The sequence below is a fragment of the Pinus tabuliformis genome, chromosome 6 (genome assembly GCF_031772625.1).
Source record: "Pinus tabuliformis cultivar Carrire ecotype Pingquan chromosome 6, CPIR1, whole genome shotgun sequence".
Classification (NCBI taxonomy): Eukaryota; Viridiplantae; Streptophyta; class Pinopsida; order Pinales; family Pinaceae; genus Pinus; species Pinus tabuliformis.
In genome coordinates this window covers 1472810532-1472954710 of record NC_142292.1, presented here as the reverse complement: position 1 = coordinate 1472954710, position 144179 = coordinate 1472810532, and the positions used below count along the sequence as shown (strand labels likewise).

Genomic DNA, 144179 nt, shown 5'->3' with positions numbered 1-144179 from the left:
TTAGCCTAAATTTAGCTGGATTAAAATTATGTTGAATGTTTTTGGTTTCTTTTAGAAATAAATGTTTGGATGAGTTTTATTGAATTAATAAATAATTGAGACGGTACTAAATTTGATGGTCCAATATGGAGAATTTTCAAAATTTTAAAATTATTTATATATTTAAAAATATATTTTAAGTTATAAAATTGTTATTAAAAGATATATATTAATTATATAAAATAATTAAATGGAGTAATTTAATGATTTAGATTTAAATTTTGTATTAAAAATTTATAATTATTATGTAATCTTAACATGTTACAATATCATAAAAAATTAAGCAGTATTTTGAAAATTAAAATTTTAAATATTCGAGAGATTTTTCATAATACTAAATCTACTTATATCAATATTCGAGAGATTTTTCATAATACTAAATCTACTTATATCATTTAAACACACAATAAAATTTCTTGACAAAAAAATCACCAAACTCCAACAAGAGATTATCAGTCAAAGCAAAATTGTGACATTAGACAAAGGCACTTTGTTAACTTCATTGGCTCACATGATTTACCACAGATCGGAGTGACCTTAGACAAGGCCCTTTGTTAACTTGCATTGGCTCTTTCATAATACTAAATCTACTTATATCATTTAAACACACAATAAAATTTCTTGACAAAAAAATCACCAAACTCCAACAAGAGATTATCAGTCAAAGCAAAATTGTGACATTAGACAAAGGCACTTTGTTAACTTCATTGGCTCACATGATTTACCACAGATCGGAGTGACCTTAGACAAGGCCCTTTGTTAACTTGCATTGGCTCGCATGATTTACTACACATCGGATTTAGATTAGCGTCCATCCGCTCACATGATTTACTACAGATCAGGTTTAGATTTGATAGTAGAAATTGAGATTTAATTGTATGTTGCATCATCAGTAAGCTAAATTTTAAATGGATGCATAGCATACTTATTCACTTAATATTTTGGTTTATATAATTTACTATGGATTTAATTAGATCAAATTTTTTCATATCTAAATTTTTTTAGGGTGCAAAATATAAAGTGTTATTTTTCATTATTTAAATAAAATTTTTGAATGTTAAATAGAATATATATAAGGCCAAATGAGTGTGTTAACCATAAAAACTTAAATTTTTCATAACATATACATACAAAAAATAAATGATATATTGACATTAAAATATTTTATCACCTAAATTAAAATGGTTTTTTATTATTAATTAATTTTAATATATTTTTAAATATATGTGAATATTAATTAGTATTAAAATATCTTAATGATAATCCACATTTAGCATATATATATATAACATTAAAATATTTTATTTTAACCATTCTTTTCAATATATATGAAGTTGATATCAAAATAGATTAGTTAACATAGATTTTCAAATAGTTTATTTAAATTTCTTGTTGAAATAGTTTTGAAAAGTATAAGATTTAAACATCTTATTCACACCTTTTTTAAGATGTAATTACTTTACAACATATTCATTTTTTTTAATTATACCCCATATTGTTTTTCTATTTAGAACATAATTTTTATTTTTATTTTTTATTTTAAAGGGGAATTGTAAGGTCCTTGAGTTCTACCCGAGTGCGGGCGGGCGCACGGGCGTGCGCGGACACACGAAGTGGGCGCGGGCTGCACGACGGGCGGGCGAGGGCTGCACGACGGGCGGGCGTGGCGACACGGGCGTGCGACGAGCTGCGGAAGAAATGTGACAAAAGATGCGACGATATGCAAAACACTTATGTGACTAAGTGTTGGAGCGTATACATATATATGCGATGTTAAGAAGACTTCAAGCGGACTTGTAAATAAGGCTTTGGGCGCATGTATGGTGGTTTTGGGGGTCGGCCAAGGGGCTGCACACCCCTTGTAAACCCACACAAGTAAAGTTAAGAAGCGTATATATGTGAGAGCTTTGAGAGCTCATTCATCAACTCAACAACTCACATGATCTCTACGCATAAAGAGAAGGGTAAAACTGCGCAAGGGAAGATAGGAGCTGCGCATAGCTCATGCACACTATCTAGGTGCGGTTTTGGAGTATCTTGTGCTGGGTTGAGGTGTAGGCAAGCGTGCCGAGGAGTTGGTATATGTGCGGATTGTGCAGGACTTGGTGGAGAGGAATTAAGTGGCTCAGATGAGCACTTCTCTTTGTGCAAGGGTGCACATGTATTGTAAAAGGCAGGGTTGCCTCTCAGTTGTAATATTTGGCTAAGTGTAGACTTGGTTTGGCAAGGCACACTTGTATATTGTAAAACTGATATTCTTAATATATTGTCGGGCAGACTCACATTACGGGGAGTTGCCCCTCCCCTTTATACTTGTTGCAATTGTTATTGTTCTCGGTATAATTGCATGATGATAATGAATGAGTATGGGCTTCATTAAGTATAAAGGATAATTGCATTTTACTTAATTGCGAAACACAAGCTAAATATGTTAATGTGAAAGTAGGCGTAGTCCATGAATGTTAGTATTGGTGAAAAGAAAGCGTTCGGTGGTGCCGCACCTTACTACAAGCGGTTGGAAGACTACCGCAGGTGTAGGGGCGTGACAAGTGGTATCAAAGCTCGAACAAGTTCGGGTGTTGAAGCTGTTGAGCAAGGTTTGCTCGTGACAGGTACTTGCAGGTGAAGGAAACCGTTTCGCACGAAGTGGGGCAAGGGTCGGTTCAGGTTGCAGGTGACTTGGTAAAGATGTTTATCTTGCAGAAATTGGGTTATGCTACCTTTGAAGAATTTGAAGGAAGTCTACTTGAAGAGTCAAAGGAAGTAAAACAAGGATTTGTGGAATGTAGCAAAAGGTTGTTTGAAACAAGGGATGCTCTTCGTGCCTTGGTCAACGAAGGGATTTCTGATGAGAATAGAGAAGAAGCCCTTCAACTTGCAGAGGAAGCAGACTTGATTGAAGCAGAACTCAAGGAACTTGAGATGAGACAGAAATTGAATCAAAAGAAGTGGGATTGCCTAGCTCTTGAAGTGAGGTATCTCTTAACCTTGAAGAGGAAGGCACAATCTGATGGAAAAAATGAAGATGCTTCTGTGGGGATGATGCAGATACTTGGTGCTTCTGCTACTACGGAAGTGGCTTCTAGGAGAGATCCTGAAAGGAACAAGTTGGAGTATGTTCGAATGAAGGTTGGAAGTGCTGATGTGCTCACTATGGTGGATAGTGGGGCTTCTCACAACTTCATGGGCGAAGATACTGCGAGAAGAATTGGGCTGAAGTTTGTACCGGCAAAGGCACAAATGAAGACAGTGAATTCTCCTCCTATTGAGATTCTTGGTATAGCTGAGAGGGTGGACACTACACTTGGTGAATGGACGGGGAAGGTGGACTTCACTATAGTGCGGATTGATGACTATGAAGCTGTATTAGGGATGGAGCTTATGAAACAATTTGATGCTATGATTGTTCCACATTTGAAGAATCTCTACATTTATGATGGAAGGGAAGATGTAGCCATTGGTGTGCCAACCATTGGTGTGACTAGGCCTGATTGTAAATTGGGAGTGATGCAAATGGAGGATAAGGAGAAGGTGAACAAGCGGTTGTCTAGTGTTGAGGCAAAGCTTGTGGAGCAGTCATTGGTCATCAAGACACTTTCAGATAGCATCTTGGATTTGACAAGAAGGCTAGAGTTGGTGGATGATGATTATGATGATGATGATGATGAGGTATATGTAAGACCCGATGTCGAGAAGGAAGACCGGGTTGCTTATCTACAAAGGATGGAGATTGAGGATCCTCATAGGTGGATCAAATTGATTAGTGAGGGAGAGCCTTCAGGCTCTACTCCCTCTACATCTTCTTTGATGGATGAAGAAGATGGGGCTCATTGTTAGCTGCTCATGGCAGTGAGTCCTTAAACATGTTTGAGCAGGTATTATTGATGGTGTAGGGATGGCTTGGCATCAAGCATCATGACATGTTGCCGATGAGATGGATGGAGTTTCCATGGACCTGAGCATGGATTATGGATATGGATTCTTGAGGAGTCAAGGATGTGGCAGATGTTTGAGGAACAGCTGATGATGGCATGAGGATGTTCACTCTCATGAATTGAGTGTGATGGTTGGATTAGCTACCCAACTAGTTCAGACATGAGGTCCAGAAGTGTGCAGAGATATGTTGGCATCGTGCTGGAGTATCATGGCAGAGGTTCACATTGAGGACACATGATGAGGTCGACACGGGATGTTGTAGTGGAGATTGTGGCAGAGGGGTCGATGATCATGGATCGAGATGATATCTGATGGAGAGCACACCGTTGAGGTGCATACCTTGGTATGGTGAGCTTGGTGGCAGTTGGTCACTAAGGCAAGGCATGATGGAGATGAGGCTCTACATATGTTACAAGGATGTTTGCTTTGTGTGGAGGAGTCAACATCATGGATGATGATGATCTTGGTGGATGGCTACCGGGATGGCATGTTGTCGAGGGCGACAACGATTTCAGGTGGAGGAGGATGTAAGGTGCTCGAGCTCTACCCGAGCGCAGGCGGGCGCGCAGGTGCACGGTCGGGCGTGGACACACGAAGTGGGCACAGGCTGCACGACGGGCGGGCGAGGGCTGCATGACGGGCGGGCGCGGCGACACGGGCATGCGACGAGGTGCGGAAGAAATGTGACAAAAGATGCGACGATATGCAAAACACTTATGCGACTAAGTGTTGGAGCGTATACATATATATGCGATGTTAAGAAGACTTGAAGCCGACTTGTAAATAAGGCTTTGGGCGCATGTATGGTGGTTTTGGGGGTCGGCCAAGGGGTTGCACACCCCTTGTAAACCCACACAAGTAAAGTTAAGAAGCGTATATATGTGAGAGCTTTGAGAGCTCATTCATCAACTCAACAACTCACATCATCTCTACGCATAAAGATAAGGGTAAAACTGTGCAAGGGAAGGTAGGAGCTGCGCATAGATCATGCGCACTATCTAGGTGCGGTTTTGGAGTATCTTGTGTCGGGTTGAGGTGTAGGCAAGCGTGCCAAGGAGTTGGTATATGTGCAGATTGTGCAGGACTTGGTGGAGAGGAATTAAGTGGCTCGGGTGAGCTCTTCTCTTTGTGCAAGGGTGCACATGTATTGTAAAAGGCAGTGTTGCCTCTCGGTTGTAATATTTGGCTAAGTGTAGGCTTGGTTTGGCAAGGCACACTTGTATATTGTAAAACTGATATTCTTAATATATTGTCGGGTAGACTCACATTATGGGGAGTTGCCCCTCCCCTTTATACTTGTTGCAAAACACTTATGAGACTAAGTGTTGGAGCGTATACATATATATGCGATGTTAAGAAGACTTGAATCCGACTTGTAAATAAGTCTTTGGGCACATGTATGGTGGTTTTGGGGGTCGGCCAAGGGGCTGCACACCCCTTGTAAACCCACACAAGTAAAGTTAAGAAGCGTATATATGTGAGAGCTTTGAGAGCTCATTCATCAACTCAACAACTCACATCATCTCTACGCATAAAGAGAAGGGTAAAATTGCGCAAGGGAAGATAGGAGCTGCGCATAGCTCATGCGAACTATCTAGGTGTGGTTTTGGAGTATCTTGTGCTGGGTTGAGGTGTAGGCAAACGTGTTGAGGAGTTGGTATATGTGCGGATTGTGCAGGACTTGTTGGAGAGTAATTAAGTGGCTCGGGTAAGCACTTCTCTTTGTGCAAGGGTGCACATGTATTGTAAAAGGCAGGGTTGCCTCTCGGTTGTAATATTTGGCTAAGTGTAGACTTGGTTTGGCAAGGCACACTTGTATATTGTAAAACTGATATTCTTAATATATTGTCGGGCAGACTCACATTACGGGGAGTTGCCCCTCCCCTTTATACTTGTTGCAATTGTTATTGTTCTTGGTATAATTGCATGATGATAATGAATGAGTATGGGCTTCATTAAGTATAAAGGATAATTGCATTTTACTTAGTTGCGAAACACAAGTTAAGTATGTTAATGTGAAAGTAGGTGTAGTCCACGAATGTTAGTATTGGTGAAAAGAAAGTGTTCGGTGGTGCCGCACCTTGCTACAAGCGGTTGGAAGACTACCGCAGGTGTAGGGGCGTGACAGGAATGGATGGAAGGACAAACTTATACATCCCCTCATACTCAGTTGTAGAAAGATCCATCTTAAATATGGATCTAGCATGAGCCCAGAGAGATCTAATTTCTTCACTTGCAATTTTCCTTTAGATATTTAAAAATAAATTAATATAAAAAATTAAGAAAAATAAAACAATTTTTATTATTTAATTTTTAATTATGAGATAGTACAAGTCAACACAAAGATTAATATTGAAATATGTCAGTTTCTATGTATTTTATCCCAAACCTTTGTGTTCATATTTCAAAAACATGGAAGCAAGGTGTTTTGTTTCCGCTCATCCAAGTCTCAAAAACTCTATATATCAACTTAAGCATGAGATCAAGTTATTATTTAAAGGATTATTGGCTAAAAGGATTTATAAGCATGTAAATACATGAAATGATTTTTTCATAAAAAAATTCAATGTCACAACTACCAAATTTTTTTTTTTTAATGTTTGATATGGAAATTTAAATGAACATAAAAAATAGTTGGACATTTTTAAGATACCTTCTTGCACATTCATTTTGCTGTGAAGAAGAATGATTGAAATCCAAGCACAAGCAAAGCTCTTCATGTTACCATTCTTTCATATAATTTTTTTCTCACGTCAATATTGTTAATGTATACAAAATACATTCTACTCTTTGCCCAAATTTTTTTAGCATTAAATAAAATGGTAACTTTCTCTGGAAAAAAAATCACTTACATATCATTTATACATTTTGAGTAAGATATATAACATATAGATATTTTCATTTCCCGCATTAATAATGCCAAAACCTTCATCATTAAAATCCCATTGGTTTCATTCTTAACACCAATTCTAATTCCATATATAAAATTAGTAAAGAAAAAACACATTATAATAAGAAGATGTAAACATATCCAATAATTAATCTCCATCTAATAAATTAACAATATTACATCTAATAAATTAACAGTATTACTGTACATTTGATTTTCACTCATAAAACTATACTCATAATTATGGCTTGCTTATTAGCAATTTGTCCCTGCCCATATAATTCAAATTATTTTTAAGTATGTACATTTCATTACCACAAAGAATTTAATCGTATATTGCAAGGGAAAAAAATATTAGTCATGAATACAAAAGTTTAGAATAGATGTAATAAGATAAAACAACAAATCTTTCGAAAAAGAAAATTACTTCTTACTTCTATGTTTTAAAAAGAGTATCACATTAAAGGATGTTATTTACTAAAAGGTGTGAGTTAAATTAGGGTTGTGTTCAAGTAAGTGAGGTGCAATTGTCATTCATTGATAAAAATCTATCTATTATAATATTGTTGGAGAAATTAAAGACAATTGAAATACAAATACAAATATCATCTATTAATGAAAACACCTCTATAAAAATATTTTTTAAAAAATTAAATGTTTGCTCACATCTTCGCTACCAAAACCCACATACATATTTAAACATCGTTATCTTTATTTTTATACAACTTTCTTTTAATTTTGTTAAAACATTTATTTGACAAAGACATATCTAAAAAGTCGTCAATAAAAATATTCCACAGCAAACCAAGTACATAAACCAATTTCGAAAACAATGATATTTGAATATAATGACTAGCCTACAAAAACTAAATATTAACTTAAATGAAACAAATTTACATTTCAAACCTTCGTAAGAAGAAGGATACAAATATAGTTTTCATGCAAATGAACAATAGTAAGTAGAGAATTATAGTAAGTAGATAAAGAATTATAGGTAAAATTGATGAATGAGTTGTAGTTTTCTCGCCTTTCTAGTTATACTCTGCGAATTATGTTTGGATAATTTTTTTTAAGGTAACAAAGAAGGTGTTAATTTAACACTTAGAAATCAAACCATTAAACTTGTTTACGAAATGTTATATTTGCATTATATAAGGCTATTAACATTTTTGTGGATGCTTTCCTCTTACCTTCAATGAAGGTTTTAGAAAAATAGTTTCTTGTTTGTGTGTAATTTTAAGCCATTGTATTTTCATATCACCTTTTTGGTGAGTCTAATTGGTTGAATATACTAATTATAGGTTTTATGGAATGAAAATAATTTTAAGTAAAGGAAAACAAAATAATATTATGTACGAGTTTATAGTAATCCCAACATAGCCATTGTAAATTTAAAACTTTTAAATCTTTAAAATTATTTGTAATGCTTTAAAGTCTTGTTACAAAAATTATTAGAAAAAAATGATATAAATGTATTAAAACAATTGTAAAAAAATAAAATATTATCTAAATTGTTAAGTAACATATTATTGGAAAGATAATATGACTTATCTTGACTTTCAAATGCAATCACATATTTTTTTTGTTTTATTAATACTTATTTTATTATGAAAAAAAAATAATATATTAGATATTAGCAACCAACATCTACAATAGTCATTAAGTAAATAAAATAAAGAAAATATTATATGTGTTATGAATTTTTTAGTAACACATTCATTATAATTTACTAAAGTTATTAGTTCACTTTTCTTTAAATTTAGGGATATATATTTTGGTTATCCATCAATATTAATTTCTTTATGAAAATTAAATTAATGTAGTTGTTATATTTAGTTCACAAATATCTGTGTTAATACTATTTACATATTTATATTGAATATTAAGAGATTAGTGATAACAATAACATACATTTCTATTATTTAAAACACTCATAGTTAACAGAAATGGATACTCATTTTATTGATTATCTATTTTTATTTTTCTATAATTAGTAAGTTTAAGTTTACTTGTTTTCTTATATGTTATTTTGTTAGTTTCTTATAGAGTGTATAAAGAGTTGTATAATAGATAAATTTCCATGTGATAATGTTATATAATAAAATAGAATAGAAGCTAAAAATGATAAACCGCTTATAGTGAGTATATCATGTTTATAATAAGTCGAGAACCTCCCTCCACCATATGTTTTGTGTAGCCTTAGGTATAGGAAATCAATATTTCCTCTTCTAGGGCTTTCAGTTTTGTTGCATTGTTATTGTTATATCCTATAAAGCCTGAACATATATAGATAGGGGATATCGAATGATCCCTAAACATACCTACATAGACAACATTGGCTAAGTTACCATTTGAAGTGCCATCAAAATTGAGCTTTAGAAAATTCAGATGAGGAGTCTTTTAGGAGGAGGAAATAGGAATTGTAGTAGTGCAAAGAGGTGGAAATCATGAATCCTAGAGTTAGGAACTAACTTTGGAGAAACATGGCCTCCTTGCTTGAATCGTACTAGTCCTGATGTGACCAAGACTAAACAACAATTGATTCCTTTACATTCTTCTGAATTATGATCCAAAGACTTTCCTATAACTGCTTCCTCCCACATTTACCCATTTTTATCGATTTTCCTAGGGTAAACATGATCTGAGGTTCATTATGATAAGGGTCAACCTCCTATATGACCTTAAGGAACGACAACTTAATACCTTACTAACTTCCCTCAGGTGATACAAACCTCTAGGAGAAACCCACCCCCTCCAAGTGTTGAGCCCCTGATATAACACCATTTTTCACTAACCTAGAGCCTCAGTCGCTCCCTTGCCAAGGCATGTAATCGATTGTGAGCCTCCAGTCTCTCCCATAGGCCTTCATATCAGCGACCCTAAATTTTGAGCCACGTTTTCAAGGCCAAAACTCAGGCCTCTACTCATAACTCAGGGAAACTTCCATAAATGATAATTGACATAGAAACAAAGTTTATAAATGAAAACTTGAACTGAGACTTGACATGACCCCTCCCAATTGAGACTGACATTCCATAAAACACATGGTAAACATGAAATCTACAGGTCATGAATGCAAATCTGAGCATAGGGATCTGAAGCTTAAGTGGGGTTAAACAAGAAGGACCAATGCCTTCTCACAATATTTTTCATAACACCAATTAGATCATGCATTCATTAGTGAGGAGAACCATACTTAGAATTGTCAATTAACCATGCTTATAACCAACATATAACCAAATAAATAACAATGATAGAACAATCATTAAAGCCACATAATAAGAAGTACATTTACTCATCAAAAGAAAGAGGAACATAGCTCTTATTAACCATATGAGAAAGCTAACCAAGCCAGGGACTTCCATGTATCACCCGACCATAGATTGGTTGAACCAAATATTTATTTCAATGAGACACCCTCGTGCCATATTCCAAGCATGAATGTGGATATCATGGGATAAAAAAATATATAAACAACCAGGGGAATCCAAAGGTTAAACTACCCCCACCCTCACCATATCATGAGCTAACATAAACTACTCCCGAGGTCACAAAACCAAACCTAGCTTGGATGCCTCAGAATTCCTTCACAATCCCTTGAGGAATCTTCATGTCTCCACCCAACTCTTGAGGTCTTCCTAGAGAAAACCATCTCCATCCCCAACCCTTGGGATTTTCCCAAGACCACCTCACCCGGATTCAAAACTGGAGTAATCCAAAGCTCAACTGAGAAAGAATCCCTTCACATAATGACTATCCGAAAAAGGTAGGGAGAGGCTAAAATGACTATCAAAACCTGGTAAAATCCATGGCAACAACAACAAAAAAACCGAAATACACATATGCATATGCCATGCATGCCAAAACTCACTAGGAAATTATAAATGAAATTTGTTACGTGTAAGTATTCGTGTTGAAGTTGCCTGATCCAACCATTCTTTTCTTGATCCTTGCTTCCTTTTCCTTCCTTGTCCTTCCTTTTATTTCCTTTTCCTTCCTTTGCTTTCATTGTCCTTCCTTTGTTTGCTTGCTTTTCCTTTTCCTATTGGTGCTATTCTCCTCTATGACACTAACTCCAAAGATGAACTAAAAAAAATATACCAACTAATGCTCTGACATATTTTTATTCTTGATGCCTCTAATTTCTTCATTTTTCTCCTCACACGCAACCTATGACCTTTCACCTCCCTTTTCTCCTAATTTCCTTTATTTTCATAAGTAAAATGCCAATTAATGCCACTTTTCCTTTCCAAAGCCCTTTCCATTTCCTTTGCCAATTTCCCCTTATCCATAAACGCAACAAGCGATGCCCACTAGGATATTTTTCCCAACATTAATATTGGAATAAGAGTCCCATGACCTTGGTCTTGTTTCGCATTTATAAACTTTTATACATAAAATTTTGACCCGAAACTATTACGTATCCTGTGGGAGAAATAAATTTTTGAACATGTGATGATTCCATTCTTTCCAAATACCCAAAAGAAAAGAGGCCTTAATGTTTCATTAAAAAACTTACTTTTAAATTATATTTTCAATTTCTTTCCATTAAAGAATAATTTAAAATTAAATAATTTAAAATGCTAAAAAACTATTTAATTAAATTTCTTCCTAATATGTGGTATTTTCACATACCATTTGATTACCAATATAAAAAACATCCTTATTTTTTCTCCTCCAAAATTTCCTCTCACCTTACACTGCCTTGCTTCAAACCAAACTTGTGAATATGAAGAACATAAAAAAAAATATTATCCCTTTACACTATATTTTTATATATCTACATCCCAACTACACATCTCAAGCTTGTTCATTTGATTCTACAATTGCTTTTGCATCTTACATTTACAATTATACAACAAGCCACGTATATTGTCATGCTACAATTCACTTTTGAATAACAAGCCACGTATATTGTCATGCTACACTTCACTTTTCAATAAAAAATATAAAGGCATATTACATATGAAATTCAAACATGTAATGATAGAATCCTCTTAGATTAGATAAGAATGGTCACATTAATGATTACATATGTATATCATAAGTTGATGACATTAAAAGGTACTCGTAATTTTCACTAAGGTGTATCTTTTGACCACTAATCACCCTTGGGATCTTCACATATTAAAATCTTACAAAGCCATAACATCACATATCACTTGATATCTGATATGGGAATAGTCGTTCATCATAGCTTGAGTCATGAGGTGTTAAGGTGTAGCACTTGAGGGATAAGTTCCCTTAATATATTACCATATTAGCAACCTAGAAAGGACCATAACCTTTCTATAATTTTCATAACTAGTATAAGTTAGCTTCTTGTCACGATGTCAGGTTACATGGGTGTTAATGCATAACACCCAAGAGATTGGATCCCACTAGGTAACAACACAGCCACAATGTGCAAAGATCAATTTTTTTTCATGATAAGAAATATATCTACCCTTGGATGTGCTCATGTCCTCAATGGATGTGCTCATGTCCTCAAGGAGCTCAAATCTAGCCACAATGGCTTAAAATCTTTGGCATATTGACACCTGAAAAAGTTGGAGGTGTAATATTGTATAAAATTATTGGTATATGATATCCCAAGTCCTATAAAAAACTCGGTCTCAGAGCTTGGTCACATATGTGTTGTGATAAAATTCCTAGAGCTAAAGGTCCATGGAAAGGTCATTTTGGAAGGTGTTCCCAATGTTAAATTTGTTAAGAATTCCAATGAACCCGACTATGATATAAGTGAAAGTGAATGTTGATAGGGAAGTTTGAAGTTCAACTCTCATCCATCCAATATATGATATATTAATATGAATCAAGGCCTAGGAATGTTGTTTAGGCATTTGGTTATGTGCTAATGCATATATTCACCAGAACTTATTACTGTTGGATTAAAGAGAGCTATAAGGTATACTAATGAACTATCATAGAACTTGTATAAGTAAAGGAACATTGAGTTAATATAGTTGAACAAAAGGGACCTTGAAGGAAAATAAAATAATTTTCTTGATTTTTTCTCGTTAAAACTAGTGACACACACAAAGATGCCATAAACAAAGGAAACTGAGTCTAGATGAGTGTAATTAAACGAAGCACCGAAATTTAGGTTTTGCTAAAGACAATTCCATTATATGAATTATGTTTTTGAAGTGTGTATTAATGCAATGGATGAATTGAGCACCTATTAAGAGAGGAAGCACAAATAATGCAATGGATGAATTGAGAACCTATTAAGAGAGGAAGCACAAATAATGTAAATTTAAAAGGTGAAACAAGAGAATTAGAGAGTAAAGAGTACAAATTTAGTTTTAATCCAAAATAATAACCTAATGCAGAGTAGAGATTTAGTAAGATGAATATATAATTTAGAACTGTACCATGAACCATAAAAGAGAAGATTAAATATTAGAGAGAATTGAGGTGTCTGTAAATAATTTTTGGATATTTAATTGAATGAGCTAATATTAAATATTAGAGAGGATTGGGGTGATTGTAGAGAATCATAGAAGAACATATTGGACTATAGACGTTAATATATTAGATAAGATATTAGAGGGGATTAGCTCCTCTTGCAAGTTGGTGCTTACAAATTGTCAAAGGGGATTGATGTCTCCCCCAAGTTGGTGTTTGAAAATTGGACGGTATTGGTGTCTCCTATAGGTTGGTGCCTACAAAATTCGTAATATTATTTTGGTGCATACACAGACCAATAAATTAAAATAATTTCTCTGGATTTGTCCCTAAATGGTTTCAACATATATCTTGTGTTTTATTTTATGTTTATGATATTTATGTTTTAACTATGCCTAAATGCTTTAAGTAAGTATAAATTTTTACTATATTCGTTCACTTCCTTATTAGTATAATTGTGAATTCCAACAAGCATGTGTCCTTGAAATCCTTAATGTGGAGTTTGATATGCTCATTGCCTTATTATCAGACCTATATTTGATATAATAATGACATTCATATTAATGTTCTATCATAGAAATTTTCCTTGTTGACTTTATAACACAATGAATATGGCTCAAGGTCCATATTTGATCTCCAATGGAGGAATTCATGAAGACAATGACTTGTATCTTAAGGAATATTATATCTATGCAATGCTTGGTTGGAGTCAATACTATCCATAGTTTCTATAGTATTTACAAATTGGCGAGAATTGTGTGCTTCCATAACTAACTATAAATTATTACATTTATTACAAATCATCAATGTAGACCCTCTTACATTGGATGGGTATCTACCAACATTGGTTTCGTAAAATGCATGAACTCACTTGGATATTCCTTCTTCCTAATGTAAGATCACTTACATTATGCATTTCTTTTCATTTCCTTTATCATTTTTACTTTTCATTCTTTCACTTTCACTTTGATCTTTCTTATATTTTATATTCCATTTTATGCAGGATCATCTACATTATGCATTTCCTTTCATTTCCTTTATCATTTTCCCTTTTCATTCTTTCACTTTCATTTCGATCTTTCTTATATTTTATATTCCATTTTAGTCAACTTCATCTTTCTTATATTTTATATTCCATTTTAGTCAACTTCATCTTTGATGTTGACACGGTATTATTTAGTATAGTCAATTCATTGAAATTCAACTATAAAATCTCATGAATTTTTGACCCACCATCATTGGTCCTCACATACTCAAAATCAACGATCATAAATATAGTTACTAATTTCATTTTCTTTCATTTGAAAAATATATTCATCTAACATATATTTATTCCTTCAAGTGTTCTCTACTTTAGTTGAGATCTATCACGTCGTATTTTTTTTCTTTCACGAAAATCTACTTCTCAATTAGAGTCACTTTAATCATAACTTTTTAGTTATCTCAAACATGAATGAACCTAAAACATGAATGAACCAAAAAAAACATGTGAATTACAATTTAGTCAACTACCATTATGATTAATTTAACTAGATGCAAATTTGTTAATTGATAATTTTGACTAGCATTAATTAGAAAATTTTAACGATAGAAAATTATCTTGAAGTTTAAAAATATTGGTGAATATTACCAGTTTCTAATATGTAAATTATAAAATGTTTATTGATGTATTTGTAAAATTATTCAAATTTATAATGATTTTATATACTCTTTATATAATGTTAGCTATTTTTAACCTAAAATAATTTTATATTGTAAAATTTTGGTGAATCATTTTTATAAAAAATAAAAATTGAAATTAGCCCCCATGCACGCAAATTATAAAATGTTTATTGATATATTTGTAAAATTATCCAAATTTATAATGATTTTATATACTCTTTATATAATGTTCACTATTTTTAACCTAAAATAATTTTATATTGTAAAATTTTGGTGAATCATTTTTATAAAAAATAAAAATTAGAATTAGCCCACCTACAAATATTAACCCCTTAAAATTTTCATATATATTCTAAAGAATAAAAAATAAAACCCAAAAATAATATATGTCCAAAAAACATCATTCACTTAGAATCTTCTTATTTCACCCAAGAAAATAAAAGAAAGAAGAAGAAATGTGACTAATAATTAACTATAGTTATGTGTGTTTGTTGGTGACAGAGCTTCTCAACTTGACACGTGAAAATCCAGTAACAGTCTGAATCATTCATGACTTTGGTGCGCTAATGAGAGGACAGTCTGAATTCTTCATGGCTTTGGTACGTTCATGAGAGGACTTGTATCACTTACAATAAATATCCGAGGCACACCTTATTCAAAAACAGTTGAGGTAATTTTACACGATTTTGATCATGCCAGAGAAAAATCTTTTCTGCTGTGCAGATGCTAGTAGAAGAAAGATCGAGGCAAGGATCAGATTATAAACCATTGGGAGATTTCTTAGATATACTTATGGCTAGCGATAGTGTGAAAACCTATGAAAGATTAAGCGTCGTCTTTAGATATGCTGTTTGCCGGGCATGACACCAATTACCTACGGCTAGCAATCATCATTCACTTCTTCAGTGACTCCCAGCTCGTCTTACAACAATTGAAGGTGAGAAAGCTATTTTTTTTTTAAGTTTGTTTAATTTCAATACTCACTTTGTAAACTAGTGTATTTTATGAATTCGAGTGACTTAGTCAGTTCTCCTACCATTTGAAGGTCGATTATCCACGTGGTTTCCCTGCATTCCAATGAAGGTCGATTATCCACGTGGTTTCCCTGCATTCCAATGAATGTCAATTATCCACGTGGTTTCTCTGCATTCCAATCCTTTGACAGTTCGGCAGATTTTTTTAAGAACGTTTGTTAAAAATATTACGAAGTTTATAGCATCTGCAAGGAGGGAATTGACGGGAGCCGGATTATAAGGAAGCAGATGCAGCTTGGGGTCTTTCCTAGCTCCAAGTTTGACATAGTGGTCGGCGACTTGGTTGCCCTGGCTTCTCGAGTCCGCCCTGGCTTCATTTTGTGCAAAACAACTTTGGCTAACCATCCCGGGACCCCGTTGATTTTCTTCAAAATAGTGGCACTAAGTTGTGGTACAGCTAGGAACCCCACTTCCCATTGGCGAGGTTCACTAGATGGGTCAGCGCAAACTCACAGTCCGTGAATATGTAGATGGGATCGCGGGATTGATAAAGTAATTTAACATACTTGATGGCCTCTACTATGACTTTTAGTTCTATTATGGAGACTATATTTCTGTGTTAGAGTTGCATCATCACATATATTTGGTTGATCGTGGTGTTCCACGGAAACAGATTTAACACCACATAAAATGAGGTGTTTTGCAGCACTCTTGAATGTTTCCGAAACGCTAATTAAAATAATCATGACACTTCTGTTTTACAAACGAGATCACCCGGTGGCGATAAGAATCAATAAATTTCTGTGATTCAGTTTTACAAATGGTATCTTCTGATGGCAATTAGAATGAATAATCTGTATCGGTTCACTATTAAAATTATATAAGCAATAAACTTCAGTGTAATCCTAGAAGTCGCATTGTGCATGCAATTCACAAGAAGCAATTCTCATATTGGTTTACTATATATTCAGTTTAATTGTAAATATATGTAGGGTGGCATTTACAACTTATTAATCTATTGAAATAGTTGACCATAAATCTATATATGAAAGGTTCACTATTAATATTATATAAGCAATAAACTTCAGTGTAATCCTAGAAGTCGCATCGTGCATGCAACTTCACTGTTGTTCAGGAAGCAATTCTCATATTGGTTTACCATATATAAAGTTTAATTGTAAATATAGGTAGGGTGGCATTTACAACTTATTAATCTATTGAAATAGTTGACCATAAATCTATATAAAATCTAAATAAACATAGAATGACTTTTACAACTTTACCCAACAATTAACAATAGCAATAGAAACTGCATTTTAATTTGCTATGGAAACTTCGTTTATAATGTTTTCGTTGTTCTTCTCTTCAGTTTACGGAAACTTGACTCAATTACACTTTAATTCACTGTCGTGCTTGTCCACTACACCCTTCTGTGCATTGCTCTATTAAATTATAGTGAATGCAACTTCAGTGGTATTTTGCATGCCACTAAATAGTTCACCATTAATGGTATGACGGCTACTTTAGCTTTGAGCTTATTTAGTTAACTGGAAGGGATGTTGAGCTTATTTAGTTAACTGGAAGGGATGTTCAAAGTACACACCTCGTCAGGCTCATAAAATTTAATATGAACTGAATTACAATACAAACTAAATGCATTTTAGCATAAATTTCGTTGGATTAAAAAAATGTTCAATGTTTTTGGTTTTTTTAGTAATGTAGGTTTTGATGAGTTTTATTGAATTAAAAAATGATTGAAACGGTAATGAAATTTTAAAAGTTATTTATATTTAAAAATATATTTTAAGCCATAAGATTGTTATTTTATATATATATATATATATAAATTAATTAAATGGAATTAATTTAATATTGTTTAGATTTAAATTTTATATTAAAAATTTATAATTATTATGTTATTTTTTTGTTAAAGAATAGCACATTTTTTAGAGTGCAAAATACAATGTGTCATTTTTCATTATTTAAATAATATTTGTGAATGTTAAGTAGAATATATATAGGACCAAATGAATATTTTAACCATAAAAACTTAATTTTTTCATGACATATACATTAAAAAAAAATGACATGTAATTACATTAAAATATTTTATCACCCAAATTAATATGGTTTTTTATTATTAATATATTTTTAAGTATATGTGAATATTAATTCGTATTAAAATATTTTAATGATAATCCACATTGAACATTTTTTTATGTACAACATTAAAATATTTTATTTTAACAATTCTTTTCTATATATATGAAGTTGATATCAACATAAATTAGTTAACATAGATCTTCAGATAGTTTACTTAAATTTCTTGTTGAAATAGTTTTGAAAAGTATAAGATTTAAACATCTTATTCACACATTTATTTTTTACTTCTAATTAATTTACAACACATTCATTTTTTTTATTATACCCCATATTACTTTTTTATTTAGAACATAATTTTTATATTTTATTTTTATTTAAAAGGGGAATGGACATTGTAATTACTTTACAACACATTCATTTTTTTAATTATAGGCCATATTATTTTTCTATTTAGAACATAATTTATTTATTTATTTATTATTATTTTTTTTAAAGGGGAATGGACAGACGGAAAAACTTACACATCCCCACATACTAGGTTGTAGAAAGATCCATCTTAAATATAGATCTAACATGAGCAGAGAGGGATCCAATTTTTCACTTGCATTTTTTTATGAGTAGAATTTCAACTTTGATGACAGACAAGCTTACACGTTGTTTAAATAGTATTTGTGAATGCTAAAAAGAGTATATATAGGACCAAATGAATGTTTAACCGTAAAGAGGTTAATTTTTTCATGACATATACATACAAAGTTTTAAACTAGCATTTGCACTAGATGTTGCAAAGGAAATGACGTAAGACATAAATTAAATTGAGGAATAATAGTGACATGTAAATGGTAATTGAAAATAAGAATTAATAAAGAAAATTGGCTTACCGCCCCCCAGTGCAATAAAGGCGGAGTTCCCTACCCTCCTCTAACCCTCTGCTTGGCACATTGTACTAGTCATGGAAAGAATTTAATACACACCCAAAAATGCATGGTCAACACTATAATGGGGAGTGTGTGGTATCGAGATTCATGTTCCTAATTCCAAATGATAAGATACAAATATTTCTTCAATAGCCTAGAGAAGAAGGATCTCCAGATCCATAGAGAACTTGGGGATGATAGAAGGTATAGTACCAAAAGAATTGGAACTATTACCTTTAAAAGGGAGTTAGGCTCCCATATTCACTTGAAAAATGTAATGTATGTGCCTCGGCTCAAGAAAAATTTGATTTTTGTAGTTGTATTGGATGAAAGAGGTTATGATGTTGTGTTCAGTGAGTCAATTTTCTATGAAGCATGTTGCTACTAGGCAAGTGAAACGGATTGGAGTTAGAGTGAAAAGTATCTACAAGCTATGTGTAGATTTCGCCATGCATGCAACTATATGCTCAGGAGTGAGGTGGGGCGATGTAGAGCCTTAGTCCAAGAGTTACAAATATTTGGGCAAGGCTCATAGTAGAGCAATAGCAGTTGCAACATACTCTTCTCATGGATCATTACCCTTGATATAGGGCCCATAGTATTCAATAGTAGGAGGATTAGGGTCAGTTGGAGTAGCTAGATACATAGGAGGATAAATAAGTGTTGACAACAGAGTAGGAGGCTCAACAACAACACAAATTTCCTAGTAGGCAGTGCAGAGACTATTAGCAATCAAATACTCAAGACACAATTGTAGCTCAGGGACATAAATGATTCAGTATTTTAGATACTTCTCAATTGCAGTTGTTGCATTATAAACAACAAGAGTGAGAGGGAGTCTTGTTATAGTACATTCATATAGGAGTAGGATTGGGGTTGTGTAGAACCATTTTCTTGCTAAGAAGGAGTGTTGAAACTGTAGCAAGAAAATGCTTCATTTGACTAGTGCTTTAGTCAAATGGAAAAAAAATGATTTTCCACATCCTTAGGATGAATTGGATTGCAGTTAGCTAGAGTAACATGGCCTTGTGTACTAGTTAAGTCAGTAAATTCAAGTTTGTAGGCTAGAGGTAGAGTTGTGCATGCGTTGATTGCTAAGATCTAGAAATATAGTTGAGTTATTGTTAGTTAAACTCAGTTAACTGAGCTTTAGTCACCAGTTAAGTTAGTTGAAGGTCAATTGAGTAGTTATGACTATTTTTTTTTGTGGTTCACGGACACCCGCTGTCACTAGGTGGTCATTATGTCCATAGAAATATCTGAGCTTGATTAAGGGTATCAAGCCCCGCGACCAATAGCTAGGCCTAACCCCAAGGGCTTCGGGGAGAATTGACGCATGAGCTCCCGACCGATGAGGCACTTATTTGACTAGTTGAGCTAACCCTTAGGGCTTAGTTATGACTATTTTTAATTCCCTAGTCTCCTAATTAACTAGTTAATCAGATAAAAATAGATCTAGCCTTGCATGGAATTTGAATTTCCTAGTTGAGTGGATGAAATAGACCTAGTCATTTCATTTACAATTGTATATTGTTTAGTGTACAATGCTTTTTTACTAAGCGGATGATGAATTCCCATTAGATTTTTGCAAGGAAATAGGGAATTTCCCTATTATTTACAAGCTTAATTCCTATAGGATTGTGCAAGGAAATAGGAGGTTGGCTAATGCTTGAGTTGGCTAAGTGTTGGCCAGAGAAGGACATTTAGCGGGAGAACATGATTATAATGCAGGGTCTGCTTCAAGATCAAAGAAAGACATTGCAATATTTTCTCATTCTCGTCTGATTAGTGAAAAGTAATGGAGGGTTTTTTCGTAGTTGGGTTCCCCTATAAAACCATTGTGTTCTTGTGATTTTAATGGTTGCATGTCATTGCATGTGTTTCTAGAATTTGATTTCCATTTAGCATAATTGTAGAGGAAATTTGTAATCTCTTGATTTCAGTTTGATTTCATGACTAGTAGCAAATTTCTATTAATTTCTATAGTATGAGTTATTAGGCCAACTTTGTTACTCACATTTAACTAGATATAAATATATTTCTCCTCACACAAATACATAGTAATGAAATTAATCTAACATTCAAACTCTATTTCCCTTCTATCCTACACAACCCAATGAAATAAATCCCCTTATTTGCAGTGTAGTTCCTTAAGCTCGTTCATTTCGCTTTAGGGCTATAATGCTACTAGTCAAAAAATTTCAATGTAAGAAGCACCAAATACTCTTAACCAAGGATAGTGTCATCAAAAATACCATTGCATTCATACACTCAAACATCTTCTAATTCTAAAATGTTACAACTACTAATACACAATCGCTAACAACAACTCCTTTCAATAAATCCGTTTATGTCCTAAAAGTGAAAGCATTTGAAAATAATGAAAAAATGGGGAATGAAACGTCCTACAACCTAAACGTTAGATTAGATATTCATGCACTCATAATGCCACATGACCACCCAAAGAAGCTCACATGACCACCTTTTTTCTCTTAATTTCAATGATGGGTATAAAATAATATAAATAAAATGGTCTAGGCTGTCTATACACCACACACTCTCCTGGAATCATTACCCCCACTAGACTTATAATTGTATATCTACAATTGATGATGTATTTAATATTCAAACCTGTTACATAGTTGGGGTCTCATACAATTTTTTTCATGTAAAAACATATATTATTAAACTAAGATTCAAAACCATAGAATTTCATTACCCTCCTCCTCATTTTAGCAATATCATTAATGTTTAACACCATATATGCGTGTACATATTTAAAATTTATATGAAAAAAAATAAAATAAATGTGGGTATGTTTCTTTTAGCAAACTGACATTTCCCTTATCCATGGATATAGCATCTCCACTAGAACATTACTTATTTTATGACTTTGTCTTGGAACATAATGAACTTCATGTCTAATATACTTGTTATACCCACAAGTCTCCTTATAGCTTCACATGAATCAAAATATAATAAATGAAATGGTTAAGATTATGCACAAACTTTTTCAGCAAAGACACATGAAATATATTATACACTTTTATGGAAGAAACAAATGCAAACATGTATGGAGTTGATGATATTTGGTCTAATATTTCAAGTGGACCACAAAATATGGTTACAAGCTTAGTGCAAATATCTAACTTCAATGAGCTTCTCTTTGTATTCACTTTCAATACTACATGCTTTCCCATTTTAAATCTTCTAGATATAATGGATTTATGTGCATAACTCTTTTATCTATTGTAAGCTTCATTTTAGTTTTGCATAATTGATTCCATAAACTAGTCCATGTCTTTTAGAAAATTTGTCTCATGTACTGCAATGTCTATTAGTTTGTCCCAAATCATTGGATTATTGCATTTTTTCCATATAAATATTCAAATTGATTCATCCTCAATGAACCTTGGTGTTAGTGTCGGTATCTTCATCCCTCCTTCAGAGATCAAATCCTCTTGTTGCATTGCATATTAGGTGTCCCGCCCAGTTGGTTGCATTCCATTAGGAAAAATGGATCATCTGATGGTAGTAGTTTCTCCTACAGTTTCCCTCATGTCTTGTACCTACTGGCTCATGTTTATTCATCAAAATCATATACAGTCACCGTTTTGTCTTTAAAATTTCAAGAGTCATTCTTCTAAGGTTTCATTGTCATTAGGTTTAGGGTTTCATTAGGGTTTCATCAAAAAGGGTTTCAAAATGTCCAATAACAGTCAGCAGGCACATGAGGAGGTTCCAGTATCAATAAAGCTCATAATCAATTGCTCAGAGATGTACTTTTCCTCAAAACTATGTTTTGAGGAAAAACAAAGTATTTTAGATTTTATTGTACAAATTCATGTAATTTCATTTCCTTCATATGTAAAACAGTTTAATGGCAACCCTAGTCACTTTCCCTAGCCTCAGTAGCTCCAATCGCCTGTAAAGCAAACCAAAAGCAGGTCATTCAGTTCATCAAAAAGCTTAAATAAAGTCAAAAGCTCAAAAACGAAGTTACAAAAATAAAGTCATATTCCAAACATTATAAAAGTGGGTTTGTATGAATCAAATATTTAAAGCTTCTTGTATATAAATTATGTTTTCATTTGAAAAGCCCATTTGCATTCAAGAAACAAAGTGTGAGTAAGCAAAGCTGCGTTTGAGTAAAAGAAGAGAAATTGGGAGAAATTGCCCGAAATCAGAAGCACAGTGCATTGGGTGATGCCACGACACACATAGCAGGCACAACACATAGGGCCACGATTTCCAGTACAAAATTGCATGGGCGCGACGCACATACAAGGTGCGGCGCATAGAGCTGCCAAGCCTGTTTTGCTCCAAAACTTCATCAAATCGCCCAAAACACTCAACACTTTCATTGTGCAAGTAAGTTAATGCTCTCATCACTACTAGTAAAGGAGTTTTCCATACAATTTATGGTGGATTGTGTAAAGAAAATCAAACCCTACCTTCTTGCTATTTCCCAAGAAACTGCTGACTAGGGTTTGCATTATTGTTTTGCTGACAAGTTCATTCTTTCATTTCCTCATCTTTTCACTCCCTCACTCATTTTCCCAGTGTACTGCCATATTCCCTAAACTCCCATATTCCTGAAAATAATCTATCCCTATCTCAATTCCCATTTCCTAACTCCTAAAATACAAATCCCCAAACCCTACAGTGTTTCCCCTAAACTGAATATCACTCCCTAATCCCCTGTTTCCCTAACTAAACTCTGTCTTAACAGTCCCAAATCCCTCATTTTTTACTCTCTCCCTCCACAGTCCCTCATATCCTTTTCCCTTGGTGGCAGAAAAACAAGAAACATCATAATTTTCCTATTTTTCACCAAGAAAACTCACTTGCTAGAAGAAATGGAATCTGATCTGTCATATGATCATGAAGAAGAGACACACAGTGACTCTCCTGTAGAGGTACATGCACCCAGGAGGCCTCATAGAGGTGGCAAACATATTCGAGAAGAACCTACCACTCTTGCTGAGTTACAGGCCTGCCCTCTTGCCATCACTTGTTTCCAACACCAGTCCTGCTATGAATTTTGTGAGATGGTTGCTAGAATCCAGTTTCATCATGAGTTGGCCCGTTTGTTTGTGCTTTATTTACATGATGGTCAAGCTACTCTAGCTGGTTTCACATTCACTTTAACACCAGAATATATTTCACTAGCAACCAGTATTCCTAACATTGGAGAGCAATGGAACGAGAGGCAGCAAATTGACAGACAACATTATGAACCATACATCAAGCCCGGTTATTTGAAACAACTCAGCAGAGTGTTTCCTTTTTGGTACCTCAAAGATTCATATGCTCCTTTAATGAAACTGATAATGAAGTATTTCAGCTGTGAGGGCCAGTTTTCCCGTTTATATGCCTATCATATCAGGTTGCTGATGCATTTTACCAGGGTGAGGATGATGAACCTCCCTTACTTCATGTGCCGAAATATTGAGAAAATGACCACCCTAGTGCAACACAAGACTCCTCAGCAGCAGTTCAACAATATTTACCATTTTTCTCTTATCAAAATTGTGGTCATTCATCAGCTCGGTTTGCAGGGCATCACTTGGGAGGACTTCATTTCTCGTGAGTTTTTCACAGCTCCTCAGGGACCTCTCGAGGTTTTGCATGAGACAGGTGAACCTTCATATCAGCATGAGGGTCATGAGACACAGACCGCTAGTATGTCGGTGTTTATCACTTATCAGAAGGGCACTAGACGGTTGTTCGTAGCAGCAAAGCAAGTATTATCTCCACCCAGGGTGGAAGGGGTCTCGCTTATGTCATCAGCACAACAGGTTCAGGACAAAGGAAAGAGGCCACTACAGGATGAAGGACCATCAGGTGAGCGGGAGATTGATTTCATTCTCATTGAGGGTGATGATACTGATATGGGCCCGCAAAGCACAAATCTCAAAGAAGTCATTCAAGAGCAGCAGGCATACATCAGTGCCTTGTCCCTCAACTTGGAGAGGGCTAAATGGACAATAAAGTACCTGGAGCAAAGAAATAAGCAGCTCAAAGATCAGCAAGTGATTATGGAGTTGCAAAACATTCAGGAGAATCGCCAAGCTGCCTAAAGGAGGAGGGTGGAGCTCACTTAACTTGAGTAAGAGGTCAATGCCGATCAGGAGTCATGGCTTGAAAGAGCCAATATCCACTTGGAGAGAAGGTTAGAAAAAACCATCAATGAGAAGAATATGTTGAGAAACATGGCATATCATTATTTGTCAAGGAATATGGTGTGCCAAGCTAGAATCCGGAGCTTGAAGGCAAAATTGAAGAGGGCATCAAGGAGACAAAAGGAGCATTATAGACTTCAGATCTTGGTTGAGGCTTCCTTGGTCCAACACAGCACTTGATGGAGAAGGCTCAACCCAAATTCCAAAAAATTTGGGGCACTTTTTTCATTTTTGAATTTTTTGCTCAAAAAATAGGAATTTCTGCTCTATGCGCCACGCCACCTGGCACTCGCTTTTGATAGGAGCCTCCAAATGAAAAAAACTCAGCATTTTTGGATTTGGCATGAAAAAATATGATTTCCTACCAATGGCCAAGAAATTTGGATAGGTTTTGAGCCCTCAAAAAGGTAAAAAACACTTAAAAAATGACCTTACTGCCCCTATTTTGACACACAGGAAGCAATGTTGGGAGAACTGAATTTTGGAGGGGCAAATGGAGGCCAAATTGAAAAATTCCACTTAGGTTGGAAAGTAGACAGGTAGACCTTTCCACCAAGCACATTTGGAGTGAATTTGGACACCGGGAAGACCTCCAAAAGTGGCTTCACATAGGCGCTACACATAGAGAATTTGGCACGATGCATAGAAGAAATTTGGCCCAGTTTGGCCAGGAATGCTCTTTTTTTTGCCTAGCTTTTGCCAGTTGACATTTTCACCTTCTTAGTGTCAAATTTGTGATGTAATTTAATGTACATTGATGGATCATGATCTAAATATGTCAAATTTTCACTTATGGATGTAGATTCATCTGTTAAAAAGTTGTTTGAAACTGAATGAATCAGTTCCTTTGTTTCTTGAGGCATGCTGTTCCATTGCCTAATTTCTAGTTGTCAGTTTAGAATTAGTTGGAATAGCTCCTAAACATGTGAGGTCGACCCCTAGAGGATAGGATGAGCTATGGTTTGTCTATATTATGTGGTTTTTCAGTCATTAGCATGGTTGGACTCTTGAGAAAGCAAGGAGCTTCATTCTATACTCATATCAGCATTTTGGCTAAGGAATTGAGACCAGGGTTTGCAACACTCTTTGGGATCCCTGTGGCATTTGTTTTGATACAGTGCTTTTCTTTGTAATTTTTAATTTATTTATGTGTTATGTATGAAATTATCTACCTTGTTTCTTCCTAACTAAATCAAACAAGAGTGAAAGTAGAATCCATTGAAATTGCAGTGCTCTACTTGAGGTTTGCTTTAGTTTCTTGATGTTTTCAGCTGTTTGGAGAGGATCCATGGCTTCTCTTTCCCTCTTCAACTCCTCACCTATCTAATCCCTCCACCTCATTCGATTTGAAGTGCCAAAATCAGTTTCCTACCTTGCCCCATTGAGATCTCTGCAAAATTGAGCCTCATTCCCCAGACCCAAAATCTGCCTTTCCATTTGAGCCAAAAAAACATCATTTTATTCAATCAAACTCTTTTTCACATATACCTAGCCTAAGATCAGTAGTTATATCAGTCATCTCAAGCCTTTAGAGATTATATTTTGCTGAGATTGACTAGGAGAGAGCCCTTTCCCGACTTGGTAGGGCTAGCTACCAGGTTAAGCGTGGTTTGATGTTGGCCCTGGATCCTACCTTTCTCAGCCTGAGGTAGATTTAGGATCTAACACTTGGCACCCATTATTATAAAAAAAAATTCTACCAAATAGAGATAATATTTTGACTTAGATGAATTATCTATCAAATTCACTCTCAATGTTCCTTCAATCACTTGGTTAAATATATTTATTTATCCATCTTCTTTTTTATGACATGTGGTCCTAAGATATAACTTTGTAACAAAACATTTAAATAATCCTCTCCGGAAAATTAAAGAAAGCTTTAGATCTTGGTGTTGGCTCACTAAGATGTATTTTTACAGGAAATCTTGATCCCTACATTAGTTGTCAACCCAAGGTAAGCCTTTTTATCTCAAGAGTGCCAACACAATATGTGTAGTGAAGCTAGAGGTTATCTAATGATGAATCATTGCAATTATTAAAGGCTAATTCTTCAATTTAATTCACACAATTCTCAAAATAACTATCTATGGAAGAAATACTCTCAACACACTCTGCAATTCTATTCAACTTGTTCCGAAATTAATTGAAATTGAATGCAAATAGGAATTACACTTAAAATCATTCAAATAAGCTTAAGTAAAGAAACTATGACTATTGAATAACACTGTTAATCTATAACAACCCAAATCAATCTGCATTACTCAATTGAACATCAATAGTAAGTGAAACAACAATCAACAATCTTTAATTGAACAACAAATAGCTATAAAGGATTCCTAATTGGAAAATGTTCTATATTGAAATTTGTAGAAGTTAATCAATCTTGTCCTTCAAGATCTATGATAACATCTATTCAAATGAACAACAATCTACTATCAACACGCATTCACTCATTCTAATCAAAGCACTACTTAATTATATCTCACAACTTCACTCTGAATCTAATTGAATAGAATTATAAATCAATATCACAAATCTTCATGATAAATGAAATAATTAAACATTAAATCAATTGCAAAGACTGAATATAAAACTATAACACAAAGGAGCAGTGGAACTTCTTGTGATTAGGCCCAGTGTTGCCAGAAGCCTCTGCTTAACAAAAACTCAGAATATGAATATGTATCAAATGCAACCTTCTTTCATTAACTTCAAGTAATGGCTGACATAGTCACTGATATAACAATGTATATGTTTCAAAAAGAATAATTACAAATTAAAATTCTGAACTGTATCTAATTGCCTTTCGGCCCTATATATAACATAAAAGAGAAACTTGGATAAAAGTGAATCCCCAGGATCATGGGATCCTAAAGATTTCGCAATATAAAATCTAATCATGTGATAAAATAGGAATGTCCGAACTGGTCTTCTGCTTCCACGTCTACCCAAGATGTCGTGGCTTTTCCCTTTTATGGCCTCGTGCTGTTCTTCCAACTAAACAACTTCTGTCCAATCCGTATCTCTGCATACAAAGATTACAAAGAATTAATTTTTCATACTAGATTTGCCTATTCTATCACCAAATAGTTTCATCCAACTTTAGCGATATTTTCCTCATTTTAATCTATAAATGAAGATAATCGTATAAGGATGAATGATAAATGAAGCAGTTTATGAAGAGAAATCATACCTTTTTCCTATCCCAACATACTCCCCATCTTACCTTGTTGCACGTCCTCGTGCAAGCATATAGTTCAAATGCAACTGAGTGAGGGAATAAGCAGGATATACTTCCTCCTTGTAATTCCTAAAACCATTCTTTTTCTTAAGGACAACAAAAGCCTGGGTTACCTCATGATCCTTTAAGTTATAATCACTATGGTATTGATCAGGAGGGTACCATATGATTGGGGTTCTGTAATGGCATCCTATCCAATCTGACCCCATTGTTAAAATCATATTGCTATATTTATAAAAACGGGAAGAGGCAGCTTGGAAGTTTCGATAGCCGAATGGTTCTCGGCCCCTCACAGTGTTACTGGAGACTTCCCACCTTTGTCTTGATGTAGCCAAGGCTTCTTCTTTAATGTCCTAGAAGTATTCCTTTCTAGCCTAAATGATATCAGTATGGAGTGGCCCCAATTTGCCTACGACACCGTCTTTTTTCATAAACTGTTTATGCCTGATAGATAGGAGTAATGGTTGTGTAGGCTCTCCTCTGACCCATAGGTCAATGCCATACTCACGCCTTTTGAACACGTTGTGAGCCTTGGCCCATTTTAGCTAATTAGCAGCAAATGAGAGGAACATCTAAAGTCGGATGTATCCTATAAAAGGGGCAGGGTGGCTATCCCTGTCATCCTGAAAAACAAAATTATGCGTATAGAGTTCATAAAGGGGGTGCTGAACCTTCTCATCGTGCCCTCTAAAGAGTTTGATAAAGGCATGAGTGGTTTTGATTTCTGTCAGTTTACCATTCTTAACAGCCTTAACGTTTAACAAGAGGTATCCTTCCATGAGAAGTAAAGCATAATTTGTGGTGGGTGCTTTGCAAGATAGAGTGTCTGAATAGAGAGAATAAAACAATCTCTAGTTGCTCTCTAGCTTTCTGCAACTGACCCTCTAATTTTTCAACCTTCTTTTGCTCAGCCTTATATTGAGAAAAGGTCTCATCTTCAGTCCTGGTAAGTGCTTCAAACTTATTCTTTAACCCTTGATGTTAATGTAGAGGAACCACCTTTTCCTTGTGCTGAGTCAGTTCTTGGTAAACTATCAGTAGCTCATTCTGTAATTTTCTAATAACAGCCTCTCTTACCAAGCGGGTGTAAAGGGGTGTTTCATCTGTTTGGATCTCTACATCCTGGGTCTCTGCAGGGTTAGTCTGCATAGCAGCTTCAACTGCTTCCTGAATTATACAATCAACTTGAACATTTTCTTCAACATCTGTTTGGACAACAATGTCCATAGTGGGGTAGGCTGTTTGAGTTCCCTGTGAAAAGATACACAGCTCCTTAGTTTGTATGGCAATATCTTCTCTCGTAGTTGGCTTAGTCTAGGTTTCTTTTGGACAAACCTCAAGAAAATTTGTATCAGTCTCAACATTCTTTGCAGAACATCATTTTGTTTGTGTTCCTGTAGTTTCCATTTCCACTTTCAAATTCCTGGTTTTGGTTGCTTCGTTTAACTAATATTTCAGCTGCCTGATTACTTGATTCTGTTTCATGTACTTTTTAAGCACCTGTTTAAGCCTAGATCTGTAGGGCTTCTCTACTCTAGGGCCTCTGTCTAAAGCTGCATTATCCTCTACTGCCTGTATAATCTGTACTATGTCATCATCAAGAATGTTCCCAATTGGAACTGTGTTTTTTGGTAGAATTTCTCCTTCCAACTCATAATTATTATGCATTTCATTTTCAGGAGATCCCAATGCAATGGTATCTCTTGAATAATTATCATTCTCGTGGTCTTCTCCTTGGTAGGCCTCGTCCACAGGGGACTTTGAAAAGGGAATATCACTTGGTTTATTGACATCCCTCAAGTTTTCATCTTCAGGGTTTCATTCTGTTGGGGGGTCCACTGGACCGGTGCCTACTACTTGAGTTTCCTTTCTCCTTGTTGTCTCTTCATGTTCCTCGGCTTCAAGGGGTGTTTCCATAGTAGGAATTGACTCCCTCTATTCCTCCATGGCATCATTGCATGGTTGGGTTTGTTCATGACTGAAATTGTCAACAGGGACTGACCGGTCAGGGGCGCAATTCTGTTTTTCATTGTTCCCTAGTTGTTCCCTACCTTTGGTAAACCCTCCCATGCTTCCCAAAACCCTTGCCACTTCCTCCTCATAGTCTTGCAAAGGAGGGTCTTGCGGACGAAGAGGAGGTGTGTGGGATGGTCTAGCTTCCTCTGATTGGATTGGGATGCGCCATTAGGCGTTTACTCGCATAGAGCGTCTACGCTTAACTGATTCTGGGGGTGAAGAGGGGCTCTTTCATTTTAGTATTTTCTTTGGGCCTAGGGTTCTTGGCCCTTGCTACTCTATTTCCTCAGTTTTCGGGGGTGGAACCAAGGTAGGATTTATGATACTATCCCATGTTCATTGTTACTGTGCCAATCCGTTTTTTTGTGTGTGTGTTTCATGGACACATTCAGTCAATGGGTGGCACTGCGTCCACTGGAAAAATCTGGGCAGACGCTCCTCGACCTACTGCAAGACCTGACCCCAAGAGCTTTCAGGAATTGATCCTATGACCTCCCATCTGGCGAGGCCCCAATTTGACCGATTGAGCTAACCTTTGGGGCTAGTTACTGTGCCAATCTATTTTTGATAATTAACTTAATTAACCCATGATGGCTGACTACGCTATGTGGGTCCTTGGTTGTCCTTACCCATTGGGAAACATCGTGTTACAGGGAATTTAAATAAAATGGTAAATTAACTAGAATTCTTTGCTTTAAAATGGTTAGAAGTTTTAGTTGTCTCGGCTTTACCACATCATGCCGGTTGTTGCAGGTGATATATCTTTGGACGATGACCAACAACCCTTTCCACGATTGTTGCAATGCCAAAGGATGAATTCCTTTCCTCGTTTGTACCAACTGCTCGCCTGGGTCCTGGAATGCTTCAATTGCGTTGTATAAAAGGATGCGTTTGTCTGCCAATTTCGCCCCTTCTGCCAGAAGTCGAGTGACTTCAGCCAGGAATTCTTTAGAAACCATCATGCTTATGCCTTTGACCATTGTATTACCGTTTTGCATATTTTACAGAAATTCCAATGTTAGCTCTTCATGGAATCCCTGTAATATGTTTAAATACTGCAGCCAGCTAGCGCATTCAAGGATTTCGCGAGCTTGAATTGACACCATCAGTACTAGAGGTTCACTCCGGATTTATCTTCCACCCATAGCTGCTGCACTTGAGGCTGGTTCTTCTGTGTACAACTGTGTTTTACCCCTCTTATGTAACACAACAATAATGTATATTACAACAACTATCAAGGAAATTACGTTTCTTGGATAATTATTATCGTTTCTAGTTAAGTCATTCATCATGCCAGCCATACTTAATGTAGAATCATAAGTTTGCATGCCCGCCATAATGGTTCCCATTCTTCGACCAATCAGAATTTCCTGCTAATTATTACACATTCATGCTCATCATGCAGTTCGTACTCCGGAGGTAATCTGAATGATTGTCACATAGTTATCCATAACTAGAATACATGCCATCCATATGCAAGCTATCCACCCTCTAACAAGAAAAGGGCGTCCACGTCCCTTCAGCACGCGGAAAACAAGCAAATAGACTAATGTGAAATAAATGCTGACAACCAATCTAAAAGGGACAACATGCAAATCAGTAAAGCATTTAAGCAATATTCGTAGTTAGATGTGAATTGGCCAAATCAAATAAAAACAACAATTTTAAGTCATTATGTCAAATATCTTTACCATAAGTGGAATTAATCACATTAGCATAATCGGTGGTTTATGTTTAATGACTTTCATTTAATGCTTGGGCGTATGGAATATAATAAATGTAGATTAAAGTCACCATGCTATTCAACTTGTAAAAGTGCTACCAAATGGAAATTTTCGTTAGAAATAAAGTCATAGGTCATAAGAGGTATATGTCATATGGCAATATAAGATGATACTCGAATACCACAAGCAGAGCTACTGCTGCCAGTAAGCATTCATAGCCTCGGCAGTGTTATTTTTTAACCCTCCCAAATGAGCCAAAGTCCTTCTTACAGTTAATTTTTGTTTCTTTCGTCACAAAGAGACCACTATGCTAGCATGGTCACCAGATAACCATAGTGTCACTCACTAGGGTGTAACAAAAATGATCAGGCTGGCTCGTGATGAGACCCCCTATCCTTCTGACAAATTAATGATCAAGAAGGTCATTGCCTTGGTTTGGTAGCCAAATTGGAATGTCACCTGTTAAATCCTTATGATCATGGTAGGCTGGCTCGTGATGAGACCCACTATCCTCTTTGGACAATGTTTTAAGCATTTGGCTATTTTATTTTCTTTTGGAATCTTTCTTGTAGAAAAAGGGAGGCTCATTTGCTCCTTAAGAGTTAGGGATGGTGTAAGAAGTAAGAAGATGCCAATGGAAGTTTTATACTCTTATCCCGTTAACATTATATCGATGAGTTTTATCCATTTGGAAGTATAAACATAAGCTAGCATGGATTAAGGATAATGAATCATTTCACGATCTGTCCAAAAAAATATATATTCAGACAGCCATTGTAAAGATACACTATATTAGCTTATGGATAAAGATAACCAACAAAAGGCTTTTTGAAGTCATAATGATATTGCTAGTACCATTTTTCTTTAGAATAGGAACAAATCAAAGCAAATGGTGCTTCTTTGTAATACAAAATAAGAATAAAATGACATAATGATCAAGATAAAAATGAGAGAAAATCACAATTTAGCTCTTAAAAGGTGTGGTTCAATCAATTGAACGACAATCGCTCAATCATTTGAACGACAAAATCAAAATAGAAAATAAGAAGAGTTGTTCAAATGATTGAACGACAATCGTTCAATCATTTACATAGCGAAACCAATAAAAAAAAGAAGAAATTGTTATTCAATCAATTGAAAGGCAGTCGTTCAGTTGTTCGAATGGAAAAATCAAAATAAAAACAAAATGTATTGTTCAGTCAATTGAACGACTGGCGTTCAATGGTTTGAACAACAAAAAACAACAAGGAAAGTATGTCGTTCAATCAATTGAACGAAAATCATTCAATTGTTTGGGCAACAAAAATAAATAAGAAAAAAATGTGTTGTTTAATCAATTGAACGACAGTCGTTCAATAGTTTGAACAGTGAAAACAAATAAGAAAAAATTGTGTTGTTTAATCAATTGAACAACAATCATTCAATAGTTCGAACAACGAAAACAAATAAGAAAAATTGCGTTGTTCAATCAATTGAACGACAAACATTCAATTGTTTGAACAAAAAAAACAAATGAAAAATGTGTTGTTCAATCAATTGAATGAAAAACATTCAATAGTTTGAACAACGAAAACAAAAGAAAAATGTGTTGTTTAATCAATTGAATGGAAAATGTTCAATTGTTTGAACAACGAGAAACAAATGAGAAATGTGTTGTTCAATCAATTGAACAGAAAACATTGAATTGTTTGAACAACGAAAAACAAAAAAGAAAAATGTGTTGTTCAATCAATTGAATAGCAAACATTCGATTGTTTGAATGACGAAAAAAATAAAAAAAATGTTTTGTTCAATCAATTGAATGACAAACGTTCAATTGTTTGAACAATGAAAGAAAGAAAAAAATAAAAATGTGCTATTCAATCAATTGAACGATAAACGTTCAATTGTTTGAACATCGTAATGCGACAAAATAAAATTGCACTGTTCAATCAATTGAATGGAAAAGGTTGCATTATTTGAACAACAAGAACAAAGAAGAAAAAAAAATGAAACTTAAAAAATCCATATTTACATGGTGATGCCTAGAAAGGTATGTACATTAATTACAGTTTTTCAAGAAATTTCATTTTTAAAGAAAAAATTGTTGGGTTATGATTCCCTGCAGCTAGAATTTGCATGGAGGGGTCCTCATGTACCTACTCGCAGAAGGTCTCCTTGGCAAGTGGTTGATGATAAAGGTGCACTCGACTCCCGTTTACCTTAAAGTAATGGCCGGATCTGTCTATGGTAGTCAAGGTAAGAGTACCATTGTTATGCACTTCTTGAATCTCATAAGGGCCGAGCCATCCTGTTTGCATCTTGCCCAGGAAGTCCTGGAATCTGGAATCGTACAGAAGTGCCCAATCCCATTTTTGAAACATTTTCTTCTTGATAAGGCTGTCATGCCATTTTTCCCTTTGTTTCTGTATTACTGCAATTCATTGCAAAGCAAGCAATTGAGCCTCATCTAGTTCGTTAATCTGCTAAAGATGCTTGGTTTGGGCTTTTGTTAAATCCAAACCCACTTCTTGGGCTGCCCTTAGAGTCTTTATTTCGAATTCGATTGGAAAAATTGGTTCTTTACCAAACAGAAGATGGTAGGGAGAGTATCCAATAGTATTCCTCCAAGTCATACAATAGGCCCACAAGGCCTCTGGCAGTCTAGTAGTCTAATCTCGCCAGTGCGTTGAGACTATCTTGGTCAGAATTTCTTCTATAAACTTGTTGGTGCTTTTGACCTGCCTGTTCACCTGCGAGTGATACGGAGAAGTGATATTGTGTGTGATATGATGGTTTCTAAGAGTGGCAATAATTTTGTGCCCTGTGAATTGCTTTCCTCCATCTGTGATCGCCTCTCACAGTAATCCATACCGCACAAATAACCCAAAAAGGAAGTTAATCACTGCCTCCTTTATGTCTCTTGGTAAATCTACTGTTTCCACCCATTTTGTCACATAATATGTGGCTACCAATATGTAGGCCTTCTAATTGGAAGGCGAATGGAATGGACCTACGAAGTCCAATGCCCAATGCTCAAAGGGTTCTATGAAAAATTGTGGCTGCGGAAGCATTTCATCAGATTGGCTAGGTCATCCCATCCTTTGGCAATTGCCGCAGACCTAGGCATATTTTTTAGCATCCTTAAAAATAGTGGGCCAATAATAGCCCATTTGTAATACCTTATGTCCTGTCCTTCGGTCTGTGAAATGTCCCCCACAGGGTTTGTCATGGCAAGCCTTCAGAATGTCATGGATCTCATCCTCATGGATACATCTGCGTATACACATGTCGACCCCTGTATGAAAAAGATATCCACCTATCCAAGAGAATTGGGCACTGCGCTGAACAATCAATTTTCTTTCTCTTGTCGTTAAATGTTTAGGTAGCTTCCCTACTACTAGATAATTTGCCACATCTGCGTACCATGGCATCTTAACTACCATGGTAAACAAGTGTTCATCTGAGAATTGGTCATCTACCACTAGTGGATCATTAACCTTTGGGATTTGAGATAGAAAATAAGCAACTGGATTTTCCTTCCCTGGACGATCTTTGATAGTTATGGCAAACTCCTGCAAAAGAAATGGCCATCGTGTTACTGACCATTTGTGATTGATTTATTAGCTAGATACCTAATGGTATAGTGATCAGTGTACACAAAGACTTGGTAGCCGGTTATATAGTATCTAAATTTGTTTATTGCATAAATAACATATAATAATTCTTTTTCTGTCACTATGTAATTGAGTTCTACGGGAATGAGATTTTTGGTAATATAGTATATAGCATAAAGTTTCTTGTCCTCCTCCTTGTCGAGGACAACACCTATAGCTACATCTGATGCGTCCATGGAGATGTGGAAAGGCAACTCCCAGTTTGGTCCATGTAATACTGGTGTTGTTGAGACTAGTTTCTTTAAACCTGAAAAAGCTATGTCACACTTGTCAGACCAACTGAAATCAACATTTCCAGTTAGAGTGTATAAGGGTGCCGCAATCTATGAAAAATTCTTGATAAGCCTTTCATAATAACCCACATATCTTGGGAAACTACGCACCTTTTTTTGGGTGCAAGGGGTAGGAAGTAAAAGAATTACCTGTATTTTTGCTGGATCTACCAGAGATGTAATGTCCCAGGATCACGCCCTCAGTCATCATCATGTGACACTTGACATTGCTTAAACATAACTTGGTAGCGATGCATCGTTCTAAGACATTTTCTAGCATTTGCAATGCTTGATCAAAATCATCCCCATATGGAGTAAAGTCATCCATATATACCACCGGTCCTTCATTTATTAGATCAACAAAGATGCTTAGTATAGCACTCTGAAATGTGGCTAGGGCATTGCACAAGAAAAATGGTAATACCATATATGCGAATGTGCCCCAGGGATAGGTGAAGGTTGTTTTGTCTTGGTCTTCAGGGGAAATCTGAATTTGATTGTAGCCACTGAAGCTGTCTAAAAAGGAGAAGAACTGATTCCCTGCCAACGTGTTGAGGACCTCATCAATGAATGGGAGGGGGAAGTGATATTTCTGTGTTGCCTTGTTTATCTCTCGATAGTCTACAAAAATATGCCACTTTCCATTTTCTTTTAGGGACGACCACCAATGGAGAGACCCATTTACTGTCAGAGATAGGATAAATAAAGTTTACATCCAGTAGCTTCTGCAATTCCTTTTTCACAATATCCTTGAGGTGTGGGTTCAACCTCCATTGAGGTTGTCGGATGGGTCACGCATCCTTCTCTGTATAAATGTGGTTTGTACATAGCTGTGGGTCTATCCCTTTCATATCCGGATAATCCCAGGCAAAAGCCCCTTTATTTTTCTGCAATACCTGGATAAGCTTTTTCTGTTGTTCACTATCTAGATCAACATTGATATTTAGAACTTTTCCTGGTTCGATCTCAACTGGTTTGCTATTATGAACAACAGTCATCTGAGTATGTTGGTCATCAATACCCTTTAGGGGATCTTCAATGGCTTCATTATCAAGTATTGCTTTCAACATCTGACATTGTACATTACTCACATTAGCTGGCTGATTTATAAAATTGTTGATAACGTCATCTTCAGTATGATCTTTAAATTCCAATTCTTTCACTACTGTGAGTGGTGAATGGGTGCTCTCTTCTAGGTACATTGGTGGTTGCTTACATATTTTTACAATGGGCTAACCTGGCCTAGCAGGAGGATATAACACCAGATTTTTTACAGCACCTCCCTTCGTAATAGTCATGCTGCCTTCTCGACAGCAAATATATGCATCAACTGTTGCCAAGCAAGGTCAACCCAGAATCAAAGGATGCCCATCCAACCTACTCCTTGGGTTTATAACCAAGAAATCTACTGGATATTCCCATGAGTCAACAAAAACTGTGATATCTTGTAAGGTCCCTTCTGGTCTTACCATTGACCGGTTAGCAAGTTCTAATAAAGTGGTGGTTGGTTCTAAGGTTGTAATACCAAGTGCTTGACAAGTTTTTTGTTGTTAATATGTTAATGACAGCTCCTAGGTCAACTAGTGTATTTGGAAAAAAGCAGCCATATATCTAAATTGTTACTATGGGGTTTCCAAGATCTTCGTAATTTATTGGAGTTTCCTCTCCCAAGAGTAGATCGAATAAGGTCCCTACAACATGGATAGTGGGTGAGGTTTTTACCTTCCTCATAGGCTTCCTACACACAATTCTTTGATTGTTTTTGCATAGATGGGGATGTCTTGAATGGCCTGGAGTAGATGGATCTTAATACAACAATATTTTAGTTCCCCTAGAATATTGAAATCAAGGTAGGCGATTGGTTTAGGTATTGTTAGCCTTTCGGGAAATGGAGGAGAAGTGACTATAAGTTTTTCAGGGTCATCATGCTAATATGTTTCTTCCCCTTACTTTGATTCAATATTATTTACAAGTGGTGGAACATGTATAGGTGATGGAATATGTACAGGTGGAGTTACATTTTCAATTGAAGGTTGGTCCCTATTTTCCTCAGGGGTAATGACACGTCTTGACCTCAATCTGAGCTCATTACATTCTTTCTAATCAATCTCATACTCTAGGTTTTCAATAATCTGTACCAACTGGACAGGTCTGTTATTGGGATTCGGGTTTGGCTAAGCTAGTAACTGTGGCTGCATAAGAGGTTGATAATTCTATTGTAATGTATAAAGAGCTGACAGTGTGAGTTGAGGCTGAGGGCTTGTCCCCATAGGTACATTAGTTATCCCCAGAGGTTGTTGCCAATTTGTAGACCAATTCGGATTTTTAGAGGTGGAGGTAGGCCACTGGGATTGATAGGGATTTCCTTGCCAAACAGGAGTAAAAGGAGAATTCAGCCAGCCATTTCCTGGAAAAGATTGTGCTGGCCAAGATGTCATAGGGAATGGTGGGCTTTGCCAATTTGGGTAGGGTGGTTGGCCTTGCTAGGCTGCCCCAAGGTTCTTCTATTGATAAAATTGCGAGGAAGGAAAGAATTGGGATGTGTCTTGTGACATACTTGTAGGTTTAGATGCCATTTTTGACGTTGGTTCATCAAATATACCAATTCTGTTTCTTCCTTTGCTTCTTTGAATATTGCTTTCAGCCCAGGTAATGATGGACATTGTTCAGTGTCGTGATCTTTAGTACAGATGGTGCACATTTGAACCATGTCTAACAGGAATTCCCGTTGGCTATGCTTCTTTCGACAACGTGGGCAGAAGATGGCCAAATTTTGTTCTACTAAAGCCTGTTTTTGTCTAGCCTGTAGGATGTCTAGCTATGTTGTAAGAGTGCCTAGGATGTCTACCTTAAAATCTTCTAGGAGGTTTTCGATCTCCATCCATGTTACACCTCCACTATGTGGTTTGCTTCCTTTTCTCATTGGATCTCGGCTAGCTGCTCCTGTACGCGTGCTTCCCCTTAAACACCTAATATGTAAACGAATAATTTCATCATAATATTCCCAAGGAATATCTCCTTTTCCCATTAAGTTTAGAGTTTCTACTCATTCCTCTTTCATTCCTTTAATCAAGGTAGCTCTTAGGACTTATTTTGGTAGGGCAGTGTGTGGATACCTATGTAAATTATAATTAAATCGTTCTACATATTCTTCTAGTGTTTCATTATCTTTTGCAGTCATCTTAAAATTCTCATCTTTCAGTTCCCTAGTTTTACAAAATTTTTGGTATCTTTTAAGGAAATAGGGTTTCATTTCATCCCAAGAATTGATGGTTTGCCCACCTAGACCCATAAACCATCCAAAGCTGCCCCTTCCAGAGTGGAAGGGAACAATTTCAGGTTTTGGGGGTCGGTGGTATAGTCATACCCTCTACATAGGACATCAAACTCAAACGGGAAAGCTTCAAGATCTTATGTGATCATCCCATGAAAGGTTGGGATGCTCTGCAGAGGAATAGCCTTCATAAGGGCATTGGTCACCTGGTCGATGATGGGGTACTCTGATGTCGATGTTTGACATTGGGGTGTCTAATATGCCATTTTATCAAAGATATGCCAATAATATTTAGGGATTTCAAGGGGTGCTTCTGGTGTAGGCAGAGAGTTAGCAACCCAAGCTAGCTTTACAAAACTTCCCAAGTCTTGAATCTCAGGAGATCCTTGTTTAGACAGTTGTTGTTATGCTTTAACATCCCCACTAGTTTCCCCTTTTTCTTTTCTTATGTTACAAGATTTTTCCTCTTGTAGAGGATCAGAGTGTTAACTCATTGTAGCTTGAAAACTCTGTTTTGATCCTCCTACTTGGCTTTGAATCTCAACATAATCTACAGATGGTGAGCCTGCTGCTTGAGGGATAATAGTATAACTTTTTCCAAGTATAGCCTGGAATCCTACTGACCTTGAGACTCTGCTCTTCTTATGATTTCGTCTAGAAAGGTCGTTCTCCCAAGCTTCAATGATCCTTTGGGTTTTGTGGGTTTGGGTGGAGGATTTTGCTCTTTTTCTATATTTTTATTTCTAGTCATTCATAAAATAAAATTTCGATTTAACCTCTAAGGTTTTGTTGTAAAGCGGGCAGGTAAGCAAGCACTTTACTGGCTTGGTACGCAGGTTCTTACCTTCGGTTTTTAAAACTCAGTTCTCATACAATAAAGAAATAAAAGAAATCACTTGAAACACTCTCCTTGGCAACAACGCCAAAATGTTGGCTCACTAAGATGTCTTTTTACAGGCAATCTTAATCCCTACATTAGTTGTCAACCCGAGGTAAGTCTTTTTATCTCAAGAGTGCCAACACAGTATATGCAGTGAAGTTGATGAATCATTGCAATTACTAAAGGCTAATTCTTCAATTTAATTCACACAATTCTAAAAACAACTATTTATGGAAGAAATACTCTCAACACACTCTGTAATTATATGCAACTTGTTCCAAAATCAATTGAAGCTGAATGCAAATAAGAATTACACTTAGAATCTTTCAAATATGCTTAAGTAAAGAAACTATGACTATTGAACAACACTGCTAATCTATAACAACCCAAATCAATCTATATTACTAAATTGAACAACAACAGTAAGTGAACAACAATCAACAATCGGTAATTGAACAACAAATAGCTATAAAGGATTCCTAATTGGCAAACATTCTATATTGCAATCTATAGAAGTTAATCAGTCTTGTCTTTCAAGATCTATGATAACATCTATTCAAATGAACAACAATCTACTATCAACACACATTCACTCATTCTAATCAAAGCGCTACTTAAGTATATCTCATGACTTCACTCTGAATCCCATTGAACAACAATATAAATCAATATCACAAATCTTCACGATAAATGAAATAACTAAACATTAAATCAATTGCAAAGACTGAATATAAAACTATAACACAAAGGAGTAGTGGAACTTCTTGTGACTGGGCCCAGAGTCGCCAGAAGCCTCTGCTTAATAAAAACTCAGAATACGAAGATGTATTAAATGCAACCTTCTTTCATTAACTTCAAGTAACGACTGACATAGTCACTGATATAACAACGTATATGTTTTAGAAAGAATAATTACAAAGTAAAAGTCTGAACTGTATCTAATTTCCTTTCGACCCTATATATAACATAAAACAGAAACTTGGATAAAAGTGAATGCTCAAGATCAAGGGATCCTGAGGATTTCGCAATATAAAATATGATCATGTGATAAAATAGGAATGTTCGAATTGATCTTCCACTTCCTTGTCTGCCCAAGATGCTATGGCTTTTCCCTTTTATTGCCTCGTGATGTTCTGCCAACTGAACAACTTCTGCCCAATCTGCATCTCTGCATACAAAGATAACCAAGAATCATTTTTTCATACTAGATTTGCCTATTCTTTCACCAAATAGTTTCATCCAACTTTAGTCAATATTTTCCTCATTTTAATCTATAAACGGAGATCATCCTATAAGGATGAATGATAAATGAAGCAGATTATGAAGAGAAATCATACCTTTTTCCTGTCCTAACACCTGGTTGAAAACAATTTATTTTATGTGACAATCATTTTATTTACCCCAATTTTTATAATGTGATTGTAATGCTAATGTGGGCATAGAAACCACATCTCACTGATACAATGGAGAGGAAATCCTTTCGGATCCCAAAGTATGGTGGATTTTTCTTTCTTAGAAACCCATGAAAGTAACCTTGAACTTTATGTTGAGGTTAATGAGCCATTAGTTATAGGCATATTTGAGATACTTATTGGTAGTGAATTTACAGGATGTGACTGAAGGAGATGGAGGAAATAATGGTTCCTGTTCACCCCAGTGTATCAATGAGACATACCTCTCACCTCTCAAATAGATAAAAGGGATATTGTAAAGAATTATAAAAAGGCACAGTCTAAGAGAATGAAGGGTTGGCTTGCTTGGTTTCCTGACTCTCGTACTCTCTCAAATACTTTGAGGAAAAGATGTTTTTATAACACCACCTTCATAACCGATAACCTATGGTATTCATGTGGAATGTAACTCATTTAAAGGGGGGAATGAAACTAACCTAGATTTATCTTAACTTCCGATCTACCAAGTGTCGAGAGGGATCAAATCAATTTTCACTCTAAAAGAGATTTACATCTCAAGAAATTTGATCCCACTTAGAACTTGAAGTTAAAATAGATATAGATAAATAATTAAAAGTATACATTATTATAATAAATATATAATTATAATTTTTTAATTATATTTTCTTTTCATATGAATGTAAAATTCACAAGATAATATAATATATACACATATAGTTATAATTAAAATTATAGGTTATTATAATAAATATGTAATTATGAATGGGAGTTATATTTATTTTATTATAGGTTATTATAATAAATATGTAATTATGAATTGGAGTTATATTTATTTTGTAATGATTATAAGTTTAATTAAAAATAATTATAATAATAATAAAAATTATGTTTAATAATAATATATATTATATATTTATATATATATATATATATATATAAACTTTAATATAAATATTACTGTAAATAATTTAATAAATAACTAATTTTAAATTATCAAGAAAAATATAACTATTTAATAAACTATGAATTATAAATTATAAGTTTTTTAATTTATTATCATTTAGAGTAATTAAAATATAATAATAAAAGATTTGTAAACCATACACCATCTATATGTATAATATATTGATATATCGAGGATATACATTTACATTTGGAATATATTTAGAATATAAATGTTTATTGGAGGGATCCAAGATAGACACTCATTTCTGGGGAAATAAATTTTCTTAAGTGGTGTTTAAGCCTAGCCTAGACCCCTGCAAAAACAAAACAAAAGTACAAGGGGGGAGGGGGAGGAGGAGGAGGAGGAGGAGGTATAAACATAAAATTTTGAATTTTGTATTTCATCAAAGTTAAAATGAATTAAAATTTAAATTAGTTGATTGTAAGGATAGAAAATTTATAAGCATTGTCTTTCCCTCTTAATTATTTTTTTAAATTATTAACATTCTTTTGTGGGAAGTTATAGGTTTTTATTTGAAAAAAACTAATTATGTTACAATTTGCATGTGTTTGAGTAACATTATACTTGAAAAGGAGGTTACAAGCAACTTAATCAAAAAGTAAAGTAGTAAAGTGCATATAGCTAAGATACAAATGTACAAAATACATCAAAGAAAACCTCAAACCCCACCAAAGCATCACTGAAATTATTATAGAGGATTGAGCATACAACAATGTGTTTACATTAATACAAAATAATGCATTCAACACAATACCCAAACATGCAATGATGTGTTTACATTAATACAAAGTGATGCATTCAAGGCAATATCCAAACACAAATCTATTTACAGGAAGGTGACCTAGGAGTCAACAAAGTATTTAAGCTGGAATAATAAGATCCAAACCTAGAGAGCACAATAATAACTGTCCAAGGAAAAACATATAACAAATCTAAAGTATTAAAACCCTAGGATAACAAACCAAAATAGACCAGGAAAAAATGTGGGGTAAAAAAACTCAACCAAACTCACCAATACAATAAAGCATCTCAAAAACTCAACACCTCTCACCAATACAGCAAAGCAACTCCAATAATTGTAAGAGAGAAATTATGCTATTGAACTAAACCCGAGAAAAAAATAACCAAATTAAACTATTACAATGCAGTCATACAAGACTTACCAAAAACCTTCCAAAAACTTTGTTACAAATGTGCAAAGTGATCCACCACCAAAAAAAATAAAAAAACAAAACCAATCCCAATTTTCTCAGGTCACACACAAAAACACACCATAACTAAACACAAACAACATATTAAATTAAAAACAAAAAAACCTTCAATTTTGTGAAGCCATTGACCAAAAAACACCACAATTAAACATAAACAACATGTGGAATTATATTATAAGAATGAAAAAGCATCGTAACTAAACATAACGAACATGTTAAACTATGTTATAAAAATAAAAATGTAAAATACTCTAAATACACCAATACCAATAAAATAAAAAATGTGATAATAAGTACGAAACCATAATAAAAATATAATATATAGTAAATGCAAAACAAAACAAACCGCTAAAGAAAAAGGAAATAAACAAATTAATAATGAATAAAAACCTAGCCACCCTCAAGACTCTCCCTCTTTTTTTTTCCCTAATCCATGATATACAAATTATTTTTCGATATATAAAAGTTATACCATATCACAATTAACGATTTTTAATAATTTCTATCACTTTAGGTCTCATGTCACTTCGTTGAATATCTAACCGCATATATACATATATAAACTCTTAACATTAACTCGGATTTTAAAGCAAATCACAACTTAAAAGAATGATAATGGGGATGGGTTTCGGGACAAGTTAGTGCGCCCTGCATTTAAATTAAAAACCATAGAAGATAAAGAAAACAAAAATGTTGTTTCAAATTAATTTATATTAATCCCATTAATTAACGGGTTAACGGGGTTGTCCGCGGGCCCACCCTCTGCAGCAATACCTCCATGTGGTGGGTCCCAGCACCTGCACATGAGGTGTCAGATACGCAAACCGTTTCTACATTATTGTTGTTACCGGTGGGTTTGCCGGCGATGTCGGTGGATAGCTTTTTTCTTCTCCAGATTATGACCAACGCAGTTCAGATAACTACAAAGACAGCTCCTCTAACGACACACTGAATAAATTCCGACCAGCTTCCATTAAAACAATGCATTCAAACACTAATACCTTTCACGCTTAGCTTCCATTAAAACAATGCATTCAACACTACTACCTTCCACGCTTAGGATTTAGTAGAGAGATAAAAGTGGAATCTTTTTAAAATTTTAAAATATTAGTGAATTTTATTATTTTTAATATTTAAATTATAAAATATTTATATATATTTGTAAAATTATTAAAATTTATAATAATTTTATATACCATATATATAATTTTCATTATTTTTAAAATAAAATAATTTTATATTATAAAAATTGGACAAATTATTTTTATAAAAAATAAAAATGGAATAATATTTTTTTGAAAAAACATAGAAGACTAGGAAACCTAGGAATAAATTCCTAACCCCTGATTCTTCTACATGTGTAGAAGAAAATAAAAAGCACAAATAATGTGTGCGCAACAGAATCATTCACTTAGAAGCTTGTTATTTCACAAAAAGAGTGTGACCAATAATTAACTATAAATGTGTGTTTGTTGGCTTCTCAACTTGACACGTGAGAATCCAGTGACAGTCTGAATCCTTCATGACTTTGGTGTGTTCATGAGAGGACAGTCTGAATCCTTCATGACTTTGGTGCATTCATGAGAGGACTTGTATCAGTGCCAATAAATATCCCAGGCACACCTTATGCAAAAGCACTTCAGGTAATTTTACATGATTTGGATCCTGCGAGAAAAAACCTTTTCTGCAGATGATAGTAGAAGAAATATGAGGCAAGGATTAGAATATAAACCATTGGGAGACTTCTTTGATATACTTATGGCTAGCGATGGTGTGAAAACCCATGAAAGATTAAGCGTCGTCTTAGATATGCTGTTTGCAGGGCATAACACCACTTACCTACTGCTAGCCATTATCATTCACATCCTCAGTGACTCCCAGCTCGTCTTACAACAATTGAAGGTGAGAAAGCTATTTTTTTTAAGTTTGTTTAATTTCAATAGTCACTTTGTAAACTAGTCCTCCGTTTTGGGTTTTTGAAGGCCGAACATGAAAAGATAGCCAGCAGAAAGCATAATAGTGAACACTTAGAACCACATGACATGATCACATTTACACAACATATAAAATATAAATTAGACTTTCCTTTTATCTCATATGGTTGGAAGGATAAGCTTATCTTTAAATTATGAATTTCAGGTGATCTTAGTTAGTTCTCCTACCATTTGAGGTCGATTAAGAAAGCATATGCAGGCGGTCTTTCCTGGCTCCAAGTTTGGCGTACTGGTTGACGTTAGAAGTTTGGCGTACTGGTTTGGCTAACCATTGGTGGTTCTCCTTGATCTACTCAACTTGCTGTACACCTCCCGAGGTTCACTAATTAACCAGCCCAAACTCACTAATTAACTAGCCCAAACTCACAAACTCACAGTCGATCAAGATGTAGATGCCATACTAGGAATGATGACTTAAGTTATGCGCTTCCAGAATGGCTTTCAATTCTATTGTGGGTACTATGTTTCTGTGCGTAGATGCGGTCCCAGGAATGATGATGGCTTCCAGAGTGGCTTTCAGTTCTATTGTGGGACTATGTTTCTGTGCTGCTGCTGCTTAACTATCCCTGGTCTCCTTTAAAATTGTGGCACCCAAATTGTTGTACACCTCGGCACCTTCCTTCCATGTCGTTAGGTTCACTAATTAACCAGCCCAAACTCACAGTCCGTGAAAATGTATATGGGATCGCGCGGGATTGATAAAGTAATTTAACATACTTGATGGCTTCTAGTATGGCTTTTAGTTCTGTTATGGAGAATATATTTCTGTGTTAGAGTTGGCATAATCACGTTTGTTGTACAAGTATATATTTGGTGGATTGTGGTGTTCCACGGACACAAATTGAGCAGCACATAAAATGGAGTGTGTTGCAGCCCTTTTGAATGTTTCCGAAACGCTAATTAAAATAATCGTGACACTTCGTTGAATCGTCAATGCAATCATTTTTTATGTTATTTCCTGCCCACTTCTGTTTTACAAACGAGATCATAAATTTCTGTTATTCAGTTTAACGAATGATATCTTCTGGTGGCAATTAGAATGAATAATCTGTATCGGTTCACTATTAATATTATATAAGCAATAAACTTTAGTGTAATCCTAGAAGTCGCTACGTGCATGCAACTTCAAGCAATTCTCATATTGGTTTACCATATATATAAAGTTTAATTGTAAATATATGTAGGGTAGCATTTACAACTTATTAATCTATTGAAATAGTTGACCATAAATCTATATATAAAATTTAAATAAACATAGAATGACTTTTACAACTTTATTCAACCATTAACAATAGCCATAGAAGCTACAATTTAATTTACTGTGGAAACTTCGTTTATAATATTTTTGTTGTTCTTCTCTTAAGTTTACGGAAACTTTGTCTTGTACATTGCTCTATTAAATTACAGTGAATGCAGCATCAGTGGTATTTTGCATGCCACTAAATAGTTGAGCATTAATGGTATGACGGCTACTTTAGCTTTGAGCTTATTTAGTTAACGGGAAGTGATGTTAAAAGTAGACGCCACCTCAAGCTCATAAAATTTAATATGGACTGAATTGCAATACAAACTGAATACATTTTAGCATAAATTTTGTTGGATTAGAAATATGTTCAATGTTTTTGGTTTCTTTTAGTAATAAATGTTTGGATGAGTTTTATTGAATTAAAAACTAATTGAAACTGTAATAAATTTGATCATGTGCAATATGGAGAATTTTGTTTATATATTTAAAAATATATTTTAAGCTATAAGATTGTTATTAAAAATATATATATTTAATTACATAAAATAATTAAATGAAATAATTTAATATGATTTAGATTTAAATTTTATATTAAAAAATTATAATTGTATGTTATATTTTTGGTTAAAAAGTAATATAAACATGTTACACTATTATCCCGAAAATAATTAGAAAATTGATATGGCTTTAACAAAATTATGAAAAATATTTTGAAAATTAAGATTTGAAATTTTAGATGTTCAATTTTTTTTTCATAATACTGAACCTATTTATGTCATTTAAATGCTCAAAATAAATTTTCTTAAAAAAATTCACCAAACTCCAACAAAAAAATTCAAAGCAAGCAAAATAAAATTGTGATGTTGGACACCCAAAAAAAAATAAAAAAATTCAATCAAAACAAAATTGTGACGTGAGACAAGGCCCTTTGTTAACTTGCATCGGCTCACGTGATTTACTACAGATCGGAGTGACCTTAGACAAGGCCCTTTGTTAACTTGCATTGGCTCACATGATTTACTACAGCTCGGATTTAGATTAGCGTGAATCCGCTCACATGATTTACTACGGATCAGGTTTAGGTTTGATATTAGAAATTGAGATGTAATTGTATGTTGTGTCAAGCTAAATTTTAAAGGGATGCATAGCATAATTATTCACCAAATAGATTTATGGGTTTTAATAATTTGGTTTATATAGTTTATTTTGAATTTAATTTATTTTAAGTAGTAATTTAACATAAACTAGAAATTGATTAAATTTTTTCATATTTAAATTTTTTTAAAGTACAAAATACAATTTATTACTTTTCATTATTTAAATAATATTTGTGAATGCTAAATAAAGTATATAGGACCAAATAAATGTTTTAACCCTAAAAACTTAATTTTTTCATTACATAGACATAAAAAAATTAAATGATATGTAATTGACATTAAAATCTTTTATCACTCAAATTAAAATGGTTTTTTATTATTAATAATTTTTTAAGTATATGCCAATATTAATTTGTATTAAAATATTTTAATGAGAATACACATTGAACATTTTTTTATATACAACATTAAAATATTTTATTTTAACAATTATTTTCAATATATATGAAGTTGTTATCAATATATAAATTAGTTAACATAAATCTTCAAATAGTTTATTTAAATTTCTCGTTGAAATAGTTTTGAAAAGCATATGATTTAAACATCTTATTTACACATTTTTTTTTACTTCTAATTAACTTACAGCATATTCATTTTTTAATTTATACCCCTTATTATTTTTCTATTTAGAACATTTTTTATTTTCATTTTAAAGGGGAATAGAGCGATGGGCAAACTTACACATCCCCTCATACTAGGTTGTAGAAAGATCCATCTTAAATATGGATCTAACATAAGCCCAGAGGAATCTAATTTCTTCATTTGCAATTTTTTTTATAAGCAGACATTATACAAATGTTTTTTATATTTATTTATTTTTTTTAGATTTTTATTTTTATTTTTTATTTTGGATGATATAAGCAAAATTTCAAAATTTCAACTTTGATGATGGAAAAGCTTACACATTGTTTAAATAGTATTTTTGAATGCTAAATAGAGTATATTTAGCACCAAATGAATGTTTTAACCATAAAATCTTAATTTTTTCATGACATATACATAAAAAAAAGGTAATTGACATTCACACAAATTAAAATGGTTTTTTATTATTAATTATTATTAAATATTTTTAAGTATATGCGAATTTAATTCGTATTAAAATATTTTAATGATAATCCACATTATATATAACATTAAAATATTTTATTTTTACAAATTTTTTCGATATATATGAAGTTCTAACATAGATCTTCAAATAGTTTATTTAGATTTCTTATTGAAATAGTCTTGAAAAGTATAAGATTTAAACATCTATTAACACATTTTTTTTTACTTCTAATTACTTTACAACATATTCATTCTTTTTTAATTATACCTCATATTTTTTTTTCTATTTAGAACATAATTTTCATTTTTATTTTTTATTTTAAAGGGGAATGGATGGAAGTACAAACTTACAAGTCCCCTCATATTGGGTTGTAGAAAGATCCATCTTAAATAAAGATCTAACATGAGCCTAGAAAGATCTAATTTTTTCACTTGCAAATTTTTTAAAGATATTTAAAAATAAATTAATATAAAAAATTAAGAAAAAATAAAACAATTTTTATTATTTGATTTTTAATTATAAGATTGTAAGAGTTAACACAAAGATGAATATTGAAATATGGCACTTGCTATGTATTTTATCCCAAACCTTTGTGTTCATATTTAGAAAACATGGAAACGAGGTGTTTTGTTTCCGCTCATCCAAGTCTCAAAAACTCTATATATCAACTTAAGCATGAGATCAAGATATTATTGAAGTGATTATTGGCTAAAAAGATTTATAAGCATGTAAATACATGAAATGATTTTTCCATCAACAAATTCAATGATGCAATTACCAAAAATTCTTATATGTGATATGGAAATTTAAATGCACATAAGGAAATAGTTGGACAATTTTAAGATACCTCTTTTCACACTCATTTCGCTTTGAAGAAGAATGATTAAAATCCAAAAACAAGCAAATCTGTTACCATTCATCTATATAATTTTTTCTCTCACTTCAATATTGTTAATACATACAAAACACATTCTATTCTTTGCCCAAATTTTTACATTTTTTACTTTCACTTACATTGTATTATATACATTTTAAGTAAGATGTATAAAATATGGATATATTCATTTTTCCACATTAATAATGCCAAAACCTTCAACATTAAAAATCCCATTAGTTTCATTGTAAACACCGATTCTAATTCTATATATGCAATTAGTAGAGAAAGAGCACATTATATTAAGATGATGTAAACAGACCCAATACTCTAATAAATTCAGAATATTACATCTAATATATTAACAATATTACTCTACATTTGATTTTCTTTTTTTTTTCTCGGCAAAGACTATTATCTATTAACTTAAAATAAAAATATTTTTACATGTAAGCGAGACCTTAGAAGAGTCACGAGGCCTCTGTACACAACAAGTTAGCCTCAGAATGGAAGGATTCTGAGCATAGGTGCTACAAAAAACTTCATAACAGAAAAACATTTCAGATAAGGACCAGAAGATGAGAGAGATTGTGCACGAGAGCATAGAAGCGAGAAGCCATTGCAAGTCTGCCTGTAAAACATTGCTTCTGCCCTGGAACTGAGCAAAAACTTCAAGCTGACGGAGATGAGCCATGTGTTTTATCAAGGAAACCTGAAAACAGTCGTCTGCTTGACAGACAAAAAGCAAAAAGAAATCGAACAGTGTCGCGTGGCCTTAGTCTTCCTTGCCCCCGCCAGAGGTCTTCTCATCTGCTGGACGGTCACTAGCCACCCCCAGAACTTCATCGCCGACCTTATCGTCCTCAGGGATTAAAATTGGGCGGTTGGAATCATTCAGAGCTTCATCCCCCTTCAGCAAGGAGAATATCGACATGGGGCATAGTAATTCTCAGGCTATCAATATGGACTGTCTATTCCACCATAGCTTTCTCTGGGCTGTCCAAGGTCAGATGCTGCTCGCTGCTCTGAGAGGGTTCTGGAGCGATGTAGGCCAAAGGATGGATTTGGTTTTCTTCCTCAGAGATAATTAAGGTGATGTGGGCAGAGATCAGAGGTCGATTGAGGTTACTCTGGAATTTAAAATGGGTGGTCTGAAAGGCATTGTTTGGGAGAGGCCGACGAACAGAGCTAGAGGGCTGCACATTCGCCTGAGGTGGAGGGAGATTAGCAGGTGAGTGATCAGGGTTATCAGAGCTACTGGGAGAAAGCCGAGAGCCATCACCGAGATTACCTCTGGGTCTCTTCCTGCCCCCTTGTCGGACCATATTGAATAGCAAGAAAAGGGCGACAGAAACCACAAAAGTAGCAGAGAGCGTAATTGAAAAGAAAAATGCGTGAGCCAGAGAAGGATGAGTGAGCTGCTTACCCCTGAGACGTGCTTGAAACTTGCAAGGCGTGCCTCTGAGAAGGAGGACTCTCTTGCTTCCCGGAGAATTCGCGAACCAGAACTCAGAGCCAGAGTAATTGAAACACACCATGAAAGGGAAGAGTCGGGTGGTAATGAATATAACCATCCTTGCCATGCTTCGAACCAAGTAAACCATAAATGCGCAGACACCACCGTTGCCGTCGAACTGCTGATCATCCATTTTACCTAAGGTGAAGGTCTGGGGAGCCCCGCTGCTCTGCAGCATGCAGTACGCGGTAGTAACAGTTGGCGTCAGAGCCATTTATGACCGCAGTAACACCCGCATCCGGGGGCTCCCCATCCTCCTGATGCTTGTCTCTCTGTATGAGATTGTCGAGCTCCAGGAGTTGAGAATCAGTGGCTAGGCTAGAAATTGGTCCAACATGAATTTGTAATCTGCATTCCACTCCTATATTAGCTAGAAAGTTTTCTACTTTGTTTCCTTCCCTGCGAGTGTGCAACAGGGTGACTGCTCTGTTGGTTGAAAGCCAGAGTTCAATATAGTGAAGTCTGTTGGATAGTCTCCAACTGTTACAAACTTTGCATGAGGGGGAACCCTGAAGGATTCTTGTAACCGTATTGATTATAATTTGGGAATCACCCTCTACTATTAGAGGAAAGAAACCTATGCCTTGAGCTATTTTTAACCCTTGCCAGAGACCCTCCAATTCTGTTGAGTTGTTGGTGTCCCATCCTTTAGAACCTAGGAAGGTTAACAAAGGATCTCCCTTGTGATTTCTGAATAGCCCTCCAAAGCCAGATTTCCCTGGGTTCCCTTTTGAAGCTCCGTCAAAATTTAGCTTGTATATATGGATGGGAGGAGATAGCCATTTCTGAGGAGATTGGCTTCTTGGCAATTTTGTTTCTTTGTGCAGCTGATCGAGCTTCCATTTAAAATTCCAGTTAGCCCATATAGATTGTTCTTGTGGGTTTGATGGGAAATCCTCCTTGTACCAGGTTTTGAGAGAGATGGTTTCTTCAATGTTTTGACAGATTATGTTCCATATGTCTTCCAGCTGTCTGTGATGGTCCTTGAATATTCTGTTGTTTCGTTCTTTCCAAATGGCCCACATGATGAATCCTGGAATAAGCTTCCAAAGGAAATTTAAGATTTTACTTTGGTAAGGGTTATGGGTCCAGTTGCGGATAGTAGCAATAATGTCTCCATTGATTCTTCCTTCCTTTTGACAGCGAAAACTGGCTTTCTCCCAGAGCATTCGTGCCAGCGGACAGGAGTGCATGAGATGCTTTGTAGTTTCCTCCTCTTGTTTGCAGTTCAGACATATGGAAGGGCCTTGAAAGCGTCTTTTCCTTAAGTTATCCCATGTTAAAATTTTGTTGTGACATAGGATCCAAAGAAATGTGGAGATTTTCGGCCATAATGATGGGTCCCATACTTTGTTCCAAAGAGGATCTGGCAGCATATGCTCTTTTATTATGATGTTGTAGGCCTCTCTTGTAGAAAAAGAGCCTTTTTCTTCATAACCCCACCTTAGAATATCTTTATCCTCAGAGTATTGAATTCTTCTTTTTGTTAATTCTGTGTCCAGGGTTTGTTGAGTATGGGCTTGTTCATGCCTTAAAATTTGATCCGCTTCTAACCATTCCCTGTAATCATGGTTTGAAGAATTGCTCCAGAAGTTTTTGACTACCTCTTGTGATTGCATTTCCTGCTCCAAATGAGGATGAGGCGGGATTTGATCCTTTAGTTTAGGTAACTGCTGCCATGAGTCTCCCCAAAATCTTGTTGTGCTACCATTTTTCACCTCCTAGAAGCTGTGCTACTGAATGAGGGTCTCGTGTTGCTGGGCAGAGTTCCACATAATTGATCCTAGGTTGACCTCTGATAGTCTTATCCGTTCCTCTATTAGACAATTCCTAGCATATTTTGCTATCCAAAGAGAAGCCCATGGAGTATATGGCTTAGCTAGCCATTGCCACCAAATTCGAGCTCCCATAACTTTATTTCTATTAGAGGGATCCCTTAGACCTATTCCGCCTCCTTTCTTTGGTAGGCAGGTAGTCTCCCATTTGACTAGAGCCCACTTTCGCTTATTGCCATTACTGCCCCAGAGAAAAGATCTTTGAAGGAGGATGAGTTCTTTGAGAACCCACTTGGGGGCAGCTAAAATGGAGAATAGGTATAACGGCATGGCTTGAAGAACAACTTTTATTAGAACAAGCCTACTTGCCATATTGAGAGATCTGTGAGTCCAAGAGGATAGCCGAGCTTCCAGGTTCTCTAGAAGGATTTTCCATGAAGAGTGGTTAAGATCCAAGGCAATCAGGGGAGCACCAAGGTAGGTGGAGGGAAGTTTTGCTGAGGAGAATCCCAAAATGTGGATAATTGCAGACTGAGTGGGAGCTAGAGTATGAAAGAAACAAATGTACGATTTGGATTTCTTGATGGAGGCACCGGAGGCATCAGAGAAATCAGAGAGAAGAGTTTTGAGTTGACGCGCTTCTTGGACTGAGGGATGCCCATAAAGCATGTTATCGTCAACGAACTGCTGGCGAGTGAAAGAAGGGGAATTATGAAATGAAAGGCCTCTGAGGAGCTGGGATTGCTGAGCAGATTTGAGGCTGCGGCCAAGACCCTCAGCCATTATGACAAACAAAAATGGGGAGAGGGGATCACCTTGCCAGATCCCTCTAGAAGGATGAAAGGTAGCAGATGGGATGCCGTTGATTAAAATAGGAAAGAAGGAGGAAGAAATAAGGCTCATGACCCATCTAATCTAGGGGGCAACAAAACCAAAAGCAGTTAAAAATTTTTCAATATACATCCAACTTAGGCTATCAAATTCTTTTGAGAGGTCTAATTTAAGCAACATACCTGGCTTTTTAGAGGTTTTCAGAGAGTGGATTATTTCATGAGTCAAGATAATGCCATCAGTGATCTGCCTTCCCTCCACATAACCCGATTGCTCTGGTGAGATAATGATAGGGAGTAACATTTTGAGACGGGAAGCTATGACTTTGGACACAATCTTATAGATTATTTTGCATAGAGCGATAGGTCGATATTTGTCAGGAGTGCTTGGCATATCGACCTTGGGAATCAGAGCTATGAATGTCGCATTCATCCCTGGAAACATCCATCGAAGAGATCGTGACTCCTCAACCACTTGCCAGACTTCCATTTTAATCAGATCCCAGAACTATGGAAGAAGTTTGATGTAAATCCATCCGGTCCTGGAGCCTTACCAACTTTTAGTTGTCGCGCTGCCTGTTCCACCTCTTGTAAGTCTACTGGTTTGAGTAGCAGTTGGTTGTGTTCATCAGTGATGAGTTTAGGAATTTTCCTGGTAATTTTCTCTATCACTTGTGATCTATCTCCATTTGGCTCCCGGTGCACTTGCTTGAAGTAATGCAATAGAGCGCCTTCAATATCCTCATGCTTTTCCATTTTGATGCCCTGCTCATTTTGAATTTGAGTAATATTATTATGCATTCTTCATTTTATGGTTGTACTGTGAAAGAATTTTGTGCTTTTCTCTCCATCTCTAAGCCATCTGACTCTTGATTTCTCCCTCCAAAGCATTTCTTCTTGCCTAGCCATTTCTGCAAGTTGCAACTCAATAGTTTTCTCCTGTTCTAACAATTCCTCTGAACGTCCCTCATCGATAATCTTTTGTTGCAGATGCTTCATTTCTGATTCAATTGAGCTTTTGCCCTGGAAGATGTTGCCAAAATATGTGTGGTTCCAGTGCTTGATTTTACCCTTTAGATTCTTAAGCTTTTGTTGAAATTGGAACATTTTTGATCCTGGAGGTGGGGAAAAATTGTTCCATTCAGTACTGATAAGTTTTTCGAATTCTGGATGGGACATCCAAAAAGCTTCAAAACGAAAGGGCCTGCGTATTTTATTTCCTGGACGTGACCATTGAAGTGAAATGGGCCAATGATCAGATCCCGAGAGAGGCAAGATGGATGCAGAGAAGTCCCCACCAATGTGGATAGCGTTGTCCGATAGCAAGAACCTATCGAGTTTAGAGGCTATCTACTGATTCCCTGCTCTTATGTTATTCCATGTAAACAATCCATTGTTGAAAGGTAGGTCTATGAGCCAATTAGCCTGAATGAAATCCTTTAAAGGGAATCCTTCTTGACTGCCTCTGCATCGACCTCCTCTTTTTTCCTCCAATCTTGTGATCATATTGAAATCTCCACCTGAGATCCATAAGGGATGCTGCCTGTTTTGGTTGAGAACAGAGAGGGAATTGAGGATTTTAGCTTTGAGAGAAGCTTCCTGAGGAAAATAAACATTGGTAAGGAGCCCATGTAGATTTGTCCCAGTGATGTGAAAGGATGCTTGTAGGAAGTTCCTATGAGCATGAATGTCGTTGAGATTTATAGCTCTTGAGTCCCAGAGAATCGCCAGTCCTCCAGATGCTCCATCAACATCCACAACGGCATTGAAACTTCCTGGCCAAATTTTTGCAGCAAATCTGTCTATAGTATTAGAATTACATTTGGTTTCTTGCAAGAACAGAACTTGAGGATTTTCTTGCTTTATCATTTTTTTAAGAATTTGTATCTTTCTTGGGCCATTGAGCCCCCTTATATTCCATGAGATTAACTTCATTGGGACGGATTGTTTTCAGATCTGTAGTACTTGGTTAACTTGGAATACCTACCGGATTCCACTAATAGGTGTCCAATTCTGATTGTCCTTTGTAAATTAGTTTTCCTTCCTCTCTTTTTGATGTCCTTGGCTATGAATCTTCCATCCCAGGGTCCTCCAGTTTGTATACCCAGTGATTTTTTCCTTTGCGCCTTTGATAAAACTTGTTCCAGATTTTCAAGTTGCCCCATTGGTATATCATCAAAGTTATTTGTTGTGCAAGCCTTTTCTAGACCTGGAATGTCCAAGTCCCCTATATCTATTGCTTCTATTTCTTCCTCCATAAATTGTGGATAGTACAATTCTTCATTAGGGTCCGCTTCTGGATTGGCCTGCGATTGGGGTTTCTCCATCTGCATTGCTTGGGATGTCCATATAGGTTCCTTCTGCTTATCAGAGGTAGAAGCTTCCTTGTTTGGAGAGGCTTCCTGATGTTTGAGGGCTATTACCTGTTTCGACTGACTGTCTTTCATTGCTTCTAGATCTGAAGGGGAGGGAGAATCCATATTGAGATCAGTATGATTAGCTAAGATTCCGAAGCTATTGCTTGTTGAAGGCCCTGAGGGGTTGGATTGTGGCATCTTGGTCTTTGAGGCTTGCTTCTTATGAGATTTCCGGCGATTTGCTACTTTGGTGAAGCCATCTGCCTCAGAAGCATCCGTTCCAGAGGAAGGAGAGGGTTTCTGAGTTAATGGGCAATCTCTAAATAGATGTCCCAAGGCATGACATCTGCGGCATCTGAAAGGTACATGTTCATAATCAATCGGTTGAATCCATTCAATATCATCATGAGAAACACTTACCGCATCTGGGAGAGCTCGGTTGAGATTCATGTATACACAGATACGTGCAAATGAGGTGTATCTGCATGTTTTTGTTTCTTCTGCGATCTTGACAAATTCTCCTAGAGCATTTCCGAGCGCCTGTAATGGGTCTTCCTCCCAGTATTCCACAGGCAGCGAGTACAGTCAGATCCATACAGGAGCGCAGCTCAAGTCCTCCTTGTCCGGGTCGAAACGCTCTACCCACCCTTTGAGAAATAGACCAGCAGCATTGAAAAAGTAAGGGCCTCCATCCAATACCCTGTTTCTGTCCTCCAGACAGTTGAATATAGCATTAAAGAACCCTTTTGGTCCTAGCTGCAGGGTTATGTGTCCCTTGGCATGCCATTTTTCATTTATCCAGCCTCTGAGCGCTTTCTCTGTTGGCCATAGTCTGATAAACTTTCCTATCAGAGCATGGTCCTTCATGTACTGTATTCTTGCATTGATTCGGTGAGCAGGAAGTTCTACTTTTGGACGCTCAGCTGCAACTGGCTTGCATGTTGTTGAGCGAACTTCTGGCGGTGTAATATCTTGCTTTGTTCTCTGAGAGTTTTGATCTGCATCTTCTTCTTGGTTTACTGTTCCATTGCCTCCCGCATGTTGATGTTGCCCTTCGTCGTTTTGTGGGGGAGGCGCATCGCCCTCCCCCCGAGGGGTCTCCATTGAAAAGAGTACTGTGTATCTTAGGGTTGAACGTTCCTGGGCCTGTCAGAGATAGCAGGTGTTCTTTTGTCTGGCGCAGTCTGCCGTTTCTACAAAAGCTGAAACCCTAGGACTCACGGCGCAGAGCCATCTCCTCCTCACAGCGTAATCACTCTACATTTGATTTTCACTCATAAGACTATACTCATAATTAATTGCCCCTGCCCCTATAATTCAAGTTATTTTTATGTACATTTCATTACCACAAAAAATTTAATCATATATTGCAAGGGAAAAATTATTAGTCATGAATACAAAACTTTAGAATAGGTGTAATAAGATAACAAAACAAATGTTTGTAAAGAAAATTACCTCTTACTTCTAAGTTTTAAAATGGAGTGCTTTGCGGCCCTCTTGAATGTTTCCGAAACGCTAATTAAAATAATCATGACACTTCGTCAAATCGTCAATGTAATCAATTTTTATGTTCTTTCTTGCCCACTTCTGTTTTACAAACGAGATCATAAATTTCTGTGATTCAGTTTTACAAATGATATCTTCTGGTGGCAATTAGAATGAATAATTAATCTGTATCGATTCACTATTAATACTATATAAGCAATAAACTTCAGTGTGCAACTTCACTCTTCAAGAAGCAATTCTCATATTGGTTTACTATATATAAAGTTTAATTGTAAACATATGTAGGGTGGCATTTACAACTTGTTAATCTATTGAAATAGTTTCCCATAAATCTATATATAAAATTTAAATAAACAAAGAATGACTTTTACAACTTTACTCAACAACTAACAATAGCCATAGAAACTACAATTTAATTTACTATGGAACCTTTGTTTATAATAATTTTGTTGTTCTTCTCTTAAGTTTACGGAAACTTCGACTCAATTACACTTTAATCCACTGTCGTGCTTCTCCACTTCTGTGCACTGCTCTATTAAATTATAGTGAATGCAACTTCAGTGGTATTTTGCATGCCACTAAATAGTTGAGCATTAATGGTATGACGGCTACTTTAGTTTTGAGCTTATTTAGTTAACGGGAAGGGATGTTAAAAGTAGACGCCTCCTCAAGCTCATAAAATTTAATATGGACTGAATTGCAATACAAACTAAATACATTTTAGAATAACTTGCGCTGGATTTTTGGTTTCTTTTAGTCTTAGGCTGAGTTTTATTGAATTAAAAATTTATACCTACTATGTTATTTTTTTTGGGTTAAAGACTAGTATAAATTTGTTATAATATCATTAAAATATATATATATAATTTTAAGAAAATTAAATTAAATATTTTGAAAATTAAAATTTGTAATTTTAAGTGTCTTATACGTTTTTCATAATACTAAATTTATTTATACCATTTAAACACTCACAATAAAATTTCTCAAAAAAAATTCACCAAACTCCAACAATTTTTTTTCCAGTCAAAGAAAAATTGTAACCTGAGACAAGACCCTTTGTTAACTTGAATTGGCTCACATGATTTACTACAGATCGGAGTGACCTTAGACAAGGCCCTTTGTTAACTTGCATTGCTTCACATGATTTACTACATATCGGATTTAGATGAGCGTGAATCCGCTCACATGATTTACTACGGATCAGGTTTAGATTTGAGATTAGAAATTGCGTCATCAGTAAGCTAAATTTTAAATAGATGCATAGCATGCTTATTCACCAAATAGAGATTTAATCTTTTTAATATATTAGTTTATATAATTTATTTTGGATTTAATTTGTCTAGACTAATTTTAAGTATGGATTTAATATCAGCTGAGAAATCAAATTATTTAAATTTCTTTAAAGTGTAAAATACAATGTGCTATTTTTAATTATATAAATAGTATTTATGAATATTAAATCGAGTATATATAGGACCAAATGAATGTTTTAACTATAAAAAAATTAATTTTTTAATAACCTATACATAAAAAAATTTAAATGATATGTAATTGACATTAAAATATTCTATCATGCAAATTAAAATGGTTTTTTTATTATTAATGTATTTAAAATATTTTAATGATAATCCACATTGAACATTTTTTTATATACAACATTAAAATATTTTCTTTTAACAATTCTTTTCGATATATATGAAGTTGATATCAACATAAATTAGTTAACATAGATTTTCAAATAATTTATTTAAATTTCTTATTAAAATAGTTTTGAAAATTATAAGATTTAAATATCTTATTTACACTTTTTTTTTTACTTCTAATTACTTTACAACATATTATTTTCTATTTATTTATACCCTATATTATTTTTCTATTTAGAACATAATTTTTATTTTAAAGGGGAATGGAGGGAAGAACAAACTTACACATCCCCTCATACTGGGTTGTAGAAAAACCCATCTTAAATATGGATCTAACATGAGCCAAGAGGGATCCAATTTCTTCAGACATTATTTAAATTTTTTGTATATTTATTTTTAAAAAAATTGTTTTTGTTTGTTTTTTTTTTAAATTTTATTTTGGATACACATTGTTTAAATAGTATTAGTGAACTCTAAATAGAGTATATATACGACCAAATGAACGTTTTAACCATAAAAACTTAATTTTTTCATGATATATACATAAAAAAATTAAATCATATGTAATTGACATTAAAATATTTTATCATGCAAATCAAAATGATTTTTCATTAATATTAAAATATTTTAATGATAATAAGCATTGAACATTTTTCTTATATACAACATTAAAATATTTTAATTTAACAATTCTTTTGGATATATATGAAGTTGATATCAACGTAAATTAGTTAACATAGATCTTCAAATAGTTTATTTAAATTTCTTATTTTATTTTAACAATTCTTTTTCGATATTTATGAAGTTGATATCAACATAAATTAGTTAATATAGATCTTCAAACAGTTTATTAATTTAGAACATAATTTTTATGAATGGATGTATGGAGAAACTTACACATCTCCTATTCACATCCCTAAGAGGGATCCAATTTCTTCACTTGCAAATTATTTTATCAGCAAACAATATTTAAAACTTTTGTATATTTATTTAGTTTTTTTTTAGATTTTTTAAAAATTTTATTTTCGCAGACATGAGCAAGTTCCAGCTTAGATGAAGGAGGAACAATCTTACACATCATACTACGTTGTAGAATGAGCCTCTCGGCTCAAGTAACCAACCAACATAGATCCATTTTAAATACTGATCTAACATGAGCGATCCAATCTATTCATGTGCAATTTTTTATGAGTACATTATTTAAATGTTTTGTATAGTTATTTTTAAATTTTTAAGTTTTTTTTATTTTGACTAAAATGAGCAAAATTTTAACTTTGATGATGGACGGACAATGTTACACATCATATTGGGTTGTAGAATGAGCATCTCATAAAATGAGTCTCTCAGCTCAACAAGCTTATATATATATATATATATATATATATATATATATATATATATATATATATTGCGCGTGGTTCACGGACACCTTCGGTCAACGGGTGGCGCTACGTCCACTGGAAAAATCTGGGCTAACGCCTCGTGGCCTACTGCAAGAACTAACCCCAAGAGCTTTCAGGAATTGATCCTATGACCTCCCATTCGATGAGGCCCCGTCTTGACGGATTGAGCTAACCCTTGGGGCTTGTGAGTGAGTCGACTAACAAGCTATATATATATATATATATATATATGAAAATTATAATTTTAAAGATATTTAAAAATAAATTAATATAAAAGATTAAGAAAAAATAAAACAACTTTAATTATTTGATTTTTAATTGTGAGATTGTAAGAGTTAAAACAAAGAGGAATATTGGAATATGGAAGTTATTATGTGTTTAATGCCAAACCTTTTTGTTCATATTTCAAAAACATGAAAACATGGTGTTTTGTTTCCGCTCATCAGTCTCAATTTAAGTATGATATCAAGTTATTATTGAAAGGATTATTGGCTAAAAGAATTTATAAGCATGTAAAGACATGAAATGATTTTTCCATCAACAAATTCAATGTTGCAACTATAAAAAAAATCTTATGTATGATATGGAAATTTAAATGCAAATAAAAAATAGTTGGACATTTTAAAGATACCTTCTTGCACACTCATTTTTCTTTGAAGAAGAATGCTTAAAATCCAAGCATAAGAAAATCTCTTCATGTTACCATTCATCCATATAATTTTTTCTCTCATTTCAATATTGTTAATGTATACAAAACACATTCTACTCTTTGCCCAAATTTATACTTTTTTTAGTATTAAATAAAATGGTAACCTTCTTTAGGAAAAATAACTTTCACTTGCATTGTAATGTATACATCTTAGATAAGATGTATAAAATATGGATATTTTCATTTACCCACATTGATAATGCCAAAAAATTTAACATTAAAAATCCCATTGGTTTCATTCTAAACACCAATTCTAATTCCATATATGCAATTAGTAGAGAGAGAGCACATTATAATGAGAAGATGTAAATGGACCCAATACTTGATCTCCATCTAATAAATTAACAATATTAACATATGTTAGGTCCCTATGATACTAGTGATTCCCCCATTACTATTGTCATAGTAGCCCTTATTGTTATTGTTGTGCCCCTATTGTCCCCATATTGTTACTATTGTACCCCATAGAAGTCCACTATTGTTGTTGTTGTGCCCTTATATTATTATTGTTATGTCGGCTTTGATTTATTGTGACTCCTTAGACTCCTATAAATAGAAAGGAGGTTTTATCATTTGTATCATCCAAAAATTGTTCATTTGAGTAATGTAAAGGAGTTTTCCCCCTTGAAGAGACTAATTTTGAAGTCGTTGATCTATTTTTTCTTCTATTTTATGATTTGGTTTCATAACAATTGGTATCAGAGCTTGGATTCTAGGGCTTTGCTACTTCAAACATGTCATCGTGGAATTTTTGCTATAACTTTTTTCTACGATGTTTCAGAAGCTAAAATTAAAACTCGTTTGAGCCAAAATATTTATGAACGTCAGTTACGAATTTCAGATATTTTATCACTATATTTTCATAGATATGATCCAAGGAAGTTAGGGTTTTTTCATGCTCCTGAATTATATTTTAAGCAGGTGATCTAGGGAAAATCGTCATAACTTTGTTTTTGAGCATCATATCGAAATTTCGTAAAGAGTTACAGAAATATGATGAAGTATAGTTTTATGTGTATCAGTTTCAGGTCTGAAGGTCGAAAAAGTGACACGTGGCACATCGTACATGTTCACTCTACTGAACCAGTATATAATCAGGTCATCGTGGGAGATTTGGCATAACTCTTCCTTGGAGAATCCAATCTTGATGAGAATTGTGGGGTAGGAAAAAGGATGCAAAGGGCTACCGTAGGGAAAAAAAGTTAGACCTTGGAGATCTGAAATTACAGAGATAAAACATATTCAATATCGAGCTCCTACAAAGTGAAAAAAGGTGTGTAGTTTTTTTTTTTTTCAATTTTGCATGAGTTTGGTTTGAAAAATTAGTTTGACGGATTTCAAAGGGTATAATGAAGTGTAATTATTATTAATTGATGCCTCGAAGAAAGAAAACAAAAACACCTAGTAAGCATCCTGAAATCTCTAGCATGAATCATGAAGAAGAGGAAGAAATGCAACATGATATATCAAAATTACGAGACCAAGTGCAACAAGATTCACTCTCACAAAAAGTAACAGAAGCTAAGATGGATGGTTTAAAGAAAGGCATAGAAGCTAAGATGGATGGCGTGGAAGCTAATATGGATGGTTTAAAGAAAAGCATGGAAGCTAAGATGGATGGCATGAAAGCTAAGATGGATGGCATGGAAACTAAGATAAATGGCGTGGAAGCTAAGATGGATGGTATAGAAGAAAAAATTAAAGGAAACATGGAATATTTGAAGATAGATTTGACAAAGTTTCTACAAGAAATGCTTACTAATGGCGAAAGGGTAGTAAACAAAACTCATGATGAGAACAAAAGAAATGTTAATAATGATTTTATAGACTCTACGTTGGAGTGAAGACCCACCATGTTCCAAAGATCGATATGAGAAAGTTTAATGGCAAGAATCCTGTAACATGGATACTACAAATGGAGCAATATTCGGATCTCCATAATGTGCAAAACACACAAAAGGTATGTATTGAAACTTTATATTTGGAACCAAATTAGTTTGTATGGTATCGATGGCTTTTCTCACGTAAACAAATTGTCACTTGGGCAACTTTTACGGAAGAAATGATAGCACATTATGTGGATATATAAAACAACACCTTTTTCAGCCAAATGATAAATCTCAAACAAAAGGGTTCAATGCTGGGGCACATTGAGGACTTCCAAAAATTGAATAGAAGGGTAAAATATATTCCAGAGGAGCATAGGATTGATGTGTTCGTGGGGAATTTAAAGGATAAAATCCAACATGAGGTTCGCCTTTGGGAGCCTGATTCATTGGAGAAGGCACTCAGGTTGGCAAGAAAAATGGAAAGCAAAATTATGGCAACAAGGTAGCCTACCACTATAAAGATGGAAGTGTTGTTGCCCCTAGCCTTCCACAACCTACATGGTTGACACTACAAAAATTGGAAGAATAAAGAGAAAAAGGGATTTGTTACAGTTGTGATAGAAAATACATTAAAGGTCATAAGTGTGCTGAGAAGAAATTATTTTTCATATATTGTGAAGAGGAGGAATAAAATGAATAAGAAATGACAAAAGAAGAGGATATACACCAGGAACAAACCCTAGAGAAAGAAGAAATGAATCTGACCATATCTTGTAATGCATTGGTTAGAATTACCACTCCTAAAACTATCAATAAAGAAGGACATATCAAGAAGAAAAAAGTAATAATGTTGATTTATTCAGGTAGTACCCATAATTTTTTTCATTGTAAGATAGCCAAGGAATTGAATTTCTTCGTATATCCATCACCAAAGTGCCAAGTGATGGTTGCAAGTGGAGGAATCATAGATTTCTCTGGAAAGTGCCATAATATGAAGCTATCCATGGGAGAATATGTATTGAATCGACAAATGCTTTCCATTCCAATGGGTGGTGTTGATGTGGTACTAGGAGTCCAACTGCTACAATCTTTGGGTACGATAGGTTTTAATTTTCAAGAACCTTTCATGAAATTTTATTTAGAAGGAAAGGAAGTTGAATTAAGGGCTATCACAGGGAAACCGGGAAAGATAATCATCTCTAACGGAATGGAAAAGCTTCTAAAGAAAAAAAAAATGAGGTGTAATTGTACAATTATGTTCGCTAAAGGTTCCCACATCGAAATCATCTATTTCGCCAGATCTCTAAAAAGTCTTGGAGAATCATTTCAAGGTATTTGAGACTCCCAAAGGCCTCCCACCTATTCGTGATCATGATCATTCTATTCATTTGATTCCAAGAAGTGTTTCTCCAAACATCAGCCTTACAGATATCCCTATGCCCTAAAGAGTGAAATTGAATGTATGGTTGTAGAAATGCTAGAGGCTGGTATAATTCAACCTAGTCAAAGTTCTTTCTCTGCTCCATTAGTATTGGTGCACAAGAAGGATGGATCGTGGTGCATGTGTTCGGATTATAGTGAGCTCAACAAACTCATTATTAAAGATAAATTGCCCATTCCTGTCATAGATGAATTATTGGATGAATTGCATGGATCAATTTACTTCACCAAGTTGGATCTTCATTCAGGATATCATCAAATTAGAATGAAGAATGAATACATCCCGAAAATAGCATTTAGAACTCATGAAGGTCATTATGAATTTTTGGTCATGCCTTTTGGACTTACCAATGAACCTTCTACATTTCAAGGTTTGATGAATTCCATTTTCAAACCCTTCCTTAGAAAATGTTTGCTAGTATTTTTTGATGATATACTAATCTACATCAAGTCTTGGAAGGATCATGTTCAACATGTTGACAAGGTGCTCAAACTATTGGAGGAGAAATAATTATATGCAGAAACATCCAAATGTTTCTTTGGAGTACAAGAGGTCGATTATCTGGGTCATATTGTATCTCATGAAGGTGTTAAGGTAGACCCTAGCAAAATTAAAGCTATTAAGGAATGGAAAATCCCCACATCCATAAATCATCTGCGAGGATTTCTTGGGTTGACAGGGTATTATCGCATGTTTGTTAAGAATTATGGGAGAATAGCAACACCTCTAACAACATTGTTTAAGAAAGATTCATTTTCATGGACTCCAGAAGCAATGAAGGCCTTTGAACGTCTTAAAGGGGCAATGTGCCAAGCACCTGTCTTAGCTACACTGGACTTCACAAAAACATTTATTGTGGAATGTGATGCCTCAGGAAATTGAATTGGTGTTGTTTAAATGCAAGAAGAAAGACCCATTTCTTCCGAAAGTCATCCAATAAAAGGAAAGTATTTACACAAAGTTGTTTATGAGAAGGAAATGTTGGCAATACTACATGCACTTAAGAAATGGTGATCCTACCTAATGGGAAGACACTTCAAGGTAAAAACGAATCATGATAGTCTTAAATACTTTTTAGAACAAATATTATATTCAAAAGAGTAGAAAAAATGGGTCACAAAGATGTTGGGTTATGACTTTGAAATCATCTACATAAAATGGAAGCAAAATGTTGTGTTATATGCACTCTCACGAAAGGATGAGGATGTGGAAGCATTGCTTTGCGCCATTTCTATTATTCAACCAGATTGGATAAATGAAGCAAGGGATGAATGGAAGAATGACAGAGAAGTGTGGGCAGTCATTCAAAAGTTACAACAATATCCCATTACATCTAATACATTTGGCTAGAAAAATGATTCGTTATGGTACAAATATCGCTTATACCTATGTAAGAATTCCCACCTCAAACAAAATATTATTATGGAATTGCACAACTCTGCCTTAGGAGGGCACTTAGGATTTTTAAAAACTTACCACAGGGTTAAGAAGGAATTTTTTTGGGATGGCCTTAAATCTGATATTCAAAAGTTTGTGGCGAAATGTATGGTTTTCCAACAAAATGAAGTTGAAACAATCAATACCCCAGGTCTATTACAACCGTTATCCATTCCAAGCCAACATTGGGAAGATGTTTCAATGGGTTTTATCATCGGTTTACCCAAGTCCGAAGGAAAGAGTGTCATCATGGTGGTAGTTGAAAGACTTACCAAGTATGCACATTTTTGTGCATTATCTTATCCATTTAAAGCCAGTACAATTTATACTACATTTATGGAAACAATTCAAAAGCTACATGGAAACCCAAAGATTATTGTAAGTGATAGAGATCCCATTTTCACTGGAAATTTTTGGACAGAATTATTTTCTTGTCTTGGTACTCAATTAGCTCATAGCTCATCTTATCATACTCAATCTGATGGGCAACATTAGATAGTAAAAATATGTTTGGAAGGATATCTCTATTGCTTTGTATCTGATAAACATACACAATGGTTCAAATGGTTGCCTCTAGCTGAATGGTGGTATAACACTTCCTTCCATACTGCAGAAAAAATTACCCCATTTATGGCACTTTATGGATATCATCCACTGCCCATCACATCATATTTAAGATAAAATTCTAAGGTTCAAGCAGTGGAAGATCACATTGAGCATCAACAACAAGTTCTCCAACTCTTAAAGAATTACCTCACTTTGGCGCATAATAGAATGAAACAACAGGTTGATCAACATCGCAACAAAAGAAGTTTTGATGTAGGTGACTGGGTATTTCTACGACTACAACCATATAAACAAATTTCCCTCAAGCAAGCTAAGAAAGATAATAAATTAACACCAAAGTATTATGGTCCGTACAAGGTGTTGCAAAAGATTGGTACTATGGCATACAAATTGGAGCTTCCTGCAACTTCCTGACTGCACCCAGTTTTCCATGTTTCATGCTTAAAGAAGGTTATAGGTGAAAAGTTCCCAATTCAAACAATATTTCTAGAACTTGACAAGGAAGGAAAAATAATATTGGAAACTGAAGTATTCACAGAAGCAAGAACTCGATAGCTACAAAATTGATCAATTTCAGAGTATCTCATCAAGTGGAAGAACTTACCTGCTGAAGATTCCACATGGGAGCATGATAATTTTATACAGAAGCATCCATAACTACTCAAGCATTGAGGAAAACACATTTTTCAAGGAGAGGGGCATGTTAGGTCCCTATAATACTAGTGATTGCCTCATTAATATTGCCATTGTAGCCCTTATTGTTATTGTTGTGCCCCTATTGTCCCCATATTGTTATTATTGTGCCCCATAGAAGCCCAATATTGTTATTATTGTGCCCTTGTATTATTATTGTTATGTTGGCTTTGATTATATTGTGACCCCTTAGCCTCCTATATATAGTCAGGAGGTTTTATCATTTGTATCATCCAAGAATTGTTCATTTGTGTAATGTAAAGGACGTTGTCCCCTCGAAGAGGCTGATTTTGAAGTCGTTGATCTATCTTTTCTTCTATTTTATGAGTTGGTTGCATAACACTGTACATTTGATTTTCACTCATAAGACTATACTCATAATTAAGGATTCCTCATCAGAAATTTGTCCTTGCCCATATAATTCAAATTGTTTTTTATGTACATTTCATTACCACAAAGAACTTTATCATATATTGCAAGGGAAAAAATATTAGTTATGAATGAAAAACTTTAGAATAGATGTAATAAGATAAAAAGAAAATCTTTCTATAGAAAATTACTTCTTACTTATAAGTTTTAAAAGGAGACCATCATCATTATCACATTAAAGGATGTTATCTACTAAAAGGTGTGAGATAAATTATAGTTTTGTTCAAGCAAGTGAGGTGAAATTATGATTGATTAATGTAGGAACTTATAGGGTAAGTTCCTTAGATAGAACACCAAAGGACACCACTCACAAATAGATCACTGATTAGTTCACCAGTGTTCTTGATGTGGTTAAACCACTCAAAGAGGGAAACAGTCCACGACCTGAGCTAATGCGACCACTTCAGGAAATTTATTAATGTAAAAGAAAGAAAATTTACATAAGCTTCTCTCATGAACGGTCACCATGCAAATGACCCTCCATGCTCTTTAATTAGAGATCATGGATCAATTGCGTGTTAAGCCACGTATCACGTTTTAGTAATGCTAAGGATAGGATGAACCATCGGATCACTTCATGTCTAGAACATATCGTGACTTTCAGATTGTAAGTTACAAAAAGTACATACTAAAGAAACACACTTTACCTAACTATAAATTAGACCAAGTTATACTTAATTATTTCCTATGGGTCGGAATATCCTAACATCCCCCCTTCAGAACAACTTGGGATAGGATTGAAGGATATACAAAGATGACACAATCAGAGAAGGAAGGAGGAATTAGAGCCTATCCCCCCTTAGTGAAAACTTCTTGAACTCCAACCATAAATAAAATTTTAGTAAGCTTCGCCTCTATGAGAGTCTTTGTAAAGATGTTGGCAACTTGACCATCGTTTGAACAAAATTTTACTTAAAGAACATGGTCATGAATGAGATTTCTGATCAAGTGCATGTGTAGTTCAATGTGTTTACTATGATGATGTTAGAATGGATCTCTGCATATTTGAATGGAACTTTGAGTATCACACTGTTGGCTTATATGGGACTGACCCAGGTTCGGAAGAATTATTTAGCCAAACAAATCCCATAGCTACTGGCCCTTTCGGCAACAGCCCGTGGAGTGCAGACTGAAGTCTCACCCGAGGTAGCAAGGGAGGGTGCTAGAACCAGGTTTTCGCACCCCTGGGATGTCTAGATGTGTAGAGGGTTCGCGCACTGTTCTACAACTTTGCGCCCCTCTATATTCGCGTAGATCTGGAATAACTCTTACCTTCTATTAGCGCGTTGTTTACAAATCTTGTCTATTGGTTGAAGTATTGTAAATCAGATCTACTTAGAAGGGTCCTTAAGTAAACATTTATCATTTTTATTCATTTCGCGTACATAGATTAAATCTAGATTCACATGTATTCAAGAAGTAAGCATATGCACATAGATCAAACAGTCTTATTAACCATACAAAAGGCCAGATTCGCGATAATTCAGTTTTAGCACAGAATTACAGAAAAAACTTATCTTTATTCACTTTCTTCACTTCCGCCTTGCGCACTCAGCTGCAGGTGTCCGCGCACACAGTTGCGGACTCTTCCAGGCCTCTACACACACAACTGCAGAGCTTCTATCCACTACCCACACCCTCGACTCGGACTTACAGACGCTTTCAGATTGCTCTCCTAAAAAATCCATTACGTTTCAGATCCAAAATCATACCACAAAACTTAGCTACCTCTACCCATAGAGCCTTGCTCTATTTATACCTTTCCATGGACCGTGATCCACAGGGGGGCTGACTCAACTTACATTTCTTTACATTATTTTTTGGCAGACTACCCTTTGACTTCAACTTATTACAGATCGTGCTCCATGCATCCTGCGGAGTCTTTACCCTATCTTTATCCAAAACTTCGGGCTTTGTGCCCCATGATCATTGCGCGGGGCTTCTGCTACCCAACGGTCCCCAAACATAATCATCATGACTCGTCCCGAGTCACTTGGCTGGTTCGACCAACTTTGCGCAGAGATCAGTTAGCAGCCTCTATGCGTCACTTGTGCTGGCAGCAAATTCTTCCATCATTTGCTACATCTGTTCCACATGTGTCATCGACACTGCAGTCCCTACCTCTGCTGTCTCCATGGTGGCATACTCTGCCTGCATGTGGGATACCTTGCATTCTATGGTGGTTGAAATGCAAATGCCTCATCCAGCCATGGATGGAGCTCGGCTTTAATTACTGCTTCCTTCTGTCTAGCGGCGTCAGCTTGGATTTTCAGGTCCTGAGCCTCCTGTATCTTGGCCAAGAACTGCGTAATAGCAATGGTATGTGCGGTTCCTCTGAACCGATCGTAGACCGATCGTAGGCTTGCTAGAGCTCCCGGGCCTCGGTCTCTATTATAGACATATTTGGGCACTGCAACCCCAATCACATATGTCCATAAACCAAGGGCTTCTAAGTCCCTAAAAGTGTTGTTTCATACCTTAAAGTAGCAAGGTCAGATTATTACATCATCTCCCAGAAGTTCTCCATGAAAAACTACTCAGAACTGATCAAAGCAGGTCCATACAGAGTGCCCAGTGCTAAAGGAGTGATGCATCTCACCTGCCACATGCAAAAAGTGTGATGCATACTGGAAAGCCCTTCTATAGGGTGCGATGAGTGAGAGCAGACAAATGGCACAAGCAGTTTGCTAGGTGGAAACCCAGAGAATCTTCTAGAAACTGCTCATTTGACACTTGCCTCTCTGAGTTCGCCCAGGGATGAGTAAGAGATCTAAAATCTCCATGTGGAACCAGGAACTATCAAAGAGATGACACTAATCAAAATCCCAGAAGCTGACTCACCCCCCTGCAAATATCTATAAATGGATCCCTCATCCCAGAGATCCAAAGGTTGGAATTTGGTAATTTGCAAAGAGGTGCTGTTGGTTTCTCTTTGAAGACATTGTTGGGTGATCTTGCTTTGTGTGAGGTGAAGAGGGCTTTCAAGCTGGGAGGATGGCACTAGGTCAGACCAAGTGGTTGTAATCCTCTCTTCTACTACTTTTACTAATAAAGCTATTTGAGTTTTCCTCCATATTCTTGTGTATCTCTGAATATTGTGTTGGTATATGCATTTGTATGGTCAATATATATCTGATCCTATATTGTTTACAGTGAAAGATCTCTATGCTTTGATGGTATTATGCTGTTGTGAATCTACAGGTGCTCTTTGAAGCGGGACAAGTAAGGAAGCAGTGGCGAGATTCCGTCAAAGGGGAAAGGAAACAAGCAAGGAGCCAAGCGGAAGACTAAGGTTGGTACTCTCTGCTTCTTTCTCATCTCTCTCTCATAAAGGAAAAACAAGTAATTTTAATCTGTTTGTTTCTAAGATAGCTACCCGTCTTAGTGGGACTAGCAGCTCTGAATAGACACTAGATTTCCCGATAACAGTCTCCAATCGGCGAAGTGTTGGATCCTCCTAAAGGGTGGTGAGCGTAACGATTGACTGAGTTAACAGGTCAGTACATTCATCCATTGAACGTGTGAGCATCATGCACCCCAGATTAATAATGTTTTTTCATTTCTCTAGGATCTTTGGTGGCGTCGATGGTGGAACCTATATTTTTAAGTCTACAATCTGCAAGTTGAGCTTTAGCTGGATCTGTGCGGCCTCCTCCTTTGCTTGTCAGAACCCAGTAGCCAATTTGTGGATTTGTGTCTTAATAGGCAATTCAGCCCCAATATTTAGTTCACGGGCACTCGTGCAGGCTTCCGCTACGAGCTGCTCCACCTGTTGCTTCTGTGTGACTGCTTCGTCTCGTTGGAGGCGCAGTTCTTTGATATTAATTTTCTGTTCCTAGAGTACTTGTTCGGCGTGACCGGCCCTGGCATAGAGCTCCATTGTGGCGCTGTCTTGGAGCTGTTGTAAACTTTCGTGCGGTAGAGCATCCACGTTTAGTCCCAGCCTTGTGAGTCGTCCTAGCACAGCTCGGTCCTCCACATTTGCGGTGATCAATGATCCTGCTGGAATCGTGATGGAATGAGCCATTTAGGCCTTCAACAATGGTTCAGTGGTCGTCATACTAGGAACCCCCTGAGTAGCGATGGTGCCTATTGGCGTGATCCTTGTTCCAAGTACCTGTAGCTGCGTACGGAGTTCCCCAAACACAATCTTCTGCTCTGACATGGCCTCGTCAACTGCATCCTAAGTAGCGTCTTGAACGATGTTTTCTATGTCATTTAGGTCGCCCTCAGTTAAGGTGGTCACTCCACTATCCGTTTTAGACGCCTTCGTCTTCTTTCATGGCTTCGACCATTCTGGTTGCGTTGGCTGCTTCAAAGGCGAATCCGTGCCAGTTGATGGTGGTTCGTCCGCGGCCGTCTTAGTGGGTTCCTTCTTACTGCTTTTGTCCGTTGTCGACGCAGCCCCTCCTGGTGGTGTCTTTCCTACTGCCACCAGTGTTGCCTCCCGAGTTTCCTGAACTTCTGCGGTGAGCTGTTCATTTCGCTTTTGCTGTGCGGCGTGCTTAGCTTCCTCCTTTTGTTTCTAGATGGCAGCGTCGTTGCGCTCGACTGCCTCTGGTCCGTGCCATGCTGGTTGCCAAGTATCCACAACCCCATCGATAACATCATCAATGGAAATAAAGCGGAGTGATGTCCATGCACGGGCCGGGTCCTTGTGCGCCCTGATGTAGACATAATGCATGTCCGCTTTGAACTCGGAAATATGCTTCATGTTTTAATAGATCCCGTTGGACAGGCGGGGTAGCTCGTTAATCCATTGGCGCACAATCACGTCCATCAATAATAAAAAGATTTTGGTGTTCCGAATTTGTCCAGCATCCCTTGTCGCCTAGAGGGAAGCATATCTGGCGGCTTCCTTCCAATTCGGGTCCAAGGTAGGAAACTAGCTGTCTTCGGGTGAGTCAGTGGCGACCAACATAATGGACAGGAGCAGCCACGCATAATGGAAGGCCTTGCCCTCCTCTTGAACCTCTTGACAGTTGGTAAAAAATTCTTCACAAAGGAACTGTGACCAATTGAACCGTTCTCCAACTGTGTATTCCTCAGCGAGGGCAATGACTACTGCTGAAACCTTAGTGCCATGACATTTCCGAATCACCTTCTCAGCCAGCAATTGGGTGGCGATGCAGACTGCGCTATCTGAAATTCTATCAATGATGTATCCTCGCTACCCCTTCGCGAGATTATACTTCTTTTCCAGGTTATCTATCATCGTGACATCGCCACTTCTATTAGCAATTTCCCAGTGGTCTCTTCCCTCGCAAGGAAGGTTCGAAACCCGATGAAAAAGTTTAGCTATGATGCAGATGGGTTTGTCGACCCATAATATTTCCTCATGGACCAAACAGAGCAACTGCTTTATGACCAACATTGTGATAGGGGGTCGAAGAAAGTGAGGAATAGACAAGAGACAGAGCAACCCTTCTTTTTCCACCTTGCGCAGCTATTCCTTTGGTTGTAGTGTCGTCACTGTCCCTTCTACACTCTATTCCATCAGTGTTTCAGTCACCAAGTGCGGTAATTTTATTGTATCAGCTAGGTCCCAGTCTTCGAATTTCATTGTCACAATACGAACAACCACCGAGCTTTCCACTGGGACTTCTTTTGGAAGAGATGAGGTAATGAGTATAGTGTTGAATTCATCGAGATTTGCAGGTACCTTCGCCTTCCCCTTTCTTGGAGACACATACTTGGGTTGTCGTATTGGTTGGATGGGATCCTCTTCAGGGTTTACTTCTTCGACATATGTGGGAGAACCCTCTGTTTCCTTGTCGCTTTCAATTGTGATAGTTTTACCCTTTTCCTCCATTGTGAACTTGCTAAAGTGCAGGTTCCATGGCGACCTCCTTATTGATTCTGGAATCTAAGGTTCCTTCCTAGTCTTTGGCATTCGGGGTGATTTATGGAGCTCAACTGCTTGCGGCATGGCTTTTTGTGGACTATCTGTGGTAGGGTTTTTCACCTTGAGGATTGCTTCTCGGTAATGTTTTGGCAATGCCTGAAACCACGAACTTTCTTCTAGTTGCTTGTCACCCATCTTGCACATATCTCGGACCTAGGGCATCTTTCTTGTGGAACGGTAAAGCGTGGTGGTGTGACCCTTACTATGATTATATATGATTTCAAATTTAAAATCGGTTGTTTGCCCTTGCTGTAGCTCATAAATGTGATTTTGGTGGTTACTCTTCTACCTTAACTCTCCACCGTCCACTCCAATGTTCCTTAAATGGGCCATCATATCATGAACAGTACCTGCAATGGTCGCTTCCCATCTTTCCTTCGCGGCAACAAATCCCCAGGGACGCAGGTGCGGTTTTTGTATGTATTCTTTGGCCATGTCGCGCAGCTTCGCAACAACCTGTTTTATAGTCTCGCACCCTCTTCCAATTGCATGGGGCACTGGTACTGGGCCTTCTATGGATAGTCAGGTGGGCGAACCCCTCGCATGGGTCTTCCTTTTCCCTACTAGCCCAGGTTTCCAGCACCCTTTGCAGTCCCTCGATTTTGGTAACGGATTGCAGTTTGGGCGTCCTTGTCCTCCCGGGTGCAATCACAACCATGATAGCGGGGTCACTGCTTGTAGCAGTGTAGGAGAGCCAGCTATGTCCGTTCCCTTCATTAGTTCCTTTGCATGGTTGGTGTAGGTGACTTCTAACTACAACTTATCAATTACTTCATCTAGCTTCGCACTTTATGCTTGGAGTCTGGCCCCTATTTCTTCTAACTTACCAAGTTGCATTTTACCAATAGGGTGAGTTGTATCTGTGCTGGTTTGTTCGGTCGTAGAGATACTTCCCTGCCTGGTCGTGCAAGCCTTCGTTCCTCATAGATCCGGTTGGATTGATGGTCGCCCGATGTGCACTCGTACCCTTCGCTGTTGATGAATGACCACTTTATACCCACTTGGCTATCGCGCACGTCCTCCAATTCGTACCTAGAGCTGCCTCCTACATCTCAGCTTTTGTGCCCCCCCTCCAGGTGTGCGCGACATGTCTTCCGGTGCACCAGGCTGTTCCTGTGCTACGCATAAAGTGCTAAGCTTGACGAGTTGCCCGTCATTTGTTGCGTCATTCCTTGCTGACCACTGTCTTTCCTCTATGGTTACATGTTGCAATGATCGAACCATCATATTACAGTTAAGTGTCGTAACTTCCTGCAATCAATTCTGCCATTGCTCAGTCTCTTCATCGGAATCCACTGTGCAGGTGCTATCGCGGCCCCATGAGATTCTTCCACAGTCTTTGGAATGCACCCAATCTTGGTCTTGTGTTATCTGATAGATGCAATCTAGTTCGTCATCACTTTCCTCATCGCACACAAGTTCGGTGTAGTGCTCTCCTTCTGCCGGGTCCAATGGAACTACTACCCGCAGTGACTTCTTTTCGAACGTCATTTTCCACCTCTTTAAATTAATGATCCCTTTCATGTTTGTCGCCCAATCAATTCCGAGCAATGCAAGGTAAGGATTAATGTCATCAACAATCTCTATGACTTTGAAATCTGTGTACTTACACCTTTGGTGTCCACAGTCACTTCTTGCAGTCGACCCATTGGTAAGATCTTTTGTTGGTTGGCCATTCGTAGCTGAATCGGGGACCATTGCAGTGCAGGCTTGCCCATGCACTCCCATGTTTATTTAGGCAATACGTTCACATCCGAGCCTAAGTCCAAGATGAACCGATCTATTTCATATTCACCGATTTGCGCTGTCAGTCTCATTTCCCGTCCGGTGCGCAGAGCATGTCTTCCTATTTCCGGACTACATGCGGCTCGCCCGATCCGGCGCACCTAGTGATCAACTCTTGTAATCCTTTAACGGCTTTACTATCGCTCAGCAGTTTCATGCAGGTTTCGAGAAAGGTAGTAACCATGGAGGGGTCTAATCCTGGCTCCGTTCGCTCCCTCCTACCTAAAGTGGAGGCTTCCACGAAGCTCCTCTGAGCTTCCTTCGGCGTCTTCATCCCCTGTTCTGGTTCGGAGTCAGGTTCCTCGGTAGGTGCGTCGCGCCTCTTTCTGCCTTCTGCACACTTTTCTCGCGGATTACCTCCTGTAGTTGCGCCGCTCCTCAATACCATATTTATACTGGGGTCCTCTTCGCGAAGTTCTAATCGCATCATCTAGACATTATGGGTTGGTGTAGATTGTAACACTCCCTTTTCGCGCATTTGAGCAATTAACATTGGATAGTCTACCATTTCATGATCAAACTGCTTACAATAGGGGCACGAGATCCTGGTCGGGTTAGTGCAGTCACGAGCATAGTGTCCCAACCCTCCACAGTTATAACAGATCAGTTGTCCGTGGCCCCGCCCGGTCCCCATTCGTCTTCCTCGGCTGCGCCCTTGAAATCCTCCTTGCACTTCCGTCTGCATTCGGTAAGATGGGGTTCTTTCCATCATTAAGTCATAACTTCGACACGTTCGCTCATCGCGTCCTATTGATCGACAAAAGTTGCAATACAGCTACTGCGGGGTCTGGGTATACTTTTGTAATGGGTGGCAATTATATGTTGCGTTTTTTTCAACCACTTGACAAATCACACACCAGAGCGCAGGTGCGACACTTGGTCTTGCTTATACCTCAAGTTTTAATGGCATCGGGCCTCCCCCTGCCAGATAGTTCGCGAAGATAAGGCAATGGCATTTATCATGCCTTTGTCTCTTGCATTTAATACAACCTACCTCTGTACGTGCCTTTGGTTGAGACACCCTTTCTTGCTTCAAGCTTTGTATTTCTAAACTTAGGTTTTGAAGTTGCGCGTGGATTTGCTGAACTCCCAACCTTGGATCTGGTATTAGGGTTTTGTGCAACCTCATTACTGTCTCTAATGCCTCAACTTGGGTTGAGATCTTTTGTTGTGACAGAGCCATCCTTAGATGTGGTGTCAATGATGCCATAAACCACACGCAGTGCTGTGTATCTGTCAAGGTCATGTTAGCTTCATGAATTGTGCTTTTTAACCTTTGGTCCAGATCCCACGGAGTTTCGCGAGGCAACATTGCGATCTCCTTGAACCCAATGACGAACTGGGTTTCTGATTTTGGTTGGCCAAACTCTTTATTTAACGCATCCTGGATTGCCACTATCCCCTTATTGGGATGATCGATCGAGTATTTTATGTACCACATCAACGCGCGGTCCTGTAGTGCACTAACTAGGGTGGCCTTCTTGATGTTCTCATCTGTTATGCCTTGTGAATCCCATACAGACCGTATCACAAACCAGAATCGTCCTGTTTCCTCATTCCCTACACCTTTGAATATTGGCAGCTTGATCGCACTCGCCATCCTAACCTTTGGTGATGGTGGGGTTGGAGGTGGGTTCAGGGTTGGTGTGGACAGATTTGATGTAGGTGATGTGAGGGGTGGTGTGGACGGTGGTGGTATGAGAGGGAAGCACTCCTTGATCAATCAGACTACACTTCTCGGTGAGAACCTGACGAGCTCCTCCTCGCTTTCCAGTGAAATAGAAACCAGAGGACTATTCCCTGCTCCTTCTGTTCCGCGGTAAAATCTTCCGTTCTGTGTTACCCCAGACATCAATACACGGGCATGATATGTTTTTCACACAACAACATCTTAACCTAAGTATTCAATGATTTGATATACTTACCCTGAATTCTTTGGAGAAATTTCCTTTCTGCTTCACTATAGCTCACAGTTGTATATATCGCGAACTCAGTGATAAATCCTCCTATCACCCGATCCAGCCAATGATTTACGGCGTGTGCGATTTTATCTTCGGTGGCTTCTAGCCTGCGCACCAGCTCTGGAGTCCACACAATAGGCTGATCTAATATGCACCTTCCCACACTCTCAGCTAACCTTGTGATCCGCTCGTACAGTTCTACCGGAAATGTCGCGAAGAAGACTTCGTGAATATGAAGAAGACTTCGTGAATATCTGTGTATGTATAGCGGTCCAACCAATCTTCCTCTGATATCCGTGGATTTCTGTTTTCCTGAACTGCGAACTCGTGGAGTTTCAGATCCCACCACTCTTCAATCTCCTTCTTTGTAGGGTTCAAGTGTTCCCACATCAGACACCCCTTAGGCAAATCCCAGTCCCAGCAACGGAACCATTTGTTTGCTTATATGGGCCTAACCTAGGTTCGGAAGAATTATTTAGCTAAACAAATCCCGCAGCTATCGGCCCTTTCGGCAACAGCCCACGGGGCGCAGACTGAGGTCTCACCCGAGGTAGTAGGGGAGGGTGTTGGAACCAGGTTTCTGCACCCTTGGGATGTCTAGATGTGGTCTGAAGGGTTCACGCATCGTTCTACAGCTTCGCGTTGCTCTGTATTTGCGCAGATCTAGAATAACTCTTACCTTTTGTTAGCACGCTATTTACAGATCTAGTTTATTGGATGAAGTATTGTAAATCAGATCTACTTAGAAGGGTCCTTAAGCAAACATTTATCAGTTTTATTTAGTTCGCGTACTTAGATTAAATCCAGATTCACATGTATTCAAGAATTAAGCATATGCGAATAGATCAAATAGTCTTATTAACCATACAAAAGGTCAAATTCACGATAATTCAGATTTAGCACAAAATTACAGAAACAACTTATCTTTATTCTCTTTCTTCACTAATACATCCAAATCCACCCTGTGCACTCAGCTGCAGGGGTCCGCACACACAGTTGCGAACTCCTCCAGGCCTCTGCGCACACAGTTGCAGAGCTTCTATCCACTACCCACACCCTCGACTTGGACTTACAGACGCTTTCAGATTGCTCTCCTAAAAAACCCATTATGTTTCAGGTCCAAAATCATACAGCAAAACTTAGCTACCTCTACCCATAGAGCCTCGCTCTATTTATACCTTTCCATGGACCGTGATCCATGGACAGGCCCACTCAACTTACATTTCTTTACATTATTTTTAGGCGGACTACCCTTTGACTTCAACTTATTACAAATTGCGCTCCGTGCATCCCGTGGAGTCTTTACCCTATCTTTATCCAAAACTTCGGGCTTTGTGCCCCATGACCGTTGCGCGGGGCTTCTACTACCCAACACACACCAAAGTGTAATAAGATGTTGCTGCTAGAAACCAAACTCTTATAGGATCCAATGAAGCCACACGGCTTTCTTACTAGCTTCAACCACGCCACAATACTCTGCTTCTGTTGAAGAAAGAGAAATGACACTTTTTTCTTGCAAGCCCATGCAAGAGGTCCAGAACCAAGAGTGAAGACATAACCTGCAGTAGACTTTTGATCATCAGGTTCACTAGCTCAATTAGAATTAGTGAAACCAACCAATAGAGGAGATTCTTATGCACTATAATGAATCCCAAACTTAACTATACCTTGAACATAACGAAGTATTATTTTAGCCTATTTACAATGACTTTCATGTGGTTTTTTGCATAAACCGAGTAACAAGGCCAACAAAAAAGGAAAGATCAGGACGAGTATTGGTTAGATACAAAAGATTTCCAACAAGCTGATGGTATAAGGTAGCATAAACTTCATGGTAAGTACAAGCGATTGAAAGTTTGACTCCACACTGAAAGGGAGAAGGGGTTGGCTTACAATATTCCATGTGAAAGTGGCGTAGAAAAACACATGCATACCTAGACTGGGAAAGGGAAATACCTTCTTTGGATTGCAAGACTTAAAGACCAAGAAAATAATGCAAGTGTCTTAAGTCCATCATTTCAAACTTCTTTTTAGGGATAAACTTCACATGGTTTATAAGGTTGGGATCACTACCAGTAAGGATAAGATCATCAACATAAACAAAAAGAATGATAACGGACTTAACCTCTTTCTTGGTGTAGACAATATTGTCAGAATGACACCTAGAAAAGCTATTATCTAAAAGAAAGATATCCATTTTGGCATACCAAGCCCTAGGGGCTTGCTTAAGGCCATAAAGGGATTTCTAAAGCCGACATACAAAGCTAGAGTATTTTTTTATAAAGCTAGGAGGTTGTTCCATATAGATTTCTTCATGCAAGTGCCCATGCAAGAAGGTGGGTTTATTATCCATCTGATGGTATTCGCATTTGAAAGAGGCATCAAGAGAAAGAAAAAGGTAGATAGAGTTCATTGTGGCAACATGGGAGAAGGTTTTAGTATATCCAATGACTTCAACTTGTGAAACACCCTTAGCAATAAGACAAGCTTTATTTTTATCAACTTTTCCATTTGGTCCAAACTTGGTTCTGTAAACCCATTTTCATCTAACAAGTTTTCTTCCCCTTGGAAGAGGAACGAGGTCCCATGTATCATTTTCCAATAATGAACAATATTCTTCATTCATAGTTGTGTCCTAGTCTGGATGGCCTGAAGCTTCTGCAAAGGTGTCAGGATCATAATTCGCTTAAAATTGAGCTAGTAAAGAAGAGGCTCTATCAAACTGAGAACGTGTACAACGATGATCTGTAGGATCCCCTGCAAGAGAATGTTTTGCATGCCGAGTAGTGCAGACCCATTTTGGAAGCTAAGTAGCTAAAGGAAGATCCCGAGAAGGTGGGGGGGGATTATCATCCTTAATTTCATCATCTGAAGAAGGAATATTTTCAGAAGTAGAAGGGATAGAGAGAGGTGGCACATCCGCCGAACTAGGCTCGTAGGCCAATATATTTTCAGCAAATTTACATCTCTTCTAATGATTATATTTTTGGATTTAGGTTGAATAAGCCTATATCCTTTGCATCTTGAGAATATCCAATAAAAATACATTTTTCCCATTTGGCTTTCTTATATTCATCTTTAGGTTTAGACTCTTTGCCTAAGGCTATTCTATAAATACATTTACTTCTATGTAAATCAACCATGTAGGATAAACATTGGAAGTAGTTGGTGCTATCAAGAATAACTAGGCATTCAATTTCCATTTTAAAATAAACCAAAGTTGTATATGATGAAACTAAATTTTCTAATGGAAAGATCTTTAAAAATTAGGCCGATCAAAAAGAATGGCTCTAAGAATAGTTCCCAGATGAAGAAGTTATGGATTTTTGAAGAAAAGTTGTTGAAGATGCCAATGAACCACGTGAATGTTGGGATGTTGATGAATGTTATATTTAAAAAAAATCCCCCTTGCTTTCCAAACTTAATCTAATTATCTCACTTTTAAAAACAGATTACTTTATGTGACCCACTTTTATAAATAAGTGAAAGTCACTTTTATAATGGTACTTTATGAGAATAGAGGTCTTGGGTTCAAGTCTTTCTTTTTGTTGAGTTTCTTTTTCAAAAAGTACACGTAACTTATGTTTTAAAGTTACTTTATGTAAAAGTGTTCTCACCCATTATAAAAAGTGAGTCAGAGACTAAAACCCACAGGTGTTAGTCAACGATCGCATCACTAGAGATAAGGATCCATGAGAGGTAATTAGTGCATGTCCGGAACACAGGTAGCGTTGGTTTATCTAATGTCCAACAATATCCCCCCAATGAAAGCTAGATGTGTATCAAATTCGTGACCTACCCTCTTATACCATGTAGGAATTTACAGGGTAAGTTCCTTAGATAAAACACCAAAGGACACCGCTCACAAATAGATTGCAGATCAGTACACCAGTATTCTTAACGTGGTTAAAATCCTCAAAGAGGGAAACAATCCATGTCCTAAACCAATGTGACCACTTCAGGCAATTTATTAATGTAAAAGAACAAAAATTTACATAAACTTCTCTCATTAACGGTCACCAAACAAATGACCCCGCATGCTCTTTAAATAGATATCATGGAGCAATCGGGTGTTAAGCCATGGATCAAGTGTTGGTAATACCAAAGAGAGAATGAACCATCAGATCACTTCATGTCTAGAACATATTATGACCGTCAGATTATAAGTTATTAAAAGTACATACTAAAGAAACACATTTTACCTAACTATACACTAGACCAGGTTATACTTAATTATTTTATATATGTCAGAACATCCTAACAATTAATAAAAAAACTATATATTATAATACTGTTAAATAAATTAAAAACCATTAACATAAAAATATCATCCATTGAAATTAAATATTCCCTCACATCTTTACCACCAAATCAGACATACGTATTTAAACATCTTCGTCTTTATTTTAATTTTTGTTAAAATATTTATTTTACAAAGACATGTCTAATAATTCCTCTTCAACAATGAACCAAGCACATAAACCAATTTCGAAAACAATAATATTGGAAGATAATGACTAGTCTACAAAATTACATTTCAAACCTTCGTAGTTTTCATGCAAATGAGCAATAGTAAGTAAAGAATTATTTCGAAAACAATAATATTTGAATATAATGGCTAGCCTACAAAAACTAAATATTACACTTAAATGAAACAAACTTACATTTCAAACCTTCGTAGTGTTCATGCAAATGAACAACAGCAAGTAAAGAATTATAGTAAGTAGGTAAAGAATTGTTATTTGAGAAGGTAAAATTGATGGATGAGTTACAGTTTTCTTCCATTTCTAGTTATACTCTATGAATTATGTTTGGATATTTTTTTTATTGATTTTAAAGTAACAAAGAAGGTATTAATTTAACACTTGAAATGAAATGATTAAACTCACTTACCAAATGTTATATTGGCATTATATAAGGTCATTAACATTTTTGTGGATCCTTTCTTCTTACATTGAATGAGGGTTTCAGAGAAATAGTTTCTTGCTTGTGTTATTTTAGGCTATTGTATTTTCATATCACATTTTGGTGGGTCTAATTCGTTAAAATTTCATATATATGATATGTTTTATTCAATGAAAATAATTTTCAGCAAAAATTAATTAATATAAAGAAAAAAAATATTATGTATGACGTTAGAGTAATCCCAACATGTCCATTGCAAATTTAAAACTTCCGAATCTAAAACAATGGTAAAAAAATAAAATATTATCCAAATTGTTAAGTAACATATTATTAAAAGGATAATATAACCTATCTTCACTTTCAAATGAAATCGCATATTTCACATATTTTTTTTTGTTTTATTAGTCTTTATTTTATTATGACAAAAAAGTTATATATTAGATAGTAGAAACCAAGATTTCACATATTCTTTTTGTTTTATTAGTCCTTATTTTATTATGACAAAAAAGTTATACATTAGATAGTAGAAACCAATGTCTACACTAGTCATTAAGTAAAAAAAATAAAGAAAATAACCAATGTCTACAGTAGTCATTAAGTAAAAAAAATAAAGAAAATATTATACATGTTATGAATTATTTAGTAACACATGCATTATAATTTACTAAAGTTATTAGCTCATTTTTTTAAGTTTAGGGATATATATTTTCGTTATTGATTAATATTAATTTATCTATCAAAACTAAATTTATGTAGTTGTTATATTTAGTTCACAAATGTCTATGTTAATACTATTTATATTGAATATTATGATATTAGTGATAACAAAAATATACAGCCCACGGGGCTTTGGATTGATGGTGAATGGGTGCACTGTTAAGTCACTCCTTATGATAGGTCACTGGTTCAAATCCCCCATGGGTGCTCACCTACCAAAAAAAAAAGATAATAGAAATATACATTTTCCATTATTTAAAACACTCATAGTTAATAGAAATGGATGATCGTTTTATTAATTATCTATTTTTATTTTTCTATAATTAGTAAGTTTAAGTTTATTTATTTTCTTATATGTTATTTAGTTCACTATAGAGTGCATAAAAAGTTGAAAACTGCATATCACTTCTTTTAGTATAATGGATAAATTTCCATGAGATAATGCTATATAATAAAATAGAATAGAAGATAAAAACATATGAGAGTTGTCGTACCATAAGTCCAAATATCATCATCTTCTACATAGAATCAAGAAACGATTTAGAGGTTAAATTCCATCCATAAAATAATGGTAAAACGCTTATAGTGAGTATATCATGCTTATAATAAGTTGAGAACCTCCTTCCACCATATGTTTCGTGTAGCCTTAGGTATAGGAAATCAATATTTCCACTTCTAGGGCTTTCATTTTTGTTGCATTGTTATTGTTATATCCTATAAAGCATGAACATATGTACATAGGGGATATCGAATGATCCCTAAACATACCTACATAGCCATCATCACCTAAGTTACCTTTTGAAGTGCCATTAAAATTGAGCTTTAGAAAATTCAGATGAGGAGTGTTTTAGGAGGAGGAAATAGGAATTGTAGTAGTGCGAAGAGGGGGAAATCATGAATCCTAGAGTTAGGAACTAGCTTTGGAGTAACATGGCCTCCTTTTTTGAATCCTATTAGTCATGATGTGACCAAGCCTACACAACAATTGATTCCTTTACATTCTTCTGAATTATGATCCAAATACTTTCCTGTAATGGCCTCCTCCCACATTTACCCATTTCCACTGGTTTTCCTGGGGTAAACATGAGATGAGGTTCACTATGATAAGAGTCCACCTCCTATATGACCTTAAGGAAATGGATTCAACAACTTAAGGCCTTACTGACTTCCCTCAGGTGATACATGACCTCTAGGAGAAACCCACCCCCTCCAGGTGTCAAACCCCTGAGATAACTCTCTGTTTCACTGACTTAGAGACTCATCCGCTCTCTTGCCAAGGAATGCAAGCGATTGTAAGCCTCCAGTCGCTCCCATAGGCATGCCTGCCAATGAGCTTGAAGTTTAAGCCACTTTTTCAAGGCCAGGACTCAGGCCTCTGCTCATAACTCAATGAAGCTTCCATAAATGATCAATTACATAAAAACAAAATTTATAAACAAAAACTTGAATTGGGACTTGACATGACCCCTCCCAACCGGGACTATATTCCATCAAACAAGTGGTAGACATGCAACCTACAGTCATGATTGCAAATCTGAGCATAGGGATCTGAAACTTATGTGAGGTTAAACAAGAAGGACCTATGTCTTCTCACAATAGTTTCCCTAACACCAATTAGATCATGCATTCATTAAGCAAACATTCATTAATGTAAATGTGATAAGAACCATACTTAGAATTGTCAATTAACCATTCTTATAACCAACATATAACCAGATAAATAACAATGATAGAACGATCATTAAAGCCACATAATAAGAAGTACATTTACTCATCAAAATCAAGAGGAACTTAACTCTTATTAACCATATGAAAAATCTAACCAAGTCAGAGACTTCCATGTACCACCCAACCATAGAATTTTCGAACCAAATATTTACTTCAACCAATCAGCCTCGTCCCATATTCCAAGCATGAATGTGTAGAAATTCCCATTGTAGATCAATAGATTATGCAATAGGAGTAGTCTATAATGCAACTTTTCAGAGATTCCGATCATCCGAAAAGTGCATTATTCCGGCTAACCACTCAACCGGCCTTTCCCTCTCCGTCTCCGTCACCTCGCCAGAACGTGAACTCCGTTATCGGATGCCAGCTCCCACCTCCATTAACTTCCCGTAGTCACTGCCAACTCCCAGCATTAACTTCACCATGCTTCATCGCGCCAACTCTTCACCATGCTTCACCGCACCAACTCCATTTAAATTTTCCTCGGCGACATTGCATCCCCTGCTACTATGCATCCGCTGTTGCTCTGCATATACCCAAAATTTTAGTTAATTTTTTAAAATGAACGTGAGCTTTCATATTAGATTGTGAGGTGGGTCCTGTGTAACCCTGGCCAGATATTAACCCTGAGGCCCGCGCACTGCACAGCTGCACCCGGCTAACTTTCAGGGCGGTCTCTTTCATATTTTGATTAGCTACACTTCCTGCACGCAAAAAGTTGTGTCGATCAGCGACTTTCTCATATTTACGCCAATGATTACATAATTTTTGTGCGAAAATAGCAGTTCAACCTACCTTATATTTTGCTGAAATCATGGAAATAAGCCATATCTCCCTCAATCACACACACATTCCCAATCATGTGAAATATTTCTTTGCTTTGTCGTTTTAGATGCGCACGAGACCTCTGCATACAGTGTTTTTTCGAAGTGTTGTTGAAGGTCAATTAAAATAAAGAAACCTGCATCATTGAGTAGGTACCTGGCTGTTCTACTCAGGAAGCCTGCTCTCAGTCCCTTTTTAGTGTGCACTGAAAGAATAAAATAATGTATTAATTAAACGTCACCATTGTCATTGATGTTTTTGTACTACAAACTAGAAGAATGTGGGGTTCTTGCTCAATAAATAGTGTAGAATATTTTCTTTTGACATTTCACCTTCTTTCTTCCATATTTGTCAATGAAGGGGACCCATGACAATAGTCTACTTGTAAATGCAACTATTTATTCTCTTTTAAAACTTCAATTTTTAGATTCAACTTCCTAAAATGTTAACACATTTTTTGCAGACATTGATACAACATGGAAAAGAAATGGAAGACTATTATGGGCCTTGAGGTGCAAGACCCTAAAGAGAAAATCATATTTTCTAGTAAAGATTTAGTTTGGTCTGAAGTATGCAAGACAAACATGAATATTGACCGCGTTGCAAAAATTCCTAAACTAAGAATTTATGATTTTATTCAAGGAGAGGAATCGAATTCAGATGCTCCATGTTCCTTCCAGTGTCGAAAAAGCAAAACTCCAAGCTCAAGGCCTAGTGCTGCCTTACTATGGGAACTGTAAGTATTTTAGAAAAGCCTTCTTTACATGTTGATATTAACAATGATTTATAATTTGTCATATGTGTTGACATTTCAATATTTATTTTGTAGTTATACTTGCTCATATGGCCCAGAGGACAAGAGAGAAGAATGGAAAACCAAACCAAGGCGTTCAATTGTCAAAAAGAGGGGTTGCCAATGCCATTTTATTATAAAGGTCATGGTTCAAGATCCTGATGTTGCAATAATAACATACAACATGTATGATCATGAAGATGGGAAAGGATGGCCTTGTCATGGCAAACACGACACTTTAGGTGATGATGGTCCCCAGAGGAAGCCAAGACTTTCAAGAGACATGATTTCTTATTTAGAAATTTGTTTTCTCCTTCAAGTGCTGATTGACTCTGTTTGTAAAATGCATATTAAGAAATATGTTGACATACATCCCACAACTCAGGTTAGGGATTTTTTCTTACGCAGAAAAGATATTGTAAACATCTATAATTGTCTGACAAAAGATACCAACTGCATAGCAAAGATGAAATGAGTGTGAATCTCTGGTATGAAAAACACCATAATGATTTCTTCTTCTACCAGAAACCCAATGGTGGAGAGATTGCTTTTATCGCTGGAATACAAACAAAATGGATGTTGAAAACTATGGTCAAGTTATCCCATAATAGCTTGATAGCCATGGACTCAACATTCAGTACAAATAAATATGGAGTGAGTATTTTTGCAATGATAGCTTTAATGAATCATTTTGGTTATAGTGATTCAATATGACTATTGACTTAAAATTAACTTCATTTTTTTTAATATGACAGTATCAGTTGTACATGCTTGCGGTGTTTGATGAGCAACAAAGTGGGGTTCCAGTCGCATGGGTGGTGATGTCACGTAATACATCACAAGATATAGCGGTATGGCTGGAACACCTCATGCATAGGTGTTTTCAGCTTCGTCTTGACTGGAAGGTCAATGCCGTTATGGTTGATGATGCATTGGCTGAAATCATTGCTTTGAGGTAACATCAATATTCTTATTTGACATTGCAAGTTGCATTCATTCTAAATATTCTCACTTAAAATGAATTAAGTTTGGCAGGAGAATCACCAGATGTGAAGTGATCTTGTGTATTTGGCATGTAAGGAGGGAATGGCTAAAGAATGTTAATCGGTTGGCCAGCAGTTTAGAAAAAGCAAAAGAGATGTTCAATGAACTTGGTTATATCATGAAAAATGTTTCTAATGATGAAGTGGATAATGAAATCAATGGTTTTTTCACCAAATTTGCAACCGAGGAGAACTTTTTGGACTATTTCCACAGCAATTGGGTTGCTGGTGAAAAGATTCGTAAGTTCGCATACTATTTTTTTTAGTTTATACGTTTTTTATTTTATAATGACAATATATATTTACTAGTTCGAATTTTACATTTAGGGATGTGGGTTAAAGGCCGCCGAGATTTTCCTCATGCAAATCAGGAGACGAATAATGTTGTGGAGTCATACCACGGTTATCTCAAGACAACCTTTCTATGTGATAGACGAAAGAAATGTTCTCGTAGGATGGATTGGCTATTCTATACTCTAATAAAAAATGTTGAGCCATGTTATTGATTCAAGGAAATTATGAAAAAAGAAGGATATTTGAACAACCACAAGAAATAGAAGCAACTTGAATCATCAATGGAAAAGGCTAGAAGAATTCCAAACAGTGATTGCAGGCCTCATGAGAGCATATCTCACGCTTATTGGGTGAGGAGTCAAAGTAAACCTAATAAGAAATATCTTATCATATGGCATCACAAAAATTTTATCACTTGTGATTGCCCATGGTCTATTCGTGGAAACATTTGCAAGCATGCCATAAAGGTAGATTGGTTACATTCCTCCTTAATGGATTCAAACCCTTTATTGGATCTTGATACCACACCTAATACATTGAATTCCCCTCCTGAGATAAGTATAGAGGCACCAAACCTTGATGTAGATACTAGCACAACTATTTTGGATGATGAAAATCTTGAAGACCTTAATTTGTTGAGAAAGGAGTTGTTTGGCTATCTAGACCTATTTCGGAATAGTCCTCCTTCTACTGTGAGCAAGACAAAACAATTGATTGATTTGGCTAAAAAATTTGTGGATGATGTTAATGATCTTCATATTATGGATTATGACTTCACCCTTGGGTTGGGTGCTTATGAGTCATCTTTAAAGAGGAAGAAGAGTTTCGTTAGTCCTAAAAAGAAAAATAAAAGAAGCAAAAAAATGCCAGCTTGGATATTGATTTGAATGTCCCTGCATCTGAAGATGAACCATTTCAATTTCAACACCTCAACAAGCGTGGTCATCCTCGCTCTAACAATGCATCCTCTACTGTCCCAAGTAAGTTCTATAGAGAGATTATATGATATTTTTTTTCTCTTAACTATGTGCATTGGTTGTTGTTGATGTAGTTAATGTAGTGTTTGAATGTTTGCAGGGGTGCACCATCCAAATATTGTGCCTTCTTTTGAAGCACGTAGACAGAAGAACCATTACTTTATTTATCACATGCGTCAAGGTGAATTTGATGGGACACCTAATGATGTAGTCTGTATTCTGATGCCTCTATAAATTAGCATCATATTATTTGCTCTGATGGAAACTACATTGTTATCTTATAGATACAACATCTTCTTCAATGGATCGCCCTCCATCCGAACATGATTGGCTCATTGACAACTCCCAAATTGGTGATTTGCTGGGTTTTTTGCTATGCTTTTTCTCTTAACTATGTGCACTGGTTGTTATTGATGTTGTTAATGTAGTGTTTGAATGTTTGCAGGGGTGCACCATCCCTCTATTTATCGCATCAATCAAGGTGCATTTGATGGGAAACCTAATGATGTAGTTTGTATTCTGATGCCTCTATAAATTAACATCATATTATTTGCTCTGATGGAAATTACATTGTTATGTTGCAGATACAATAGCTTCTTCAATGGATCTCCCTCCATCCGAACATGATTGGCTCATTGACAACACCCAAATTGGTCATTTACCAGGTTTGTTGCTATGTCGTTTCTATTATCTGTGTGCACTGGTTGTTGTTGATGTTGTTAATGTAGTGTTTGAATGTTTGCAAGGGTGCACCATCCCAATAATGTGAGCATCACCCGATGCAATGAGTGCTAAGTGAACTATTCAAAAATCATGAGAAATTAGTCAGTTACGACTACCTCTCATGGAAATGGTCATACGTGAATGACTTACTTAACGCAGTTGAATCCCAAAATGATATCTAATGTACCTTCACTTGAAGCATATAGACAGAAGCATCATCCCTCTATTTATCACATCAGTGAAGGTGCATTTGACAAGACACCTAATTGATGTAGTTTGTATTCTGATGCCTCTTAAATTAACATCATATTATTTGCTCTGATGGAAATTATATTGTTATGTTACAGATACAATAGATTCTTCAATGGATCTCCCTCCATCCGAACATGATTGGCTCATTGACAACACCCAAATTGGTCATTTTCCAGGTTTGTTGCTATGTCGTTTCTCTTATCTGTGTGCACTGGTTGTTGTTGATGTCGTTAATGTAGTGTTTGAATGTTTGCAGGGGTGCACCATCCCAATAATGTACCTTCACTTGAAGCACATAGACAGAAGCAACCTCTATTCATCACATCAGTCAAGGTGCATTTAATGGGATCCCTAATTGATATAGTTTGTATTTTGATCCCTGTATTAATTCACATGATATTATTTGGCCTGATGGAAATTGCATTGTTATCTTACAGATACAAAAAATTCTTCAATGGATCAACCTCCATCCGAACAAGATTGGCTCATTGACAACACCCAAATTGGTGATTTTCCACGTTTGTTTCCATGTTTATGCTCTTAGTTTGATCTTAAATTGTGTAGTGGTTGTTGTTGTCATTGCTAATATGGTGTCTGAATGTTTGCATATTGAACCAGGACACAGAATAAACCAGCAAGGCTGAGGAAAAGACATAAAGGTTAACCAACTTGTAGGCTTCTCAAACAAGTTGTCAGAGAAAATCCAGCTTCTTCTTCTTTAATCTCCCACATACCAGCATTCGTGTCATGAATGTCATTGCAATTGATGATGCTAGGTTGTTGAGGATTCTTGGTGTAGTGACCAGCTTTTGTTAGGTGTGATTCTTATATATGAGGAGTTGGTTGTTAGGGTTTTCTTGGTTTCGCTGGCTAGGGTTTGAAATTGTTCCAACTTGTGATAAGTTGCAAGTATGTACATGTACTTCATCATTTCTATATAAATAAAGTGTTCAATGGTCCAATAATCAAGTACTTGCATATTTGATTATGAGCTTTTCTTCTCTTTCTTCATTGGGTAATTTCCAACACTTTTTTTTATAATGACAATTTCACATGACAGAATGCAATAAATCATTATATACAACAAAGGCTGCAATGCCTCTTGCACCTGAAGCACTTCTTGTATAAAAGGGAAGTAGCTGATATGTATGGTATATGTAGACTTGAAGATGTGTCTCTTTGACAACACTTTTTTTGTTTTTGGTTTAAAAATAAATCAACTTTACCAATACATTTATTAATGGTTATTGCTGTGCATGCTCATATTTCTTCAAAATGGAGTTCTTCTATGGTATTTTCTAAAATAAATTCATGTGTCTATACTAAAACGAGTTGCTGGACATGTACATAATTTCTGGGCAAATTCAAACATTTGAAGGTGACATATGCATACTCCTATGTATGCATTGTCCATGTGGAAGGTGCTGATACTATTGATAGTTTGTCTTAATTAAAGCAACACTTATATGTAGTCATATATCTCTTATTTTCTCGCTGATATTTCTCAATCTATACCACAATTGTTGGCTGCCCCATCGGTTATCAGTGGTATGTGTATTTTCATCTTTAATAAAAGTGATCTTGGCATGTTCAAAAATATTGCTACCATATGGATTTTATGTTATTTGTGTTATATTGAAGTCTCTGGCATATATGTTCATTGTACCTTCCTATTTGCAGATAAAATCTCAAACAGTCACCTACAACAGTATGTAAACCAACACTTTGACAAAATATCAAAATCGCTAGAATCGTATAAACATATAATATCAGTGGTCATATTTCTTTAGGATGGAGTTTTTTTGTGGTATTTTCTAAAATAAAATTCATGTGTCTATACTAAAACAAGTTGTTGGACAGTGTTCTGCAAATTAGAATCTGTGTTAAATAATTGAGCTCAAAGCAATTGGATTAGCACAAGAAACATTCTAGGTGTTATTTGATAAAAGGGAAAGCATGTGTGTTCAATTGTTTAAAATAGTTTCCAAAAGTAGACAATGACATCGACGAAGATGAACACAAAGAAAAAGTAAGACAGCAAGACTTAGGAAATCAAAATTAAGCATTCAAATAGGTACATCTAAAATTGTTGATATTTGATTTGGTGATCCTCTCACAATGACTTGTTCAAGGTATGGTACAAAGGTTCCTGTCCATATTTCCCTTGTTTGGGCTTGGGTGTTTTTTGGCTTAAAAAAAAGTGAGAACTAGTTGAAGGAACTTTTGAGTGATGGATCAACTTCTTTGTTATATGCTCTCAAGCATTAACAAGATTGTTTTAAATATTTTAACTTCCTTTCAATGACCTCTCATTGCTTAATATATAACTCATATTAATGGTTTTCCTGCACTAATAGTTGGTTCTAGTTCATCTCACACATGGTAAATACTTGTGACGGGATTCCTTAGCATGTTCTGGGTTAGAAAATTCAATATTAACAAACTAGAGCTTTCAGTGATTGACCTCCTTAGTCAATAGAAAGGAACATCAGAGGGCACAGTATCTGATAAAGGGTTTAAAATAATCAGAGGACTGGTAGGTCTTTACCAAAGCATGAATACCATAACTTGATCTTATTTTTAACTTTCATTATAGCTGTCATGGGTTATAGTGTATTTGAATTGCAGTCTTAAAAAACTCTATTATGCAGATGTTGAATATTTGATCAAACTATATACAATTTTTATTTGCAAGAGTGTATTACGGCATTTTTGTTTTGCTGCACTTCATTATGGGTTCAGAATACAAGTTTTATCTTGTTTAGATTGGGCCGTTGGTTCCAAATTCTGTGCTGGATGGTGTTACTTACAGTGTCTAATAGATAATTTCTTGACTAATGGTTGTCTGATTATGTGCTCCTATTTTTCAAGAACACGGTTATGGTTTTTCCACTTCTATTATGGTTCCAAGAAGTTTGTTTAGCATTATGAATTGTGATATTCTAAGAGGTTTTCCTAGTCATTTTAGGAGTAGTTAGTTTCTTTCTTTTCATAGTCTCCCTGATCCTTTATTCACTGCATATTCCTTAAAATTCAATCACTCCTGCCAGAATCTCGTTGTGTATATATATATATATATATATATATATATATATATATATATATATATGGTCTTCTGTTGACATAGACTTTATATTGTCCACTTGATGAGTTAGTTTATGAGTGACTGGGCTGCAGGGCCTAAAGAAAATAATAACATGAATGAGTTAATGGATTCCATGGTTAAAGATATGGAGGAGGACACATTGAATTCAGTCTCTGCTATTAAATTACTACCCCCTTCCTGTTGGGTAAGTTTTTAGCATTTCTCGCTGATTGTTGATATCATCAGTTTGTTTCAGAGTTTCATGGTGAGAATCATTTGGATTTGAGTTGGCCTTGGATGAGGAAGCAATTGGATCCTTACATTTATTTGTATCGCTTATCTTAAAATCTCAACACAGTTAAGGTTATGGTTTCCGAATTTAATGATTTACCCAAATATGGTAGATACTGTACCAAGAATATAACCACCTCTAGTTTTTCAGACATTAAAACAGGGATTATATTTAATAATAAGCGAGAACCTGCAATTCACAAGAGTCTTTTGTGTTTCAAACTTATAAAACTTGGCAAATGAACCACACAGAAAAAAGTATCTTGTAATAGTGGGTCTCATGATAATCCTGGGAATAGCTATTGGGACTGCTTTTGTGGAAAGCCTCTATGAATATAGAGTGAAGTCTTTGAATTATGGTGATGTGTATTCCATGATGTGGGAGGGTCCTCTTTTGATCATCATGTATACTTTTGTGGTGCTTATTGATGCCATGATGAGCTGCATCTTCTATTTCACTTGCAAATGTTCAAGTTTGGAAAGCTTTGACAACCATTCTCTGCTGGAACACACCACCAGTTTTTCTGGATCGATGGAGCAAGCCAATGTGAATGATAGCTCCCCATCAAAGCTATTGGTGGGAAGCTAGTGGATCAACTACACTCTAGAGAGGATGAAAGCTGTCATGCATTATTTATTACCCTTCCGAACTTTAGGGAAGGGACATCTCTGTCAGGCAGATAATAGGTATTCTTTGGTTGCAGCTGTCATATTAGATGCTGGCATGACTTTCATTTAACATGCTGTAGCCATATTCTCTGACCATGTTACTGAATTGATGAACAGTCAATTTTACGTTATCTAGTCCACACCATATATTATGTGTTTGTCAGCCAAAACCACCATATTATTCCTTCCAATTTTTTAATTACATTTGCTGCCAACATTATTTATGCAGAGACATTTGTTCTTTTAATAAATCATTCAATGACATCATTCATATCCTAGCTCAGTGAGCTGGTGCCATTGTTAGTACAAATAGAGGGAGAAAGAAAACATGTTCATTTCATCACTTACTCCTCTAGTTTGTGTGCTGCCATTGTATTCTGAAATGGAAAGCATTCTCAGTAATATTTTGAGAATGTTAATGCTACCTGTGCAAGTTTATGTAGCTCTATTGTTGAATGAATTCATTTTCGGACTCTCTAAATATCCAAGGCATCGAGTTTGAATTGCTACCATCTTTCCTCTCTGAAGAAGTTGTGCAAATTTTTTAAGAGTCCTTGAGAAGCATGGGATGATCACTTGACAGTCATTTTGCCTTTTAATGCTTGTCAAGAAGGTTATTTTTCTGTGCTAAAGGCTAAGTAAAGTGTTTGGATTAAACATAAATGTAACTTGCTCTTCAGGACATTGTTAACTTCACACAATCATATATCATGATTTATGATCTCTAAGGGAAACTCGTTGTTTCTTCCTTTTTACATCTAAATTATGTAGTTATCATTAGCCCTGCTTTTGGGCATAAAACAAGCAATACTTAGCCCATTTTGTCAGTACCAAGGTCCTTAAACAAGCAGATTGGATTATAATTTCTCAAACAATACTTTTTTTTTCGCTTGTTTATCTACTCATATTGCACTTTCATTAGCCTATAGATCACCGAATATCATATTAGTTCAAAATTCAAATTATAAAAGAAGAAAAGATTATTTGATGATTTGTTTTTTTTCTAAATTGTGTATGTAAAGGCAATGTTTACTTTGAAGACATCCTAAAATTGTGTAACTTCTTAGCTCCTTTTGAAAGTTTGACTGCATATATTGAAGGTTGGTCCTCTCCGTTTTATGTTGATTTGGTTGGCTTCCTGCTGGTGTACGGCCTTTTTAGCTGAGATATTTTGTATTGAATATGTTGTAGATTTTTTTTAATCAAAGAGTGTGTTGTTCTTGGGGGAACAACAGTCAATAACTAAACAACTAGAATTAATCTAGTGACCCTAGGATGAAGTAACAAATTCAAACCAGGTATGCATTTGCAAGATGGACCACAGGCCGCAAGATAACCTGATAACCTGGGGGCAATCAGATAACCAGATCTAGGTCATTGCAAAAAAAGTTTCAAGCAACCTATTTGGGGCACTATCATGGTTGTCCTTCATAATAGTGTTGTCTCACTGGCATATCTAGAATGGACAATAGAAAATATAATTTCAAGTTACTGGAGCGGAGACATAAGATGAGACTTTCAAAGTATGTATGCACATTCTAGGAAAGAAGATGTATAGGAAAGTACACTTTGCAAGCGCGATAAAAATATTGCTTGAAATTCATTAAAGCAGCAATAAAAAAACATATCAATGGCATTTCTTTCACGAGTGGAAGTCGATCATGCTTGCAGTTTTCAGACAAAATTGATTTCTGAAGTTGTCATTTTCTGTTTTGGAGTCAGTCTTTAAGAACACTCCCGGAACTCCTGGTAGTAGAATTGCCTTCTAGACTTCCTTTCTCTAGCAAATAATTTCCCAAAACTTCATATTTATGGAAACTAAATTCCATACTACAAATTTCATATATCGTATTTCTTGATGAATCTTATAGTACCATAATTTGTCCCTATAAATGAATTTCCTTGAACTGATGTTAATTGTTCAGCTTAGGGCTTAATTATACAGCTGCAATATTCCATTGGCGATGATACAAAGGAGCTTAAAATAAAAATTATTTATTGACATAAAAAATATGGCATATATGGCATATCTAGCATAAAAATTCAGGCATAATTTTAAGAGTTGTTGCAAGAATAATTTTTTCTTAAAAAATTATAAAAACACCTAGAATGAACATAACGTCATACATCTTATAAATTTTATTGGGACTTTATAGTCCAGAAAATCCTGAGTAGGTTTCTCAAAAATTGCTCCTTTGGCTTTCTGCAATCTTTTTCTCATGCTATGTGATTATCATCTCTGTCCGAATTCGGAGTCATCCTCTGTCAGTTTATTATTTCCAAATTCATCCTTCGAATAGAGCAGAAGCTGCTTGTAGCCATGGCAGCCCAATTGTTGGTCCTAAATCCTCTGAGCAGGCCGACCCGCAGGCTCCCTGATCCTCCAATATTACTGAGTTCCGACAATCCCTGCGTTGAATGCATTTAGCGTGATCCTTCAATTTTGTTGAGTTCTGGAAATCTCTGCGATGAGTGCATTGAGCGTGATCCAACAATTTTGTTGAGTTCCAGACAGGAACGATTCGAAAATAGCAAATGTCGTGTTTATATTTGATGGCTCCTCACAGGATTGGCAGAGCATACAAATTCCAGAAATTCTTCCTCCAGGAATCGAACCTGTGTTAATCTACATTTATCGTTTCCAAAATAGAAGTACTCTTCAATGGTGTACCACCCATAGGTTATCTACCTATAGCTTGATATCTTATTCGCTGATAGCATTTTGCTCGCTCGGTGGTTCTGCTCTGGGAAAGGGCGGGGTAGCAGGGGATGCTCTGGTTCACATGAATTTTTCAAATTGAGTTGGCGTGATTGCCATACGCTCGTTAAAGCATTGGCGGGGTTGGTGAATTTGAAACAGGCAGTCGGCGTGCGAGGTGACGGTGACGGAGGTAACGGAGTTCACGTTCCGGCGAGGTGACGAAGACGGAGAGGGAAAGGCCGGTTGGGTGGTTGGCCGGAATAATGCGCTTTTCGGATGATCGGAATCTCCGAAAAGTCACATTATAGACTACTCCTTATGCAATATACTAAAGAAAAATACAAGATCTACTTCTACAACAAACTTTATGGAAGATTAATTGAATTGAGAAAGATCAATGAGAACACATATAACTGAGAATGAGAAATCAATCACACATAAAACAGAAGAAATAACCCTGGGAAAGCCTCAGCCTAAAACCCCAATATTTGTATTATCATTCAAGTGGAAAATATGTTTGAGTTACAAAAAGAATAAGCTCACAAGTTATCCTGCTCTCTCTGCAATCAAACAATACAACTCATAGACTGAATAGATACAACATATGTCCTCCTCAAGCCCTCCAAGCCTCCTATTTCCTTGTGCAGCTTTTCTTGGGGTCCAGTGATGCCACATGTGTGAATTGGCCTCATCACACTCATAAAAACTGAAGAAGTAACAGCGCAATCCTTAAGGAAATAATTCCTTCTACATGCAAGAGATGTTCATAATGGAATATTCCTGTAACTGATAGTACACTGTCCCTCCATCTGATATCAATTGGGTCTCTATCTGAACTAACATGCATGAGTTATTTATGAGAGAATATTCAGTTATCTGAAGTGCAACAGTTACATGCATGCATGCATTAACTAACTGAACTGATAATTAATTCAACAAACTGTTTGAATTAATCTAACTGGACTTGACTCAGATAAATGAGCCAACTAATTACAACTCATCCTTATCTCTTTAACTGATGGATAAATTCCTCAATCAATGGAGAAATTGTTGCATGTCCCCACATAGACTTCATGTTTGATTTTCTACAACTAATTAACTCATGGTGAATTAATTAATTATTTTACAAACAGCTTCTAAGATCAAATTCGAACTTTTACTTCTCTATTTTAGTTCAGGGACTAACTAAAATAGGAAGGTATCCCGAAATGCTATTTATAGCAATACTAAATTTAGCACTTCTATATATAGCATTTCTTATTTCTATTTTCAACACTCCCTCTCAACAAGAAAGGGATTATCAGTAACCCCAATCCTGTATATGTGGAACTTGAACTTTCATTTTGACAATGCCTTCGTCAAAATATCTACATCCTGTTCCTCGGTTGAAACATACAGCAACAACCTGATCCTCTTGACCGGATAGTCTCGAATATGGTGATATCGGATATCAATGTGCTTGGACTTGTCATGAAAATTTGGATTCTCAGAGAGTTTGATACAACTCTGATTATCGCAGTAGATCACGGTTGGATCCATCCTCTGACCAAACAATCCCACTAGAATTGTCTGCATCCAAATGGCCTCACATGCAGCCTGACTAGTAGCCATGTATTCAGCCTCTACTGAGCTAAGTGCAACTAATCTCTGTTTCCTGCTGTACCAGGAAACTGCAGTTGAACCAAGGTTGAATATTCCTCCAAAAGTGCTCTTCCGATATGATGGACTCCCTGCCCAATCCGCATTTGTGAATCCCTAAAGCTTCACTCCCTCTATCCATCTGTACCACAATAGGAACTGAGATGTGCCTCTAAGGTATCTCAGCACATGCTTTGTTGCCTTCCAAAACAACTTGGTACGTTGAACCATAGCTTGATTCAGTTGGTTCACCACAAAGCATAAGTTGAGTCGTGTGTTCACCAGATACATAAGTGAACCCACCAGCTGTCGATAAATAGTAGCAGCTACTACCTCACCTGAAGTAGCATCCTCCTTCCTCCAGTTCCCAGCTATAGGAGTCTGCATAGGCTTACACTTCTCCATGTGAAAGCGCCTGAGTATGTCATTGGCATACTTGCCTTGAGACACAAATACTTCACCATCTTTTTGCCACACCTCCATGCCTAGAAGGTAGTGCATAAGACCCATGTCTTTCATTTAGAAATCTCTTGCAAGGTCCTCCTTGCAAGACTGTATCATCTAATCATCACCTGTAAAAATTAGATCATCGATATAAAGAACAATGATCAATGGTTTAAATTCTACCATGATGTGGTAAAGGTTCACATCTGCTTCACTCTTGGTGAAGCCCAACATGGTGAAATAGTTGTCGATCCTATTGTACCAAGCATGGGGTGCTTGGTTCAGCCCATACAAAGCCCTCTTGAGTTGGCAAACATGCGACTCTCGATCGAAGGCCTTGAAACCCTTTGGCTACTCAATGTACACCTCCTCCTCAATCTTCCCATTGAGGAATGTTGTCTTCATGTCCATCTGATGGATCTTCTAACCCATCTGAGCTGATAGTGCCAACATCGATCTGATAGATGAGTACCTTGCTATAGGAGCAAAGGTCTCATCGTAGTCGATCCCCTCGACCTGTGAGAAACCTCAGGAAACAAACCTTTCCTTATGTTTCTCAACACTGCCATTAGCTGCCTGCTTTACCTTGTAAAGCCATCTGGAACTCACCACTGACTTGCCCTGAGGTCTTGGGACAACATCCCACACACTGTTCCAAATGATAAAGTCATACTCCTCTACCATTGCATCAACCCACACTGGTTGCTACGCTGCCTCCTCGAATGAAGAAGTTTAGGTATCTACACACCCCCCAACCAGGGCCATGTACCTAGCGTACCGCTCAGGCGACCTCCTCTATCTACACTGAGAAGATGGCTGTCCCACAATCTCCCGTGCATCCAGCATCAACCTGTCAGCTTCCCTTGAGCGTTTCTGCCCATCTCTGGAAGTCTCAGCATGAGTGGATGTCTCCACTCCCGGATCCTCTGCATGCGGTTGCTCCGCATCAATCTGAGGCTCCTCCTCCTTAGGAACTGAAAGTTCCTCCTCTGCATGCAACTTGAGATCCCTCTCAAGTGATAATTGCATGGCCTTCTGCTCATCAAACTTCAGATCCCTGCATACCACTGTCCTCTGACTGGTAAGCAGGTACACCCGATAGTTGTGGGGTGTATCTGTGTACCCCACAAGTATTCCAAACTCAGTTGTTGGATCCAGCTTCTTCTGGGTATCTTTGGTCACATGACAGTAAACTGATGATCCAAATATTCGAAAGTGACTAACATCTGGTCACTTCCCAGAAAAGGCCTCCATAGGTGTCTTCATCCCAAGTATATGGTGCAGGCTTCTGTTATGCAAGTATATTGTTGTATTGCATGCCTCAGCCCACAAATGCAGTGGTAGGCTTTGGTCATGCAACATCACTCGAGCTGCTCCCACAATCGATATGTTCTTCCTTTCGGCCACCCCATTCTGCTGTGGGTTATGGGGTGCCGTCAACTCCCGTTTAATTCCTTCTGCAGTGCAGAAGTCCTTAAACTATTGGGAGACATACTCTCCACCATTGTCGCTATGCAAGGATTTTATTTTCTTTCCAGATTCTTTCTCTGCCAAGGCTTTAAACTCACAAAACCTCAAGAAGGTCTAATCCTTCTTTTGCATAAAGTAGATCCAACATCTACGAGAAAAATCATCAATAAAAATAACATAGTACCTTTGTTTAGTGGTGGAGGCTGTAGAGAAAGGTCCACAAACATTTGAGTGAACTCGCTCTAGGATTGCTCCATCTCTACTGTCTCGATCCGGAAAGGAATATTTCACATACTTACCCAAGGTACAACCTTTGCATGTATTCGTCTGCTCCAGTTTCCCTTGGGATGTAGAAATCTGCTACATGATCTTTAGGGCTCCATGGTGCAAGTGGCCTAGTCTTCTATGCCATTTCTCGTCAACATCTTGGCTCTGTACCATCTAAGCTTTGGAACTCAATGCAACAAAGTCGTCTACCTCTAGCTTGTAGAGATTCTTTACTCGAACTGCAATTAACTTTTTCTGTCTAGTATCGATATGCCTCAGGAATACCTTTCCTTTACAAAAGACTACATCATAGCCTTTATCTTCTAGCATAGCGACAAACACAAGATTCTTCTTCAGGCCTGGTACATACATTACATCAGTCAGGGTGAGGGGAGCTCCATGCTCCCTCAAAAAAACAACTGTACCTTCACCTGAAACATGGTACTTTCCATCATCGCCCATCTCGATTCGCATCTGGAGATCCTTCTCCTCCAAGCTACTGAAAAGATTCTTGTCACCTGACATGTGGAATGAAGCTCCATTGTCCAGGCACCACACACATCCCACCATCGATGAAACCATGCATGTGATAAGAGAGAAATCCAACTCAAACTATGAGGCTAGTGGCTCACCATCAAATCCCTTTGAGGATCCCTTCTTGGATTTCTTCTGTGGACAATTCATAGTATAATGGCCCACTTCATGATAATGAAAGCATTGCACTTTCGATTTGTCAAACTTCTTCCCACCATGGGAAGAACCGGATTTGGGATGGGACACCTTCCCTTTCCCATTCCTCGCCTTACTCGCTAAGGCTATATTTTCCTCATCATCTTGCTTTGATGAGGATCCATCTCTGGTGCTTCTTCTTATCTCCTCCTGCATCAAATATGACCAAAGTCATTCTCAATCTGGCAGTTTTTCTCTTCCATTAACCGAGTCTTGGTAGCTATGCCAGCTCTTAGGAAGACCGAGGAGTGTAAGACTCACCATGTCATCATAAACAGTCATGATCCCTACACTTCCAAGCTCATCCCTGCAAGTGTTGAGCTTGTTCAGATATGTAGAGATTGTGTCGCCCTTTTCACACTTGATTTTCCGAAGCTTGTCTTTTAGCGCTAGCTTCCTCTGATCGCCGTTATTCTAATATAGATCTTTCAATGTTCTCCACATGGAAAATGGTGTCTCCTTCCCGTGGAGACTTGAGACTATGTGGTCTCGAACTCCCTCTAGAGGGATTCTCCTAGCTCTAGCCACACATTTTTTCCATTCTGCCAATTCAGTAGCATCAGTCGGCTTGGGGACTTCTTGATCATTGAAGTCCTTTAGACTGTTATCCTCTAATACTGCTTTGATGCGATCCTTCTAGGCTATATAATTTGAATTTCCATTAAGAGCATATTTGAGTCTTAAACCGTTGAACACCATTGGTGAAATTGAGATGTGATAAGAACTCGATTTCTATATTCAGGAACCTCAAACTTCGAACTTATCCCTTCTTGTATACTATTCTTCACCTTGATCACCTTTGCTCTGATACCATGTACAAATTCCCATTGTAGATCAACATATTATGCAATATACTAAAGCAAAATACAAGATCTACTTCTACAATAAACTTTGCGGAAGCTTAATCGAATTGAGCAAGATCAATGAGAACACATATAACTGAGAATGAGAAATCAATCACACATAACACAGAAGAAATAGCCCAGTGAAAGCCTCAGCCTAAAACATTTGAGTGAACTCGCTCTAGGATTGCTCCAGCTCTACTGTCTCGATCCAGAAAGGAATATTTCACATACTTACCCAAGGTACAACCTTTGCATGTATTCGTCTGCTCCAGTTTCGCTTGGGATGTAGAAATCTGCTACATGATCTTCAGGGCTCCATGGTGCAGGTGGCCTAGTCTTCTGTGCCATTGCTCGCCAACATCTTGGCTCTGCACCATCTCAGCTTTGGAACTCAATGCACCACAATCGTCTACCTCTAGCTTGTAGACATTCTTTACTCAAACCGCAATTAACTTTGTCTGTCTAGTATCGGTATGCCTCAGGAATACCTTTCCTTTACTAAAGACTACATCATAGCCTTTATCTTCTAGCATAGAGACAAACACAAGATTCTTCTTCAGACTTGGTACATACATTACATCAGTCAGGGTGAGGGGAGCTCCATGCTCCCTCGAAAAAACAGTTGTACCTTCACCTGAAACATGGTACTTTCCATCATCCCCATCTCGATTCGCATCTGGAGATACTTCTCCTCCAAGGTACTGAAAAGATTCTTGTCACCTGACATGTGGAATGAAGCTCCACTATCCAGGCACCACACACATCCCACCATCGATGAAACCATGCATGCGATAAGAGAGAAATCCAACTCAAACTATGAGGCTAGTGGCTCACCATCAAATCCCTTTGAGGATCCCTTCTTGGATTTCTTCTGTGGACAATTCATAGTATAATGGCCCACTTCATGATAATGAAAGCATTGCACTTTCGATTTGTCAAACTTCTTCCCACCATGGGAAGAACCGGATTTGGGATGGGACACCTTCCCTTTCCCTTTCCTCGCCTTACTCGCTAAGGCTATATTTTCCTCATCATCTTGCTTTGATGAGGATCCATCTCTGGTGCTTCTTCTTATCTCCTCCTGCATCAAATATGACCAAAGTAATTCTCAATCTGGCAGTTTTTCTCTTCCATTAACTGAGTCTTGGTAGCTATGCCAGCTCTTAGGAAGACCGAGGAGTGTAAGACTCACCATGTCATCATAAACAGTCATGATCCCTACACTTCCAAGCTCATCCCTGCAAGTGTTGAGCTTGTTCAGATATGTAGAGATTGTGTCGACCTTTTCACACTTGATTTTCCGAAGCTTGTCTTTCAACGCTAGCTTCCTCTGATCATTGTTATTCTGATATATATCTTTCAATGTTTTCCACATGGAAAATGGTGTCTCCTTCCATTGGAGACTCGAGACTATGTGGTCTCGAACTCCCTCCAGAGGGATTCTCCTAGCTCTAGCCACACATTTTTTCCATTCCGTAAATTCAGTAGCATCAGTCGGCTTGGGGACTTCTTGATCAATGAAGTCCTTTAGACTGTTATCCTCTAATACTGCTTCGATGCGATCCTTCTAGGCTATATAATTTGAATTTCCATTAAGAGCATATTTGAGTCTTAAACCGTTGAACACCATTGGTGAAATTGAGATGTGATAAGAACTCGATTTCTATATTCAGGAACCTCAAACTTCGAACTTATCCCTTCTTGTATACTATTCTTCACCTTGATCGCCTTTGCTCTAATACCATGTACAAATTCCCATTGTAGATCAACATATTATGCAATATACTAAAGCAAAATACAAGATCTACTTCTACAATAAACTTTGCGGAAGCTTAATCGAATTGAGCAAGATCAATGAGAACACATATAACTGAGAATGAGAAATCAATCACACATAACACAGAAGAAATAGCCCAGTGAAAGCCTCAGCCTAAAACCCCAATCTTTGTCTTATCATACAAGTGGAAAATATGTTCGAGTTACAAAAAGAATCAGCTCACAAGCTATCCTGCTCTCTCTGCAATCAAACAATATAGCTCACAGACTGAATAGACACAACATATGTCCTCCTCAAGCCCTCCAAGCCTCCTATTTCCTTGCACAGTTTTTGTTGGGATCCAGTGATGCCACATGTGTGAATTGGCCTCATCACACTCACAAAAATTGAAGAAGTAACTTCGCAATCCTTAAGGAAAGAATTCCTTATGCATGCAAGAGATATTCACAATGGAATATTCCTGCAACTAATAGTATAATGTCCCTCCATTTGATCTCAACTGGGTCTCTTTCTGAACTAACATGCATGAGTTATTTATGAGAGAATATTCAGTTATCTGAAGTGCAGTAGTTACATACATGCATTCATTAACTAACTGAACTCACAATTAATTCAACAAACTGTTTGAATTAATATAACTGGACTTGACTCAGTTAACTAAGCCAACTAATTACAACTCAATATTACAACTCATCCTTATCTCTTTAACTGATGGATAAATTCTTCAGTCAATGGAGAAATTGTTGCATGTCCCCACATAGACTTCATGTTTGATTTTCTACAACTAATTAACTCATGGTGAATTAATTAATTATTTTACAAACGTTTTCTAAGATCAAATCCGAATTTTTACTTCTTTATTTTAGTTCAAGGACTAACTAAAATAGGAAGGTATCCTGAAATGCTATTTATAGCAATACTAAATTTAGCACTTCTATATTTAGCATTTCTTGTTGCTATTTTCAACAGAATGTGCGATCTCATGGGATAATATAATCCATAAACAACCAAGGGAATCTAGAGGTTAAACCACCTCCACCCTCACATATCATGATCTCACCTAAATTAGTCCTGAGATCACAAAACCAAACCGAGATTGGATGCCTCATAATTCCTTCATAATCCCTACAGGAATTTTCCTGTCTCCACCCACCTATTGAGGGCTTCCCAGAGAAAACCATCTCTACCCCTAACCCTTGGGATTTTCACGAGACCACCTCACTCAGATCTAAAACCAGAGTAATCCAAAGCTCGACCTAGAAAGAATCCCATCACATCATGGCTATCCAAAAATGGTAGGGCAAGGCTAAAACCACTATCAAAACCTGGAAAAATCCATGCCATGCACAACAAATAAACCAAAATACACACATGCATATGCCATTCATGCCAAAACAAACTAGGAGATCATACATGCAATTTGTTACATCCAAGTATTTATGGTGAAATTTCCTGATCCAACCTTTATTTGTTTGATCCTTTCTTCCTTTTCCTTCATTGTACTTCCTTTTCTTTCCTTCTCCTTCCTTTGTTTTCCTTGTCCTTCCTTTGCTTGCTTGCTTTTCCTTCTCCTCTTGGTGCTCTTCTCCTCTTTGAGACTAACTCCAAAACCGAACTAAAAAATGCTACCAACTGATCCTCTGACATATTTTTATTCTTTATGCCTCTAATTTCTTCATTTTTCCATTATTTTCCTTCATTGTTCTCCTCATATGTAACCTATGACCTTTCACCTCTTTTTTCTCCTAATTTCCTTTATTTTAATAAGTAAAATGCCAATTAATGCCACTTTGCGTTTTCAAAGCCTTTTCCATTTCCTTTGTCAATTTCCCCTTAGCCATAAACGCAACAAATGATGCCCACTGGGATATTTTTCCCAACATTAAGCTTGGAATACTTGTCCCATGATCTTGGTCTTATTTTTTGTTTATAAACTTTTACTACATGAAATTTTGACATGGGGCTATTACATATCCTATGGGAGGAAGAAATTTTTGAATATGTGACGATTCCTTTCTTTCCAAATAACCAAAAGGAGGAGGCCTTGATGTTTCATTAAAAATCTTACTTTTAAATTATATTTTCAATTTCTTTCCATTAAAGAATATATTAGAATTAAATAAATTAAAACTCTAAAAATCTATTTAATTAAATTTCTTCCCTAATATGTGGTATTTTCACATACCATTTGATTGCCAATATAAAAAACCTCTTTATTTTCTCTCCCCTAAAATTTTCTCAAATTTCCTTTCACCTTACATTGCCTTGCCTCGAACCAAACTGGTGAATATGAAGAACATAAAAAAAATACTATCCCTTTACACTAGATTTTTATATATCTGCATTGCCAACTACACATCTAAAGCTTGTTCATTTGATTCTACAATACCTCTACACTATTTTCATCTTACACTTACAATTATACAAGAAACCACATATATTGCCATGCTACACTTCACTTTTGAATAAAAATTATAGTCATATTACATAAGAAATTCAAACATGTAATGATAGAATCCTCTTAAATTAGATAAGAATGGTCACATCAATGATTACAGATTTATATCATAATTTGATGACATTAAAAGGTACTCTTAATTTCCACTAAGGTGTATCTCCTGAGCACTAAGCACCCTTGGGATCTCCACATATCAAAATCATACAAATCCATAAAATCACGTATCACTCGATATCTGATATGGGAATAGTTGTTGGTCATAACTTGAGTCATGAGGTGTTGAGGTGTAGCACTTGAGGGATAAGTTCCCTTAATATATCACCATTTTAGTCATCTAGCAAGGACCATAACCTTTCTATATTTTTCATAACTAGTATAGGTCAACTTTGTGTTACGATGTCAGGTTACATGGGTGCTAATGCCTAACACCCAAGAGCTTGGATCCCACTAGATAAAAACACACCACCATTATAGCCACAATGTGCAAAGGTAATTTTTTTTCGTGATAGGAAATATATCTACTCTTGGATGTGCTCATGGCCTCAGGGAGGTCAAACTAGTCATAATGGCTGAAAACCCCTAGCATATCGACACCTTGAAAAGTTGGTGGTGTAATATGGTATAAAGTTGTTGGTATATGATATCACAGGTCCTAGAAAACACTCGGTGTCAGAGCTTGGTAACATATGTGTTGCGATAAAACTCCTAGAGCTAAAGGTCCATGGAAAGGTCATTTTCAAAGGTGTTCCCAATGTTAAATTTGTTAGGAAGTCCAATTCGCCTAGTCATGATATAAGTGGAAGTGAATGTTGATAGGGAAGTTTTATGTTCAAGTCTTATCCATCCAATATATATGATATATTAATATGAATCAAGGCCTAGTAATGTTTTTTAGGCATGTGGTTATGTGCTAATGCATATATTCACCAAAACTTATTACTCTTGGATTGAAGAGAGCTATAAGGTATGCTAATGAACTATCATAGAATTGGTACATAAACAAAATAAGCTAGGGTTAATACAATTCAACAAAAGAGATCTTGAAGGAAAGTAAAAGAACTTGCATAATGCTTTCTCATAAAAACTAGTGAGGCACACACACACACAAAAAGATGCCATAAAGGAAGGAAACTAAGTCTAGATGAGTGTAGTTAAACGAAGCACCAAAACTTAGCTTTTGCTAAAGACTTTGCCATTATATGAATTATGTTTTTGAGGTTTGTATTAATGCAATGGATGAATTGAGCACCTATTAAGAGTGGAAGAACAAATAATGCAAATTTCAAAGGTGAAACGGAGAATCAGAGAGTAAAGAGTACAAATTTAGTTTCAATCCAAAGGAATAACCTAATGCAGAGTAGATATTTAGTAAGCTGACCATATAATTTAAAACTATACAATGAACCATAAAAGAGAAGATTAAAGATTAGAGAGAATTGAGGTGTCTGCAAATAATTTTTGTGTATTTAATTGAATAAGATAATATTAAATATTAGAGAGGATTGGGGTGATTGTAGAGAATCATAGAAGAACATATTGGACTATAGAGGTTAATATATTAGATAAGAGATTAGAGGGGATTGGTTCCTCTTGCAAGTTGGTGCTTACAAACTACCAAAAGGGATTGATGTCTCCCCCAAGTCGGTGTCTTAAACTTAGATGGGATTGATGTCTCCTAGAGGTTGGTGGTTACAAAATATATAATAGTATCTTGGTGCCTACACAAACTAATCTATTAAAAGATTTTTTTTGGATTTGTCCCTAACTAGTTTCAACATATATCTTGTGTTTTATTTTATGTTTATGATATTGGTGTTTAACTATGCCTAAATTCTTTAAGTAAGTAGAAATTTGTACTATATTCATTCACTCCCCTCTCAGTATGATTGTGAATCCCACAAGCATGTGTCCTTGAAATCCTTGTTGTGGAGTTTGATATGCTCATTGCCTTTTTATGATACCTATATTTGATATAATAATGGCATTCATATTAATGCTCTATCATAAAAATTTCCTTGCAAGTTGACTCTATACCACAATGAATATGGCTAAATGTCCATATTTGATCTCCAGTGGAGGAATTCATGAAGATAGTGACTTGTACCTTAAGGAATATTAGATATATTAATTCTTTGTTGGATTCTATACTATCCATAATTTCTATAGTATTTACAAGTTGGAAAGAATTGTCTGCTTCCATGACTAACTATAGGTTATTACTTTTATTAGAAATCATCACGGTAGCCCCTATTAAATTTGATGGGTATCTACCAACATTGGTTTCGTACAATGAATGAAATCACTGCTCTTGGATATTCCTTCTTCCTAATGTCTGTGGATCACTTACATTACGAATTTCCTTTCATTTCCTTTGTAATTTTTCCTTTTCATTCTTTTGAATTTTAGCTAAAAGTTTATGGTACTGCATTCAATGTGTACTCTTTCACTTTGATCCTTCTTCTATTTTATATTCCATTTTAGTCAACTTCGTCTTTGATGTTGGCATGGTATTATTTAGTGTAGTCAATTCATTCAACTTAAAGTATAGAATCTCATGAATTTTTTACCCAACATCATTGGTCCTCACATATTCAAAATCAACAATGGTGAATATAATTATTGATTTCATTTTCTTTCATTTAAGAAATATATTCATCAACATATATTTATTCCTTCAGGAAGTCTCTACTTTAGTTGAGATATATCACTTAATATTTTTTTTAGAAAAATCTACTTCTCAATTAGAGTCACTTTAATCATAACTTTTTAGTTATCTCAAACATCAATGAACCAAAAAAACTTGTGAATAATAATTTAGTCAACTACCATTATCATTAACTTGATTATATGCAACCTTGTCAATTGATAATTGAGATATTAGGAAAGATGATAACTAATGAATAATGTTATAGGTAGTGCATGTCAAGAACAACTAACTATCATGTAGAATAAGTTGCATTGAAAGAAAGCTAGTTTGAATCATGTCAAGTTTCCATTAGTTTAGCTTGTTAATGTGTTAGGTCCCTATAATACTAGTGTATCCCCTTATTGTTATTATTAGTGTAGCCCCATTATTGTTATTGTTGTTCCCATGTAGTCCTCATATTGTTATTACTGTGCCCAATATAAGACCACTATTGTTATTGTTGTCCCCGTACATTATTATTGTCATGTAGGATCTCATTATATTGTGACCCCTTAGACCCCTATACATAGAAAATAGGTATTTCCATTTGTATAATCCAATAATTTTTCATTTATATAATGTAAAGTAGGTTCCCCCCTCGAAGAGGATAATTTTTAAGTCATTGATCTGTCTTTTTTGTGAGCTGGTTCCATAACATTTGGTATCATAGCTTTGGATTCTAGGGTTTCACTTCTTCAAACAAGCCATCTTGGAATTTTCGCTATAACATTTTTTCTACGAGGCTTCTGAAGCTAAACTTTGGACCACATAGAGATGAAATCTTTGTGAATTTCATGTACAAATTTAATATCTTGGTTCTCATAGTTTAAGAGATATGATCAAAGGAATTTAGGGTTTTTGTAGGCTCGAGAATTCAGTTTCAAACAGGTGACCTAGGGAAAATCGTCATAGATTTCTCTTTGAACATCAGATTTGACTTTCATAAAAAGTGACGAAATGTGCATGGAATTTCATTTTTCATGTATCATTTTCAGTTCCAAAGGTAAAAAAAGTGACAAAATTCTCTACAAGTTCGCACTACTGAACCAGTATATAATTAGGTCATCGTGGGAGATCGGGCATAACTATTTCTTGAAGAATCTCAGTCTGACTTGTGGGGTTGGAAAGAAGACTTATAGGGTACTACAAGATGAAATTTTAGACCTTCGAGATTAAAAATTAGAGAGATACAATAGCTTCAATATCGAGCTCCTAAAAATCAAGAAAAATGTGTGTATTTTTTTAATTTTGCATAAAATTTGTTTGAAACATCAGTTTGAAGTGATTTAAAGGGAACAGTGAAGCATAGATATCATTGTTTAATTTAAAAATTGCTCGATACAAAAAAATAGACACACCTAGTAAGAAACCAAAAAGCTCTTCTATGACCCATGAAGAAGAGGACGAAGTGTAGCATGATATATCGAAAGTTTTAGATCAAGTGCAACAAATTTCACTCTCACAAAGAGTAACTGAAAATGAACTAGAAGCTAAGATGGATGGTTTGAAATCTGACATGGAAGAACTGATGGGTTTTAATATGGAAGGATTGAAGGATGGTTTAAAAACAAATTTGAAAAGGGACCTGGAAGGTTTGAAGGAAGGTTTGACAAAATTGCTACAAGAAATGATTCCTAATGGTGACAAGGTACTCCACAAAGGTCATGACAAGGATGAAAGGAATACAAACTATGATTTTAGAGACTTGAGTAGTGGGTTGAATATTGAACACATTCCAAATATTGATATAAGTAAGTTTGATTGAAAGGATCCGATGACATGGATACTACAAATGGAGCAATTCTTTGATCTACATGATGTGTTGAACACAAAAAAGGTACCCATTGCATCTTTATATTTAGAACAGAATCAATTTGTATGGTATCGATGGATTTTTTCTCGTAAACCACTTATCACTTGGTCAATTTTTACAGACGAAATCATAGAACATTAGGAGGATACAAAGAACAACACCTTCTTTAGCCAATTGATAAAACTCAAACAAAAGGGTTCAATGGTGGAGCACACTAGGGACTTACAAAAATTAAATATAAGGGTAAATAATATTCTAGAGGAGCATAGGATTGATGTGTTCATAGGGACTTTAAATCATAGCATCTAGAATGAGGTTCTCCTTTGGGAACCTGATTCATTGGAGAAGGAATTCAGGTTGGCAAGAAAAGTTGAAAGAAAAATTATGGCAATAAGGAAGTCTACCACTCACAAATATAAAAGTGTATGTGTTGTTGATCCTAGCCTTCAACAACCTGCAAGGTTGACACCATAATAATTGGAGGAAAAAAGATCAAAAAGGATTTGTTACAGTTGCGATAACAAATACACTAAAGGTCATAAGTTTGTTAAGAAGAAATTATTTTATATAGATTGTGAAGAGGAGGAAGAAAGGGAACAAGAAATGTCAAAAGAAGAGGATATACACTACGAACCAACCCAAGATAAAGAAGAAATGAATCTGACCATATCTTGTAATGCATTGGCAGGAATCACCATGCCTCAAACTCTCAATATAGAAGGACATATCAAGAAGAAAAAGGTAATAGTGCTGATTGATTTGGGTAGTACCCATAATTTTATCCATTGCAAGATAGCTAAGGAATTGAATTGCTTCCTATATCCAACGTCAGAGTGTCAAGTGATGGGTGCAAATGGAGGAACTATAAATTTATCTAAAAAGTGCCATAATATCAAGCTAACCATGGGGGAATATGTATTGAATAGTCCAATGCTTTCCATTCCAATCGGTGGTGTTGATGTTGTACTAGGAGTCCAATGGTTACAACCTTTGGGTACGATATCTTTTAATTTTCAAGAATTTTTCTTGAATTTTTTTTGGAAAGAAAAGGAAGTGGATTTAAGGGGTATCACAAGGAAGCCAAGAAAGATAATCAGAACTAGTGGCATGAAAAAGCTTCTATAGAAAGAACAACAGGGTGTAATTGGACAATTATGCTCACTAGAGTTTCAAACATCGAAATCATCTATTTTTTCAGATCTCCAAAAAGTCTTGAAAATTCATTCCAAGGTATTTGAGACTCCCAAAGGCATCCCACCTATTCTTTATCATTATCATGCTATTCATTTGATTCCAAGAAGTGTTCCCCCAAACATCTGGCCTTACAGATATCCCTATGCCCAAAAGAGTGAAATTGAATTTATGGTTGTAGAAATTCTAGAGGCCGGTATAATTCAACATTGTCAAAGTTATTTCTTTGCTCGAGTAGTATTAGTGCACAAGAAGTATGGATCACGACACATGTGTCCAAATTATAGGGAGCTCAACAAGCTCACTATTAAGGACAAATTCCCCATTATTGTCATTGATCAATTGTTGGATGAATTACATGGAGCAATTTACTTCACCAAGTTAGATATTTGATTGGTATATCATCAAATTAGAATGAAGACTAAAGACATACCAAAAACAACATTTAGAACTCATGAGGGTCATTACGAATTTTTTTTCATGCCTTTTGGCCTTACCAATCCACCTTCCACATTTCAAGGTTTAATAAATTCCATTTTCGAACCGTTCCTTAGAAAATTTGTGTTAGTATTTTTTGATGAAATACTAATCTATAACAAGTCTTGGAAGGATCATGTTCAACATGTTGACAGGATGCTCAAACTATTGGAGGAGAAATAATTATTTTCAAAAACCTCCAAATGTTTCTTTGGAGTATAGGAGGTGGAATATTTGGGTCATATTGTATCTCTTGAGGGTGTTAAGGTAGATGCTAACAAAATTAAATCCATTAAGGAAAGGAAAATCCCCACAACCGTAAAGCATCTTCAAGGATTTATGGGGTTGATAGTGTATTATCAAAAGTTTCTTGATAATTATGGGGGAATAGAATCAACTCTAACAACATTACTGAAGAAATATGCATTTTATTAGACTCCATAAGCAACTAAGGCCTTTGAACATCTTAAAGAGGCAATGTGCCAAGCACCGATCTTATTTAGTCAAACTTCACATAAACCTTTATTATGGAATGTGATGCCTGATAAAATGGAATTGGTGTTGTTTTAATGCAAGAAGGAAGACCTATTTATTTTGAAAGTCGTCCAATCAAAGAAACGTATTTACAAAAACCTATTATGAGAAGGAAATGTTTGAAATACTACATGCACTAAAGCAATGGCGATTATCTTTGTAATAATTCCAAACTCAAACAAAATATTCTTTTGGAACTGAACACATCTCCCTTAGGAGGGCACTAAGGATTTTTAAAAAATTATTGCAGGGTCAAGAAGGATTTTTTTTGGGATGGCCTTAAATCTGATATTCAAAAGTTTGTGGCAGGATGTTTGGTTTGCTAACAAAATAAAGTTGAGACAAAAAGACCCTGGGTCTATTGCAAACTTTAGCCATTCCATGTCAACAATGGGAGGAGGTCTCAATGGATTTTATCACATGTTTACGCAAGTCCAAAGGAAAAAGTGTCATCATGGTGGTAGTTGATAGAATTACCAAGTATGCACACTTTTGTGCATTATCTCATCCATTTGAAGAAAGTACAATTTCTATTGCATTTATGGAAACAATTCAAAAGCTACATGAAAACCCAAATATTATTGTAACTGACAGAGATCCCATTTTCACTGGATAGTTTTGGAAGAAATTATTTTATGGTTGGGTACTCAATTAACTCATAGCTCACCTTATCATCCTTAATCTAATGGGAAAACTGAGTTAGTGAAAAAAAATTTGGAAGGATATCTTCGCTACTTTATATATGATAAACAAACACAATGGGTCAAGTGGTTACCTCTGGCTGAATGGTGGTATAACACTTCCTTCCACACTAGAGAAACAATAACCCCATTTACAACACTTTATGGATATCATCCATCATCCATCACGTCATCTTTAAGAGAAAATTTTAAGGTTAAAGTAGTGGAATATCACATCAAGCATCAACAACAAGTTCTCCAACTCTTGAGGGATAATCTCACTTTGGTGCATAATCGAATTAAACAACAAGAAGATCAACATCACAGCGAAAGAAGTTTTCATGTAGGCGACTGGGTATTTTTATGGTTACAACCATACAAACAAATGTACCTCAAGCAATCTAAGAAGGATAAGAAATTATCACCAAAGTAATATGGTCCTTACAAGGTGTTTTAAAAGATTGGTACTATGTCATACAAATTGGAGCTTCCTGCATCTTCCTGAGTGCACCCAATTTTCCATGTTTCATGCTTAAATAAGGTTATAGGTGATAAGCTCCCAGTTCAAAAAATGTTTCCAGAACTTGACGAGGAAGGAAAAATCATATTGGAACTTGAAGCAGTCATAGAAATAAGAAACCAAAAGCTATGAAATCAAACAATTTTATATTATCTCATCAAGTGGAAGAACTTACCCATTGAATATTCGACATGGGAGGATGAGAATTTTTACAGAAGAATCCATAACTACTCAAGTGTTGAGGACAACATTTTTTGGAAGGATAGGGGCATGTTAGGTCCCTATAATAATAGTGTATCTCCTTATTGTTATTGTTAGTGTAGTCCCCTTATTGTGATTGTTGTGCCCATGTAGTCTCCATGTTGTTATTATTTTGTCCCATAGAAGCCCACTATTTTATTGTTGTACCCTTACATTATTATTGTTATTTAGGCTATGATTATATTGTGACCCCTTAGACTCCTATATATAGAAAGTATGTCTTGTCATTTGTATCATCCAAGGATTTTTCATTTAGGTAATGTTAATTAGGTTCCACCCTCGAAGAGGATAACTTTTTAGTCATTGATCTACCTTTTTTGTGATTTGGTTGCCAAACTTGTGAATTGCAATTTAGTCAACTACCATTATCATTAACTTGATTATATGCAACCTTGCCGATTGATAATTTACATATTAGGAAATATGATAACTAATGAATAAGGTTATTGGTAGTGCATGTCAAGAACAACTAACTGTCATGTAGAATAAGTTGGATTGAAAGAAAATTAGTTTTAATCTTGTCAATATTCCATTAGTTTATCTTGTTAATGAAATTTCATATCATAATGTATCATTATTTTAGGACCAATTATAACCTCCATAACATATAAATGAAATCATCTAATAGTCACATTCTATTCCTAAACACAACTTATTGAAATTGCAAATGGGGGTGACATATTTTCAATCAATTATTGGAGTAGATGATTTCCAACTACGATAGTTGAGTTCATAACATTACATTATTTGACTTCCGCTTAATTCTCATATTTCATAGAAATTCTCTAAAAATAATATTTAGGCGGATCCTTGGATATATTCCCAACTTCATTCATTATTCTATTTCATCCATCATTTAATTGTTTTTGGTGGGGTGTAAACAATACTCCTTTTTGTCTCATTTTAATATCAACTTGTATGGGGTCCTCTTTCAAAAAGTCGCATAATTGAATACGTGACATTAATTCCAATGCTTTCACATATTATCATTTATGTTTAATGCATGATATGTAATAACACAAACAAAGCTAATGTTGTAGAAAATACACTTTCTTTCTAGTAACAAGTATGACTTGAAACTAGTGGGAAGCTTTGATATGATTAGATTCCATCATAATATTTTTTTTATAAACGATGGAATGATTATGACAAAGATATCTCCTATATTTAAATGGAACCAAAATTTTGAAAACAAAATCCAATTGTTTGATCAATCAAAACTTTTACATGTCATTCACTAAACTCCATTTACTTAATGAACTCAAGGGGATGTTTTTGGGATGTTTTATACAACATTATATGTCTCTACGTAGCATCTTTTATGTGGTTGAACACTGTCAACTATTTATTCATTGAGTGATAATATTACCAAATGTGACGTAAATATACATGTAGATTATGGTTCCTTTGGGTGTTTTCTCTATGTCCACCAAGGTTATTAATTATGGGCCATAATCTATTGCAATCTTTCTTTATTCATGTGTCTTGTTTTTTACAAGGATTTGATTTATCTACAAATAGACTATAAAAAAACATGATATCTAGTATTCTCCTATTCATATTGATCTTAATTTTCATTTATATTGTTACGTACCTAACCACAATATCCATAGTGTTTAATAAACATTTACTTAAAATCAAAGGAAGCTACAATTCATGCCTATGGTGATTATAAAAACATAAAATTCATATTTGAAGATGTACTATTCCACACATAGTTTCATGTTATACACCATACCTACACATTAAATATGTTTACACCTAGAATCTTCATGGGAAGGCAATACAATATCTCTAGAAGGAAATCCATATAATTATTTTATTTATTATAGATAATTTTCAATGGACTACTAGGATCAACCCAGAAAGGACCCTTTGGCTTTTAATATTAGCATAAAATTTCAAGGTATAATGTTCACCCAACTTACTCAAAGTAGAAAGAAAGGTCAAGGGATGTCTAGTCACTATGGGAGGGATTTTATTATGAGGACTTGATTCACTAGTATTCACAAAGGAAATTCTATCTATGCTCATATTAATAGACTCTAATTATGGTATGTGTTTTACCATAGTATTTATATTATATATAGAACCCTTAAAACAAAGTAGATAATACATATGTACAAGGTTTAGTTGTGAGGGAATATAAATTTTATTTATGACACTTCATACTTACCTTCCATCTTTGAGTTCCTATCATATTTATACCCCCCTTACTTTACCATAATCATATATTTTTCCCTTAATAACTTTGAATAGGAAGCGAGAGACTAAGTTGGGGAGCGGGGTTGTTGTGAAGGACAAACTAGGGGGAGAGAGGGAGAAGAAAGAGATAGTGTGTAAGTGAGAGTTATGGGGGGGGAGAAATAGAGAGAGAGGGAGAGAGTGGAGGGGGAATAGAGAGGAAGAGTGAGAGATAGAGTTATGACACAGTGGGGTAGGAAATAGGGAATGAGATAAGGGGAGTGAGTGAGAAAGAGTGTGACAAAGGAAGGGATCAATATTGATAGAGGGAGATAGATAGATATGGAGCTTGAGGGAAGAGAGAGAAAGAGAAAGAGAGAGTTGAAGGAGGTTTATTGTGAAGCAAACACTAATGGAAGGATAGAAAAATAAAGGGAGGGTTTGGTGCATGGGGGGAGACAGAGAAAGGGGGGATAGAGAAAGAGAGAGGGAGGGTGATAGAGATAATAGGGGGGTGGATGGTGGGGGAGAGAGAACTAGAGAGAGGGGGAGAGTATAAAATGGTAAGGGGAGGGAGATAGAGATGGATATAGAGGGGGAAGAAAAAGGGAGGGCGAAATAGAGAGATAGAGAGTGAGATAAAGGAAAATGAGAGAGAGAGAGAGAGAGAGAGAGAGAGAGAGAGTTTTGGGGGAGAAAGGGAAAGATACAATGAGGAATCGAGGGAGAGAGTGAGAGAAGTAAATAGGGAGGGATATTGAGATATATATGGAGGGGGGAGATATAGATATAGAGAAAAATATAGATTTGGAGCTAGAGATAGTAGGGGGGAGAGATAGATATAGAGAAAATAATAGATTTTGAGCTAGAGATAGTAGGGGGGAGAGACAGAGAGAGAAGGAGATAGGGATGGAAGGGAGAAAAAGATAGAGCTAGGGGGGATGATAAAGGTAGATAGAGTGGGATGTGGGGGGAGATAGAGAGAGTGAGGGGTGGAGAGAGATAAGGAGAGAAGTGGGGGGAAGATAGGGATATAGATAGAGGGGGAGAGAGGGAAGAAGAGAGTGATAGAGATGGAAGAAGAGAGAGAGTGTGTGTCATGGGATGAGATACATACAAAGAGAGTGAGACAATGAGGGAGGGAAGAGAGAGAGTAGAAGGAAATCAATAAGGAGAGAAGGATAAAGAGAGAGAAGAGTGGTGAGGGGGAAAGAGTCGGGGTAGGGGAAAGGGAGAGATGGAGAGAGGTATAGTGAGGAAGTGAGGGATAGAGAGGGAATGAGACATGTAGGGAGATAAATATAGATAAGGAAGAAGAGGGAGAGATACAATGAAATAAATATAAATGGAAGCAAAGAGAGGTTGTAGGGGGGAATAAAGAGTGATAGAAGGAGAGATAGATAGAGGAGATAAGGAATGAGGGGAGGGAGATTGAGAGAGGAGAGAGGGAGGGAGATATAGATAGACTTGAAGAGTGGAGAGACAAGGATAACTATATATAGAAGAAGTGAGTGAGATAGAGAGAGTTTTTGTGTGATGGGGGAAGAGAGAGAGACTTAGGGAATGAGGAAGTGAGAGAGGGAAGGAGATAGGGACATAGATGGAAGTGGGAGAGAAACAAAGATAGACGTAAGGAGGAGCATTCCAAGAAAAGGGAAACAGGTAATGTCACAAAAACACACACATGTTCCTAAATGTGTGTGTGGTGCTCCCAAGGTTTAGGAAAACATGAAGTTGAGAGAGGTAGGTAGGTAAGGAATTCATGGTTTTGGAAATTAGTCATAAATATGTATGTTTATTTTGAGTTATATGTCTATATTCATGATAATTCATGCATAATTTTCTCCACTAATTACCTTCTCTAGTGCACATTCTTACCACATGCCCAACATTCAAATGAAAATATATAAACAAACATATAAGAGTAGGATATGTAAATACTTGCTGTGATTTTTTGCATAATTAGAAATAAGATATTTCTCCACTTGTGTTATTAACTTATTGGAAATCATGTTTTTTTCTTATTGTGTAATTAGAAGAAAATTTTAGTAATTTTAGGACAATTATTATCTTATAGAGGAATTGGATTTTATTTATTTTTATCTTCCAATGTAATTATCTTCTATTATATGAGATTTCCTTGAAATAGGTGGCACTACAAGAAAAAAAGGTTATTGGTGAGGGTCATGGATATGACAGACCTTTAAGGCCCGTCACCAATTTCGCATATGGTGACAGTCCTTAAAAAGCGTTGTTGTAAGTGTATATAGTGATGGTCCTTTAAGGTTTGTCACCAAGCCATTTTCAATGACACTTTTTGTGAGGGTTTTTAAATGCCCGTCACTAATTCTCTCTTTGGTGGCACTTTTGGTGAGGGTCGTTAAAGGCCCATCACTAATTCTCTCTTTGGTTACACTTATAGTGACGATATTTTATTGACCCTCACCAATGCTCTTTTTGGTTACTTTTGGTAATGCTAAAAAAATGTTCTTCATCATTGATCATTCCAATGAGTTTTTGATGACGCTATATACCTGTTACTATATTTTTTTTCAAAAGACAACAATTTAAGACCATTGTTATGTAGTACTTTTCATTATGTATCCAAGGCCATAGTGGTTAGAGTCAATCAAATTGTTAAGAAGTAATTAGTGTGTATCATTTCCCTTAAGTAATAAGAATATATTTTTCTTATGAGTCAACACATAATTCGTCTCTATTAGGTTTATTATCTAAAAAATTCCCTTTAGATAAAGTTCCACTAGTGTGTGTAGGAACTATATTATTTAATACATAATCAATATCTGTTAATTCTATTAATGAGAGATACCTAACACTCATCAACACCCATGACACACCTTAACATGATTTGACACACACTAACATTCCTTGGCACTTCGCATGTCTTGGAACATCTTTGTACCTGGAACATATTTATACCTAGAACATCTTGCCATGAGTAGGATTCCCAAGCATATGCTGGAATGCCATAGCATAGCATATAACTCTCCTAGCATGTTTTGGCATGCCCTGTAGTCCTTAGCATGCCCTGGAACACCTTGGCATAATATTGCATTGACATACATTAGCACTTGGCACACTTTGACACTTGGCATGTATTGGAACCTATTATTAGTGTTCCTAGCATACCCCTTTTGAAAAAGATAAAATCCCGACTTATTAACCCTCTTATTTGTTCATTTACTTGAATTTTAGCTTAGTTATTCCTTTTGCTTCCTTGAAACTCCTTGACGTATATTGGCATACTCTGGCACCCTGCAGATCCTAACATGTCTTAGCACCTGGCATGTCTCGGCATGCCTTGGCATTATTTGGAAAATGTTAGCACACCCTAAAACTACCTAGCACACTCTAGAACTCCTTGACATGCCTTAATATTCCCTGGCATGCCTTAGTGATTCTTATCATACCTTATCACTACCTCCTTGGCATGATAGTTAGCACTCATTGACACTCCCTGACACACCCTCATATTCTTTCGCTTCCATGCATTTTGACCTAGTGTTCCCCTGTGTTGTCCTAGTACTCCCTAACACTCCTCAACATGCATTGACACTCTCTAGCACACCTTAGCACTCTTTGACATGCTTTGCCACTTCATAGCATGCATCACATTCCCTGACACACATTGGCACTTGGGACATGTTGGCACTTGGAAAGTCTTAGCATGTTTGGAATGTGTTGAGATTACTCTGTATGCTTTGGCATGGTTTAATATTAAATTTATTTGAGATCAATTATTGGAAAGTAGATGAGAAGTAGCAAAGGAATATTTGGCACTTAGAATGAACTGACACTTGGCACTTGGAACCTAATGGCACCTTGTGTTGATGTGCCTAGAATGCCCCTCATGGAAAAGGTAAATTAATGACTTATTAACCCTACTGTGTTTTAATTTCCTTATAGTGTAACTTGTTTCTCCATTTTGTTTCCTTGGCATTCCATGGCATGCATTGTCACACCCTTGCACATCTTGACATGCCTTAGCACTTGGCACATCTTAGCATGTTTGGCATGCCTTCACACTATCTGACACATGTTAGCATGCCCTAGCATTCCATAACAAACTTTGGCAGTCATGCCATCATAGCTAGGATTACATTTTTCCACAACTTGGTAACCTTACATTCCCTAGAACACCTTGGCACTCCCTAGTTGCCATGCCCTCATAGATAGCCTTAATTTTTCTTGCGACTTTGGAACCCAACCAATTCATTAGAAAAACAATATTGTGCCCAACCCAAAGTCTCCCTTTCTCTGAAATTCTTTTGTCCATTCCTTATCACAACCATAGGATTGCCTCTTGCAAGTCCTATTTTGAACTTCTCCTAAAATCCTTGGGACACCTGGAATTCACTAACACTCCTTGGTACACACTCTTATTCATTTATTTCCAAGTATTTTGACCTAGCACTCCCTTGTTTTTCCCTGACACTCCCTAACACTCCTCAACATCCATTGACACCGTCTGCCATATGTTAGCACACATTTTCATTCCCTGGCATGCCCTGGCACTCCTTAGCTATCATGCCCTCATAACTACCCTTACTTTTTTTTAGACTTGGGAACCCAAACTAGAACTCCCACCTCGACTACAACAACATAACCAAGTTATAGTTACTACAACTAGACTATGCCTTGTTCACCTCAGAATTGCCTATAACACATCTTAGGCTACTCATATACAATCTCAACTCATCCCACTTAACAAGTTACCAAGTCAAGGCTCACGTTCAACCATGTCCATAAAAAAACTAAGCAACACACTTTACATCTTGACATGCCATAGCACTTGGCACGTCTAACAATCCCTTAGCACTATGTGGCACGTGTTAGCATCCCCTGCATTTCTTGGCATGCTTTTCACTGCCTAGCACACCCTAGCACTACCTAACATGCCCTAGCACTCTAGCATGCCTCGGCGTTGCCTTGCATATAAACTTGTCACTCCCTTCTTAGAACACTTGGAACTCGCTGACACTCCATATCACACACTCTTATATGTTCATTTCCATGCATTTTGAACTAGTTCTCCCTTGTGTTTCTATGGAACTCCCTAACACTCGTTTGCATGCATTAGCACACCCTAGCACCTGGCACATCTTGGCATGTTTCCATGGCACTCTATAATTCCTTGTCACTACCCAACATATCTTGTCACTCCCTCATTACCACACCTCGAACTCACTAACACTCCCTGTCACACACTCTTATTCATTCATTTCCATGTATTTAAAACTAGTGATCCCTTTTATTTCCTTTGCACTCCATAACACTACCTGGCATGCATTGGCACACCCTAGCACCTAGCACATCTTGGCATGTTCCCTTGGCCTCTAGCATGAATTAGCACCTCCTACCATACCTTGTTACTCCCTCATCACACCTATAACTCACTGACACTTTGTCATGCGGAAAGAGTCGATAATGCGGACAAAACCGACCTCCCTAGAAGCAAAGGCTTTCTAGTGACAAACAAGACAAATAAACACTACCTTTCTCTAAACATGCATTGAGAATACAAGTAATCCGGTGATTTTAACATACCTTTAGTCCAACGTTTTGTAGTAGTCCAGCCTCGTCGATCCGGATGAGCTCCTCCTTCTCTTCAAAACCTGCATTCACTAACAAGCCAAAAGATTAAATAGCACTTGATAAACTCATAAAACAATACATATCCATCATACAGATCAAGGAATATATGAAACAAATCATGAATAACAATCTGTTGAGAAAAATGAGTTCATTTGTATTAAGTGGAAACAAAAGAAACCATTACAACCTGAGCCTTGGTGTTGTTCAGGTCCCTCCTAGGGTCCAGCAAGAGTTTTCCTTTACTTTGATCAGCTCACCCACTCTCAAATAAGGCTAGGAAAGGATGGGAATCTCTCCTCTCAAGCTTTACAAGGGAGTCCTAATTCCAGCAGCATCTACCCTTAGGAATGTTCAGCTTTCAACCTCCCCTCCCTTTGGCCCAATGCTTGTATTTATAGTGGTCTAGAGGAAGTTATTCAGGTCCACCATCAATGGGATAAGCCCCTCTTTGGATGGGATAGCTCCCCTCTTGATGGGATAAGTTCCTCTTTGATAGGGATACATGAACCATCTGGAGGTGCTCCATACACGTCAAACAAGCTTCTAGAATGCTCTAGAAATGACTACAAGTAACTTTTTGGAGTGAAACTTGTGCCTTTTGACCTTTACAGGAGTACGCACCCATTGCTTTACAGACAGAGCGTACAAGTACGCAGGTATTGTGAACTTGGGGTGCGTACACGCAGGTAAGGCTAAGAGAAACTGTGTACCCAGAGATATATAGATTTTTAAAGACTTTCTCTCTTTCTTGGAGTTTGACATGGAGAGCAGAGGTATAAGACTTGCCAAGGAGGATAGTATGACAGTTGATGGAGCCATACTAACTACAAATAGTCATGGTGACAAATTTTAGTGTAACAGATTGCCCCCTAAAGTGCGAAGCCTGTAGTAGATAAGGGTTTCATATCATCTAGGAAGGGTGAAGTACTTTATCATTTCAAGGATTATCTTGTGGAGAGCCCAGTCGGAACCTGCAATTATTCAACACAAAATACATATATAAGATCATATCGTCGCTGAGGTAGGAATTCCCATACTCAGATTGAAAACTTTAACTAATTAACTATCTACTGCTCTGATACAGGAATGATTTTGCAGTACATCATAATCATAGACTTTGCGTAGACACAATATGGACGCAGCCATCTGTTTATAGTTAGTCTACCGTATAATGAATACAAAACTCCTCGCAGCCTGGATGGTGGAAACTAGATCCAGGGTCTTCATTTCTACTTCCCGAACAGTTACGATTCTATCCATGCGAATAAATGAGTTGATGTCGAACATGGTAGAAACCACTTGATTACCAGTCAATGATGTAAACTGTTAACAAGCGTGAGAGAGACCACCAGTGATGTCAATGGTTCTCAAAGTACCCAGTACAATCCATGAGATGTGAATGAATGAGTTGACGTCGAACATTTCACGGAATCCTTCGATCGAAAGTCAATGATGTAAACCGTCGTCAAAGGCGAGAAACCTGCCATTGATGCATGCAGACTTCAAGGTACTGATGATTCCTAGGTCATCTTTCTAGATAATGTGCTGATGTCGATAGAAAGAGACCCGTTGCAGGCAAGCCCACAACACGAAATCATAGATCAAGTTGAAGAAATGTAGCTGTAAGGACTGACTCAGGGATGGTCAAGATGGATGACGGGTATTTTGCAGATGAATGTTTTATTGCAGAGACCTCTTGAACACATAACGACACAACAGATGGCTTGGTGACATTTGACCCAAAGTTAATACCCGGCTGAAGACTTTCAATGTGGTTTGATCAACTGTGAGGCAAAGGATTTCCCAACCCAGGTGAATGCAAAGTGTCGTGTTCAAGAGTGGTAATAAGGCTTCTTCTGAGACAAAGGATAACAAATAGGCTCATTTTTCTCTCTTTTCCCCCACCATTTCTGGCAAGTACCTCTTTATTTTTTACAAGCTTGAGGAGGATAACATATGCTTGATTATAAGCTCATCCTTCGGATGAGTCCAACTTAGTTTTGATTCGAACCCTAAGAAGGAGTGGTCCGTTCCTATTTGTAATCGAACAGGTCCTTTACTGTGAAATTTTAACGAGTCCAGTATAGGAGAAACTCGGCGTTTTTCATTTTTAGAGAGTCTGAAAAAACTTAAGAAGACTCCAGGTTGAACTTTTTCGTAAAGTTGTGTCTCCCAAGCCCGAAAAAGTATAAAATAATACTTGAGAGAACCGCTTGATCTTGCGACCAAGGAGTACTTTCATGATTAGTGCCTCTAACCTGAAAAGTAAAAAGCGATCAAGGACACGTCATTTTATTTCTAGTATCGAGTTTGAAACGACAAAAACCCTTGCAATCTTTTCCTATTTTTACGATCAGAAAAGGGCTATAAGGGGACCATCTTTTAATTTCGTTTTAACGAGTGTAAAAGAAACGCTCGGCAATCTTTTCATGTTTTAAGAGTCAGAAAAGGGCTTAAAAGATGACTCTGATGTTTTGGTTTGTGAAAAATGATAATTATCCTTGAAAGTCCTTTTGTCCTGCACAAAAACGACACATTACTCATACCTGTTTAAGATAGGCAAAAATACATCGAAAAATATCCTTCCATGGTGAAAAATAAACAAACTTAGCATTCATTTATCCAAAAAACCTATAAAAAGACCTTTTACCATGTCATTTTTACCATTTTACTGTTGAGGGAGAGAAAAGGGCTTTTGGCAAGAAACTTCCCATGGACTTTGCGGAGAATCCGACCGTCGGAATCGAGCGCCGTCTCTTTCAGGTATTTCACAACATCCTCCTCTTTGTTTTCATCCGTTTAGAATTTCATTTTAGGCCCTAGTTTGATTTTTTGGGGGCTTTAGGGTTTCAAGATCCGCTTTTCGGGGTACGCAGGTGCCCCATGGGCGACCTGCGTACCCCGACATTTTCTCCATTTGGAAAATGGCAGGTGTACGCGACCTACCTTCAGAGCAGTTGCGTACCCATGCTCTGTTTCTGAACGTGGGGTGCGTACTCCGCGCAAAGCATTTTTAAACCCCCAAATCTCAAATTTGAACCATTAATTTTTGATTTAGTGAATTCTAATGGATGTCTTCTGGTGTGTAGATTGCCCACCATGCTTGATTGGCGCGAAAGAGAACACGAAGATGTCGATTTGGCCGCAATAGATCATCAACCTTCCATTGATGCTTTGAAGGCATGCGGTCTCTACAAATACTGGGCCATACCTGGCATGAGGGCCCAGGTGCGATTCTTAGAGTGGCTGGTTGAAAGGTGGAACGTTCAGGATCAATGTTTTTACATCGGAGGGCACCAGCTCGAGATAGAGCCCTCAGACATATACTTTCTCACTGGTTTGCCTAATAGGGGCGAGCAACTGTCTCTGTTCGAGACTAGGCCGGGTGGCCAATCCCTTGCTAGTCTCCGGCTAGAGTGGTGCAATAATCAGCACCAGGAGAAGGGGATAGAAATCAAATACATATCCCGACCTGAACTTATGGTAATTGCCTTTACAGTTACTAGACTCTGCGGCGCAGCCGCTTTGCACATTGCCACCGGGTCCCAAATGCGGATGGCGATTGATTGCTTCCGAGGCACCATTTTCAACTGGTGTGACGCTGTGTTGGCCAATATGAAGGGCCAACTGACTAGGGCAAAGAACGGGCAATTAAATACCTTTGGGTATGGGCCTTTAGTTGTGAGCTTTGCCCTAGAGAGAGTTCCGATGTTGATCCCGCAGCATCTCACTGTTGCAGTTGGGCCTCCTCGGGAGCCAAAGTTGATGCGATGGGTTGCGGTGATGGCCCGGCATCCTGATGAGGGAGCGGGAGTTGTCCGATTTCCTGCGGGTTACTTTCACTGGTTGGAGGACCAGGTCTTTGCGATCCAGGATTTTCCTTATGCCAGAGTGGATTTTCGCGGTGATCTGGACATGGTTCTTCCACAGGGAGAACAATGGGACGACAGAGGTACTTCATTTTTCACAAGTTTTTAAATTATTTACATTTTTTGTTTTTTATATCGTCTCAAAACTGACAGTGACAATTTTCAAAATGCAGATGTAGTTCCACAGCGTCTAGCCAATCTCCGGCCTTTCGAAAGAAGAGTACCAGTTGCACCAGCACCGGCCCCACAGGATGCGGCCGCAGAGACCTTAGCCGAGTTGGAACAGGATCTAGAGCGTCTTACGGCGGACATACCAGAGACGACTATAGATGATATTCCTATCCGACTTCAGCGCTATGTGGTTGTAGTCCCAGGACCTTTTAGGAGGTTCTTGTGTAGGGTAGTACGGGCAGTGGTGTCGTATAGAGAGCACCACGAGTGATTGGCTAGTCACTTTTGTAGACACATGTGACATTTTGGTTTTTTGTACTTATCATTTTTGCCGATCATAAGGTGTTTTTCAACCTATGATCGAAGACGATGTATATTTTGACACACTCCTATCTATATATATCATTATTACCGGCTTATCTTGTTAAACATATGTGATGAAATGTTTTTAAATTTACATGCATGATTATCGCAAATGTCTGTCTAACATTCGAGAAGCAATTGCATCTGCTAATGTATTTAAAGACCTTGGAATATGCTGATATTCAATGTAATCAAATTCACGTTCCAAGAGGCGCACTCTCAAAAATAATCTTAATAACACTAGATTTCTAATGGCATATACTCTATTAAGCTGTAATACAACGAGTTCAGAATCTAACCTCACTATCAAACTCCGAATCCCAAACGAAATAGATTCAGACAATAATTCAATCACTGCACTGTATTCTGCAATGTTGTTTGTTGTTTGACCGAGGCTCACCCCATGCATAGAAACTAACTCGTCAGAGGGCGAATAGATAACCCAAGCTGCGGAAGAGATATTCCGTGTACTACGACAAGCACCATCAGTGAATCCAATGTACGTTTCGAGAGGCGTCGACATCTGCAATATCAAGAGTAAAACCAAGATAAGCCAGAATAACGACGAAAAACACACTCTCTAAGCTAAGCACACTGTCTATACTAAAAAACACACCAGCTAGAAAGAAAAAACTAACCTAACTAAATCTCCATACCCATCATTTAAGCATAATACCTCTTTAAGTAAAGTCCATTTCTGGGCTTACCCAAAGAGTCCCCATCAAAATCTACCAGCTCATAGGCCCCTTTTGCTAGCTTTCGCTTGACAATGTAGGGCCCATGCCACATAGGAACGAATTTTCCAGCACCTAATTTATCGTTAGCTTGATCATATAATAGCACTAGGTCTCCTTCCGAAAAATTTCGAGGGGTCACGTTGCGATCATATTGAGCTTTCATCCGTTTTGCGTGAGTCTCGATTGCTAAGGCAGCATCACGTCGAGTCTCATCTAATTGAGCTAAGTATAATAGACGCTTCTCCTCTTCGGAAGTAGCTGGAAGTAATTCGACAGCCATTTGAAGTGACATGATTTCGCATTCAATGGGCAGCACTGCTTCCAAACCATAAACTAGTTGGAAAGGAGTGAACCTTGTTGATGTTTTCACTGAGGTTCGGTATGCCCAAAGCGCGGAAAATAACATGTTGTGCCAATTCGACCGATGAATACCAATGATTCGTCGGATCATAATAACCAAAACTTTGTTGATAGACTCAACCAGGCCATTGGCTTGTGGATAATAAGGAGTTGAGCTATCGTGACGCAAACCAAGATGGCCTGTAAGTTCTGTCATCATAATGTTTCAAAAATGGCACCCATGGTCAGTGATTATCGCTTGTGGGACACCAAATCTAGCAATAATGTGATTGAATACGAAAATCGCAGCTGTCTTGCTATCTGCCTCGAATGTAGGCATCGCCTCGGCCCACTTAGTAAAATAGTCAACCGCAAGGATGATATACGCATGCCCCCCGGCCGAGTGAGGGTTACATGTAATAAAATCGATACCCCATTTAGCAAAAGGACCAACGGCAATTATAGGGTGGAGAGGAGCAGGTGGTGTGCGCATCTTGCGATCAAACACTTGACAGTTGTGGCATTTTCGGACCGCAATGATACAATCTTTAAACATGGACGGCCAGAAGTAGCCAGCACGCAACACCTTCTGGGCTGTGGCATACCCAGACATATGACCGCCACACGCTCCAGAATGACAGTCATTCAAAACCCTTTCAGCTTCCTCATGAGTTAAGCAACGATGAAAAATCAAGTCCGCCCCACGACGATAAAGAGTATCTCCAATAATTTTGTACTGTTGGGACTGGAATCTAATTTTCCGACGTTCCAACTTTGAAACTTCGGGCCGAAAGGATTGGGTTTGGAGATAGACAATTATATCTCCATACCATGGATCTAGAGTGCTGATGAGAAACAAAGATTCGTCTGCAATGGGTTCCTCTACCACAGTTTCTATGTCAGCACGCGGGAAATCACACATCAATTCCGCAAAAACTAAAGATTTCTTAGACTTAGACTTTTCAAATTCCAGGTCGAACTCCTACAGGATAACGATCCATTTAGAGTACTTGCCCCCTAGCAATTGCTTAGTCAAAATGTATATCATAGGGTTGCAATCCGAAATGACTATAGTTTTACGGAGAAGAATGTAGTGACGAAAACGTTGGATAGCTTGAATAGCTGCCAAGGCCAATTTCTCCACATGTGAATATTTGAGCTCAGTGGGATTTAACGTCCGACTAAGATAATATATCACATGTTCTGTTCCGAATTTGTCTTCCTGGACTAAGACCATTCCAATGGTGGAATGAGCGGCGGCGAGATACAAAAAGTAATCCTGGTTGTAGTTGGGAGGATGCAACAACGGTGCATGGGTCAACGCGTGCTTAAGCGCATCAAAAGATTTCTGAGCTATCTCATCCCAAGAAAATTGAGCGTTTTGTTTCAACAACCAGGTAAAACCCTTGGTAATCTCGGCGTAGTTCGGAATGAATCGGCGTAAAAAGTTTGCTTTCCCCTGCAAACTTTGGAGTTGGCGCAAACTCGAAGGAGAAGGAAATTTGATGATAGCTTCTACCTTTGAGGGATCGACGCGAATGCTGGATTTTGAAACTACAAATCCCAGCAATCGTCCCACTTCTATGCAGAAGACACATTTGTGTGGGTTCAACCGTATACGATAATGCCTACACCTCATAAAAATTGCTCGTAAATGGACAAGGTGATCAGCTCGATGTAAGGAGTGAGCGGGTAAATCATCGAGATACGGTTGCACAATGTGCTTGATGTCATGAAAGGCATAAGACATCGCCCTTTGAAAAGTGGCTCCAGCATTCTTAAGCCCAAAAGGTAATTTGCAATAAGCAAATGTCCCCCATGGACAAATGAAAGCCGTTTTTGGTTGATCGGCAGGTAGAATATTGATTTGGTTGTAACCGGAAAAACCATCCATAAAGGAAAATATTTCACTGCCGGCACAATCATCAATTATTTGATCGATATAGGGTGTGGGATAGTTGTCCTTAGGACAAGCACGATTAATATCCCTATAGTCGATACATATTCTTATTGTTCCCTGTTTCTTGTTAACTGGAACAATATTCGATACCCAATCCGTTAACGGGATCGGATAAATGAAACCTGCTTTCAAAAGCTTCTCAACTTCTGCTTTAATCGCAGTTGCTTTTCGTGGGTGAATCTGACGCAGACGTTGCCGGACAGGTTTAGCGTCCGGGTAAGTCTTGATTTCATGGACAACAATAGCGGGATCAATTCCTCGCATTTCCTCGTAAGACCAGGCAAACACATCGCGGAATTCTTGAAATAGGGCCTTGTATGTTTGAATTTCGTCATCTGAACACGAGGCACCTATATGAATGTGTTCAACAATTCCGGGCTTCACTGAAATGTCAAGGGGAATAGTACGAGAAATGTTTCCCAAGTTCAGCTCTGAATCAGGATGTTTCATTGGACTCTGAGCGTCTTTGACATATTCAGCTGTAAAGATTGATGAGAAATCGTTTTCAAAACGATCATCCTCAGGTAAAAACGAAGATCTATGATGGAGATCTTCCCATGGTAAATCGTCTACACACAGGACTTCACAAAGTTGTTCGTCAGATGACACAACTTCGGGAAACGTTATTAACTCTGAGGTTGACGCGAAAAGGGATTCCTCACGGACCACATTCATTTGGTCGATTTGGGTTGAACTTGGGTCGGAAAAAGACTGCACGGCTTCATAAGAAATTTCATATGGACTCAAAGGCATTGCATCGCCAAATGAGTCTATCTCAGATTCAGATGGAACGATCCAAGGATCGTCATAAATAATAGTGTCTGAAGTAATCATATGAATAGATGCAAATGAAGATACGGCGTTGATTGGAGGAAAAGGAAAAGTTCCCAGTAACCCGACATCTTTAACTAATCCTACACCAACATCCTTGTAAGGGATAGTCGTTTTACCGACATGCTGGATACTATCTGAAGAGGCTGGGTCAGACGAAAAGTAAGCCCCATGGTCTATGGTTACGATCTTGCCATTGTGTGGAAACTTTATTACTCTGAAGACCGATGAAACGATCGCTGTCATAGCGTAAGACCAACTTCGACCCAAAAGAAGGTTGTAGTCTAGAGGGGCATCAACCACCTCCACATCTAGACTAACGATTTTTCCTTCAACCCCTATAGGCAAATCCTGGAGAATGCCAAACGGATGGAACCCACGGCCATCAAAGGCCTTAAGAATTGTCGGGGATTGATTTAGTGAAGGAGAACCAAGCGATCTCCAACACTGTATCGACATAATACACGTGGAAGCTCCCTCATCAATTACAGTCCGATGAATAGGCCTGTTTCTTACTATCACTGGGATCTGGAAAGCCATCTGATGAGGTAAAAGCGGTGTACTATTTTCTAGATCAAAGATTATTAGGTTCGGGTCCTGAACATCAACAGCTCCTATAGCCGACAAAAGTAATTTTCGCTGTGCTGGGCACGATTGCAGCACTTCTAAAGCCGACATTGCTGAGGGTGAAACAGCTAAATCCTCAACAATGTTGTAATTCTGGGCCGCTCTCGCATGTGGATTGAAAGCAGACCTTCGAAGTACACCCTTGGCGGGCGGTTTGATTACTAAGTCAGGGTTAGGTTTCTCGATCTGTAGTGGATCAGAACTGGGAGCTGAGGTTGATGGATTTGAATGAGAAGATTCTGCTTCTTTCGATCCGTCAACAGGACTCTTACTACCATAATCTTGCGATCGAGTCGCAATCCTTACATGAGACATCATCAATATGGGTTCTTCAGTGGCACTCGAGGAAGAACCTATCATCTTACTCTCCTGCTTTGGAAATGGATCTTTCAAAACAGCAGGAGTTGAGGAACCTTTGACGATTTTCACAACCTCGGCCCGATGGGGGCAATCTCTTGTAAAATGATCCTCTTCACAAATTAGACAAGGATATCGAGGTTTGCGATTTCGTCATTGGTTTCCGACTTTTCTGTTTTCTAATTTGGAGTCTTGTCTGCTTTACCCTTCTTGTTACCTTTCTTCTTTCCACCGTTTTTTGATTTAGCCGTAGATGACTCTACAGCGTGAATATCAGTGGAAATTTCAGGAGAAGACTCTCATGTCGGGGAATCTGGTAAGGTTATAATGGGCGAAGAATTCTTTGAAGACTTCTTCTTGCTTTTAGTATTTACTGTACCAATCATGCCATCAGCAGCATGAGATCCCGAAGGAGCAGCAGCGATTTGATTTGACTTTGGAAGATCTGGGATCTTTTCATGTAACGTACCTGACTGAGTGTAAACTAAGTCAAGGTACTGCGCTTGAGCAATTACTTGCTCTTCAGTAACTACTCCGGCCTTAGCTACATCTTCAGTAATCTTCGGTAATAATGATTTAACAAACCATTCAGCTAAGATTTGGTCCGGGATAAAAACTTTCACTAATCGCCGTCGACGTCTCCATTCATGGATATGATCGGAAATATAAGTGGACGTTGACTACTTTAGGGAAGTTAGTAGCTCCGTGCCATTATCATATCTGACCGGCAACTGAAAATGAGTTAGGAACGAGGTAGCTAACTGACTAAAATTGTAAAAAGAGGCCCGTGGTAACTCAATGTACCACTTGGCCGCGAGACCAATGAGCGTACGCTGGAAACGACATAAGCGGATCGAATCATCCGAGATGGAATTTGAAGCACACCAGAGGTGGTAAGTCATCACATGATTGGACGGATCCTCTCCAGACTTACCTTCGAACTTGGGTATATCACTGGGCAACTTATTTTGCATTGGCGGCCAGAACGGAAGATAATTTATTGGATCGTTCGTGAGGCGCGACAAGTCTAGTAAATCCAAATTTGCAATAAACGGTAACTGCCGATTAGGATCCCTAAAACTCTGGGTCACAAGACCAGTCCCAGGAGGAGGATATCTAGGATAACTTGGAATAGGAATCGCATTCGGGATATTATATCCTCCTGGAAAACCAGGATTAACCGGACCGTACTGGGGTTGCTGAGGTTGTTGATAAGTGTACCCAGGATACGGTTGATACTGGTAAACCGGTTGTTGGACAGCAGGCCCGTATTGGTACTGTCCCTGGTACGGTTGATAAGTGAATTGTCGTTGACTAGTGACAACCGTACTTAAACCAGGTTGTCCTACACGCATCTGAACCGTAGTTTGAATCGTAGATCCAGACAATGGTAAAGATGTCTGAGGAGTAGTTGCAGAGACAGTAGAAACCGGAGCTGTCGATACTCCAGAAGCAAGTGTGGTGGAAGGAACAGATGTTGCGGTAGTTGCAGCAGTCGTTTGAGATGGAGTACTAGGTGCAATTCGCGACTGAGTAACTACCGAGGGTACAGAAGTTTGAACATTAGACTGGACTGGTTGTTGGGATGGACCAGCAACTAAGGTTTGTCCAACTTGAGATGACAACTGTACGCTTGGCTGCAATACCTGTTGAACTTGCGATGGATCCCACACTATGTTCATTCCGGGGTATTGACCCATGACAGGTTGAGGATACTGAGATCCGTAACCGGATTGAGGGTAGGATTGATAATTGAAAGGTACATTTCCCGTACCTTGAACATAAGATTGACCTTGAGGTGGTTGATAACCTTGACTCGAGTATTGACCTTGAGGTTGATAACCTTGAGGTAAATATTGATACTGGGGTTGACCTTGAGCTATAAATTGATACTGAGGTTGACCTTGGGGTACATATTGAGGCTGGGGTTGACCTTGAGGAACGTATTGTACTATGGGTACATACTGTCCTTGAGGTTGCCCCCCAGGCGTTAATTGAGGCTACCCCCCAGGCGGTAATTGGCCACCTTGAGGTTGAGAACCGGGAACTGAACCTGACATCATGTAAATGTCTCCTACACCCAACGGTTTGTTACCATTGTTTCCAGCTAATAACCCATGTTCAATGGGTTGAGGAGATGCTCCCGCAAAAGTACCAGAAAGTGACTGATACCCGGAGGGAACAGAAGGACCGCCGTACAAGAATGATTCAGGAGATTGAGTGAACACGGACGACTGACCAGACATATTTACAGGAGTATATATACCTCCAGGTGGAAAAGGAGTAAGAGGTGGAGAAAAACTTATCCCTGAGTTGTCTAAATAATTAGTTAACGAAAGGTACCAAGTAGTACTTCTAGGAGGACTGTAAAAGATGGATTCACGCTCTCTTAGATCAATAGTAGGTTGATCTTCAAGGATAGATACGCCAAATTCTTCCTCTGGAGCAAGTTCTTCAATAGCTATCAAACCAGCAGGAAGATTTTCGGTGATGACTCTTTCTACCCTAGGTGAATCAGGAGCACTAGAAGTTGGAGTAACAGGTTCAGATACTTCAGGTTCTTCGCCTATATCACTAGTAGATGAAAAACTACCAGCAAGCTCGGAAACTGCAACAGCTTCGGGATTATAACCTGTTTCTAGACCTTGGTAATCTGGATGGACTACCAACGACGATTCTCCTTCTTCAGGTGAACCTACTTTACTGCAACTAGGAGTTACAAGGACTTTCAAACCTTCGTAATGACCCGGAACCTCTTCAAAAGGTTCGCCTCGAAGTCTACGGGACTTCCTCAGCAAATCGGCCACGGTAACAATCTCAGGAGACTTGCCCCGAAGTCTACGGGACTGTCTCGGTAATTCAGCCACAGTTAAAAAAATTTAACTACTGCACACGCAAACAAAGTAAAATCTCAAAGAAAACCACCTAAAGTCTCTAAAGAACCAAACAAATTTGAATCACACGCCTAAAGAATCTAGGGCGTCAAACCATACACAAACAGTAGCCTTCCGGACCGAAAACACTAGTTGGAGATGAAACCCAACATCGCCGAATTCAGTACAGAAGTGGTGGGCGGAACAGTTACCCCGGCAACCTGCTTAATGAATAGACCGGCACAAGTTCCTCCACTTTAACCGTCTCGAGTGAAGTGAACCCCCCGGAAAATCCAAGTGAGTCTAGCCGACGTCTGCTCCAGGTACAGTGGGATCTTCCTTCCACCGTCACCTCAGTAGAATCCTAAAGATAACGGTCACTAAGGTTACCAACAGCAACAAATATACCTGGGGGAACAGTCTACGACCCAATAGCACGCAAGGGCAGAGTAACAAGCTCAATCCCCTTGCCGGCTCCTTGACAATAATCCAAGGTTTACCGACAAGTGACCCCAGGCTCCTCGACAATAATCCGAGGTTTACCATTTGTAGTACGTGCGTATCTGGCGTCTTTCCCAATGAAGGAGGATTGATCCCCTCACTCACGGTCTCGTGCTTCTCCTTTAAGAGGAGCTTTCCCAGAGTACAAATGAAACAGTTGGATTTATCCTACCACAAGATGAGCTACTTGTTTGGTTTTGCTGTCTTGGAGAGTTAATTACTCTCCTACTCCAAGACACTAGCCTGATCTATATTGGTGTTTCAGAGCCCTAGTAAATAAAAAAATACTAAGTTGATTTTACTTTAAGCGTTAATTTTATGGCTTTTCTTTAAGACAAAAGGTAGTGGAGATGAAACTGATGGTGTGTAGACTCGACCGAAATCCACTAAAAAGATGCACTTAGGATGATTTATACTATTTTTTTCTTTTTCAATGAATTCCCTAGCTAAGAGAGTTGGAGAATGCAAAATTGATAAAAAGACAACTTTCTTGGCAATGAAAATCAAAGAAACAAACTCTTTATCTTTTCCAAAACATACAACACATGACCACTAATTACTTCACGAAAATTCCTTTCTTTTCAAAGACTCAAATGCTACCAAAGCAAACTTTCCTTCAAAAGATATTTTTGTATTTTTTCCTAATTAATAAAGCATGTAAAACTTACTTTAACAAAAATCAAAGTTAAAAAATCTATGGCAATCAAATCAACTCAATTTCACTCAAAAGCAAAACTAAGAGAAATAAATCTAAATGTAAATCTAACGAGGCAAAAGCCTACTAAAGATGATTCCTGGATGTTTTACTCAGTCAAAATGTAACTAAGGACTAGTTAATGCAGAACCAAAAACCAGTCAAAAACAAAAATCAAAATCTTTTGTTCTTTTTCTCAAGAATAAAATTCAAAGTTCAATCAACAAACTTTTTCGAGATTTGGCAAAGAGAAGACACAAAGGTAGGTTTCTCACAAGGGTGGATTCTATGAAAGGCCCGACTCCTAAGAGGACTGAAAAAAACCAGGGAGATCCAAAGTTTGACAACCTCTAATGCCAAAGTCACTACAGGACCAGTTAAAAATCAAACCCTAGGGAAAAATCCCTATCAATTTCACTAAAACTCTCGACATTGACGAAACAAGCTTAGGTGAATATTGATGGCAGAAAACCAGTGGATCTGGGCAGAAAAAACAAATTAAAACAAAATCTAAAAAGCAAAAAGGAGAAAATTGAAATTTTCTTCATTTTGACAGGGTACGCAGGCGACCTGTTTGCATAGGTGCGGGTACACTCTGTGCACAAAGCTGCAGTGCGTACAGGTACGCACTGTGCTCAACGCAGAGGCTGCGTACTTCTAGCAAAACAAAGAAAAACTAAAATCTAATTTAACCCTAAGCTAGCCCACCTAAAAACACAGTCAGACAACCAAAAACCAGAAAACAAACGACTTTTCTCAGATCAAAATTTCATACAAAGGAAAACACATTCACATCAATGGAGTCCCCAGCGGAGTCGCCATTTTGTCATGCGGAAAGAGTCGATAATGCAGACAAAACCGACCTCCCTAGAAGCAAAGGCTTTCTAGTGACAAACAAGACAAATAAACACTACCTTTCTCTAAACATGCATTGAGAATACAAGTAATCGGGTGATTTTAACATACCTTTAGTCCAACGCTTTGTAGTAGTCCAGCCTCGCCGATCCGGATGAGCTCCTCCTTCTCTTCGAAACCTGCATTCACTAACAAGCCAAAAGATTAAATAGCACCTGATAAACTCATAAAACAATACATATCCATCATACAGACCAAGGAATATATGAAACAAATCATGAATAACAATCTGTTGAGAAAAATGAGTTCATTTGTATTAAGTGGAAACAAAAGAAACCATTACAACCTGAGCCTTGGTGTTGTGCAGGTCCCTCCTAGGGTCCAGCAAGAGTTTTCCTTTACTTTGATAAGCTCACCCACTCTCAAATAAGGCTAGGAAAGGATGGGAATCTCTCCTCTCAAGCTTTACAAGGGAGTCCTAATTCCAGCAGCATCTACCCTTAGGAATGTTCAGCTTTCAACCTCCCCTCCCTTTGGCCCAATGCTTGTATTTATAGTGCTCTAGAGGAAGTTATTCAGGTCCACCATCAATGGGATAAGCCCCTCTTTGGATGGGATAGCTCCCCTCTTGATGGGATAAGTTCCTCTTTGATAGGGATAGATGAACCATCTGGAGGCGCTCCATACACGTCAAACAAGCTTCTAGAATGCTCTAGAAATGACTACAAGTAACTTTTTGGAGTGAAACTTGCGCCTTTTGACCTTTACAGGAGTACGCACCCATTACTTTACAGACAGAGCGTACAAGTACGCAGGTATTGTGAACTTGGGGTGCGTACACGCAGGTAAGGCTAAGAGAAACTGCGTACCCAGAGATATATAGATTTTTAAAGACTTTCTCTCTTTCTTGGAGTTTGACATGGAGAGCAGAGGTATAAGACTTGCCAAGGAGGATAGTATGACAGTTGATGGAGCCATACTAACTGCAAATAGTCATGGTGACAAATTTTAGTGTAACACACTTCCTATCAAAAACTCTTATCTATTCATTTGCATGCATTAATTCTACCTAGTGTTGCCTTGTGTTTCCCTGTCACTCCTTAATAGTTCCTAGCACATGCTGAAACACCCTGCAACTTAGCACATCTTGCCCGCATGTCACCCTAGCAATATAGCATGACTTAGTGCAGCCTAGCATACCAATATGTCACACTCTCCTTAGCACACTTGGAACTTGCTGACACTCCATGTCACACACACTTATTCATTCATTTCCATGCATGTTAACCTAGTGCTCACTTATATTTCCCTAGCACTCCCTAACACTCCTTAGTGTGCATAAGCTCACCTCGACACTTGGAACATCTTGGTATGCTTCCCTAACACTCTAGCATGCCTTGACACTGCATATCATACCTTGTCACTCCCTCCTTAACACACCTAGAACTTGCTGACACTTCATTTCCATGCATTTGAAACTAGTGTTCCCTTGTGTTTCCTTGGCACTTGGCCCTAACACTCCCTAGCATGCATTAGTGCCACACCTTCGCACCTGACACATCTTGGCATGCCTTAGGAGTTGGCTTGTCTTAGCATGCTTAACATGCCTTGGAACTGTCTAGCATGTGTTAGTACTTCCTGGCATTCCCTGGCACCTTGGCACTCCCTAATTGTCATGCCCTCATAGATAGATTTACTATTTTTGTGACTTGGGAACCCAACCAAGTCATTGGCAAAACATGTTGTGCCCAACCTAAAGTCTCCCTTTGTCTGAAACTACTTTGACCAACCCCTTATAATTGTAACCATAGGCTTTCCTCCTACATTCCTATTCTAACCTTCTCCTAACACACTTTGTCCTTGAGACACATGGAATTCATTGACACTCCTTGGCACACACTCTTATTTGTTCATTTCCATGCATTTTTACCTCTTTATCCCTTGTGATGCCTTGGCACTCCCTAACACTCCTCAACATGCATTGATAATGTCCTACATGTGTTAGCATGCCTTTTCATTCCTTGGCACACCTTGACACTCCTTAGCTATCATGGCCTCACAACTACCCTTACTTTTTTTGGGACTTGGGAACCCAACCAAGTCTTTCCTTGACTACAACAACTTGACCAAGTTATAGTTACTACAACTAGACTATGCCTTTCTCACCTAAGAATTGACTATAAATCATCTTAGGCTACTCATGTACAATTTCAACTTATCCCACTTAACAAGTTACAAGTTACCAAGTCAAGGCTCATGTCCAACCGTGGCCATAAAACAACTGAGCAACACAGTTTACATCTTGACATGCCATAACACTTGGCATGTATAACAATCCTTTGGCACTATGTGGCATGTGTTAGCACCCCTTTCATTCCTTGGTATGTTTTGACACTCCCTAGCACACCCTACCACTCCCTGACATGCCTTGGCATTGCCTAGCATATAACCTTGTCACTCCCTCCTTAACACACCTAAAACTCACTGACAATCCCTATCACACACTCTTATTCGACCTTCATTTCCATGATTTTTGAACTAGTTCTCTCTTGTGTTTCCATGGAACTCACTAACAGTCCCTGGCACGTATTGAGACAGCCTGACACCTGGCACATCTTAGCATGTCGTCCTGGAACTTGAGCGTTACTTGGCACTACCTAGCACACCTAGTCACTCCTTCCTTAACACACCTAGAACTCACTGATAGTCCTTGTCACACACTCTTATTCATTCATTTACATGCATTTTAAACTAGTTCTCCCTTGTGTTTACGTGGCACTCCCTAACACTCCCTAGCATGCATTGGCATGCCCTAACACCTAGAACATCTTGGCATGTTTCCCTAGCCTTTAACATGCCTTATAACTACCTAGAATATCTTGTCGCTCCCTCCTTAGCACACTTGGAACTCACTGGCACTTTCTGTAACAAAATCTTATTCATTCATTTCCATGCATAATTTTGACCTAGTGCACCCTTATGTTTCCCTGGCACTTTGTCACACTTCCTAGCACGTGTTGGCACACCCTAGCACCTGATACATCTTGGATGCATGTTTCCCTGTCACCTTAGCATGCCTTAGCATTGCCTAGCATACCATGTCACTCCCTCCTTAGCACACCTAGAACTAGTTGAAACTCTGCCACACACTCTTATTCATTCACTTCCATGCATTTTGATGTGGTTCTCCTTTGTGTTTCCCTAGCACTCACTAACACTACTTAGCATGCATTGGCACAAATTTGCACTTGGTACATATTGGCATGATTCCCTAGCACTCTATCATGCCTTGGCACTCCCTATCATACCTTATGACTCCCTCCTTAGTACACTTGGAACTCGCTAACACTCCCTATCACACACTCTTGTTCATTCATTTCCATGCAATTGAAACTAGTGCTCCCTTGTGTTTCCTGACACTCCCTAAATGTATTGGCACGACACCCTAACACCTAGCACAACTTGCCATGCCTTAGCACTTGGCATGTCTTGGCATGCCTAACATGCCTCTGATTGTATAGCAAGTGTTAGCACTTCTTGGAATTCCCTAGCACACGTTGGCACTCCCTAGTTATTATGCCCTTATAGACAGCCTTACTTTTTTTGCGATTTGGTAAACCAACCAAGTGATTGAAAAAATAATGTTGTGCCTAGCCCAAAGTCTCCCTTTGTTTGAAACTGCTTTGCCCATCCCCTTATCACAATCGTAGGCTTACCTCCTACAAGTCCTATTCTAAAATTCTCCTAACATACTTCCTCCTTGGGCCATTTGAAATTCACTAACACACACTCCTATTCATTCATTTCCATGCATTTTGACCTATTTATCCCTTGTGATTCCCTAACACTCCCCATTAACACTCCTCAGCATACATTCACATTGTTTGGCATATTTTAGCACACCTTTTCATTCCTAACCATGCCCTGGCACTCCTTAGCTATCATGCCCTCACAAATACCCTTACTTTTTTTCCAACATGGGAACCCAACCAAATCCTGCCTCGACTACAACAACTTGACCAAGTTACAATTACTACAATTAGACTATGCCTTGTGCACCTACGAACTTCCTATAACTCCTCTTAGGCTACTCATGTTGAATCTCAACTCATACAACCTAACATGTTACGAATACAAGGCTCACATCCAACCATGGTCATAAAACAACTAAACAACATAGTTTACATCTTGACATGCTATAACGCCTGGCACATCTGACAATCCCTTGGCACTATGTCACACGTGTTATCATCCGTTGCATTCATTGGCATGCTTTAGCACTCCTTAGCACATCATATCACTCCCTAACACCTAGAATACCTATTACTCGCTAACACTCTCTGTCAAGCTCTTAATCATTCATTTCCTTGCATTTGAAACTAGTGCTCCCTTGTGTTTCCCTAGCACTTGGCCCTAACACTCACTAGCATGTGTTGGCGCCATACCTTGGTGCCTGGAATATCATGGCATGCCTTAGTACTTGGGATGTCTTGGCATACCTAAAATTCCTTGGAACCCTCTAGCATGTGTTAGTACTTCCTGGCATTCCTTGGAACACCTTGTCACTCCCTAGTTGTCATGCCCTCATAGATAGCCTTACTTTTTTTCCGACTTGGGAACCCAACCAAGTCATTGGAAAAATAATGTTGTACCCAACCCAAAGTCTCCATTTGTCTAAAACTTATTTGTCCACACCTTATTGCAACCATAGGCTTGCCTCTTGCAACTCCTAATTTGAACTTCTCCTAATACACTTCATCCTTGGGACACTTGGAATTTGCTAACACTCCTTAGCGCACACTCTTATTTGTTCATTTCCATGCATTTTGGCCTAGTTCTCCCTTGTGATGCTTTGTCACTCCCTAACACTCCTCAGTATGTGTTGACAATGTATGGCATGTGTTAGAATTGTTTTCCATTCCTTTTCATTCCCTGGCACTCCTTAGGTATCATACCCTCACAACTACCCTTACTTTTTTGAGACTTGGGAACTCAACCAAGTCCTGCGTCGACTACAACAACTTGACCAAGTTATAGATACTACAACTAGACTATGCCTTGCTCACCTAAGAACTGCCTATAACTAATATTATGCTACTCATTTCTAATCTCAACTCATCCCACTTAAAAAGTTACCAAGTCAAGGCTCACTCTCAACCACGACCATAACACAACTAAGCAACATAGTTCACATATTGACATGCCATAACACTTGGCACGTCTAACAATCCCTTAGCACTATGTGGCACATGTTAGCATCCCGTGCATTCCTTGGCATGCTGTGGCACTCCCTAGCACACCCTAGCACTGTCTGACATGCCCTAGCACTCTAGCATGCCTTGGCACTACTTGGCATATAACCTTGTCACTTCCTCCTTAACACACTTGGAACTCGGTGACACTCCCTATCACACACTCTTATTTGTTCATTTCCATGCATTTTTAACTACTTCTCCCTTGTGTTTTTGTGGCACTCCCTAACACTCCTTGGCACACATTGACACACTGTGGCACCTAGGACATCTTGGCATGTCGCCCTGTTACTTTAACATTCCTTGGCACTATAAAGCATACCTTGTCAATCCCTCCTTAGCACGCCTAGAAATCGTTCAAACTCCCTGTCACACACTCTTATTCCTTCATTTCCATGCATTTGAAACTATCGCTCCCTTGTGTTTCCCTGGAACTCTATAACACTCCTTGGCATGCATTGGCACACCCTAGCACCTAGAACATCTTTGCATGTTGCCCCGACCTCTAGAATTCCTTAGCACTGCCTAGCATACCTTGTCGCTCCCTCCTTAGCACACCTATAACTCATAGATACTTCATGTCACAAACTCGTATTCATTCATTTACATGCATTAATCTGACCTAGTGCTCCCTTGTGTTTCCTTGGCGCTCCCTTGTGTTTCCTTGGCGCTCCCTAACACTTCCTAGTATATGTTGGCACACCCTAGAACCTAGCACAACTTGGTCGCATGCCACCCTGTCACTCTAACATGACTTAGCAATGCCTAGCATACCATGTCACGCCCTCCTTAGAACACCTGAAACTCGCTGACACTCTCTGTCACACACTCTTATTCATTCATTTTTATGCATTTTGACCTAGTGCTCCCTTGTGTTTCCCTGGCACTTGTTGGTGTCTGAGTGTGGATACCTATTCAACCCTTTTCCACATTTAATTTATTAATCCAGGTGCGTACATTATTTCAAGGTAACACGCAAAATATATGCAGGTAGCAAGGACACAATCCAATCATCAATATTAGATTCAATAACTTAGTTAACTAAAGAACCATTGTGACAGTAAACAAGAATAAATTGTAGAATTGTAAAAAAAAGCATTCACAACAATTAATTAAAGTACTGTAACAACAATCGAAATAAACCAACACAATTAAAATATCAACACACAGAAATAACACAACACCTGATCAGAAAAGTGGGCCCTACTCTCTGACCAGGGCTACGATGGATTAACAACTTATAGAGAGAACAAAAAAATAACTTGCATTCAATTAATTAAACAGTCTTATGTTACAATCTCAATATCTTACATGACTAACCCTGATTCACAGCATTGAAACCGTTCTTATACAATATGCAGAGAAAATTGTCTCTCGATATGGTAGCTAATGTCTATCAATATATAATCATTGAAATGACCAACTAGTTGTCGTGATAAAGACAAGAAAGATACGGAATAGGCCTTGAATCCGTTATGTTGTTAAAACGCTTGCTAATATGGTGTTGGAAGCTCATAATCACTTCTATGATTTAGAGATATCACCTTTACCACCGAATCTGCGGAAATGTCAAAATTAGTAACTCGCATAGGTAAAATCTCCATGACTATTACTTCATTAATTAAATATTCTAGGAAGACAATGGAAGAGGGTTTACCTTGTGCATTTAGAGCAATTAGTGAATATAAATGATACAAAGGAGTGAGAGAGAGAGTGAAAATGGAGGGAAAAAGTATGCAGATTTGGCACCCAACATCTCCCCCCAACTAGTCTTTCTGCATGCCCTCATGTAGCTCGTCGTCTCTTCAGATCTGGGTTGGACTGGCTATGGTTAGCATGAAGCTGAGCAAGGTCGTATTCCTTAGCCATCTCTATCCCTGGAAGTTTATATCCTTTTGTCATAAGGACATCCTTCCACCAATCATTTCTCACGTTGTATGTTGGAGTGTAATGTTCTGCTGGCAACCAAATGAGGGGAAATTGAAACCTCAACCCCATCCACTGGACCCCACAGGTCTGAATGCATGCAACAAAATGTGGCACCCTTTCTAATGCTCATGCAAAATTGGGTGCTCCAAAAGGTTCCCGGTTTCTGACAGCTGAGGATGACATCATCCATCTCCTTTGACAACTATCAAGGGCTTCATCCTGAAAAGTGACTATTTGTCTGACACAGAGGTCAGTACACCATCTCTGTGTTGTTAGCATTCGTTCCTTGGATCCCTTAATTTATGGAAAGGTGGAGTGCTTGTTATAAATAGTCACTGACTGACCATTCTCCC

General features: G+C 37.2%; 1 protein-coding gene across 1 annotated transcript; it reads right to left on the bottom strand.

Moving 5' to 3' along the window:
• Window positions 1-55560: 55560 nt before the first annotated feature.
• On the bottom strand, window positions 55561-56079 carry LOC149264201 (uncharacterized). Its single transcript, XM_089397266.1, has one exon. It carries the CDS (start codon window positions 56077-56079, stop codon window positions 55561-55563), a length of 519 nt encoding a protein of 172 aa, XP_089253392.1.
• Between the last annotated feature and the right edge of the window lie 88100 nt (window positions 56080-144179).

Bases quoted from the DNA above. Each gene is read 5' to 3' on its own strand.
- LOC149264201 (XM_089397266.1), bottom strand. From the start codon at position 56,079: ATGATAAAGCAAGAAAATCCTCAAGTTCTGTTCTTGCAAGAAACCAAA.